The sequence below is a fragment of the Bos taurus genome, chromosome 14 (assembly GCF_002263795.3).
Source record: "Bos taurus isolate L1 Dominette 01449 registration number 42190680 breed Hereford chromosome 14, ARS-UCD2.0, whole genome shotgun sequence".
Taxonomy (NCBI): domain Eukaryota; kingdom Metazoa; phylum Chordata; class Mammalia; order Artiodactyla; family Bovidae; genus Bos; species Bos taurus.
Genome location: NC_037341.1, coordinates 30,346,774 through 30,468,351, shown reverse-complemented (window position 1 = coordinate 30,468,351; position 121,578 = coordinate 30,346,774). Strand labels below are relative to the sequence as shown.

At 41.2% G+C, this 121,578-nt stretch overlaps 1 protein-coding gene, 1 long non-coding RNA gene and 3 other non-coding genes across 9 annotated transcripts; 1 reads left to right on the top strand and 4 right to left on the bottom strand.

The window, feature by feature from the left end:
- Positions 1-9,285: 9,285 nt before the first annotated feature.
- Positions 9,286-9,358, bottom strand: TRNAA-AGC (transfer RNA alanine (anticodon AGC)). The gene has a single exon. It is a non-coding gene; the product is annotated as a tRNA-Ala (tRNA).
- A 133-nt stretch (positions 9,359-9,491) lies between these two features.
- On the bottom strand, positions 9,492-9,580 carry TRNAY-GUA (transfer RNA tyrosine (anticodon GUA)). The gene is given in 2 exon segments: positions 9,492-9,527; positions 9,544-9,580. It is a non-coding gene; the product is annotated as a tRNA-Tyr (tRNA).
- A 490-nt stretch (positions 9,581-10,070) lies between these two features.
- TRNAY-GUA (transfer RNA tyrosine (anticodon GUA)) lies at positions 10,071-10,164 on the bottom strand. Its single transcript has 2 exons — positions 10,128-10,164; positions 10,071-10,106 (listed from the first exon to the last, which is right to left on the bottom strand). It is a non-coding gene; the product is annotated as a tRNA-Tyr (tRNA).
- A 10,005-nt stretch (positions 10,165-20,169) lies between these two features.
- On the bottom strand, positions 20,170-113,241 carry DNAJC5B (DnaJ heat shock protein family (Hsp40) member C5 beta). Of its 5 annotated transcripts, none has more exons than XM_025001594.2 (8): positions 113,128-113,241; positions 112,710-112,801; positions 94,094-94,244; positions 80,153-80,272; positions 74,955-75,082; positions 38,548-38,761; positions 33,969-34,140; positions 20,170-20,500 (listed from the first exon to the last, which is right to left on the bottom strand). In XM_025001594.2, the coding sequence occupies exons 5-8, from the start codon at positions 75,071-75,073 to the stop codon at positions 20,406-20,408; spliced, it is 600 nt and encodes a 199-aa protein (XP_024857362.1). In that variant the 5' UTR covers positions 75,074-75,082; positions 80,153-80,272; positions 94,094-94,244; positions 112,710-112,801; positions 113,128-113,241; the 3' UTR covers positions 20,170-20,405. The 5 variants fall into 5 exon arrangements, with proteins under 5 accessions (XP_024857362.1, XP_059749256.1, NP_001069334.1 ...); XM_059893273.1 differs by lacking the exon at positions 112,710-112,801 and adding an exon at positions 109,646-109,713 and having other exon boundaries at positions 113,128-113,239; NM_001075866.2 differs by lacking the exon at positions 112,710-112,801 and having other exon boundaries at positions 113,128-113,181.
- Positions 113,242-113,252: 11 nt separating this feature from the next.
- LOC132342201 (uncharacterized) lies at positions 113,253-114,972 on the top strand. The gene is made up of 2 exons (XR_009490496.1): positions 113,253-113,326; positions 114,709-114,972. It is a non-coding gene; the product is annotated as an uncharacterized lncRNA (long non-coding RNA).
- Positions 114,973-121,578: the final 6,606 nt, after the last annotated feature.

Here is a 121,578-nt window from a genome sequence, read left to right as displayed (position 1 = left end):
AAGCAATATAGTAAAAAATTCAGTAAAGACTAAAAATGGTCCCCATCCAAAAAAAAAATCTTTAGAGAAACCCAAAAAACAAAAACACCTAGTATGCTCCTTTCTCTCCCCTTTTCCTATTCCTCTTTAATCACATACCCATCACCCATACACATGCCCCAAAACACAAAGAAACTGACAGTCTTTAAAAATGTAAATTTAGTTTGCTCCCAGAACCAGTAACGAGGTAGTAAGTGGCACATGGGGTAGCAGACTCATTATTTTATTTTATTTTCCATATAATGGGGGATAGATACCAGCACCATTTTCAATGGAAGTGAAGATAGAGTCCTGCTTCCATACCTGGGTTTTGTCTGGTCTGAAGTACCTACACCCTTTTGCACTGGTCTTATTTGCCAAGTTGATTTTTTTTTTAATGATAGTTTCCCTGGTCATTTCTGATCATTCTTGGTTTGCTCTTAACTCATCAATATCAGTTCTGATATTTGCCAGGATTTTGTTAAACAACAGTTTCTCCTATGTGGTTTATTTGAATATTTAAAATCAGATCAAAAATGAAATAAGAAATACATGTCTATTTTTTTATGTAATGAATTTGCTGCTTTATTTCTGTTTGATTTTAAAAATCACATACAATGAATACATTTGTTAACACAGCCCCAGTGTGCACTTAATTACCAGTAAGGAGTAGGTTGTTGTGACTGGTTCTGTGTGCCCTTAGTGCTGTGTGCACCAAAAGCTTATTGAGAATCTAATAAGCTCTATTAGCTAGTAATAAGTTATATGGATTCACAAATGCTTCAGGGATCTTTGGAGAATTTTGTTACTCCTTTTAATTTCTATTCAGCAACTATAGTGAAGAAGGAGATTGGTGACATATTTTTAACTGAGCTAATTCAGTTCACCTAGCCTAGGCAGTTAACTGCGTTTATTATTACATGGGCTGTGGTGTTCTGAGCATAACATAAGAGCTGTTTTCTAAGAAAGATGAAGTTTATACTGTAAAAGTCCTTGCAACTCTAGGAAAAGCACTTTAACAATATACACTCTAGCCAAGCCTATCTCTTTAAGAGGAATTCATTCTTTTGAAAAATATTCGTTGAGTGTTTATCATGTGTCTTGAAAGACAAACAAGATACCAGTCATTGTCTTCAAGGAGCTCAGTTTAACAACTAATAGAGATAAGATGAATATATACAGAACCACAGTACAAAACAAAATGTGACAAAGAAGTACAGAATTTCAGGGGAGTCAGGAGGGTTTCATGGGTGGGGTGGATCCACTGAGGCACCGGGACACCAGTGGGTGTGTCACTCTCCATGGGGCGTAGGTGGGGCTTCCAAGCAAAGGCACAGCCAGGGGAGCCGGGACTGTTCAGAGCCTGCGATGCTTTGGGCTGGAGTGCAAACATGCTGCCAGCGCACTGGCAGCTCATGAATAGTGAGCTGGAGAGTTTTTAACACGTAATAAATTAGGCACCAGGAAGTCGTTGAGAGTGCCTCACAGGGACGGTTCCCCAAGAGAGCTATGCTTTGGTTAGGTTCATCTCACAGTAGTAGCTGGAGTATCTCATGCAGCCAGGTCAGCATGAAGGTAACCCTGCTAAAGACCAGACAGAACATTGTTGCCAGTAGCCTAGGTGAGAGGTCACGACACCGGCACCAGGCGACGGACTGCAGTGGGGAAGAAAGAGGAAATGGACTTTGGTGGCTGCAAGAGTAGAATCCATGGGGGTGACTCAGACGCCGGAGCCAGAGCCACCATGAGGATTCGGAAAGAGGCTGCACAGTGAGTCAGGAGGGCCAGCGCCCACGTCCACCTGGCCTGGTGATCCTAGAAAAGTGATCTCACCCTGGCTGGATTTCAGTTGTTTTATCTTTTTCATAACCCAACTTAGCATCGTGTGTAGGAAAAAACACTCTGAAACTGCATGGACTTTGAGAATCCCCAGTTGCATTCTCTGATGGAGAGTTGAGCTCCATTCCCTGCTTTCACTCTCCACCTTCTTGCTCTCTGCCTTTCGTCCTAGAACGGCCCCTGAAAGCTACAGAGGAAAACTAGCAAGAGGCCTGCAGGAATAGGAGCTAAGTTGATGGATAAGAACTGCCTTCCCCTCCTCATCGTCTTTTCTCCACGCCTGGTCCTCCCCACTTAGAGACCAGCCATGCATGGTGTAGGCATGTAAGCAGCGCATGGGACACTCTGCTCCAGGGAGGAGCCAGAAAGTTTCAGTGTCCTCCCATATCATTCAGAGTCTGACAGATGGGGAAAATTCTGGAACTGAATCAGAATTGAAGTCAGCTTCAGGACTCTGGGACTTAGAGTGGGCCCGGGCCTCCACAGAGAGGTGAGAACCAGCTTAATCTCCTGATGGTATCCTGGGCTGTAGAGAGATGGTGCATGGCTTCACCCCTCTCCTACCCCTACCCCATTCCACCACCCACCTACACACACTAGCATAGGGGGTTCAAACCAGTCAGGGGTAATGACACAGGAAGTTGCCATAGTTTGAAGCGCCAATGACCCCCATTCTTAAGTCCTGCCACATTGCAGCAAGGGTTAGACACATTGAGAAGCTGAAGCAGAACCACTATGGGCTCTCAACTCCTCCAGAAGTTTCCCAAATCCCCCAAATAAATCAAAGGAAGTAAGATGAGTCCCTAAAAACCTGAGTTTACACCCAGCAGTGCACTTGGCACTGAGGGGTGATGACTGAAAGGGAAGACTCTTGACTGCTAGCTACCAGGCCAGATGAACTCAGACTTCAGAATCCAGTCAAATGCAGATCTCAGTGTGTTCTTCATCTTAGGAAGGGAGAAAATAAGATTAAAAAATCTCTTAGTGCTACACCATCCCAACAAATAAAGTATTTGCAGGATACCAATTGCTCCAAAACTTTGGCCACCTGATGCAAAGAGCTGACTCATTGGAAAAGACTCTGACGCTGGGAAAGACTGAGGGCAGGAGGAAAAGGGGACGATGGAGGATGAGATGGTTGGATGGCATCACTGACTCAATGGACATGAGTTTGAGCAAAACTCATGACTCAGCAAAGTGAGTCAACTCTGGGAAATGGTGAAAGACAGGGAAACCTGCACCCTGCAGTCCATGGGGTCGCAGAGAATTTTTAATCTTTTTTTTTTTTTTAATGTATTTTTGACTGCAGTGGGTCTTTGTGGTGCACAGGCTCTTCATTGCTGCATGTGGGCTTTCTCTAGTGGCAGAGGCTACCCTCTAGTTGAGTGCATGGGCTTCTCTTGTTGTGGCTCATGGGCTTCATGGCCCCAGGGCATGTGGGATCTTAGTTCCCAAACCAGGGATCAAACCCATGTCCATGTTAGTTTAAACTTATGTTCAAATAACCACATGGGGCTGGAGGTTGTCATACTGGACACCAGCCCTAGAACATGGGATACTAAAATCTCTGGGGAAAATTGAAACGTATATGAAGACTTCTCTGGCAGGAACCGAGTCTCCCTTTTTTGGTGGATTTTGTACTTTCTGGTTAGGGTGATATGAAATTCCTCTAACTAGAATAGTTAGAAAAACAACATCAACTCTTTTTGTTTTTGCATTTTTTTTATTGGGATATAATAGTTTTACAATGTTGTATTACTTTCTGCTATACAAGGAAGTGAGTCAGCTCTGTGTATACATATGTCCCCTCCCTCTTGGGACTCCTTCCCGATGCCTACCTCTGTAGGTCATCACAGAGCACTGAGCTGAGCTCCCTGTGCTCTGTAACAGGTTCTCTCTAGCTATCTGTTTTACACATGGTAGTGTATATATGTCAATCTTAATCTCCCAATTTGTCCCACCCTCCCCTTCTGTGTCAGTGGAATGTTAGTTAATACAACCTCTATGAAAAACAGTATGGAGGTTTCTTAAAAAAACTAAAATAGAACTACCATATGACCCAGCAATCCCACTACTGGGCATATACCCTGAGGAAATCATAATGCAAAAAGACACATGTACCCCACTGTTCATTGCAACATCAACTCTTGATTCCAACTTGCAAAATAAGACAGAGCACTCTGGTGTTCTGTGTTAGGTGTTAGTTACCAGAGATTCAGTATCAGGAATGCTACCCTTCCCGAGGATTCCAGAATGCCTTCAGCATTTTATTTACCCTTTCAACTCTTCTTTCATTTCATTCATTCATGAAATGAATTCAGTTCATTCATGTGTTCTTTTTGTCTCTTTAACATAGATGATTGAAAGTACTTGAAAATGATCTAGGCTTAGCTCAAGGAACTTATTCATCAAACAAAACAGATGGAAGGTGGAGCTACAGGGAAGTAAAAAACAGATGTAGTTTGAAGCAAAGCAGTGAGGTGGGGTGCAGCCCCAGTGGAAAAGAAAACAAGAGCAACTAGATGGCTGATCTTGCTTCCAGCTCCTCCTCTAAGGTAAAGGAAGAAGAATTTTTCCTTCTTTTACCCACTGGAAATAAGAAAGTTGGTGGCTGACTAAATCATTAAAACGGGGAGAGAAACACCAGACAGGGTAGATATGGAGGCAGAGAGTAGGGGATTGCTAAAGAAAAGTTTCATTAAATTGGAACACTAGGTCATAAGTGGACTGAGACTTTCAGGTCCAAGTACAGCACCAGGTAAGTCTCCTGAAAATCACTTTAATCCCATGCCAGAACACAGGCCAATGCTTAATATTTTGCAAACCAAAAAACTAAGATTGTTAACTCTTCCCTGCAGTATTGAGCTATCCATTCATCCATCTATCTATCCATCCATCCATTCCTCTCTCTCTCTTCTTACACTAAGGACTCAACTCATTACATCTAAAAAATAGTTAACATTTTCTTTCTGTCTATATTGTCAACCTTTTCAATTTAGCTGTTTTTCTGGCAATAGGCAGCTTGGATATGTCATTTAAAATTTTTTAATGAAAAGAAATATTTTATAAAATCTAAAATGAAAAAAAATTAACTCACTTGAAAAGTACTTAACAGAAGTTAACACTATGGCATTTCTTTCATTGATAGTTTGCAAACTTTTGGCTGAAAGTGTTTTTTTCTTCTTGATAATTACTCCTTTTCCAAATCTGTTGTTTATGATTTTACTTCATCATAAATATCTCTGAGGAGATGTTAGAAAACTAACATATTGTACTTTCCTCTGAACATTTCTTGGCATACTTCACCTCCCAGAAATAAACAGTAACAGTCCCAACAAGTAACAAATACTTTAGCCTGAGGCCTTCCCAGTGGCCACATCTGAAAACCTCACCTTGGCTCCAAGATCACGGACAGTTGGCTCCGCTCTCAGTGCACACAGTCTCGTCTTACCTCCCCTGTACCCTAGCCTGCCAGTTGGTTTCTCTGAATTCACTCTTGCCTTCTGCAGTTTGTTTCTCATGTGTCATTCTCTATTTAAATCCCATTAATGATCATATTCTTGCCTGGAGAATCCCAGGGACGGGGGAGCCTGGTGGGCTGCTGTCTATGGGGTCGCACAGAGTCGGACACGACTGAAGCGACTTAGCAGCAATGATCATATTACCTCTAGGATAAAGACATTAATCCTCACTGTGATCCCTAAGGCCTGATATGATTTGGCCCCTACCTACATTTCTGACCTAACTGTCAGTAGAAATAAGATTCAAGTGGCACTTCACTGGTGGTCCAGTGGTTAAGACTTCAAGACTTTCATAGTGGGTGTGGGTTCAATCCCTGATTGGGTAACCAAGATTCTACATGCCGTGTGGCCGAAAAAGAAAAAAAGAAAGATTTGAGTGATAAATATGAACCATTTATATGATTTTAAATTTTAGTAGCCACATTAAAAAACACAAACCAATGAAATTAATTTTATTAATATATTTTATTTAAACCCAAACCATATAAACTATTATCATTTTTACTTATAATCAGTATTTTAAATAATTAATTACCTGTGAATAGAGATAGTTTTACTTCTTCCCTTCCAATCTGGAGGATTTTGTTTCATTTTTCTTGCTATATTGCACTGGCTAGAGACCTCAGAATAGACTTCCTTGTTTTTTTCCTGATCTTAAGAGGAAAGCATTCATATTACTGTTATTTTTAATGTGTTTTTTACTGATGCCCTTTACCAGGTTAGAGAAGTTCTCTTCTCCCTCCCTTCCAAGTTTGCTGACAGTTTGAAAAATCAGGACTGGATGTTGAATTTTGTCAAATGCTTTTTCTACATCTACTGAAATGACCATGTAGTTTTTCTTCTTTAGTATTATGATGAGTTACATTGAATTTTGAATGTTGAACTAGTTTTGTATTCTTGGAAAAAACCCACTTGGTTATGATGTATCTTCCCTTTTATATATTGTTGGATTTAATTGGCTAAAATGTTGAAAAAATTTGCATCTATATTCATGTAGGATATTGGTCTGTAGTTTTCTTGTAATATCTTTGCCTGGTTTGGGGATAGATAATGCTGGCTTCATGGAATAAGTTAGACAAACACCCCCTCTTCTTCAGTTTTCTGGAAGTCTGTGTATCATTAGTATTTCTTCCTTAAATGCCTGATAGAATCACTGCTAAAGGCATCTGGGCCTGGTGTTTTCTTTATGAGAGAAGTAAATGAGTTAACACATGTGAAGTAATTAGAACTGTGCTTGGCTTGTAGGAGGTGCTCAATAAATGCTAGCTGTTATTTTTGTTTAATTCATCATATTTTCAATTAAAATAATAAATGTTTAGTATAGAACTTAGAAAATATTTTTAAATTTTAAGGAAGAAAAAGTCATAGTAATCCTACTAGTCAAAGATCTCTAGTGTTAACATTTTAGTGCATTCTTTAGTGCTTTCTGCAGATAATTTATGCTTGTTTATATTGCTCTGTACATTCTTTATTCACTTAACATTCGATTATTAACATTTCCTAAGTCAATTCCTAAGCCATAAAATTAAAAGACGCTTACTCCTTGGAAGAAAAGCTATGACCAACCTAGACAGCATATTAAAAAGCAGAGACTTTACTTTGCCAATAAAGGTCCATCTAGTCAAGGCTATGGTTTTTCCAGTAGTCATGTATGGATGTAAGAGTTGGACTAGAAAGAAAGCTGAGCACCAAAGAATTGATGCTTTTGAACTGTGGTGTTGGAGAAGACTCTTGAGAGCCCCTTGGACTACAAGGAGATCAATCCGTCGGTCCTAAGGGAGATCAGTCCTGGGTGTTCATTGGAAGAACTGATGCTGGAGCTGAAGCTCCAATACTTTGGTCACCTGATGTGCAGATCTGACTCACTGGAAAAGATCCTGATGCTGGGAAAGATTGAAGGCAGGAGGAGAAGGGGATGACAGAGAATGAGATGGTTGGATGGCATCGCCGACTCAATGGACATGAGTTTGAGTAAGCTCCAGGAGTTGGTGATGGACAGGGAAACCTAGCGTGCTGCAGTCCACGGGGTCACAAAGAGTCAGACATGACTGAGCAACTGAAGTGAAAGTCAATAGACATTCTTAATAAATATAATTTCAAAGGCTGTACTATTACATGGTCATAACTCATTTAACCATAATTAACCATAATTTTGTATTTTTAGAATTGTTTACTTTTCCTGCACCAGAGGTCAAGCATTTCTTTACTTCACTTCCATATATATTTAGATAAACACACATAGAAACCTTCAGAATATCCCCTCCAGTCCTTCCGTCTATGGTGTGCAGATAACATACACTGATAACAGTTCATGTTCATTGTGTGATTACTACGTGCCAGGCACTGCAGTAAGGACTTTATAAGTTATATCTTAATTAAGAGTAGTTCCATTATTATTATCCCTGTTTTACCAATGAGGAAACTCAAGCACCAGGATGTCAAGCAACTTGCCCAAGGTCACCCAGCGAGGGATTGACAAAGACAAGAAAGTCTGTCCTGTTTCACAGCCCATGTGATTAACCACTCAGCAGTAGTGCCTCTCAGCTTATACTTTCAGACTTTTTATATGACTTCCATCCTACACCTGATTTGCTGATCCTAAGACTTTGAGTTCTCACCCCGCTCACTTGCCCCAAATGTGTGTTCTCCACCTGGCTTTGCGGTGCATTCCTTCCTATTCCTTATTACCCATTTCTTGCTCTTGTAGTTATTTACAGTTTCACTGCCAGCTCCTCTAGTCAGCCAGCTAAAACCCCTATCATCCCAACCAGAAATTGGGACATATATCTGATAAAAGGATTCTTTTTCCTACTTTGTAAATTTGTTTTCACAAAAATAATGATAGAGTTTAAGTCAATCATTATACATCCAACGAAGAGACTTTATTGAAAACAATTTAAAATGGAGGCTGCCCTAGAAAATGAAAGATATGCCAATAAAAAATGGCAGGTTGTACCCACTGATAACAAAAATATACAGGTTGTCTAGAATCCTAAAATGGACATAAATAAAAGTATTTTCATTTCTTAATTGTTAACCCTCACAAAAGGTATTATTTCTGCCTTTGTCTAGAAGGTTTATATTTTGTGTTGACAACCGGCAGTATGGTTTGCGCAGCTTTTTCATGGCTATCGTATGGGAAATTATGATGAAAAGACTTTATTACCAGGAAAGGCTTTGTGTGTGTTCTGCTAAATTTCTGAATCTTTCAGTGACTGTGTGTATCTGTGTTTGTTTTTGTCACATCTTTGTTTAACCAAACAGGCTACACTCTAGGGCAGCCCAGTTGAGTCCTTCCTGGTGGTGGTCTCTAGTTAATTCTCCAAAGTTACTTCCCAGGTGGGAAATGACGTTAGAATCCTCAAACAAGAAGCCTCTGGGTCCAGGGATTTTCCCACTTCCTTATCTGTCCTCAGGTACCCCTTCCTTTATTGTATCTGTCTTGGATCTGCCAAGAGCCAGGCATCCCACTATATGCAGTTGAGATGGACAAGAACAGTCCTCTCCTCCCAGGCTCAACATTAAGTTTAAAGTAGCCAGCGTCCTTTTCCAAGTTCTGGGTTTTGTTTTGTTTTGTTTTTCTGTTTGTTTCTCTGTCGGTTCCCCCTAACGATGGGCAGTTTAGGCTCATATGGGTCCCTTTAAGTGCAGCCATCGATCCGGCAGACGTGACTGCAGTCTGTCGACAATTTTGGAAAGAAAAAGAACCAATTTCGTGGGTCTAAAACTTTTAAAATTTTAAATATACCCCTGCAAGCACCCGTTAGCCCTTGCCTGGGAAGTTTTAGTAGCGGTAACCTCAAGAGCTCGCCTAGCTTCTCACTTGCCCTACGGCTAACTTTCAGCTCTACTTAGATTCGAATGAGAATCTAAAGAAAAACTACCACCCGGAGACCAAGAGAAAAACTGGAGGATGCGGGCATCGATCCCGCTACCTCTCGCATGCTAAGCGAGCGCTCTACCATTTGAGCTAATCCCCCACCGCTGGCCACGGCTGGTTATCTCTTCCTCTAGAGAGAGATCAGAGCTTTTACAAGAGAAGATAAATATTCGTGACCACATTTTTGACCTTTCTTCATAGTTTAAGGCCAAAGCAACAAAATTAAGACCCTCTCCTTCGAGCCGGAATCGAACCAGCGACCTAAGGATGGCCGGCGACATACGTCTACAGTCCTCCGCTCTACCAGCTGAGCTATCGAAGGGAGCGGAAGAACGCTCTCTCAACTTATCCTGGTAACTTTGACTCGGGTTTCTACGCTTCGTGTACTTTCGTTTCCTGGGCACAGGATCCCCCTTGCTGATCTCCCACCTCCTCACGGCCGCCGCCACGAGCACTCGCATCGCCGACCTCGCCTGTGCTCTGAAGCCAAGGTTGGGGGGCTGGCCCCGGGGACGCGGCGTGGCTGTTTTGTGACTCAGGGGTTCGGAAACGCCACAGACGCTTTAGAAACGAGCAGAAAACCTTGACCCGGCAGCCGCCCCGCGAAGAGTTGACTCTGCTCCTCTGGGAACTTGGACTTCATGTCCCTGATTCTGGGATTCGCAAAAGATTTCACACCCAGGAGGCTGCCATAGACCAAAGCTGCCGCGAAAGAGCTCTCACCTGTTTTCTGGGACGTAATGGATTATCAGGGAAACCCCTGCGTGGAAAGGATGATAAATCAGAGGAGGCTCGACAAAAGTACATTTGTCTCCTTCGAGCCGGAGTCGAACCAGCGACCTAAGGATGTCTCTCGGCTAGAGTATCAACTACAGTCCTCCGCTCTACCAACTGAGCTATCGAAGGGACAGCCGAGACGTGGACCCCGCCCGTTGAGATTCAATACAGAAAAACCGGAGCGCGTTTGCCTAAGAGATCACACTGAGCATGCGCAATGGAGAGAGCCAGACAAGAAGGCGGTCGTTGGCGGAGCTTTGTTTTACGCATGCGCACAAAGACCGGCCGGCTATGGCTCTCTGGACGCTGTCTGACTCCTAACTTGGGGAAAAACTCCCAACTCGTGTGTTAAAACTGAGACACCCCCCTTCCTCTTCATCCCCTGCGTGCCTGCTGCCCTTTTTCTTTACTCCCTTTTCTTAGGGTAGTTACTGTCGGGTGTGGCTTCACTATTATGTAACGTTCATGTCCCCTGAGCCCCTCCCCAAGTGAGGGGCAGTGGTGCAGGGTGGCCCCAGATTCCTATGTTGAAAACCTTATGCCCAGTTGATGGTATTAGGAGGTGGAGCTTATGGGAGGTGATTAAGTCGTGAGGGCTGAGCCTTTATGAATAGAATTAGTGTCCTTATAAAAGAGGCCACAGAGACATGCCTCTCTTCCAGTCATGAGAGGATACAATGAGAAAGGTTGGCTACATACGATTACGTCCTTCCTTCGTAGGGTCCCAGTGAAAGATAATAAAGATATGCAAGAAGAAGAACTCACACATGGAAAACAAAGCAGGTGCAATGAGCAAACTTCAGGTTTTAAATAATTTCTGGGATTGTGGAAAGCAAATGAGTCTGAAAGGATGCATGTCCCAAGATGGAGAAAAATCACAGTTCAGAATATACACAATCTAGAAGCTTGCAGAAACAGAACCATTCTCCCCACGGGTCTCCCCAAGAGGTTTCAGGCACAGAGGCAGGTGCTCAAAGTTCAGAGGCCCACAAATCCCAGGTTGACAGTGATGCAGCAAGTCAATAAAGCAATCAGACAACTTAGGAAAAACGAAAGAGGTCAGGGGGGTTCTAGGAAGATGATCTTTGATGAAGGAATGGATTATTTCACAGTAAGAACTTGCAGATACGATAAAGGCATGTCACTTTTCTCAAAAAGAAAACCAAAACTAATTAGAAATTTCTAAAAAAACAAAGCAAGTACATAGAGCTTTATAAAGAACTCACCATCTAAATATATGGGAAACTGAAATCTGGGATGATTTTGAGAAACTAATGACCTGTGTTGTGGGCTAACTTGTGTCTCCCCTTCTTATATTGAACCTCTGGCTTTCAAAATGTGGCTTTATTTGAAGATAGGCCCTTTAAAGAGATAATTAAAATGATGTTGTTAGGGTGGGCCCTCATCGAATATGACTAATGTCCTTATAAGGATTTAGGAAGAGAGAGAAACACCAGACATAGACAATCGTGTGAACACATGACAAGAAGCAAGCATCTGCAAGCCCAGGAGAGAGGCCTCTGAAGAAATCAAACCTGCTGACTTCTTGATCTTGATCTTCTAGCCACCACAACTGAGAAAATAAACTATTGTTCAAGCCAGCCAGCCTGTGATATTTTGTTATGGGAGCCCTAGCAAACCGATACAGAGATAGTGAGGAAAGAGTAACATGCTTTCTTTCCTGTACTGTTTGGTATTGTTTTGTTTGACCACATCCAAATACGTGTGGGGCAGTCAGTCCCATGAGCTCAGTTCAGTCCCTAAGTCATGTCTGACTCTGCATCCCCCAGGGACTGCAGCACCCCAGGCTTCCCTGTCCTTCAGCATTTCCCGGAGTTTGCTCAAACTCATGTCCATTGAGTCGATGATGCCATTCAACCATCTCATCCTCTATCAGCCCCTTCCCATAGTTGTCATCTAGGACAGCATTTAATGAAAATTACTTTTAAATGAAGGAACTGGTGCCCAAAGCTGTGAAATAACTTACCTTCAGTAACAAAGTTGAACAATGGCAGATAAGATCTCAGCTTTCCAGAGTCACCAGCCAGGACTCCTTCCTTGGCACTACTTGTCACCAGATGGGCACTTGAGTTAGAGTGACTGGATGCTGGACTGCTCCCTGGGAGGAAGGAGGTTGAAAGGCAGTTTCTGACGTCAGGCAAGAACAAATGACGACCAGGACGTTCTGGGAGTAACAAAGTGTTCCATTTACTAAAGGGAGCGCTCTTCTTATCTCTCAAACACAATGATCAAGTTTCTAAAATTTGTTAACAGTGATGCTCCATGAAAATCATGCCAAGGTATCCTGAGATCTGAAAAGCCCTTGTTCAACTTGGAAAAATACCTTACACATATCCGCTTGAAAGTACTTTCACATTCTTCCTTTTTAATTAAGGAAACCGTTCTACAGATCACAAGGCCCTACAAAGAAAGGTTAAATAATTTCCTCAGGATGACCCTCCAGACTCGGGAAGCAGAGTTGAATTCGGGTTTACTGAGTCCTCATCCATGGCTTCCTGTAAATATTTACTGTCTCCAAGAAGGTTGTTTGTGAGAAACCACAGAGGTGCTATTTCCAAGGTCAGAAAGGGAACTGTTCCAGGGGAGCTACAGTTGATTCTTGTTTTTCATGGTAGTTAGGGTCTATGAAGACACCACAAACACTGATTTAGTAAATACTGAACCATTGCTCCTGGGGAAATATAGGGCTAAGTTCCTGTGAGCCTCTGTTCACAACATTTTCATCATTAAGTGATCGATACACAACCTTGTTTTATTCATGCTTCTGTTAAGACACCTTATTTAATACGCAACCTTGTTTTATTTATGCTTCTGTTAAGATACCTGCATATTTTTGATGCAGTAACATTGAACTCATGCCCAATAGCACTATTACTCATACCTGGAAGAAGCTTATCTAACATACATATTTTCTCTATAAGGCACAATATAACCTCTTGTGCTTAGAAACAGGAGACAGCTCTGTGCTTTTAAGAATTTTAAACAATGAGATTCAAATAGAAAGCACACACCAAAAAAAGTGATACTTGTTTACAGTAAGAGGGCTGAAACAAAAAGAATGTTATCTTGTTATTCTCTGCTGGGAGCATGTACCCTGGGCAGCTGGGATCTTTTGCTGTTCTGTGTGTCTCTGCAAGTGACCACGAAAGCACTGTGAGTACTGATATGGGGGGTTATAAATGAATAATAGGGAAAGGAATACATCAAGGCTGTATATTGTCACACTGCTTATGTAACTTATATGCAGAGTACATCATGAGAAACACTGGGCTGGATGAAGCACAAGCTGGAATCAAGATTGCCGGGAGAAACATCAGTAACCTCAGATACGCAGATGACACCACCCTTATGGCAGAAAGCGAAGAAGAACTAAAGAGCCTCTTGATGAAAGTGAGAGAGGAGAGTGAAAAAGTTGGCTTAAAGTTCAACATTCAGAAAACTAAGATCATGGCATCTGGTCCCATCACTTCATGGCAAATAGATGGGTAAACAGTGGAAACAGTGTCAGACTTTATTTTTTTGTGCTCCAAAATTACTGCAGATGGTGATGACTGCAGCCGTGAAATTAAAAGACGCTTGCTCCTTGAAAGAAAAGTTATGACCAACCTAGACAGCATATTAAAAAACAGAGACATTACTTTGCCAACAAAGGTCTGTATAGTCAAAGCTATGGTTTATCCAGTAGTCATGTATGGATGTGAGAGTTGGACTATAAAGAAAGCTGATAACTGAAGAATTGATGCTTTTGAACTGTGATGTTGGAGAAGACTCTTGAGAGTCCCTTGGACTGCAAGGAGATCCAACCAGTCCATCCTAAAGGAAATCAGTCCTGAATATTCATTGGAAGGACTGATGCTGAAACTCAAATACATTGGCCACCTGATGGGAAGTACTGACTCATTGGAAAAGATCCTGATGCTGAAAAAGATTGAAGGCAGGAGGAGAAGGGGACGACAGAGGATGAGATGGTTGGATGGCATCACTAACTTGATGGACATGAGTTTGAATAAACTCTGGGAGTTGGCAATGGACAGGGAGGCCTGGTGTGCTGCAGTCCATGGGGTCGAAAAGAGTCAGACATGACTGAGCGGCTGAACTGAACTGAATGAATAATAACAAGTAGGCAAATTCGCAAACCTGGAATCTGTGATAATGAGAATTGATTGTTTTATTAAGCCACACTAAACCCTGAATTATATGCCAGATCACTACATCTGAAGATCTTAATGAGACTAGCCCACAGCTCCCCACCTCCATTAAGGTGGTTAACAGGAGCCACTTGTACTACAGGGAGATGGCAAGACCAACCCAGCCACATCCCAAGGCTCCACAAGCCTCTGCAAACTCGTTTAGTCTTTCACGCTCAGGGAGAGGAGGGCTCTCATCTTGTTCACACAGTGTCTTTCCCAAAGGCATGATTTGAAGGGTGGGAGTCTGGGAGGATGTTGCAGGGAGATTTCCTTTAGAGATTCATATTCCTTTAACAAACATTTATTTAATCTCTACTGCTGCTGCTGCTAAGCCACTTCAGTCATGTCCGACTCTGTGCAACCCCAGAGACGGCAGCCCACCAGGCTCCCCCGTCCCTGGGATTCTCCAGGCAAGAACACTGGAGTGGGTTGCCATTTCCTTCTCCAATGCATGAAAGTGAAAAGTGAAAGAGAAGTCGCTCAGTCGTGTCCGACTCTTAGCGACCCCATAGACTGCAGCCCACCAGGCTCTTCCATCTATGGGATTTTCCAGGCAAGAGTACTGGAGTGGGGTGCCATTGCCTTCTCCGTTAGTCTCTACTATGTGTTAGGTATTGTATTGCTCTAGTGCTGGAGATGCAGCAGTAAACAAAACAGGCACAAATCCCTGCTCTGATGGAGCACACATTCTGAAGGCAGACAGACAGTATATTGATTATATATAACATGTAGAGTAGGTTCAGCAGTTGTGAGTACCAGAGGGAAAAAACAAAGCACAGGTTGATCCAGTGTGTGGAGCATAAAATGGAAAATTGGCATAGGGCAAAAAGTAAAACAAATTATTACAGAATATATATACTCACACAAGACACACACATATTTATTTTAAATGGTTGCAGGTAAAGTTCCTTTAGAAAAAGTCAGTTTGCTACGTTGTATGTCCTTTGTACTACGGAGAAATAATAAAGGATTGCTAATTCTTAGGAATTTGAGGATTTTGAGGCTTTGAGGATTTACTTGAGGAAGTCACTGGAGTTTCAGTAAGGCTATTCACTAGTCCAGTGGTCCCCACCCTTTTTAGCACCAGGGACTGGTTTCATGGAAGACGATTTTTCCGTGGTCTGGGGCGGGAGGTGGGTGTTTCAGGATGATTCAAGTGCATTTCATTTATTGTGTACATTATTTCTATTATAGTTGCATCAGCTTTACCTCAGATCATCAGGCATTAGATCCCAGAGGTTGGGGACCCCTGTTCTGTAGGAATCTTCTTGAACAGCAAAGGGCAGTTGAAGAGAAAGGTAGATAATAAAAGAAGTGACAGGAGAGAATGTTCTTTTGAAAACAAAAGGACTCTGGGAAGGAGGTGGATAGGGAGGTATAGAGGGTTTGTTTTGAAGGACAAATGTAGTAGTAAATAATGTAGTGTGGCATTAAGATCATGGACTCAATGACCAGCCTGCTGTACCCCTCACTAACTGGGTGATCTTGGCCAAGGTACTTAACCTGTTTTAGTTTCTTTGTCTGAAAAATGGGGAGTGATAATGCTGATTGTACTTGTCCCATAGGTTGTTGAGAGCATTAAGTTACTATATAATATAAAATATATAAAGCTAATATAGGACAGTGTCAGGTACTGAGGACAATGTTGTTGTTGTTCAGTTGCTAAGTCATATCTGCCTCTTGAGACTCCATGAACTGTAGCCCATGAGGCTCCTCTGCCCATGGGATTTCCCAGGCAAGAACACTGGAGGGATTTGCCATTTCCTTCTCTACAGGATCTTCCCAGCCCAGGGACTGAAGCCACGTCTCCTGCATCAGCAGGCAGGTTCTTTACCACTGAGCCACCAGGGAGCACAATGACTACTGGTTATTATTGTTAATTTATAATTTTAATTTATGAAAGAATGAACCATCTTTCTTCAAACACACCTGTGATCCTAAAAGCCAACACAGTCCACCTCCTTTCAAATCCGTTAGTTTGGGGGATGGGATGGGTTAAGAAGAAGTAAGCAATGAAACTAAGAAAAGCAGGAGATAAGCAGGGAAGTGAATCATTTTTATTTTCTATTAAGACTTTATCCTCTTATTCAGAATAACATGTACCTTTCAGATTTTGGTATCTAAAAATTAAATTTCCTAGTTTGCTGTGTATCGAGTTAGAAAATAAATTCCTTGCTAAATACATTAAAGAAATTTTGAAGGCACTTTACAGAAAATTATTAGCCATTAATAATAAGTTAATCAATATATGGGCTTCCCTGATGGCTCAGATGGTAAAGAATCTTCCTGCAGTGCAGGAGACCCAGGTTTGATCCCTGGGTTGGGAAGATCCCGTGGAGAAGGAAATGGCAACCCACTTCAGTATTCTTGCCTGGAGATCTCCGAGGACAGAGGAGCCTGGTGGGCCACAATCCATGAGGTCACAAAGAGTTGGAAAGGACTGAGTAACTAGCACTTAATACACAGGCAGTAATTTTCATTGCTTAACGGCTTTCATTTGTTGCTTTTATAAAGCTTCCTAGGTTAGCTTTAAAATATTGTTTTTTTGTGATTATAATTCTGAAAATATCAGTTTAGTAAATGGTTAATGTATATACATGCCCAAATAGATCATTCTAAAGATAATTAAGAAAATGTTGAAATCTCGTTCCCAGAGTGAATATTTGTACTAAAAATTTCCCCCAACAATTCTTCACCAGAAAAGAAAGTATATTATAGATGAAACCTTGAGATTCATCAATCTGGACAGCGTCTCAGGAATGGAGAAATTTGGGTACCAGAGCAGATTACTCAGAAGTAAAAAGAAAAAACCCTCATAGGTAAGATCCATCTTCCTGGACCTGGGAACAAGGATGTGCCTGGGGGCTTTCAGGCATGGGAAAAATTGATAGGTTTTTCAGCGATTAGAAAGCTCAGTTGGCAGCCTAGAAATGAGCAGAATGTGTTAACAACTGTCCGGTAACTGCTTATTTGATTCTAGGAATTCAGTTTTGCTTGAGGACAGCCCTGGAATAGCATCAAAATTCCAGAAAGTTGTACCACACTTACCCCTTCATCTGGCACTGAGCATGTTTAGGTCTCCTTTTGGAGAAAGGCTTTTCTCAGAAATGGTCTATGTTATGAGAATTGATCAGTTAGTCAACAAGTATTTAGTAGCCTCTTCATATTTTAGTGCGGTGCAGAATACAGATGTAAAGGCTCACTCTAAGATGTAGTTCTGAAATCACTGCTAATGTGAACCACCTACAATGTGGAAATAACTTTATTTTACAGAAGCTGGTTTTTCATGACTTAATCTAAATTTCTGGCCCTTTGTGGTCTAGAACTGCTCAGGAATAATATGAAGATGACTATTACTTAGGTTCTCAGGAGGGCTTCAGGGCAGAAGAAGAGGAATTTTGGAGAGGAGGACCTGTGATTGTCAAATAAAGGTCTTTCTTTGCTTTGAGGACTGTTGCCCTGGAAGCGGACATTTGCCTTCTCACCCATGAGAAGGGGTGGCAGGCTGCTGAAATTTAAAAAAATAAATAAATTCTAAAATTGGGTCAGAGGTTTGAGTGCCAAACAGAGAAATCCCATGGACAGAAGGGCTTCCTTTGTGGTTCATCTGGTAAAGAATCTGCCTGCAATGCAATCCCTGGGTTGGGAAGATCCCCTGGAGAAGGGAAAGGCTACCTCCTCCAGTATTCTGACCTGGAGAATTCCATGGACTGTATGACATCCATGGGGGTCACAAAGAGTCGAACATGACTGAGCGACTTTCACTTCACTTCACTTCGCTTCATGGACAGAGACGCCTGGCGGGCTACAGTCCATGGGGGTCACAAGAGTCGGACACGACTCTGCCACTGAACAACAACAAATTCAAGACAGCAAAAAAGTAAATAGTTGATTCATGAAACCCTCTACTCTTATAGCCTGGAGGCCAGGATTAGGTAGTGAGCCACTGAAGTGGGCAGTTCATTCAACCCTTCATGAACTGGGATCGTTGTTGAGCATCACAGTCAGCAAGTCCCTTCTTTCCTTGATGCTTGTCTGCTAAGATGTTTGTGGATTCATAATAATAGTAGGCAATTCCAGATGGCAACTGCACAAGATGCTTATGTGGCCCCTCCTCAGATGGAGAGTTGGTCCTTGTTCCTGTGTAGCTAAGGGGCATTCTGTAGAACTCATTCCCTCACTCACAGACATCCATGTGCTTACACTTGCCATGCAGCACTGTAACTAAAACTAGCCCTATGTAGGAAACCTTGGCCGGAACACCTCCAGGAATTTAATTCCACATCTGATTGGGATTCTAATTCATGACCTATTTTCATCAAAACCACTCTTGTACTGGCTCTGTGGGAAAGCTGGGGGTGGAAGTAGAAAGTTTTCTGTGAGAAAGAAAAGTGAGGTTGAGGGGAGAAAGAGAAGATGAGTTTTGTGACTTGTAGGTTACTATTCAACAGCAGGACTGCTGTTCTGCTTAGAGACCTCAGGAAGGAAAAGTAGTGGCTCCAAGTACTCAGAGGTGGGGCTGTTCATCTCATTGTTCCCTTCAAATGGAAAGTTACTCATGTGTTGAGTACAGTTCTGAGCACCTGCTGGTCACTGGGCTATTAGTATTGGGTATTTTCATGGGTCTTGTTGGGAGAGAGTTTATATACAGAAGTCTCATCACATTTGTCTCTGTGTATCAACATATACAAACTCATATAAAACCATCTTAAACTTGTTAAGTACTTAACTTTTTGGAGTTCTTTCAGCTATTTTACTTGGTCCTGCAACAGTTTGGAAGGTAAACAGAGAAGATATGAAAACAGAGTCATAGAGAGATTAGCCATATCATTCTTATCTCACTTGGTCACAGGGCTAGTTTGTGAGTGCTTAGTTAGAACCAGGTTCTTAAATTTCAAACCGGGGCCCTTTGTACTTAATTATGCTGATTAAAAAAAAATTCCAGTAACACACGAGTTAGATTTTTAATTATGTCAGAACTGTCAGAGCTATAACACCAATTCTCACTTACAATGTATATTTAACTTTAATTAACTGTAATGGGGGGGGGTAGAATAAGAAACAAAGAAAAAAGGAAATGGCATTTCATGCAATATTATGTAAAAACATAAGATCTTGAAAAATCTAACCTTACATTAAGAACTAGGGAAGACCTGGAAAAAATAAATACTTGCTGCTTACTGTTTTAGAAATAGCATATGGCTTCTACCACCTTATGAATGTAAGAATCAAGTAAATGCAGAGATGACCTGTGAGCATAGATGTTCAACACGGGCAGTATTTCTGATCACTGTCATGGCTGAAAATGGGATAAGTGATATGCCTTTAAATTTAAATTATAGAATTTAGAATTCTGTCCTTTACCTCATGTGTTTCTTTGTCTTAGTGTGGCTAATCTAAGCCTGTTGGACAAAAAATAGTTTAACTTACAATTGTCAGACACATTGTTGGGGGCTGTTTTGTGCCCAGAATGATTTTTTTGGGATCATTTATAACATTTCACAGGGCTAAAGTTCTGTTTTTATTTTTATGCCCATCTAAAAGTACACAGAAAACTTCTTTCTTCCTGGTTTGTTAGTTTTCAGTAAGTGATAATTTGTAATCTTTCAAAACTATACTTTAATATGATTTGTCTTTACCTAATAATTTCTTCCTGCCTCTTGAAATATTTCTGTGGCCATATTGTATATGACAGGAAAAAAATCTCTACACACACAAGAAATTCCTCCTAAATTCTCATGTATGTTTTGCTGATGATATTTAAAGGCAGATGTTAATACTGCATTTAGTTAAATAGATGAAAAGTGGCTTTGGTTTCAGAATACAACTGTAGTCTTGAGGACTGAGGTCTGGCTCACATAAAGGGAAGGCTCAAAAAGCCTGTCCAATGCCACTGTCTTACCTCAGGCAAGGAGCATAAAACAACTCTTCAGGCCTTTATTCATCAAAATGGAATGTGTTTCCATTAGGAATTCTACTCAAAGAGTGACTCTGCATACTGAGAAAATTATGTAGCAGTCATCTTTCCTTAACCTAAAGATAAAATACAAATGTGGAAAAGTTCACAGCATTTCATGTCCCCTCCCCTCCCCCAGCAAGACCACCTGGAGACATGGCTGAACCAAGAGGAGGTACTGTGGACCCCCAGTGGGCTCAATATTAAGAGTCTGTACAATAACTTCGAGGTTCTTCTCTGATTAGCTGTGTTTTCTCATTTGCATTTGTGGGCTGGAGAACAACTGGAAAGTCCATATCTAAAAATAAACAAAGAAAACCAATAAGCACCCTCGTAGCATGTTATGTTTCCTTTAACAGGGGCAAGTGGTAGATATTTTTGTTGAAGTGATGATTGGCAAGCCAATTCAATTCCTAAAATATTGAGGATCCTACCTTTTAAAGGCCTTCAAAAGGGAGGATTTATAGTCTTTATTCTTCACTTAAGTTCTTTCAGTTATAAAATTTTAAAACCAAAGCATTAAAGGCAACTTTCACCCCAAGGCAGTTTTCTAAAACCAATAAACTTAAGCTTTAGTTACCATTTTGTGGGTATGAGGACAGGGCTACCACCCGTGTCATATAGACTACCTGTTAAGTCTGCATGAAAAGTACCTCCTAGAGTTGTGCAGTGGACAATTGCAAATATGGCCCTGGTTGGGAGAGAGGTCAAAACCCAGAGCTTGCTTAGGTGAGGAGTCTAATAGAAGTTGTCCACAAAAGTAAAAGTGAAGTGTTACTTGCTCAGTTGTGTCTGACTCTGCGACCTCATGGACTGTAGCTCACCAGGCTTCTCTGTCCATGGGAATTTCCAGGCAAGAATACAGGAGTGGGTTGCCATTTCCTACTCCAGGGGATCTTTCCAACCCAGGGATAAAATCTAGGTCTCTTGCATTGGCAAGTGGATTCTTTACATTCTGGGCCAACAGAGAAGCCACAAGTCCACAAAAAGCTAGTACCCTGGATGATTATGTGGTGTCTAAAGCACCATACTCCTAAATCTACAAGGAAATGTGCTGGTCTTGAGTTTTTGTGAAGCAGGGAAGAGCCTTTTTAAAAATGTTTCTTGGCAAGTCAATGAGCAGACAATTTGGCAGGCCAAATTTATAATACCTATGTGTTCCAAGAAACTTCAGGCTGAAAATTTAGTTTAAAATGGTCCAGTGCAAAAGCACTGAGCAGAAGTGGATGACCCCAACCTTCAACCCAAGCCTTAAAGAATACCCCACAAATTGCAAGAAATAAACTCATAGTTAAAACAGGTAGGAGAGATAAGGAGAAAGAGAAGGAGAGAGACTGAGAGAAGGGGGTGAGAGTGAGTGGAAGTTAGAAACAGTGAAGACTGGGTAAGAGCCAGTAGAAACAACAAAAGGCTTAATCAGACCCCGAAAGGCTTCAAATCCTGCACTGACACTTCAAACTCATACAGTGTTATATATCAAGTAAACATCTCAATAAGATTGAGATTTAAAAAGGAAAATGATCAAACACGATTTAAGATAAGAGTTACCTCTGAAGAGGGAACAGCAAGCAAAGAACTTAAAGGTAATGGCAATAATCAGGTCGTAATATTTGCTTGTATATGCTGGATAAGTAGAAACAATAACAGATAAAATAAGTGAATTACCCCCCAAATCTCTACCAGTAACTAACAGAGTTGGGGCTTGAAATGGAACTGTGTAATTCAAAGCCCTTTCCTGTCTTAGCCACTAACAGTGTACTGTTCTTGAGGTAGCTGGCATAAAGGCTGATGATCAACTTTCCTGTTTCCCCACACTTGTGAATACTGATGCTTTGTGGTATCCTCTGCTCCTTGCCTCATGAGTGAATTTGCAGGAAACAAAGAACCTTCTCCTTTTCTGAAGAAAGGGTGTTTAGCTTCTTTCTGTAGTCAACTCTTGGTATACCCCTCTCCTCTACTACAGATATTTTTTAATTGAAGTGAGATTCACATAACATAAAACTAACCATTTTAATGTGAACAAGTTAGTACATTCATAATATACTAAATATATAATTCACTGCTTCTATCTAGTTGCAAAACAGCTCCCCAAAGGAAACCCAGTACATATTAGGCAGTTGTTACCTGTTCCTCCTCCCCTCCTCTCCCCCACCCCCCAACCCAGGCCCTGGCAACCACCAATATGCTTTCTGCCTCCATGAATTTACCAGTCTGGATATTTCATGTAGATGGGGTTATACTGTATTTGTCCTTTTGCGTCTAGCTTCTTTCACTTAGCATAATGTTTCCAGGTTCTTTCATCCTATAGTATTTTTCAGTACTTCATTCCTTTTTAAGGTTGAATAATATTTCACCTCCAGATTCGATCCCTGGTTTGGGATGATACCCTGGAAAAGGGAATGACTACCCACTCCAGTATTCTTGCCTGGAGAATTCCATGGACAAAGGAGCCTGGTGGGGTTCAAAGAGTACAGTTCATGGGGTCATAAAGAGTCAGACATGACTGAGCGACTGATACCACCTTTTTGCTTTTCTTCCCCAGAACCTTCTGGGTTTTCTCTCAACTCCCTCTCCCCTCTTCCTAGTTAAATCCTACGGCTCTTGCTCTTGTCTAGCAAACTTTCCAGGATTCCAGCTGTTTTCTGCTTTTCACATTTTGCTTTGATGGTATGAGCCCTTGTCTGGATGTAGCCCAGTTTGGGGTTATTTGCAAATATGATCTCTGCATAACTTCTACTTCATTCTATTTCTTGATAAAAACTATGCAATAGAACAGCCTAATAAGACTATCTCCGCCTTGCCCAGCATCTAGAGCTCCATTTTGTCCACAGGATAAAGAGAGATTGTGCTGTGCAAGTTATCAAGATTCCTCCCTTCTGGGACTTCCCTGGTGGTCCAGTAGCTAAGAATCCACCTTCCATTGCAGGGGATGCGGGAAACTAAGATCCCACATGCCTGGTGGCAACTAAGCCTGTGTGCTGCAACTAGAAGACCCACAGCCAAATAAATAAATTTTTTAAATAAAATACTTAAAAAAAAAAAAAAAAGGATTCCTCTCTTCTAGGATTCTCCATCCCCATAATCTCCTACCCCTTAACTTCTCCTCCTTAAAGTTTTCAGCTTTAAGTGTCACTCACTCTGGGAAGCGGTCCTTACCTGCATCCGGGTCAGGCCCCCTAGTGTTCACTGTCACAGCCCCCGTGCTTCTCCTCTGGCACACTTACTGTACCTCTAAGTTAACTAGCTTGTTGTGTGATTATTTCTTTACTATTTGTCTTCCCATCTCCTCTGCTAGACTGTCAGGTCTAAGACCACAGGGACGGCATCTTTGCTCTAGCCCCTAGCAAAAAGTGCTCAATAATTGTTTGTGGTTGAAAGACTATCTTGATAAACCTGTCGAGTAAATTTGTTCACTGAACCTTAGTAGGCAAACTTTGAAGAAGCCTTGGGTCCACTTTGAACTGCTTCTAGGGCAGTATTCTGAGCTGACTCACTCATCCTGCTCCCCAGGCCTGGGCCTCGGTGATGCTTACTTGATATTTTCATATAGAAAGTGGGGGGGGTTCAGGATGGGGAACACACGTACACCCATGTCAGATTCATGTTGATGTGTGGCAGAACCAATACAATATTGTAAAATAAAAAAAAAAAAATTAAAAATTTAAAAAAAAATGGCATAGTGTCAAAAATGACAACATAAAAAAAAAAAAAAGGAAAGTGGAACTGTCAGCTATTCAGTTGTATCCTACTCTTTGCAACCCTGTGGACAATAGTCAGCCAGGCTCCTCTGTTCATGGGATTCTCCAGGCAAGAACTGGAGTGGGTAGCTATTCCCTCTCCAGGGGATCTTCCTGACCCAGAGATGGAACCTGGGTCTTCCTCATTGCAGGCGCAGTCTTTATCAGCAAAGGGCTTTGGACTAGTTACCACAGTTATTTTCCATAAATTATTTTTAGAAATCAGACCCTTTGGATTGGGGGATGGTTAGGAAGGGGATTGAGTGGGATTGGTGAAAAGAGGAAGGATGAATTTAAGCTCTTCCTTGGTGCCCTTTCACTGGCCAGTAAAGTGCGATGAATGCTGAATAGTAATAAATGTCTCAATATCTTGGCTGAGGGTGAGTCTAATTACAAGCCATATGGCCTCTTCAGCTCAGTGACTGTGAATTTATTTGGGCTTCATCCAGGTGACTGGCAGGAGCAGCTAAGCAGTCAACAGATTTTTCTCTGCACTGACTCTCACGTTTTTAGATCCAAGGTCAGCACACTGTAACATCTTCTCCCTTAAATACTGTATTCCCTTGCCTTCAAAGAAAAATAGGGAAATTATGACTCCACAAGGAAATTTTAGGGTTTTAATTGGTCGTTTGAGGACCAGTGCTTGGAAAAAAAAAAACAACGGAATTTATCTTTTGTATTTTTGGTTCTCTTTGCCAGGGTGTTCAGTGAAGCTAGGTTTCCATTTATGCTCTTGTTTCTATACCTCCTTCCTCTTTTCTTTCCTTCCTTCCTTCCTTCCTATCTCTGTCTGTCTGTCTGTCTCTCTCTCTCTCTCACACACACACACATACACACAGGCCTAGGGAAAGGTGTTCTGTGTCAGGTGGTAGAATTTTGACTTCATTGTATCCTTCATCTAACAGAAGAGTATAGGGTCTAGATGAGCTTGTTTTACATATAGTGCTCGAGATTTCACAAAGTAGAACTTCTGATTTGTGATATCCATTACCTTTATCTTTCAAGCTTTAAATTTTCCAAGACAAAAGGGAGGGATGGCCAACCTGCCAAGATACTGTCTTCTCTTTGCTCCTAGTTGATTAATAATAGAATTCCCCTGTGTTCCTAGAAACCCACTGGGATTTTATTTTTATTTTGAGAAAGAGATGAGCATAAGTCTACAAGTTCTAAAGTTTGCAGAGACTATTGAAGATGCCACTGTTTTGAACTTCCTTCCTTTATTTCTTAAGGGTAGAAGTTGGGTTACACCTTTTTGCATGGATGAAACAGACCCAATAACCCAAGTAAATCTGCAAATGCCACCCTGTACCACGACTCTTGACCAGAAACTGTGGGGTATGTTTTTGTGGTTTGTAGCAATTCTGTGTATAATTACTGCTAGCCATACTCGTGTAGAAGTGGCCTTAGAGATAACTTCTGTAACTCAACATCCCAATTTAATTGCTTAAGAGACTTGAAGATCCACACCAGACATGGTGTCACACTCTATGAATGTGTCCAGTGTGCTCTGATCCTGGAAGCACCGGGTGATGGAGGGGCAACAGGGTTTCAAATGTGTATTCAAACTTGGTCTGTAGAAAAATTCTTCCAAATTTTACATCTTATATATGAAATAAGTTGGATAGGAGTTTTCTTAAATTTGATAACATCCCTAAAAAGTTAGACAACTTTATCAATAATGAGATGTAAAATTGAAATTTTTCTAATCTACCAATAATAAAAAACAAATTTTGAACAGATATGCTAGAGGAAAGACAATTATTTTTCTATTGCCCCTACAGTAAATGATGTTAATGAAATTGCTATTAAAGAAAGAGGCAATGAAAGAAGATGTACCCAGAAAGTATGGCAGGGAGTACTATAAAGATGTGCCAGGCAGTTAATTAAACTATTGCTATTTTTCAAAATTTGTGGCATTTAAGATGTTTATGAGTTTTTAAGCCTTGCAATTTTTTGTAATTTCTTTTTTTCATGATAGATATTCGCTTTCAGATATAATTTTGTATTTGTAATTTTATGTTTGTTTTTTTTTTCTCCAAAAGGACTGTACAGATTGTGTTATGTTTCTGGCCCTCGAAAACCTAGAATAATTGTGCATTAAAATACTTCAGGATAGGATAGAGCTTTTCCTTTTGGTTAAGGCTTATAGTAACACAGTCAAATGGGTTCCTGATTTACTTAGTCTGTAATCTGACCTCTGCAATGGAACTGGTAGCTCTGGAGTGTCCGAACTGAGGACACGGAGTGGCACATGAGTTCATCACCAACAACTCTGTAGGAAGGAAACCTGGGTGGCATTTGGCACTGAGTATGTGTTTCTGTTCCAGAAAGGAAATCTTCTACAGAGAAGGTCTGCTGAAATGACTGGGTGGAGCTTTTGTCTAATTTAAAAAGGAAAGACTCTGCGGCTCTTCAGAGAAGAGTGAAACACTGGATTTGTGACATCTAGATTTAATTCACCCAGTTTTGGTTTCCACGCTGTAAGGAAAGGTAAGGACGGCACACGGGCTGACAGTGACGGTGCTCTCCTGTGTCACTGCTCTTTCTGTTCACTGCCTGTGATGGACTGGGTTGATGGATATTATAGGAGATCCCAGTGACCCCTGACATGACCTAATGTCAGTTTTCAGAACTTTTCAGTCACTCAGCTGTGTCCGAATCTTTGCAACCCCATGGACTGTAGCACGCCAGGCCTCCCTGACCATCACCAGCTCCCAGAGCTTACTCAAACTCATGTCCACTGAGTCGGTGATGCCATCCAACCATCTCATCCTCTGTCGTCCCCTTCTGTCTTCAGTTTTTTGCAGCATCAGGGTCTTTTCCAATGAGTCAGTTATTCACATCGGGTGGCCAAAGTATTGGAGTTTCAGCTTCAACATCAGTCCTTCCAATGAATATTCAGGACTAATTTCCTTTAGGATGGACTGGTTGGATCTCCTTGCAGTCCAAGGGACTCTCAAGAGTCTTTTCCATCACCACAGTTCAGAAGCATCAATTCTTCAGTGCTCAGCTTTCTTTATGGTCCAACTCTCACATCCACACACGACTATTGGAAAAACCATAGCTTTGACTATATGGACATTTGTTGGCAAAGTAATGTCTCTGCTTTTTAATATGCTGTCTAGATTGGTCATAGCTTTTCTTCCAAGGAGCAAGCATCTTTTAATTTCATGGCTGCAGTCACCATCTGCAGTGATTTTGGAGCCCAAAAAATGAAGTCTCTCACTGTTTCCATTGTTTCCCCACCTATTTGCCATAAAGTGATGGGACCAGATGCCATGATCTTAGTTTTCTGAATGTTGAGTTTTAAGTCAACTTTGTCACTCTGGTCTTTCACTTTCATCAAGAGGCTATTTAGTTCCTCTTTGCTTGCCATTAGGGTGGTGTCATCTGCATATCTGAGGTTATTGATATTTCTCCTGGCTTTCTTGATTCTAGCTTGTGCTTCATCCAACCCAGCATTTCACATGATCTACCCTGAATATAAGTTAAATAAGCAGCATGACAATATACAGCCTTGATGTACTCCTTTCCTGATTTGGAACCAGTCTGTTGTTCGGTGTCCAGTTCTAACTGTTGCTTCTAGACCTGTATACAGGTTTCTCAGGAGGCAGGTCAGGTGGTCTGGTATTCCCATCTCTTTCAGAATTTTCCACAGTTTGTTGTGATTCACACAGTCAAAGGCTTTGGCATAGTCAATAAAACAGAAGTAGATGTTTTTCTGGAATTCTCTTGCTTTTTCAATGATCTAACACATATTGGCAATTTGATCTCTGGTTCCTCTGCCTTTTCTAAATCCAGCTTGAACATCTGGAAGTTCACGGTTCACGTATTGCTGAAACCTGGCTTGGAGAATTTTGAGCATTACTTTACTAGCATGTGAGATGAGTACAATTGTGTGGTAGTTTGAGCATTCTTTGGCAGTGCCTTTCTTTGGGATTGGAATGAAAACTGACCTTTTCCAGTCCTGTGGCCACTGCTGAGTTTTCCAAATTTGCTGGCATATTGAGTGCAACACTTTCACAGCATCATCTTTCAGGATTTGCAATAGCTCAACTGGAATTCCATTACCTCTACTAGCTTTGTTCGTAGTGATACTTCCTAAGACCCACTTGACTTCACACTCAAGGATGTCTGACTCTAGAAGAGTGATCACACCATTGTAGTTATCTGGGTCATGAAGATCTTTTTTGTACAGTTCTTCTGTGTATTCTTGCCACCTCTTCTTAATATCTTCTGCTTCTGTTAGGTCCATACCATTTCTGTCCTTTATTGTGCCAATCTTTGCCTGAAACGTTCCTTTGGTATCTCTAATTTTCTTGAAGAAGACTCTAGTCCTTCTCATTCTATTGTTTTCCCCTATTTCTTTGTACTGATCACTGAAGAAGGCTTTCTTATCTCTCCTTGCTATTTTTTGGAACTCTGTGTTCAGATAGATATATCTTTCCTTTTCTCCTTTGCCTTTAGCTTCTCTTCTTTTCTCAGCTATTTGTAAGGCCTCCTCAGACAACCATTTTGACTTTTTGCATTTCTTTTTCTTGGGGCTGGTCTTGACCACTGCCTCCAGTACAATGTCATGAACCTCTGTCCACAGTTCTTCAGGCATTCTGTCTGTCAGATCTAATCCCTTGAATCTATTTCTTACATCCACATTATAATCGTAAGGGATTTGATTTAGGTCATACCTGAATGGTCCAGTGGTTTTCCCTACTTTCTTCAATTTAAGTCTGAATTTTGCAATAAGGAGTTCATGATCTGAGCCACAGTCAGCTCCCAGTCTTATTTTTGCTGGCTGTATAGAACTTCTCGATCTTTGGCTACAAAGAATATAATCAATCTGATTTCAGTATTGACCATATGGTAATGTCCATGTGTAGAGTCTTCTCTTGTTCTTGTTGTAAGAGGGTGTTTGCTATGCCCAAAGTATTCTCTTGACAAAACTCTGTTAGCCTTTGCCCCAATTCGTTTTGTACTCCAAGGCCAAATTTGTCTGTTACTCCAGGTATCTCTTGACTTCCTACTTTTGCATTCCAGTCCCCTATGATGAAAAGGACATCTCTTTTGGGTATTAGTTCTAGAAGGTCTTGTAGACCTTCTAGAACCGTTCAACTTCAGCTTCTTCAGCATTAGTATATGGGGCATAGACTTGCATTACTCTGATAGTGAATGGTTTGCCTTGGAAATGAACAGAGATCATTCTGTCATTTTTGATACTGCATCCAAGTACTGCATTTCAGACTCTTTTGTTGACTATGATGGCTACTCCATTTCTTCTAAGGGATTCTTTCCCACAGTAGTAGATATAATGGTCATCTGAGTTAAATTCACCCATTCCAGTCCATTTTAGTTCCCTGATTCCTAGAATGTTGATGTTCACTCTTGCCATCTCCTGTTTGACCACTTCCAATTTGCCTTGATTCATGGACCTGACATTCCAGGTTCCTATGCAACATTGTTCTTTACAGCATCAAAATTTACTTCCATCACTGGTCACACACACAACTGGGTGTTTTTGCTTTGGCCCCGTCTCTTCTTTCTTTCCGGAGTTATTTCTCCACTGTTCTCCAGTAGCATATTGGGCACCTACTGACCTGGGGGCTTCATCATTCAGTGTCCTATCTTTTTGCCTTTTCATACTGTTCATGGGGTTCTCAAGGCAAGGATATGGAAGTGGTTTGCCATTCCCTTCTCCAGTGGACCACATTTTGTCAGAACTCTCCACCATGACCCATCCATCTTGGGTGGCCCTACATGGCATGGCTTATAGTTTCTTTGAGTTAGGCAAGGCTGTGGTCCATTTGATCAGTTTGGTTAGTTTTCTATGATTATGGTTTTCATTCTGTTGGCCCTCTGATGGATAAGAAGCTTATGGAAACTCCCTCATGGGAGAGACTGACTGTGGGATAAACTGGGTCTTGTTCTGATGGGTGGGGTCATGCTCAGTAATTCTTTAATCCAATTTTCTGTTGATGGGCAGGGCTGAATGTCAATTTGAAAGTGGAAGTGAAGTCACTCAGTCGTGTCCGACTCTTTGGGACCCTGTGGACTGTAGCCCACCAGGCTCCTCTGTCCATGGGATTCTCCAGGCAAGGATACTGGAGTGGGTTGCCATCTCCCTCCAAAGAGAAGATGCGAAAAATGCATTGGTCTCATCATCTTTACCCATGGAGGATCTTAGTTCCCTAACCAGGGATCAAACCTGTGTCCCATGGACTGGGGGCATGGAGTCTTAACCACTGGACCAGCAAGGAAGTGCACTGGGCCCATCATTCTTAAGCAAGTTATGCCAAAGTCCATGGCTCTTTCCTGAAGAAGAGTTTACACATATATTTTTCTGTTTCACCTACTCACAAGTAATATAGTTTGCTTGCTCTTTTTTGGTATGTATGCCCCATTAAATATGTGTCCTTTGTATCCCAAATTAAGCAAAAGAAAGTTGTAATTGTATTTGACCATGGGCCTACAATTTGGCCACAGGGGCAGTAATAAAAAATGGTAGGAGCAAACCCCATCTGCCACACTGGCCACCTGCTGGTCCCCATAGGAAGGAGTCACAGCTGGCATAGACATCCCTTCTGATATCCCAACCCTGAAATGGTCTGAGACCAAGCCAGGTTCACATGACTCCTTTAAGCTGGAGTCATTGCTCTGTCGCTCAATCGCTCAGTCATGTCCGACTCTTTGCAACTCCATGGACTGTAGCCTCCCACGCTCCTCCGTCCTTGGGATTTTCCAGGGAAGAGTACTGGAGTGGGTTGCCATTTCAGGGTGGGTAATAATTGGATATTACTTAGCATCATATTTGATAGGGAATTAAAAGTACCTCGAAACCTTTAAACAGTCTCTGCTCTGTCTCATGTCATGGAATTTATGCTTCATTGTCATCAAAAGAATCAGTCCACAGAAGTGCATCCTGCATCACTGTCTGAGTACTTGCTCAGTTGCTTCAGTCATGTTCGATTCTTTGCAACCCCATGGACCGTAGCCCACCAGGCTCTTCTGTCCATGGAATTCTCCAGGCAAGAATACTGGAGTGGGTTGCCATGCCCTTATCCAGGGATCACTGCCTGAATTATCAAGTAATTCTTTTATTTCCAGGCTTCTCTGTGACTTAGTGATAAAGCCTATTATCTAGAATAATGATCCATTCTGCAGGGGAAAATGACAGTGGCATTATGGCTGCAAGACAGAGAGGACAATGGCAGGTTTGCCTCCAGTTTGTTTAAACAAAGGCATTTCCCAGGGAGTATGGAGTATTCCTGATGTTGTGAATTCTATGAGATTTTACCTTTCTTTACATTTTTTTGTTCAGTGAGTGAACAAGGAATATACCATGGCCATGCGTACACACTGATAAACACATGGAGGTAGTTTAGCAAACAGTCCCATTTGTAGGATGACATTCTTTATGCTGGCATGGTTCGAAGCTAGCTCTGAATGTGTGGCTATGAAGGAAGCCGAATTTCCAGGGAAGGCTACCACCCACCAGTTTTACCCAAATGCATTTTCAAAGTAATCAAAAAGAAGAAAAGTCAAGGGTTGCTGACTTCTCTTGATGTTCGTTCCCTTCTATTTGAATAGAGATCCTAACATAAGAGAAGCGAAAAGCAAAGGAGAAAAGGAAAGATATAAACATCTGAATACAGAGTTCCAAAGAATAGCAAGAAGAGATAAGAAAGCCTTCATCAGCGATCAATGCAAAGAAATAGAGGAAAACAACAGAATGGGAAAGACTAGAGATCTCTTCAAGAAAATCAGAGATACCAAAGGAACATTTCATGCAAAGATGGGCTCAATAAAGGACAAAAATGGTATGGACCTAACAGAAGCAGAAGATATTAAGAAGAGGTGGCAAGAATACACAGAAGAACTGTACAAAAAAGATCTTCACAACCCAGATAATCACGATGGTGTGGTCACTGACCTAGAGCCAGACATCCTGGAATGTGAAGTCAAGTGGGCCTTAGAAAGCATCACTACGAACAAAGCTAGTGGAGGTGATGGAATTCCAGCTGAGCTATTCCAAATCTTGAAAGATGATGCTGTGAAAGTGCTGCACTCAATATGCCAGCAAATTTGGAAAACTCAGCAGTGGCCACAGGACTGGAAAAGGTCAGTTTTCATTCCAATCCCAAAGAAAGGCACTGCCAAATAATGTTCAAACTACTGCACAATTGCACTCATCTCACACGCTAGTAAAGTAATGCTCAAGATTCTCCAAGCCAGGCTTCAGCAATATGTGAACCATGAACTTCCAGATGTTCAAGCTGGTTTTAGAAAAGGCAGAGGAACCAGAGATCAAATTGCCAACATCCACTGGATCATCGAAAAAGCAAGAGAGTTCCAGAAAAGCATCAATTTCTGCTTTATTGACTATGCCAAAGCCTTTGACTGTGTGGATCATAATAAACTGTGGAAGATTCTGAAAGAGATGGGAATACCAGACCACATGATCTGCTTCTTGAGAAATTTGTATGCAGGTCAGGAAGCAACAGTTAGAACTGGACATGGAACAACAGACTGGTTCCAAATAGGAAAAGGAGTTCGTCAAGGGTGTATATTGTCACCCTGTTTATTTAACTTATATGCAGAGTACATCATGAGAAACGCTGGACTGGAAGAAACACAAGCTGGAATCAAGATTGCCGGGAGAAATATCAATAACCTCAGATATGCAGATGACACCACCCTTATGGCAGAAAGTGAAGAGGAACTCAAAAGCCTCTTGATGAAAGTGAAAGTGGAGAGTGAAAAAGGTGACTTAAAGCTCAATATTCAGAAAATGAAGATCATGGCATCTGGTCCCATCACTTCATGGGAAATAGATGGGGAAACAGTGGAAACAGTGTCAGACTTTATTTTTGGGGGCTCCAAAATCACTACAGATGCTGACTGCAGCCATGAAATTAAAAGACGCTTACTCCTTGGAAGGAAAGTTACAACCAACCTAGATAGCATATTCAAAAGCAGAGACATTACTTTGCCAACTAAGGTTCATCTAGTCAAGGCTATGGTTTTTCCTGTGGTCATGTATGGATGTGAGAGTTGGACTGTGAAGAAGGCTAAGCACCGAAGAATTGACACTTTTGAACTGTGGTTTTGGAGAAGGCTCTTGAGAGTCCCTTGGACTGCAAGGAGATCCAACCAGTCCATTCTGAAGGAGATCAGCCCTGGGATTTCTTTGGAAGGAATGATGCTAAAGCTGAAACTCCAGTCCTTTGGCCACCTCATGCGAAGAGTTGACTCATTGGAAAAGACTCTGATGCTGGGAGGGATTGGGGGCAGGAGGAGAAGGGGACGACAGAGGATGAGATGGCTGGATGGCATCACTGACTCGATGGATGTGAGTCTGAGTGAACTCGGGGAGTTGATGATGGACAGGGAGGCCTGGCGTGCTGCGATTCATGGGGTCACAAAGAGTCGGACACGACTGAGTCACTGATCTGATCTGATCTGAACATAATAGGGCTTCCCTGATGGCTCAGCAGTAAAGAATCTGCCTGTGACACAGGAGATATGGGTTTGACCCCTGGGTCAGGAAGATACCTTGGAGGAGGGCATGGCAACCTGCTCCAGTGTTCCTGCTTGGAGAATCCCATGGACAGAGGAGCCTGGTGGCCTATAGTCCAAGCCAGACACAACTGAGCATAGCATGAACCTAAACTAACAGACTGAAGTGCTTTTCCTGGGATAAATATCTACTTTGGCTGTCCTACCCCTGGGATTCCCACCCAACCTCCCTGGATCCATGGTTCACTCTCTCATAATGTGACTATGAACCTTTGCTCTGTGATCAGCATATCTCATGGCTTCTTTCAGTGTCAGTTTGTGCTTTTTTTTCTGTGACTGGTAAAGATAAATTCTTCTTATCTTCCTCAAAACAAGTACCAAAGGAAAAAGTCTGTGGGATTCTTCCCCCGGTTTGGTTGTTGCATCTCTCTCACTTTGGCAATGACCATCACCATGGGACTTGGTGCTTGGCCAGGCACGTGAAGGGACACCCACTACTCTATTCTCATCTCACTCCACCTTTTGCTATGTCTGTCTTGATCTGCTCCTCAAGATCCTCTGGAGACACGTAGAAGTCCTCTTCTGGCATCGATGACTTAGTCCAGCAGCGTCCACAGCAGCAGTTGCAACAACAGCACAGACAGCAGCAAAAATAGCAGCCGGTCAAGAGGCCAATGATGACAAACAGAGTCTAGAGGAAAGAGAGGCAAAGCAAAACAGGGGTGAGGGGTACAGGGGTGTAGGAGCTCCCAGAAATCAAGTGTTTTGCCCATGTATCTCCAAAGACCTGGAGGCATCACAGTTTTCATCCCACAAACTACATAGTCACCCTCATTCCTTATTCCATGGAGGACTATCTTTTCTGTTTCCTTGGAAACAAATTTCTCATAAAGTTTTGCCTAATGAGCCAGGAACAAGTGACTTGCAGTCAAAGTCATGAGGTATGACATTTTCTTCTTTATTCTTAAGTCACGGTGATCATTATTAAGAGCAGAGCAAACAAAACAAACCGGAAAACATACCCTCTACAGGTCAGACAAGCTGACCACGGGCACTGAACCACTCTCACCAAAGAAGAGCCACGGATAGCCAGCCCTGCCGCCACCTTATTCTCTCGGTCACCCAGTCCTGCAGTCTCTCTCTTCGGGACCTTTGTCTTGTGCCACCCCACCCTCCCCTACCCCCATCATCTGTATCCTGAGTGGTTGGGCTTTAGAACGGAGCCCCTTATCCTGAAAGGCTACCCACTCCAGTATTCTGGCCTGGAGGATTCCATGGGGTTGCAAAAAGTCGGAAACAACTGAGCGACTTTCTCTTTCCCTTTCCCTTATCTGCTCTGGACACTTCAGTAGCCTCAAAACTGACCTACCTGTGGCCACTCTTGCCTCTAACCCAGCCTACACATCACTGCTGGAGTTTTCTGATGTGCGTGTTCCTCATGAACCCATGCAGCAACTCTTCTTGCCTTTTAGAAGAAGCTGGAGCTCCTTATTAGTGGTCGTCTGGCCTCTCCCAATGCCTCCCCTGCACCAGCATGGCTCCCCTCCTGCCGTATTTGCCATAGCTCTGCTCTCCCTGTGGACTCATCTGCCTGGACGTCCCCTGCCCCACTCCCTAGTCATCTTAACAGATACCCACTCCGTGTGTAAGTTTATCTCAGCGATCCTCTCTGTCATCTTTCCGGAAAGCCCACCTCCCCCAGAACAGTTCCCCCTGGAGAAGGGCATGGCAAACCAGTCCAGAATTCTTGCCTGGAGAATCCCATGGACAGAGGAGCCTGGTGGGCTACATCCATGGGGTCTCAAAGAGTCAGACATGACCAAAGTGACTTAGCACTCATGCACCAGAACAATTACTCCCTCCTTTGTGCCCCAACCATACTCCATACAAATGTCCACCGTAGTCTTGTTTTGTTGACAAGACAAAACTTTTCAATTATTCTGAAAAGTTTAAGACAGTGATCAGTTTATAATTCTGTCTCAGACCATGAGCCTCTTGAAGGCTAGAACTATATATTAGTCATCTTTCAATCCCTCCTCTACTTCAGGGTTTAGTATTTGGCGTGTGGTAGACAAGAAATACCTACTGAATGAATGAATGTATTGATTGATTAGTAGATAAACAAATGATTTTTTTCCTCCTAGTGCACAACACCAGGATTTCCCCATGAGCATATAAAAAGTTTCCTCACTAAATTCACCATAGTTAAAGATTAAAAGATTATACTCTCCTAATCTAATCTGCAGTGAAAACAAGGCAATGTTTGTTAACTGAGCAAAATAAGTTTATGATTTTATTAAAAATATGTTATTTGAAAGTGGAAGTGATTTTATACACCCTCACACCTACAGTTTTTTTGCTGTGGATTCTCTGCATTTTCATAGAGTTGTAAATTTCTTAAATTAGTCTGAAAAGTACAAAAAAGCTTCCTCCTCACCAACAGCCTCTAAGACCCTCCTGTGCAGTGTTCTGGATCTGTTTCTCCAACATGCTACTCCTTTCTTTACCTACTGTTGTCCTTTTTGCTTTTCCTATTCCATTCCCAAATTTTTTCTCCTCTCTGAAAATTTCCTTTAATACATGTTTTGTTCTTTAGTTATTCCAGCTGGATTGCTTGCCTATTTCAGAAATAACCTTGCCTTATCCTCACAGAGCTTAGTGTAGTATAAGATACAAGTAGGTGTTCATTGTTTTTAAAATACACATTTTCAAATTGGTACACTAATTCATACATGTAGTGCATACTTAAAACATGATCATCATGTGCTGGGGCACTCTGATTGATACTGTGCAATGAGGCTTTGGCACAAGCAGAAGGGAAGGTAGATTTTTTTTGTAGCCTTATTTTTAAAGAACCACATCAGGAATTATTTTATGTATATCTCTTACACTGTTCTTCCCAAGTGGTGCTAGTAGTAAAGAACCTGCCTGCCAAGGCAGGAGACATAAATGATAGGGGTTCAGTCCCTGGGTTGGGGAGATACCCTGAAGGAGGAAATGGTAACCCATTCTAGTATTCTTGCCTGGAGAATCCCATGGACAGAGGGGCCTGGTGGGCTTCAGTCTATGAGGTTGCAAAGGGTTGGACAAGACTGAAGCAACTTAGCACACATATCTCTTATACTACTTACAGCTTCTGCTTAACTCTATGAATTTTGATCAATTTTGTCAACTTCCTGGACAAGGGAATTGATTCTACTTTTTATCCATGTAGGCTCCAATATGCAATCAGGTACTAGTGTGTAATTACATAGAACTCTGGACATACCTTCCCATGGACATTATGTCATATCTGAAGGTTAGGTTCCCAGGTAAGCCCACAAAAACCTGTATTTTACATAAATGTTCAATCTATCATCATAAGTGACATTGACAATATTTACATTCTCATTCCAAGTCCCACATCCTCTGGGCAGAAATTTGTCTCCCTCCCAAGTCCTCAACAGTAAAGAAAGGGGGTTTCAGTGGGAACCCCACTTATCCACAAGAAAAGGAATTCTGAGGACTGTAGAAGGCGAAGGAGGCTTTAGTCTGCAGACTTGCTCTCCCCATGAAAGTGAAAATGTTAGTCATTCAGTCATGTCTGACTCTTTGCGATCCCATGGACTGTAGCCTGTCAGGCCCCTCTGTCCATGGGATTCTCCAGCCAAGGACACTGGAGTGGGTTGCTATGCCCTTCTCCAGTGGATCTTCCTGACCCAGAGATCAAACCCAGGTATCTTGCATTGCAGGCAGATTCTTTACTGTCTGAACCACCAGGGATATCCTCTCTCATCCTGCATATGTACAACCACTCAATTTAGCAAGATTTATTTTTGTGGAAGAAGGTGGCAATCAGAATACTACTGAACATGACTCCTGACTCTGGAGATCTGCAGTTTCTTAAATTATTTGTTACAATGCATGTGAATTGAGTTGTAACGTGTCATGTTACATGGGAGTTCATGTGATTTCATAAGATGTATGAACCGTAAACTTACTACATGCACATGAAGTGTCCAAAAAGAGATGCCAATGGACTATATGTATGATTCAAATGTAAATATACTGTAATCAGAAGGTAAGGATATGAATAGTCGTGTGTGTGTGTGCTCAGTTGTGTCTGACTCTTTATGGCCCCATGGACTGTAGCCCACAAGGCTCCTCTGTCCATGGGATTCTCCAGGCAAGAATACTGGGGTAGCGGGTTGCCACTTCCTACTCCAGAGGATCTTCCTGACCCAGGGATCAAACCCAGGTCTCCCTGGCTCCTGCACTGGCAGGCAGATTCTTTACCACTAGCGCCACTTGGGAAGCCTGAATACTAGTAAACAAATACGAAATTATCATCAAACATGCCTATATGAGGAATTCCTAGGAAATCACACTACTGTCAAAAGTCAATTCTGATTGCACTAAGTCCTAGCAATGCTGCCTTTCTCTTGACTAGCTATCATTTTTCTCCCTCTCTCTCCCTCTCTGTCTCTCTAACTCAGTGTCCTCCACCACTTAATTCTCACCTTTCCCCTTCATTTCCTTCTCCGGTACCTCACATCAGGCTTCACATGAACCTATGACATAATTTCCATGCATTCTCCCTAGCATTGTGTTCACTGATGTAGCCTGTGCTATAGATAGGAAAGTACATAGCTAAATTTGTCCCATAATAATTTTTAAACAGTTGTCACACTAATTAATTATTTTTGGTTTTCAGCAATGAGTCAGTTTAATTAGTCATTATGGGAGTAGGGAGGGCAGTCAGAATTAACCTGAAGCTTCAAATTCAAACATAATTAATGTCTAGAAGTATTTTAAGTCATGCTGTATTTTATAATCATTTGGTAAGCTAAAGCAAAAATGATCCTTAAATATCATAACAGCTTTCAGTCCAAGTGATAGCTCTTTTATTAATAAGAGTTTAGTAATAGGAGTTGGTGATGGACAGGGAGGCCTGGCGTGCTGCGATTCATGGGGTCACAAAGAGTCGGACACGACTGAGCGACTGAACTGAAAACTGAACTGACCTGAAGGTTAGGCTTTCTTTAAGATGGAGTCAGAGTGAATAATATCATGACCTTTCAGGAAATTTTTTTCAAGGGAAACAAAAAATCCGATTCACCTTTGCCCACCAACTTGACAGCATGAAGTAGGTATTAACGTTTTCATCTCCAAATTGCTCGGCCACATAGAGTCCCAGTGATCCGTATTTGTCATAAATGTTTCTTTTTGACATGTCAGTAAGAATTGTGTGGGCATTGTTGATTTCCTTAAACTTTTCAGCAGCCCCTGGATCATCTGGATTCTTGTCTGGATGGTGTTTTAAGGCCAATTTTCTTTTAAAATTAAAAAGAAGTGAGGAAAAGTGTTATTCAACAGGAATTACAATGACATTCTAGAAGGGCATTATTCATTTGTTCATCTTTTATATATGTAAATACCCGACATGATAAGTTTCACAATAATATTGATTTAACTAAGCAAGGTTTCTTTTAAAATTAAAAAGAAGTGAGGAAAAGTGTTAATTCAACAGGAATTACAATGACGGTCTAGAAAGGCATTATTCATTTGTCCATCTTTTACACATGTAAATACGACATGATAAATTTCACAATAATATTGATTTAAGCAACGTTTTGTTGTCAACTCGTGTTTCTAACGTATAGGCTCAGTAGTACTGTTTTCCCCCTCACATCCTCAAAGGAATTCTCCATAGCTGCACAGTTGTTGAGTCGGAGAGATTTTGCTGTTGGTAAATATGTGACGTTTATTTTTGCCCAGAAGCTCACGTGTAGTCCACCTCAATGTGCAGAGGCCTTTAAGAGTTCCAGCAATAGGACCCGTTTACACCACAATTTCGTTTAGAACCGCAAGACTTTTCCAGAATTAACAAAACGTCACACCACATATTCTAAAAGTTAAACTCAGCTGTCAAAAAAAGAGATCTTACTCTGCTCATGTCATGTGGCAGGCTCCACAGGAGGGGAGTTTGGGGGAAGATGGATACATGAAGGGCTGATTCCCTTCACTGTTCACCTGAAACTATCCACAGCATTGTTAATCGGCTATATATACCTCAATACAAAATAAAAAGTTTTTTTAAAAAAAGGTCTCTCATTTATACACCCTTGAATAAATTTCATGACCTATTCACAATTTTTTCACAAATCCTAACTCCCTTTTGTTTTTATGGGCAAACACTGTGACTTACCTTGTATTCAAATGTGTATTTGACCTCTTTTCAAAGAGGTCTTCCCACTTGAAATAATCTGTAGACGTTTTCTTGTGAGTCCAAGGCCTTCTCTCCTCTGTGGATCACAAGGCAGTTCCAGAAGGGTATGAATATATGTTGTGTTGCTGTGTGTGTGTGTTGTGCAGAGGGGGGTGGTTTGTGAGTATTCTTTATTCTTCAGTTATAATGAAGTATTAAAAGTGTAAAATGGATGTAAGAACTGAGCTATGATGATCAGGCTCTGGCTAGGGACTCTTTCCCCCCTCCCTCCACAGACAGATTTAAATTGATAAAACCTTGTTCAATATTGAGTCTGTAGTGTTTTTTCCTCTACAAAATCAATTAATTGTATGACTCTCTATGGAAATTCCATGTGACTTACTCTGCCTATTGTACCCATGATATTTAATAGGTATATGTAGGAATGCACTTTAAGCTTTTGTTTATTTTATCAGTGTAGATTGAATTGTTTCACTTCAATGCATTAATAAAAGGCATAAGTAGAGCAAAAAAAAAAAATAAAGTGTATCTTAGAAACCAATCTATACAATAAACTAAAAAAAAAAAAAAAAACACCTATTTTAGGAATTAAAGCATTGCTGGTTAGGAAGTAGGTGAATGAATAAGCAATTTAGCATCAGGATGCTTAAAAAGCACCAAAATGTTTAAAAACATAAATCATGGTGTATAATAAATTCTAACTCTGAACTCAGAATAAACAAGAAGAATAAAACAATGATGTGTGCATTCGTGCTAAGTCACTTCAGTCATGTTTGACTCTTTGTGACCCTATAGTTCATTTTAAATTTGTTTAACCAAACACATTTCATCCTTATTTTTTGAGAGATGTTTGGGGTATCTGTAAATGCTTACTGGAGACATTTTTTTATGTGCAGAATTTATGATAAAATCTTCTGCTAATAGCACAAAAATGCCAATTTTGTCATTTAAAAAAATGTATAATGTTTGCTACATGCCAGCATTATTGTAAGCATGTTATAAATATTAATTCATTAATCTTCACCACCACCAATTATAGTAATCCCATTTTATAGTGAGGAAATTTAGCCACTGAGGTGAGAGGCTAAGTAACTTGCCCAACATCATGTTTTTGTTGTTTAGTCCCTAAGTCCTGTCCAACTATTTTGCATCCTCATGAGCTGTGCACGGGACTTCTCAGGCAAGAACACTGGAGTAGGTTGCCATTTCCTTCAGCAGGCGATCTTCCTGACCCAGGGATTGAACCTGCAGCTCCTGCATTGCAGGCAGGTTCTTTACTCCTGAGCCACCAGGGAAGCCCAGCATCATACAGCTAATAATTAGAGCCAGGCTTTGAACACAGGCACTCTAACCCCGAGCACTGTGCTGCCTCCCACATATTCTTAAATTTAAAAAGTAAGACACAGAAAATGTTAATAAGACATTGCAAGGACTTTGGCATTTGGTCTGGGTGATATGGGAAGCCCCAGAGTGTTTTGAGAAGAAAAGTGGTTACGATCCGAATTTAAGTTTAGAAGAACCACTCAAGTCTTGGAGAGGACAAGTGCAAAAGCAGGAGACTCTTTCAGGGGAAGTTCATGGTGGTTTGGACCAGTCTGGTAGTGGATTAGTCAGAAGTGGTCAGACCCTGGATACCCCTTGGGGGCTAGCTGATGGATTGGGTGTGGGATGTGAAGAAAAGAACAATCAAGGATAGCATCGAAGTTTCAGCTCAGGTAACTGGCAGTTTGGAGTTACTATTTAAAAAGTTGGCAAGAGATTTTTTTTCAGTAGTAGGAAATGGTTTGCTAGGATTTAGAGTTCTATTTGAACACCTTTGAGATGCCTGTTAGACTTCCAAGTGTAATGGAGTAGAGATATATGAGCCTGAAGTTCAAATGAGAATTACTCTGGGGGATGTACATTTGGGAGTTCTCAGCAAGTAGATGGTATTTAGAGCCATGAAACTGGAAAAGATTCCCAAGAGAGTTGGATCCAAGATAAGTCCAAGGACTGAGTTTTGGGAAGGAAGAAACACAAAAGAGAAGAGGAAAGAAAGACCAATGATACAGAAGGGAAAATTTGGAGAATATGGGATCTTGGGATCCAAGGGAACAAAGTATTTCAAGGAAGAGAGTGGTCACTTGTGTCAAGTACCATTGACAGGTCATGTGCAATGACGACTGTGATTGCTGGATTTAGTGATATAGAGATCTTTGGTGACCTTGACATGTGCACACACATATACGCATTATACATGTACACATGCACATATGTGCATATGTACACAGACTGTTGTAAATATGCCTTTTATAGGGAAAATATAGCAGAAAAATAAGTAAAGAGAATAATGGAAGGTTATAACCACACTTAACTGGGATTATAGGTAATTTTTTTGTTATTAAAAAATTATACATACTACTCATGTAGTTTCTTTCCCTAAGCATTTTTAAGCTCCAGCTAAAAAATTTTATGCTCTTTTAATAGTTAAGAGTTTAGAGTTTGCTCTCTTAATTAAATGACCCACTGCCAAATTAGAACAGGAGGAAGGAAGAAAGAAGTCCTCAAACTTCAATAATACAACAATCATTATCAAAAAGCCTCAAGTGGATTCTTGAAGCACATTCATTTTAATGGCTCAGTATTCCTGGAATTCTCACTCCGTGCCCTGGAACACAATTACAGCATTTCCCCCTACCAGTTCCAGAGATCATGTTCAGGACAACCAAATGCAAAGGGCTAAAAGAAAAAAGAAAAAAACCTGGAAAATGTCTCTTTATATACACTTCTTATTTCTAGGGTTTAGTTGTAGATGGATGGCCCACTGCCCAAGACTTAGCCAGTGGAGCCTATCATTTTAAGCTGCTTGGATCTTTGTCAGCTTACAAGGGCAGAAGCACACAACCATTTATCACATTCTTCTAACAATGAAGTTGGCAAATTCAGAGGCTGGAGCACTTCCATCTGTAACAAATCCAGTTCCTTGTCATCAGCAGCATTTTGACTCCTCTTGGCAGATGCTCTTGGCTCCGAGGAATCCTCAGAAAGCATGGCTAACAGAGGCAGCTACCAAAGTCACACAACTGCTCACACAATTGCCAAAGTCACACAGTCAAGTTAATCGATCAATGACTCACCTCCTTGTCCATACATCAGGAAAACACATATGGAATTTAGGGTAAAAAGAGGGATGCTTGAAGTACATTTAAATATGAAGTGAAGTGATGTAAAAGTCACTCAGTCGTGTGGACTCTTTGCTACCCCATGAACTATACAGTCCACGGAATTCTCCAGGCCAGAATACTGGAGTGGGTAGGCATTCCCTTCTCCAGGGGATCTTCCCAACCCAGATATCAAACCCAGGTCTTCCGCATTTTAGGCAGATTCTTTACCAGTTGAGTCACCAGGGAAGCCAACATTGCCTATTCATCTTAAAGATCTTTCTTGTAATTTCTCATTTTATACTTAAAGCCGATAATAATGTTCAATCAGAATGTGTACCTTTAATTCCAAATCTTTCTATACTCTTATCACTGTTAATCTGAGATGGCTATAACTAATATTACTGATTACTGATATATATATAACTAATACTGATATATATATGTGTGTGTGTGTATATATACACATACATATATAACTGTGGTGTTGGAGAAAACTGATGAGACACCCTTGAACTGCAAGGGTATCAAACCAGTCAATCCTAAAGGAAATCAACCCTGAATATTCATTGGAAGGACTGATGCTGAAGCTGACACTCCAATACTTTGGCCACCTGATGTGAAGAGCTGACTCACTGGAAAAGACCGTGATGCTGGGAAAGATTGAAGGGCAGGAGGAGAAGGGACAACAGAGGATGAGATGGTTGGATGACATCACAGACTCAATGGACATGAGTTTGAGCAAACTCTGGGAGGTAAAGGACAGGGAAGCCTGGTGTGCTGCAGTCCATGTGGTCACAAAGAACTGGACATGACTTAGCGACTGAGTAATAACTAATATTAGAAATAGCATCAATACCTGTACTTTCCACTTCAAAATCCAATAACAGCTTTCAACTGAAAAGCATAATGAATTCAGTGAGTGGCAGATAAGATCAATATTGATTTATAGTTTTACTTACCAAAGGCTCCTAAGATCTACCTATTTTGAGGCAGTGGAATAATTCCAAGAATTGTAGTGCCCAATTCTCTCCCTTATACCATATACTACTCTGGTGAGATCTACTTACTACTCTCTACCAGTCTGGTTTTTTTTTAATTTATTGGCATGTAGGTGATTTACAAAGTTGTATTAGTTTCAGATGTACAGCAAAGTGATTCAGTTATATCTAAACATATATTCATTATTTTTTAGATTCTTTTCTCATATAGGTTATCACAGAATACTGAGTAGAGTTCTCTGTACTATAAAGTAGGTCCTTCCTGGTTATCTGTCTTATACATAGTAGTGAAGTGAAGTGAAGTGAAATTGCTCAGTCATGTCCAACTCTTTGTGACCCCATGGACTGTAGCCTACCACGCTCCTCCGTCCATGGGATTTTCCAGGCAAGAGTACTGGAATGGGTTGCCATTTCCTTCCCCAGGGGATCGTCCCGACCCAGGGATCGAACCCAGGTCTCCCACATTGTAGGCAGATGCTTTACCATCTGAGCCACCAGGGAAGTCAGTACTATATATAGGAATATGTATATGTTAATACCAAACTCCTGACTTATGCTTCTCCACTCTGTTTCCCCTTTGGTAACCATAAGTTTGTTTTCAAACAAAGTCAGTCAGTCAGTAAATCTGTTTCTATTTTGTAAATAAGTTCATTTGTATCATTTTAAAATTAGATTCCACATATCAGATCAGATCACATCAGTTGCTCAGTCATGTCCGACTCTTTACGACCCCATGAATCGCAGCACGCCAGGCCTCCCTGTCCATCACCAACTCCCGGAGTTCACTCAGACTCACGTCCATCGAGTCAGTGATGCCATCCAGCCATCTCATCCTCTGTCGTCCCCTTCTCCTCCTGCCCCCAATCCCTCCCAGCATCAGAGTCTTTTCCAATGAGTCAACTCTTTGCATGAGGTGGCCAAAGTACTGGAGTTTCAGCTTTAGCATCATTCCTTCCAAAGAAATCCCAGGGCTGATCTCCTTCAGAATGGACTGGTTGGATCTCCTTGCAGTCCAAGGGACTCTCAAGAGTCTTCTCTAACACCACAGTTCAAAAGCGTCAATTCTTCGGCGCTCAGCCTTCTTCACAGTCCGACTCTCACATCCATACATGACCACTGGAAAAACCATAGCCTTGACTAGACGGACCTTTGTTGGCAAAGTAATGTCTCTGCTTTTGAATATGCTGTCTAGGTTGGTCATAACTTTCCTTCCAAGGAGTAAGTGTCTTTTAATTTCATGGCTGCAGTCACCATCTGCAGTGATTTTGGAGCCCACATATAAGTGATATCAAATATTTGTCTGTCTGACTTCACTTAGTATGGTTTCAACTGAAGATGATGTAGCACCAGCTACAAATGACATCATTTCATTTTTTATGGCTGAATAGTATTTCATTTTATATATGCACCACATCTTCATTACCCACTTGTCTGTTGTTGGACACTGAGGTTGCTTCCATGCCTTGGTTATTGTAAATAGTGCTGTGGTGAGCGTTGGAGTGCATGTATCTTCTCAAATGACCATTTTCTCTGGATATATGCCCAGGAGTGGGATTGCAGGATCATATGGTGACTAGTTTTAGTTTTTTAATGAACCTTCATACTGTTCTCTGTAGTGGCTGAACCAATTTACCTTCCCACCAACAGAGTAGAAGGCTTCCCTTTTCTCCACAGCCTCTAAAGCATTTATTATTTATAGACTTTTTGATGATGGCCTTTCTGACCTATGTGAGGGGATACCTGATTGTAGTTTTGATTTACATTTTTCTGATAATTAGTAATGTTCAGCATCTTTTCATGTGCGTTTTGGCCACCTGTATGTCCAGAAATTCTTAACTTTAATTAGTTGAATTAATCAGTCTTTTCCTGAATTAGGGAATATATTGTCCTATAAACTCTTCAACTCTAGACTTTTTATAGATTGGACTTACACATAGAATTCATTGATGCATTTATAGTTGATTTTTAAATAGTAGAAAGTAAGCATACAATTTCATTTTAAAAATCTAGATATGCAATTTCCCTAGCATCATTTATTAAAAAATATAAATTCCTTTTCCTATATTTTAGGATCTCTATTCTGCTACATTAGTATGTTTGGCTATTTCTGAGCTAACAACAGTCTTAGGTATGGTGTTTTTAAAATATGTCTTGATATATTTAAGAACAAATTCTTCCATATTGCTGTTTTTCAAGAGTTCTGTGGCTATGCTGGTCCTTCTATATTTCCACAAAAATTTTAGAATTGGCTTGTCAGTTTACACACACACACACACACACACACACACACTTACTCTGTTGGGATTTTTATTACAATTACGTTTGACTCTGCAGATCAATTTAGGAGTTGATATTTATATGGTATGTCTACTTATTTGGAACTTAAACTTTATCATTTTACCATTTAAGCTCTGCATATATTTTATTAGCTTTATTTCTAGGAACTTAATTTTTTGTGTATTTTTTTTTGGTTGTTTTTTTGTTGGAAGTTTTACTTTCATTTTTGGTTTGAAGAGTTTGTTAACAAAAGAAACCACTCTTTACACACACATAAACAATTTCAATTTTTTATAGAAGATTAGTTGACAATTTCAATACACAGTCTATTCTATTAAAAGAAATAGAAAAAAAAAAAAAAAAAAGTAGCAGTGTTTATGGTCTTCCCTGGTGGCTTAGTGGCAAAAAATCTGCCGGCCAATCATGAGATGTGGCTTCAGTCCCTAGCTTGAGAAGATCCCCTGGAGGAAGAAATAGCAACCCACTCCAGTATTCTTGCTCGGGAAATTCCTTGAACGGAGGGGCCTGGTGGGCCATACTCCATGAGGTCATGAAAGAGTAGGACACAACTTAGCAACTCAACAACAACAGAGTATACTTTACCAAATTAGACTGACCTCCACCCAGACTTCCATCATTGACAGCAATCTGGAATCCCACCTGGGAAGTGGTCCTGAGCAGTACATCCCCTCACAGGTAAGACTTCAAATTGCAGTTTTGTGGGGTCCTGCTTATAATCCCAGGCCACAAACTGATATCATTGTCAGTTTGCATACAAAAATGCAGCTCTGGTTTTTATGACTTTTACAATGCTGTTTGTTTCACACTGTGAGTCACAGGATTTCGTTAGACCCTGAGGGAGGGTAGGGGGTGGTGTGGAGGGGTGACCAGACCCTCAGGAGCTCAGGAATTCCAAGAATTCCTTTCTTATCTAAAGTGCCACCAGACTTGCTGTGCTTGCAGACAAGGAATCTGAGCTGTGTCCAGGCAGGTCAGAAGCAGGTCAAAACCCTCTTCTGCTTCTGAAGCCCTAACAAGACTTCCTCCATTTTAATTTCCCTAACAGTGGGCCTCAGGATTGTTTAGTTTGAACAGCATAGGAATAAGGCAAAATCACACGAGTGGTTTTCTTAACCCTACAAGTCAGACCACAAATCCAAATAGTCAAACAAAAATAATCAAAGAAACAAGGGATTAAACAAGTAGGCAATAATTTTTTGAGCATAGGGGATTTAGTAAAGAAAAAGTCCCACCATGAATGATTAGTATGTTTTTGTACATCAATTCCTATATCTATTAACTTTTTGGCAGCAATAGTAATAACAGCAGAATGTTCTATCAAGGTATGATTACATTTATCTATGAAATTTTGTAACACTTTGGTTCCTTGCAAAATCTTACATAAAGGTTTTCAGGGGAAGCTAATATTAGGAACAGACAAAGTAGGAAATAACATTTGGGTCCATAATACCTGAGTTCTCATGAGGGGATAGTAATAGGTGGTCCCCTTCCAATATAAATGATCAACATGTACCAGGCATCCAGAAAAAAGGGGTTCCTAACTGATATGTAGAAACAGTTTCTACACCATTGGTTACAATACAGAAAATTGAGCATCCATTTAAAAAAAAAAAAAAAAAACATAGGATTTAGGGAAGACAGTCCTTTCATAATAGTTAATGGAGGTCCCCAATAAGCAGGATTCCCAAATGAGAAGTTGGTCCACAGAGCAGGACCTCAGTAGCCTCATCACAATCCGTCAGTCACTGGGTATGGTTATCAAAGTCCAAATATTTCCCAGTGAAACGAGGCAACCAATATTCTTCTCCAAATACAATAGGTAACGCATGAAACCGGCCCTTGACACTTGTGTTCACTACACTATAAGGTGAGCTTTCCTTGGTGCCTGGTGTCACTGCACTTTGTAATGCCATTGGGAATAAGAGCCCAGTGGTTGTTAAGAATCCATGCTGTAAATAATGTTTTCCATTATGCATTAATAGACATTAAAATTCCTTGGGCCTTATCCTTTTTAGCCAGGTACTATAATAACTGGATACAACAAGCTGTCTAATCAAATATGTCAGTTAAGGATTAAGTTCGGTGTAGTTGAAATATCACTGAGCCTTTAAACAACTGTAAAATGTCTGTCATGTATTGAGCTAAGTTCCTGTCCTGTGAAAGTCACTCAGTCATGTCTTACTCTTTGCAACCCCATGGACTGTAGCCTGCCAGGCTCCCCTGTCCATGGAATTCTCCAGGCAAGAATACTGGATTGGGTTGCCATTCCCTTCTCCAGGGGATCTTCCTGACCCAGGGATCAAATCCAGGTCTCCCCCATTCTTTACCATCTGAGCCACTGAAATACTGCCAAGCCTTTAAACAACGGCAAAAAAAGCAAAATGGCTGTCTGAGGAGGGCTTACAAACAGCTGTGAAAAGAAGAGAAGCCAAAAGCAAAGGAGAAAACGAAAGATATACCCATCTGAATGCAGAGTTCCAAAGAATAGCAAGGAGAGATAAGAAAGCTTTCCTCAGTGATCAGTGCAAAGAAATAGAGGAAAACAATAGAATGGGAAAGACTAGAGATCTCTTCAAGAAAATTAGAGATACCAGAAGAACATTTCAAGCAAAAATGGGCTCAATAAAGGACAGAAATGGTATGGACCTAACAGAAGCAGAAGATATTAAGAAGAGGTGGCAAGAATACACAGAAGAACTGTACAGAAAAGATCTTCATGACCCAGATAATCACGATGGTGTGGTCACTCACCTAGAGCCAGACATCCTGGAATGCAAAGTCAAGTGGGCCTTAGGAAGCATCACTATGAACAAAACTAGCAGAGGTGATGGAATTCCAGTTGAGCTATTTCAAATCCTAAAAGATGATGCTGTGAAAGTGCTGCACTCAATATGCCAGCAAATTTGGAAAATTCAGCAGTGGACACAGGACTGGAAAAGGTCAGTTTTCATTCCAATCCCTAAGAAAGACAACACCAAAGAATGTTCAAACTACTGCACAATTGCACTCATCTCACACACTAGCAAAGTAATGCTCAAAATTCTCCAAGCCAGGCTTCAATAATATGTGAACCGTGAACTTCCAGATGTTGCAGCTGGATTTAGAAAAGGCAGAGGAACCAGAGGTCAAATTGCCAGCATCCACTGGATTATCGAAAAAGCAAGAGAGTTCCAGAAAAACATCTATTTCTGCTTTATTGACTATGCCAAAGCCTTTGACTGTGTGGGTCACGATAAACTGTGGAAAATTCTGAAAGAGATGGGAGTACCAGACCACCTGACCTGCCTCTTGAGAAACCTGTATACAGGTCAGGAAGCAACAGTTAGAACTGGACATGGAACAACAAACTGGTTCCAAATAGGAAAAGGAGTACGTCAAGGGTGTATATTGTCACCCTGCTGATTTAACTTATATGCAGAGTACATCATGAGAAACGCTGGGCTGGAAGAAGCACAAGCTGGAATCAAGATTGCTGGGAGAAAGATCAATAACCTCAGATATGCAGATGACACCACCCTGATGGCAGAAAGTGAAGAAGAGCTAAAGAGCCTCTTGATGAAAGTGAAAGAGGAGAGTGAAAAAGTTGGCTTAAAGTTCAACATTCAGAAAAAAAGATCATGGCATCCGGTCCCATTACTTCATAGCAAATAGATGGACAAACAGTGGAAACAGTGTCAGACTTTATTATTTTGGGCTCCAAAATCACTGCAGATGGTGACTGCAGCCATGAAATTAAAAGACGCTTACTTCGTGGAAGGGAAGTTATGACCAACCTAGACAGCATATTAAAAAGCAGAGACATTACTTTGCCAGCAAATGTCCATCTAGTCAAGGCTATGGTTTTTCCAGTAGTCATGTATGGATGTGAGAGTTGGACTATAAAGAAAGCTGAGTGCCCAAGAATTGATGCTTTTGAACTGTGGTGTTGGAGAAGACTCTTGAGAGTCCCTTGGACTGCAAGGAGATCCAACCAGTCCATTTTAAGGGAAATCAGTCCTGAATATTCATTGGAAGGACTGATGTTGAAGCTGAAACTCCAGTACTTTTGCCACCTGATGTGAAGAACTGACTTATTTGAAAAGATGGGAAAGATTGAAGACAGGAGAAGGGGATAACAGAGGATGAGATGGTTGGATAACTCAATGGACATGAGTCTGAGTGAACTCCGGGAGTTGGTGATGGACAGGGAGGCCTGACGTGCTGCAGTCCATGGGGTTGCAAAGAGTCGGACATGACTAAGTGACTGAACTGAACTAAACAACTGTAAAAGGTCCTTGTTGTGTGTTAAGCTAAGTTCATAAAGTTTTAATGTTGTAGGGATTCACTTAGCGTTAGTGGTCAAGGCTTGAACTATATCTTTACTAGTGCTATGTAATCTAGCAGACAGATAAATTTTGTCCATAAAAAGTCAAAGTTAAGAGAGGACAGGACTTGTTTGTTGGGCAGATGATATTATCCTGAATTTGGTCACGTTTCTCCAGCTGAAGATTCTTCAGTAGATTTCTTCATATTTCTCTTTTAACTGTAGCATATCCTTGAATGTTGAGGCTTGAATGACAATCCACACTACAGTCAGGCTTCCAAGAAGAGTCTGTATGTTGCTTTTTCTCCCAAATGGCCACATTTTTGGTGTGCCCACAAAGTCAAACCCTGTAAATTGCTTGAGTTCAGATCAATGTCCACTGCTTGGATTTCCGTTTACTCATTTGTAATAGTTACAGCATTGTTTCATAGAATCTGGGACACTGTGAGAATCTCCATGAAAGACTGAAACATCAGTAGTGTGAACAGTTTCTGAAATGTTCTTTGGCATGAACTTGTCAGTTATGCTTCCCTGGTGGCTCAGACAGTAAAGAATCTGCCTGCAATGCAGGAGACCTGGGTTCGGTCCCTGGATCAGGAAGATCCCTTGGAGAAAGGAATGGCAGTCCTCTCCAGTGTTCTTGTCTGGAGAATTCCATGGACAGAGGAGCCTGGAGGGCTATAGTCCATAGGGTCACAAAGAATCGGACAGGACTGAGTGACTTTCACTTTCTTTACCCATAGGGGAAGTCAAGTGGTCAATCCATTGGCTACCAACCAAGAATCTGTATTAATATGGCATGCTGTTAAATGTTCTTATTTTAGAGCCTGATATACTGTGTGTAAATCAGCGAATTGACTTGTTCAGTTGCTGAATCCTTTCTGACTCTTTGTGACCCAGGGACTGCAGCATGCCAGGCTTCCCTGTCCTTCACTATCTCCCGGAGTTTGCTCAAACTCCTGTCCATTGAGTTGATGATGCAAATTGACTGTTCTTGGTATAATTCTTTTCTGCCTCTGGAAATTTCCTATTCCAGAAACTAAGGTCACTTTTTTGTAGTTTTCACCATAAGCTCCAATTAGCATACAGTTCAGTGATATATACATGTAATTTTGTTTCTCCTACTTGTAGCTTATAGGGTGTTTAATCTCTATCCTAAAATAGATTACTGAGATAAGCTTTAGAATAATTCACTTCAACTTTTCAGCAATAAAACATAATAGCAAGAAACTATCACTATCTGGGAAATGGGTCTTGGTCAATATGGATTTCAATTAACAAAACTAGAATTTAATACTCATCAACACATAAAAGTTTTTTTTGTGAGGGCATTAACCTTGCAGCCAGAGAAGGCTTTATTCCTTCAAATAAGAAATGAGGTTTGTCAGGGAGCCTAGAAAAGCCAACTGGCTACCTCAGATTTACCATTGCCCTGAGTTTTTTATTTACATCTATTGTTTGTGTGGGTATTGCTCAGTCATTCACTTGTGTCAGACTCTTTACAAACCCATGGACTGTAGCCTGCCAGGCTTCTCTGTCCTTGGAATTTCCCAGGCAAGTATAGTGGAGTGGGCTGCCATTTCCTTCTCTAGGGCATCTTCCTGACCCAGAGATCAAACCCGTTTCTCTTGTTTCTCCTGCACTGGCAGGCGGGTTCTTTATCACTGCACCACTCCAGTGCTCTTGCCTGGAGAATCCCAGGGACAGGGGAGCTCGGTGGGCTGCCGTCTATGGGGTCGCACAGAGTCGGACACGACTGAGGTGACTTACCTTACCTTACCTATTGTTTACCCATTTTAAATTCCTTGACTTTCGGGTTGACTGTTTGGGGGTTGATTACTACCTTGTCCTAAGTGATCTCTGGTGGCCTTGACTTGCAGTGGCTGGAAGCAGGGCTTTGGTCCAGGCCAGAGATTGAGGTCAGGTCATGGTGGTGAGAGCACCGAATCCTAACTACTAGTCCAGTGGTCAGTGACAAGGCCCTGGCTTCTTGGCTTTGCAGAAAAGAATTTCCATAAAGAAGGGAAAGTAGTGAAACAAGCAAAGTGTTAGGAGAAAAAGAGTAACGTACATGTGAATAGGCACATGGGCAGGCTCAGAGAGAAAGTTGCTGAGTCGCTTGTATGGTTTTGATAATAAAATATTTTTCTTAATTTATTGCAGATGTAAAAGATTTTTATATACTGATTTTTTCCTACAAACTTTTTAAGCTCATTTATTAATTTTAAGAAATAATAGGGGTTTTTGTATTTTCTACATATACAATCATATAATTAGAAAATAATGATTTTTTTCACTTCAATTCTTATATCATTTACATTTTTCCTTATCTTATTTTCCTGTATAATTCAGTATAAATTCCAGTATAATATCAAGTAAGAGTGACTAAAGCAGGGGTTCTTTCCTTCTTTAACTAATTCACTAAGAATGAATGAATATTGAATTTTAATCAAATCTTTCTTCTGCATCTGTTGAGAAGATACGTGTTTTCTTTTTCAATCTATTAATATAACTGATTTCTTAGTGTTAAATGAAACTGATGTTCCTGGGATAAACTCAATCATGTGTTATTTTATTTATTGCTGAACTCAGTTTTCTAATATGTGCATTTAATTCTGTCACTTTCCCTCTACTGTTTTAACTACATTCCACAAGTTTTAATATGAAGTATTAACTTCTGTATCTTTTCTACTTTCAATTGTCATATAATTTTACCCATGAATTATTTTAAATTATGCCTCCAAATTTTCAAACATAGGGGAATTTTCCAGCTATCTTTTTATTTTTGCTTTCCAACTTGATTTCCCTGCAGTGGGAGAACATATTCTATATGATTTAAATCCTTCAAAATTTGAGATTTGCTTTATGTCTCATTACATGTTCAATTTTTATGTGTTTCATGTGTACTTTAAAGAATATGTATTCTGTACTTGTTCAGTGCTTTTTTCATATAAAGACAATACATTTTCTTTCTAATTCTTTTTGTTCTAATCTTCTGTATTCTTTGCCATTTTATTCTACAAGCAAGGTATAGTGAAATCTCCCACTATTTCTGGAGGTTTGCAAATTTTTCCTTATAGTTCACTTTTTGCTTTATATAGTCTAGGCCATGTTCTTTAGAAGCATACAGATTCACAACTGTTATATATTCCTGGTGAACTGAACTTTTATCATTATGAAATATACATCTTTTCTCCCTAGTAATACTTTTTGTCTTTGATATTATTAAGCTATACCAGCTTTCTTTGGGTATGTTTATACGTGGAATATACTTCTCTTTTATTTTCAGGTTTCAAATTGGAATACTAATAAGATGTTGTTTTTTAGGTTCTACTTTCAGATGTCTGGAGGATCTTACAAAACTGGGATCATCTTGATCCAACATTAGGACTTGAGGCTTTCTCAGTCACCCCGATGGCTCAAAGTGCAGTTACAGTCCATATAAGGGTGGTGTTGCCATTGTCTGTTTCTGTGTCATAAGCTACAGTAAAATTTAGTAGCTTAAACCAGTATTTTATTTTTCTGCCTATAATGTTGTCAATTGGGTTGGACTGTGTGAGAACAGTTTTTTCTTTGCTCTTTTTGGCTTTGACTGGAACTGAAGGATCTGCTTCCAGGATGGCTTCCCTGACCTGCTGATAAGTTGGTGCTTCCGTGGTGGAAGCTCAGTGAGGGCTGTTGGCTGGGAACTCTGCTCCCCTCCATGTGGCTTCTCCACATGGCTGGGTAAGATGCCTCACAGCAAGATAATGTCATGGTAGTAGTCATACTTCTCAAATGTTGTCAAAAGTAGAAGTTGCTAGGCCTTGTTGTGATTTAGGTAATCCTCACTTCCATTACTTTCTATTAGTTAAATCAGGTCAGAAAGCCAGCCCAAATTCAAGAACACTACTCAAGGATAGAATGCCAAGGGGATATGGTTTACGGAGGACTACCAGAGTAATTGTCAACCACAGATGGTTTCCTTCCATTTTGCCGTTTCCCCTGGGCTGCAGCACTTTGGCATCTAAATAGAACTGCAGGATTTCCATTCATGTAGGGCCAGTGTCCAGGTTTGTTCTCCCTTCTCTGAAGATTAAGTCCCGCTCAGCCTCTCAGCTTCTCTTCTCCTATATTGTGACCTAGTCAGCAGCAATATTCCCTTCTTTCAACTGTATGTTAGCTCCACAAAGAGCTTTTGACCACTGTTATATGAATGAGTCTCTGTGTAATAATTTATTGTTTATTTCTTTGCTGTAGACTGACACCCATTAGCTCAAAAGCCTGTCAGTGCCATACTCAAATTTCTACACAATCAGTTATTTTTTTATTAACTTTTTTGGCCATACTGCGAGACTTGTGGGATCTTAGTTGCCTGACCAGGGATTGAAGCCAGGGCTTCGGTGGTGAGAGCACAGAGTCCTAATCACTGTACCACCAAGGAATTCCCTCAGTTAATTTTAAAATAACCCCAACAAGTAGATTGTTAGCCATTTAGAGCCTATATGCTTTACATATCTGTAAGACTCACCCCACGTCTGCCAGTCATTGGTAAGAGAGTCTTGTGGTTGTGAGACTTCAAACTGGTGTGGCCCTTGGAACTCTCTGACTCAGAAACTCCCCACTCTGGTCCTGAGTGACATCACTTAGACACGTAACCCCCTTTCCAACCTTCTCGCCTGGGTGTTCCCTTGGCCTCCTGCCTTTCGGCGGTAACCTCCATGCCATACACCTCTGGATGGTCTCATGCTGTCAGAAACTTCCCCTCTCGTGCAGCCCTGCTCAGGCACCACCCAGTGAAACCTGTTGTGTTACTAGCTCTCATGATTGTATTTTTCCCCTTGATCAGCCCCCGAGTCTCTCAAACCGCCAGTTTTCCTCCTCACAAGGCACTTTAGTATAATAAGCTGCTGAGAGAAAGCTGAAACAAGAGTGTAAGTGGGACTCAAGGAAGCTGGAGCCACTGGGCCAGGATTGGTATGTAGAGTCAAGGAAGTGAAATGAAGTGAAAGCCGCTCAGTCATGTCTGACTCTTTGCGACCCCATGGACTATACAGGCCATGGAATTCTCCAGGCCGGAATACTGGAGTGGGTAGCCTTGCCCTTCTCCAGGGGATCTTCCCAGCCCAGGAATCGAACCCAGGTCTCCCGCATTGCAGACGGATTGTTTACCAGCTGAGCCTCAAGAGTCAAGGAACAGAATAGCAAAGAATGATGCCAGTACCACCCCTACTGTGTAATTGTTTCCGAAACACCGGCTGCCATATGATTTAAGTGTATGATTCTAGTACTTTGACTACCCAGGCAGGCTTCACCCAGGGCCCTCTGAAGGCCACATTACACAGTGCTACGATTTCCTCACATTTACAGACGGAATATCTGAGCAGCTCACCCCAGCAATGGTTCATGTTTTCTCCAGTTTTCTGGGATCTACAGTCACATTCACGATTCAAGACAAGTTGCATGAGATAAGAATGGTTATCTCATTGTGATGATCTATTTTCTCATTGTGATTATCTGCTAGTGATAATCTGAGAATGTCTCTCATAACAGAATCACATTGAGAGTCCAGTGCTGACCCCTAGTGGCGGTTGAGACAGCGATCCCATATTTGCAGGATTTTTACTTGACTCCGTGAGGCATTATGCTTGTCATTTCTCATTGTGAGACTTAAAAGTTTTTAAAGTTCAAATGCCAATTGATAGAGTCTTGTTTTAGATAGTTTTCTGATCATTACAATTCTTTTCTATGACTAATTTTAAGAGCAGCTCTTTATCCTCCTTAATAAAATAGAATAGACCATAATATTTGTGCAGACACAGTAGATAAAATGTGGCCAATATTAGAAGTATTTATCTATACCAATCATAAAAATACTACTTTAGGGACCTGAAGTTCAGACACCAGTGGGCCTCTGACAGCCTTCAGTGGGCCACTAAGATTGTGTGCTATATTTAATCCTTTTCCTCCATAGCCCACCATCTCACCTAGGACTTGAGAGCTGCATATAATACAGGATGTATCTGTATCTGGCTCAGATACAGAAGATTTCAGGGCCTTGGGCTGCCATCTATGGGGTCGCACAGAGTTGGCCACGACTTAGTGGAAGTGACTTAGCAGCAGCAGCAAGAGGCTTTCCGGGTGCTCAGTGGTAAAGAATCTGCTTGCCAGTGTGGACACAGAAGACGCGGGTTTGATCCCTGGGTCAGGAAGATCCCCTTGAGAAGGAAATGGCAACCCACTCCAGTATTCTTGCCTGGAGAATTCCATGGACAGAGGAGCCTGGCAGGCTACAGTCCACGGGGTCACAAAGAGTCAGACTCAACTAAGCGATTAACACTTATTCTTTTAGACTGTCCATTTCACTGAGTCAGTTTCCTTGACTAGACAAACTCAACCTCATGCATGGTCATACTCTTGTAGTGCTACTCAATCATTTACATACAATTTCTTAAAAGCTCTGATTTCCTGACATACCTCCAGGAAGATATGACACTCTAGCCATCCACTGCTTCCATTCCTATTTCTGGGAGACCAGTATTGCTGGAGAGGATTGCAAAAACATGCAAACCAGGGACAGTAAAGGTACAGGGCTTCCCACCTCACTAGCCTTTCATGCTGCTTGCCAGTCCTGTTGCTTGACCTCAGTAAGTTCCCTTTCAAGTCTCCCATGGCAGGTGTTCAAGTTTTGCCACTTCTTGATTCCTCTTCCTCATTCCCACACCCCTCTCCACAAGAAACCTCATTTCCTACTTCAAAGGGATTAAGAGGTCATTAGAAAGAAACTCCTTCACACACTTTTATTTCTATACTTATGCATAATTGCACTTATCTTTCCCTCCTCCTTTTATTTAGAGAAAAGAAGACCCTCTCCTTTTTAAAATTAAAATTTCCAGTGTATTCTAGAATCTGTTTAACTGTGCACCTTCCTAAATCCTGGTCCATCAGTAATCAATCCCTACCCCCAACTCCAGTATCTTCAATAATGTCTCCATTAGCTCCTGCTCAGCAAGCAAACACACTCATCATTTTTTATAAAAGGAAACTATTTTTTTTTTTGTCCTCACCTCCCCTTCAAACTATTGGACTGTTAATTATCTCCTCTTTCTCTTCCCCATGTGTATACATGCTAAGTTGTTGCAGTCGTATCCGACTCTTTGCAACTCTATGGACTGTAGCCTGCCAGGCTCCTCTGTCCATGGAATTTTCCAAGCAAGAATACTGGAATGGATTGCCATTTCCTTCTCCAGGGGATCTTCCTGACCCAGAGATCTAACCCAGGTTTCCTGCATTACAAGTGGATTCTTTACCACTGAGCCACTAAGCCACTGGGGAAGCCCCTTTTCTCCTCTGCCCACCCGTTAAATCAGTGGTTTTCAACATCTGGTATTAACAGTCATCTGTGAAGGGGTTTTCTTTTTAAAAACTCACATGTCATGTCATAGATCTTTCTTTCTTTTTCTTTGTCTAGAGGTTTTTTTTTTTTTAACCTTGCAAAACTGAAATTCTGTATGTATTAAACAACTTCCCAATACCTCCTCCCTGGAAACCACAATTCTGTGTTGTTTCTGTGAGCTTGACTGCTTTAGACAGAAATGTGTTTTTGTTTTGTTTAACATATAGATGAATTACTAGCTTCAAAGCTATCTAACACTTTCTCAACAGCTTTGTTGGAATGTTATCATGCTACTAATTATTTGATGCTTTTTCCCCCTATGGTAAATAGTTAAGCGCATCGTACAACATTAATGGCAAAGCATTATACACATACAACATAAAGTTATGGCAATTTGATCTCTATTAAAACATTTAAGCCTGTTCTTTTCGTTTTTTTATTTTGTATTTTTCTTCAGGACTTATTTCATTTTATAACTGGAAGTTTGTAACTTTGGACCATCTCAACCCACTTCACCCAGCCCCAGCGTCCACTCTTACAACCACCAGTCTGCTGTCTGTATCTATGAGTTTGGGGGGTTTTTTAGATTCTACGTTTAAGTGAGATCACACATTTTTTTGTCTTTGAGTTTTTCACTTAGCATAATGCCCTCGAGGTCTATTCATGTTGTCAGAAACGGCAAGCTTTCTCTCTTTTTCATGCCTGAATAATATTCTCTTGAATATATACCACATTTTCTTTATCCATTTATCCATTGAAGGACACTTGGGTTGTTTCCATGTCTTGACTACTATAAATAGTGCTGCAGTTAACATGGGTACAGATATCCTTTCAAGTTAGAGTTTTTGCTTTCTTTAGATAAATATTGAGAAGTAGAATTGCTGGATCAGATGGTAGTTCTATTTTTAATTTTTTTAAGAACCACTATACTGTTTTCCCTAGTGGCTACACCAAATTTTATTCCCACTGCATAAGAATTCCCTTTTCTCCACGTCCTCGCCAACAGTTGTTATTTCTTATCTTTTTGAAAACAGTCCTCCTAACAGGTGTGAGGTGGTATGTCCTTATGGTTTTGATTTGCATTTCCGTGATGACCGGTGATGCTGAGCACCCTTTCATGTGCCTGTTGGCCATCTGCACTTCCTCCTTGCAACAAAGTCTATTCAGTTCTTCTGCCCACTTTTCAATCAGGTTGTTTATTTCTTTGATGTTGAGTTGTATGATATATGCAGTTGTTTTTTAAATCAGGTGGGAAAAAATAGGAATTGCAAACAGATTAATTTGTTTTCTATATTTACCTATGAAGTTACTTTTACTGGTGTCCACTAAGTCTTCATGTGGATTCAAGTTACTGACTAGTGTATTTGCATTTCAGCCTGAAGGACTCCTTTTAGGATTTCTTATAGGCGAAGTCTACTAATGACACAGTTATTTATTTATCTAGAAACATCTTGATTTCTCTTTCATTTTTGAGGGATTATTTTGGTAAATATAGAATTATTGGTTGACATATATATTTTTTCAGCCTTTGAATATATTGGTCTACTGCCTTCTGGCCTCATAGTTTATAGTGAGAAATCAGTTGTTGATCTCATTGAGGACTGTTTATAAATGATTCATTTTTCTCTCATTGCTTTCAACATACTATTTGGCTTTGAATAGTGGTTTATGAGGTATCTCAGTGAGGATTTTCTTGAGTTTATCTAATTAGAAATTATGGAATTTCTTGGATATGTAGATTAATTTTTTTTTAATTTGGAAATTTTTAGCCATTATTTCTTCAAATATTCTTCTTTCCCCTTTCTCTTTCTTCTCTTCTCTGGGACTCATGTGTATATGTTGGTGTGCATGATGGTATATGTGGAGAAATTGATCTATCTTCAACTTCATTGGTTCTTTCTTCTGCCTGCTCATATCTACTATTAAATTCTCTAGTGAATTTTTCATTTTAGTTATTGTAATTTTCAGCTAACTCTGGAATTTCTATTTTTGTTCATTTATATAATTTTTGTTATTAATATTCAGTATGTGATGAGATACCATTTTCATCTTTCCTTTAGTTCTTCAGATAAGATTTTCTTTATCCTTTGACATATTAGCTTATTTAAAGTCTTTGTCTAACATGTCCAAATTTGGAGCTTTCTCGGGGACAGTTGCTATTGATTATTTTTCACCCTGCATATGGGCCTTATTATCTTGCTTTTTGTTTTTGCATGGCTCATAATATTTTGTTTTGAAAACTGGACATTTTGAATAGTATAATCTGGCAACTGTACATATCAGATTCTGTTCTTTCTCTATGGTTTTCAGTTGTTAACTTGTGGTAGTTATTGTTTAGTAACATTTCCGACCTAGTTTTATCAAGTCTGTATTCTTAGTCATGTATGGCCACTGAAGTCTCTATTCCATTAGCTTGATGGTCAGATAAGGATTAAACCAATTTTCTTACACATTTGGAACCAAAGATCACTCAGTCTTTGCAGATGGGCTCTGTGTGTGTCTCTTAGGACACACCTTAAGCACTCAGCTAGGCAGTTTACAACTGTGCCTTATAACAGCCTTCACTTCCTGCTTGCACATCTCTTCAAGGTCAGCCAGAAGTGGGACCCTAGGGCTTTCTTGGGTCTTTTCTGAACATATGCAGAGCCCTGAGCATGAGAGTAGCTTATAGATTCCCAGAAATATGTCAAAGCTTTCCAAAGCCCTTTTTCCCCAAAGCATCTCATTCCCCAGCCTTTCCTCCCAAGTTTCTTTAGTGAGTCTACTGTTACCCCAACTGTTAGCCTTACTTCAGGCAGCAATGACTACAAATTTGCCCATAAATGTTTTCAACAAATCCCCCCCCTCCCACTCCTTTTCATGGCAACTTTAGCACTGGATGAGTTTTGATTTAGGTGAGATGAAACAAACCTCTTAAATAGGTCTTCCTGAAAGCCACCAGACAGATCATCCACTGACAGTTATTTGCAAATGAAGTCCTTCCTGCTTCTTGTAGTACCAGGACTACCATGAATGCAGGCAGTTTATTTTCAAGGTTACAACTGAGCATAGGAGCAAGTTGTGGGACTAGGATAATTTAAAATGCCATGAAATTCACTGTTCTTCCCATGATTCAACTTAGTTAAAAATAAGTACACCCCAGTTGCCACAAGCTTTTGTACACTTTCCAGATTCTGAAAAGGTTGATTCTAATAGTTTTGATAGTTGAAAAATCTTTCAGATTTTTAGTTGTTTTTATGGTGAAGCAGACTTTAGGAGTCCCTTATTCAACTATTTCCAGTGATATCATCACTTATCAATAGTTTTAATACATATACGAATTTCAGTAAAATGTATTTTTAAAGTTTATAGAAAACATTTCTTTGAAAGTATACTTTTATACTTTACGCTTCTGTTTCAAGAATACTGATAGACATAAAGCAGATTTAAGGAACATTTTGGTACCTAAAAGATGTAGCAACGTCCAATGAGGAAAACAATGTTAGTTTTGTACCATCATACTCTTGCTTTTGTAGCTCAGTCGGTAAAAGAATCTGCCTGCAATGCAGGAGACCTGGGTTCAATTCCTGGGTCAGGAAGATCCCCTGGAGAAGGAAATGGCAATCCACTCCAGTATCCTTGCCTGGAAAATCCCATAGACAGAGGAGCCTGGCAGGCTACAGTCCACGGGGTTGCAAGAGTCGGACATGACTTAGCGACTAAACCACCAAACCACCACTCTTGCTTTCACATTTACATCTACATAATTTCTTTCACGGAGAAGGCAATGGCACCTCACTCCAGTACTCTTGCCTGGAAAATCCCATGGACGGAGGAGCCTGGTGGGCTGCAGTCCATGGGGTCGCTGAGTTGGACATGACTGAGCGACTTCACTTTCACTTTTCACTTTCATGCATTGGAGAAGGAAATGGCAACCCACTCCAGTGTTCTTGCCTGGAGAATCCCAGGGACGGGGGAGCCTGGTGGGCTGCCGTCTATGGGATCACACAGAGTCGGACACGACTGAAGTTACTTAGCAGTAATTTCTTTCAATTGCTATATTGTGTTTTTTGGCTTGAGGGCCATTGCTCAAGCCGCCAGGAAAACAAGCATTGCTTTGTCATACTGATTTACTCATTTATACTTTTCATGCATGTATTTATTTGTATTTAGTCACTCAATCGTGTCGTACTCTTTATGGCCCCATGGACCATAGCCTGCCACGCTCCTCTGTCCATGGAATTTTCCAGAAGAATACTGACGTGGATTACCACTTCCTATTCCAGGGCATCTTCCCCACCTGGAGATAGAACCAGCATCTCCTGCATTGCAGGCGGCTTCTTTTACTGCTGACCAACAGGGAAGCCAGTGTAAATTGTTCTAAAATTGGTGTAATTTGTCCTAAAATTAAGTCTGCATTAAGTTTCTTGTGGAAGACTTCTCTAATCCTTGGTCCACATCAGCCTTGTTATATACTCTCATGGAACTATCCTTTTTTCCTTTAGATCTCCTTATCTTATCAGTAATTACACACTCATTTTTGTCACCATTTGATTAATTCTTGTCTCCTCCATTAGGTTACATGAGATCAGTGACTATGGTTTGCTTAGAATTGTACCCCCAGAACCTACCATAATGCCTGGAACAGAAATGAATAATGGCATGAAGCATTCACTTTCATTAAATGATTGATATGAATTCTATGCTCAAATTAATCTATTCCCCTGCACCACAATTTCCCTTGTTTTGCTGTTGTTTAATATGTATCTTTTAAACCTTACTAAATCTAACTCTTTATAAGTTAACCTCTTTAAATGGCACAAAATTTGTATTTATAGATATGTATCAATTAGAGAAAGCAATGGCATTAGAGAAAAAGACATTAGAGAAAGAAATGGCAACCCACCCCAGTATTCTTGCCTGGAAATCCCATGGACACAAGAGTCAGACACAACTTAGTGACTAAACCACTACCACCATCAGTAGACATAGATACAGAAATCAGTTCAGTTCAGTCACTCAGTCATGTCCAACTCTTTGAGACCCCATGGACTGCAGCATGACAGGCTTCCCTGTCCATCACCAACTCCCGGAGTTCATTTCCATTGAGTTGGTGATGCCATCCAACCATCTCATCCTCTATTGTGCCCTTCTCCTCCCACCTTCATCTTTCCCAGCATCAGGGTCTTTTCCAATGAGTCAGTTCTTCACAGCAGGTGGTCAAAGTATTAAAGCTTCAGCATCAGTCCTTCCAATGAATATACAGGACTGATTTCCTTTAGGGCTAGCTGGTTTGATCTCCTTGCTGTCCAAGGGACTCTCAAGAGTCTTCTCCAACACTACAGTTCAAAAGCATCAGTTCTTTGGTGCTCAGCTTTCTTTATGGTCCAACTCTCACATCCATACTTGACTACTGGATTACTACCATATGGACTACTACTATAGCTTTGATTATACAGACCTTTGTCAGTGAAGTAATGTCTCTGCTTTTTAATATGCTATAGGTTGATCATAGCTTTTCTTCCAGGGAGCAAGCGTCTTTTAATTTCATGGCTGCGGTCATCATCTGCAGTGATTTTGGAGACCAAGAAAATAAAGTCTCTCACTGTTTCCATTGTTTCCCCATCTATTTGCCATGAAGTGATGGGACCAGATACCATGATCTTAGTTTTTTTTTGTTTGTTTGTTTTTTGTTTTTTTACTTTGATTTTATTTTATTTTTAAACTTTACATAATTGTATTAGTTTTGCCAAATATCAAAATGAATCCGCCACAGGTATACATGTGTTCCCCATCCTGAACCCTCCTCCCTCCTCCCTCCCCATACCATCCCTCTGGGTCATCCTAGTGCACTAGCCCCAAGCATCCAGTATCATGATCTTAGTTTTTTGAATGTTGAATTTTAAGCCAACTTTTTCACTCTCCTCTTTCACTTTCATCAGGAGGTTCTTTAGTTCCTCTTTGCTTTCTACCATAAGGGTGGTGTCATCTGCATATCTGCGGTTATTGATATTTCTCCCTGCAATCTTGATTCTAGCTTGTACTTCATCCAACCCAGCATTTCACATGGTGTACTCTGCATACAAGTGAAATAAGCAAGGTGACAATATACAGCCTTAACATATTCCTTTCCCTATTTGGAACCAGTCTGTTGTTCCATATTCAGTTCTAACTGTTGCTTCTTGACCTGCATACAGATTTCTCAGGAGGCAGGTCAGGTGGTCTGGTATTCCCATCTCTTTCAGAATTTTCCACAGTTTGTTTGGATCCATACAATCAAAGGTGTTAGTGTAGTCAATGAAGCAGAAATAGGTGTTTCTCTGGAACTCTTTTGCTTTTTCTATGATCCAATAGATGATGGAAATTTGATCTCTGGTTCCTCTGCCTTTTCTAAATCCAGTTTAAACACTTGGAAGTTCTCATTTCCAGTACTTTTGAAGGCTGGCGTGGAGAATTTTGAGCATTACTTTACTAGCATGTGAGATGAGTACAATTGTGCAGTAGTTTGAGCATTCTTTGGCATTGCCTTTCTTTGGGATTGGAATGAAAACTGACCTTTTCCAGTCCTGAGGCCACTGCTGAGTTTTCCAAATTTGCTGGCATATTGAGTGCAACACTTTCACAGCATCATCTTTTAGGATCTGAAATAGCTCAGCTGGTATTCCATCATGGGGAGAGATGAATATACATACCTAGATATAGAAATAGATATGTACATTCATCTCTCACAGTGTAATATAATAAGTATTCAAAAGTAAACAGGTATTGAGTGAATGAGTGAGTGGGGAAAAAAATCATTGATCATAATGATTCTAGAGCCCAAGAATAATCAAAATAGATGCTGCAGGAAGAATGAAGAGAATCAAGTTAGTTCAACTTGATCAAGTTATATCAAGTTCAACTAAGAGGAAGAACCAAGAGGATCTGCTACAGGAGAAGGGAAGTTCTTACTGACCTGGAGGATCACTCTGGCATAGCCTCATCTACTCTTCTTTTCAGTGGAAGGTTTTAGAATTCAGGAAGCAAATTAGTGCTTGATAGAGATTAATTTCAATTTATTTTGTGAGCTTGAATCATCACTTTGCCTTGTAAATATTTACAATTCTTCTATTAGCTATGCACTCCCCTGACATTTAAACTTTATTCATAAGCACCTCTATTATGACCTGTAATTGCTGATAAAGATGGGTAAAAGCACCACATATTGGGGTTACCACAGATCTCTATGGAAATGACAATCTTTCCTGCCTCTTGTGAAAACACCATTTGCCTCACTTCGGTCTTGGCTGAGGCAACTCACCTCTTCAGAGGTGGAAGACAATTTCCAGAAAGTTCCAGGTGAAGTTGAATGAAACAGAAGAATCAACTGAGTCCCTGCTACCTTGGGAACCAAGATTTTGGTACCTTGTCTACAAGGAGAAATTAAGCTCATCCATGGACAAAGAGACCCAGGTGCTAACGTACAAATGATTCATTCTGATTCTGTGGTTCTCTGAGGACTTAAGAAAGAGCTCAGTCTTTGATTTCTCCTCTAGTTGGCCAACCATGTGTTAGGCTCTTGTGCCATAAACACCATGGAGACCAAGCAGCCTTCTTTTCGACCATCTTAAGTTTGTTTTTATCTAACTTCACATGAGTGAAGTTAGTACACATGTAGTAACTTCACATCAGTGTACGCATCAGTGTAAATAAAAACTACCATGTAAGTTACAGATGAGACTGTGACTACTCAAGACTTAGATTCTCTAAATTGCACAGCTGGCTCTATTTTCTAGTTTTCCATTCACTATTGTCTGTCTCCTCCTTCACCAGCTTCCTAACTCAAAAATGTTGTTGGTTCAGAAGTGCTGCTTAAATTAGGCAAGAGGGAAAAGCATGTCTGTTTAAAGCTGCAGCAAATATGAGAAAGATGGGTAAATACTTAACCATTCCGGGTGTATCCGAACTTTAAAAGATTAACTCAAGTAAGTCTTCTTCAGACAGCTTGAAAAAGAGGGAGTAAAGACTTTTAGGCAGTGGGAGAATGGGGGGAAATCTTCCTTCATCTTATGAAACCCTGTTGGGATCAAGTGACATGACCCAGTTATGGGAAAATTGGATTAAATAAGGCTTAGACTTCAAACTCCCAGGAATTATGGTGGCTGAGATGGTAAAGAATCTACCTGCAATGATCTGAGTTTTATCCCTGGGTTGGGAAGATCCCCTGGAGAAGGAAATGGCAACCCACTCCAGTATTCTTGCCTGGAGAATCCGATGGACAGAGGAGCTATAGTCCATAGGGTCACAAAGAGTCAGACACGACTGAGTGACTAACACTTTTTTTCACTTTTTCAGACTTCAGACTCTTAAGAGTTATTACACTCCATGATACCAAAAGCAGATTTATTTCATAAGGAAGGCCCTGGATAAGACTCATGGCACAAACCTGAAACTACCACAACGTTGTTAATTGGCTATACCCCCAATATAAAATAAAAAGTTCAACGTTTGAAAAAAAAAAAAAGACTCATAGCATAATCTCATTCCATGATGTGGCACTTTTTACATGGTACAGAAACTCACCTTATGCTAGATAAATGGTTTTTGAACAGTAGCACCAAATAGCAGGATAATTTCAGACTTTTAAGGATAATGAGAGTATCTGTCCATTCATAATAGTACCTGGTACATTAATTGTGCTTTTCCACAAAGGGCTCCATGCACTCTGAAAAAAATGATCTCTTCACAAAATCTCAGTGAGGCAAGAGCTTTTGGTACATTGTGGATTGATGCAGTAGAAACCTTCCTCTTGTCATACTCCTTGATGTCCTTTGAGAAAGCTGGGGGCTCCAATTTATCAGGTGACTAATGAACCATGATTGTACTCATAATGCAGGAAAAACAATGATATGGGGGAAAGAGATGGTTTATTCACAGAAAAGTTCTAGGACAAAGATTTCTAAATAGACCCAGAAAGGGACTGAGAGAGATCTGTGAGGCTTCTGTCTATGATACTCTCTTAAAAATAAAGAGCTAAAGATATTGATAATTTCCCATCCAACTCTGTACCCCCTCTCTTTGAGAACATTACCACTTCTCCTTCCCATAGAGTTGGATCCCACAGTCCTTGCTAAGTGGTAGTGGGGATTTGTGATTCCAGATCTCTAGTCTGAGCCAGGCATACGTGGGTGAGCATCTGATCTAGCTGAGTCCATTAGCTACTTGCTCAGGAATTGAGAATTGGGACCTAGCAAAGCTGAAAAGTGGATAAGAACCAAAATAGTTCTCCTCTTCCCACCTCTGTCTACCTTTATGGGACTATGGAAAACATTCTGTTTCCTTCTCTGAGAAGCTCTAAGTTGGTTTAAAAAGGAAGCCTTGATGGAAAACAACCTAAATATCCATTGACAGAGAAAGGATTCATTCACCGTTTGGCTATACAGCACTGTGAAAACAATGAAACTGCCTTATGAACTGATCATTTCTTAGAATGATCTCCAAGATATATTAGAAAAGAATGCAACACACAAGATAGGAATGATAGTACATCACCATTTGTATAACAAGAAAGGGAAAATTTAACATACTTAGACTATTTACATTTAATTACTAATACGTAAGTCTGTCATTTTACTAGTTGATTTCTGCTTGTTTCCTCTATTTCTCATTTCCCCATTTCCCTTTTCTTGTCTTCCTGGGCGTTATTTGAACATTTTTAAGGATTCCATCTTGATTTACTTGTAGTACTTTTTGGAGTCTATTAATTTGTCCACTCTTTTTAGTGATTGGGTATATATTTATCACAGTCTACTGATAGCAGTGTTTTACCAATTTGAGTGATGTGCAGAAGCTTTACTCCCATTTAGATCCCATTATCCTCTCCACTGTAAATGTCATTGTCTTGAATATCAAATGGTGCTAAAAGATTTTTATGGGTTTTTCAGGTAGCTCAGATGGTAAAGAATCTGGCTGCAATTCAGGAGACCTGGGTTTGATCCCTGGGTTGGGAAGATCTCCTGTAGGAGGGCATGGCAACCCACTCCAGTATTCTTGCCTGGAGAATCACATGTAGAGAGGAGCCCGACAAACTATAGTCCATGGGGTCGCAAAGAGTTGGACACAACTGAATGACTAAGCACACATAATTTTTATACCAATCATAATACATAATTTTAAAAACTTATGAGAAGGTAGTCAATTGTATTTACCCATATTTCTGTAGTCCCTGGGGTTGCAAACAGTCGGACTGAGCAACTGAACAACAACAGTATTTCCGTGTCCTTCATGTTCTTTCTTCCTTTCAGATCCAAGATTCCTTCTTTTATCATTTTTTTTCTTTTGAAGAACACCCTTTAGCCATTCTTTGAGTAGATCTGCTAGTGATTAATTGTTTTAGTTTTCCTTAATCTGAGAATGTCTTCAATTCCTGAAGTATATAATGGGAAAGACTAGAGATCTCTTCAAGAAAATTAGAGATACCAAGGGAACATTTCATGCAAAAATGGGCACAATAAAGGACAGAAATGATATGGACCTAACAGAAGCAGAAGATCTCAAAGGAGGTGGCAAGAATATACAGAAATAGCCAAAAAATATTTTCATAACCCAGATAATCACAATGGTATGATCACTCACCTAGAGCCAGACATATTGGAATGTAAAGTCAAGTGGGCCTTAGGAAGCATCACCACAAACAAAGCCAGTGGAGGTGATGGAATTCCATTTGAGCTATTTCAAATAAAAGATGATGCTGTGAAAGTGCTGCACTCAATATGCCAGCAAATTTGGAAAACTCAGCAGTGGCCACAGGACTGGAAAAGGTCAATTTTCATTCCAATCCCAAAGAAAGGCAATGCCAAAGAATACTCAAACTACCACACAGTTGCATTCATCTCATACACTAGTAAAATAATGTCAAAATTCTCCAAGCCAGTCTTTAACAGCACATGAACCATGAACTTCCAGATGTTCAAGCTGGATTTAGAAAAGGCAGAGGAACCAGAAATCAAATTGCCAACATCCATTGGATCATAGAAAAAGCAAGAGAGTTCCAGAAAAACATCTATTTCTGCTTTACTGATTATGCCAAACAAACTGTGGAAAATTCTTCAAGAGATGGGATAGCCAGACCACCTGACCTGCCTCTTGAGAAATCTGTATGCAGGTCAGGAAGCAATAGTTAGATCTGAACATGGAACAACAGACTGGTTCCAAATAGGGAAAGGAGTACGTCAAGGCGGTATATTGCCACCCTGCTTATTTAACTTATATGCAGAGTACATCATGAGAAACGCTGGGCTGGATGAAGCACAAGCTGGAATCAAGATTCCCAGGAGAAATATCAATAATCTCAGATGTGCAGATGACACTACCCTTATGGCAGAAAGTGAAGAAGAACTAAAGACCCTCTTGATGAAAGTGAAAGAGGAGAGTGAAAAGGTTGGCTTAAAAGTCAACATTCAGAAAACTAAGATCATGGCATCTGGTCCCATCACTTCATGGCAAATCAATGGGAAAACAGTGGAAACAGTGTCAGACTTTATTTTCTTGGGCTCCAAAATCACTGCAGATGGTGATGACTGCAGCCATGAAATTAAAAGACACTTACTCCCTGGAAGAAAATCTATGATCAACCTAGACAGCATATTAAAAAGCAGAGACATTACTTTGCCAACAAAGGTCCGTCTAGTCAAGGCTATGGTTTTTCCTGTGGTCATGTATGGATGTGAGAGTTGGACTGTAAAGAATGCTGAGCACTGAAGAATTGATGCTTTTGAACTGTGGTGTTGGAGAAGACTCTTGAGAGTCCCTTGGACTCAAGGAGATCCAACCAGCCCATCCTAAAGGAAATCAGTCCTGAATATTCATTGGAAGGATTGATGCTGAAGCTGAGACTCCAGTGCTTTGGCCACCTGATTCAAAGATCTGATTCACCAAAAACAAACAAACAAACAAACAAAGATCTGATTCATTTGAAAAGACCCTGATGCTAGGAAAGATTGAAGGAGGGAGAAGGGGACGACAGAGGATGAGATGGCTGGATGGCATCACTGACTCGATGGACATGAGTTTGAGTAAACTCTGGGAGTTGTTGATGGACAGGGAAGCCTTGAGAACTGCAGTCCATGGGGTCGCAAAGAGTTGGACACGACTGAGCGACTGAACTGACTGACTGACTGATAGTTTCACCAGACATAGAATTCACAGTTCTTTAAGCATTTGAAAACTATCGTATCACTTCTTTCTGGTCATTATTATTTCAGATGAGAAATCTGCTGTCATTTGAATTACTGTTCCCATACAGGTATTATGTCATTTCTCTGTCTGCTTTTAAGATAGTTTCTTTGTCTTTAGTTTTCAAAGGTTTAATTATGATGTATCTTGGCATGAATTTGTTTAGATTTATTCTACTTGAGATGCACTTAACCTCTTGAATTATAGGTTTGTATATTTTGTCAAATTTGGGGAATTTTCAGTCATTATTTCTTTGAATACTCATTCCGTGCCACTCTTTCTCCTCCCCTTCTAGGACACCAGTGCTGTAAAAGTTGGGTCTTTTGTTAATGGCCTCACAGTTTCCTGTGACTGTCTGTTTTCAGTTTATTTTCTTTCTGCTGTTCAGATTGCATATATTCCGTTGATCCGTCCTCCATTGATTCTGTTCTCTGTTATCCCACTCTACTACTAAGCTCATCCAGTTAGTTGTATTATTTCTATGGTTTTTCAGTTCTTTAATTTCCATTTGGTTCTTTTTTATTACTTCTATTTCTTTGCTGAAATTTCCTTTTTTTTTTTTTTTCACTTGGTTCAAGAGATTTGCAATTGCTTATTGAATCTTTTTTGATGGTTACTCTAGGATGCCTAGATAATTCCAATAACTGGTTCATCTCTGTGTGGGAGTAAGGTGGTTATCTTTTCTCATGCAAGTTGGGATTTCCTTCTTTCCTTGTGTACAATGAGTGATTTTAATCTAGACACTTTGGCTATTATGTTATGAGACTCTGGTTTCTATTTTTTTTTTAAATAAAATACTATAGTTTAAAAACATTTATTTATTTATTATTTTTGCCTATGCTGGGTCTTTGTTGCTGTCCGGGCTTTTTTTCTAGTTGCCGTGTGCGGGCTTCTCAGTGCTGTGGTTTCTCTTGTGGAGCACCAGCTCTGTCGTAGTTGCCATGCACTGACTCAGCAGCTGTGGCTCATGGTCGTGCCCTGTGGCATGTGGGATCTTCCCACCCCAGGGATCAAACCAGAGTCCCCTGCACTGCAAGGCAGATTCTTAACCACGGGACCACCAGGGAAGCCCCTCTGGGTCCTATTTAAATGTTTTACTTGAACAGTCAGTCACTTTGTTAGAGTTTAGCTTGCAGGTCCTAGCCTACTTTTGTGGTTAGTGGTTCCAATGACAGTCTAATTTTCAGACCCTAATGGTGTTGTTTTGGTCAGCTTGGTCTGTCTCCTGCCTCTGGGGACCCTACTGGTGCTCGTTGGTTCTAGATGAAGAAGTGAAAGGAGCCTCCCCAGTCTGGGTGCCTTGGTGCCTCTAGGTGGGGAAAGAGAATCTCCAGGGGCAGGGACAAAAACACTTCCTGGGCTGGGTGTTTGTTGTGGCAGAATCCCTCGGTGTTAATTTCCCCTGTAAAGTGGGGTCTCTGGTGAGAGAGGGGAGTCTCAGGCTGGGGAAAGCCCTCTGTCTGGCTGTTGTTAGGGAGACATTCACTGGGTCCCCTGGCCGTTTCTGTGGGGATTGCCTCGAGCTGCTGGCAGGGCTCCCGTTCAGTCTGGAGGATGTGTAGGACCACCTGGCTGCCTTGCATTGCTACGGCGGGTGTCGGGAAAGGCCAGGCCTGGCTTACCTTCCCTTAGATGTGGAGTCGTCAGAGGCCTTGTCACAGTGTTGTTCCTTTGCTCCTGTGGTCCCTAACTAATTTGCCTTTTCTTCTTCCTTCTACCTTTCGAAGGTTCTCTTTTTTTGTCTGAGTTATTTCCAAAGCTTTTTGTCATGTTTCACGTGAGGAACTGGGAGAGACAGGCCTATAACCATCTTGCCTAGACCAGAAGGTCTCTATATATGCTTATATAGGCATAAGATCTCTCTGTAGAAGGGTACACAAGGAATTGTTTTCCTGGGGAGGGAACCTGGGGACTATGAGGTAGGAAGGAGACTTTTCTTGCATACCTGTTTATGTGTTCTTCCCTGATGGCTCAGACAGTAAAGCATCTGCCTGCAATGTAGGGGACCTAGGTTTGATCCCTGGGTCAGGGAGATCCTCTGGAGAAGGGCATGGAAACCCACTCCTGTATTCTTGCCTAGAGAATTCTACGGACAGAGGAGCCTGATGGGCTACAGTTCATGGAGTCACAAAGAGTCTGACACGACTGAGCAACTAACACTTTCATTTTATGTGATCTCATGTTAATCAGGTGAATATATTATGTATTCAAAAACAAAATAAAATTTCTAGCTCAACCTTATTCAAGAGCACAACCAAGGATTACAACAGCGGTCAAGCGGCGTATAGATTCAACAGTTGGTAATTTTATTAAACTTCAGTGACTTTTAATTTCACTGTATTGTCACTGCTTTGATCCAGATCCCTGAATATAAGAATAATATTCTCAGTGGATTTTTCAGCCTGATCATACATTTTGAATAACTGGCAGAATACAAATGTGTAATTTAGTTAGAAGGAGAGACTTTTGGCAGCATACTAGTATCCTAATCAGCTGAAAAAATAATATTTGTATGACATTAAAACAAAATTAATAGGAAGACACTGATTACATGAAGAGACTTTAGGTTGTAATGATTAAACTTGCAAACTACTCAGCATAATTAGTGCCTTAATTAGGATATGACCTGAAATTTCAGTTTACAAAATAAAGGCAATTAAAAGTCACATTTGTAAAGTGGGCTCTAGAACTTACAGTTAGACATCACTTTTTTTCTCATTTTGGGAAGCATCTTTGTAGGTATTATGCTTATTGTGCATTTGCTTTGATTCCTAGTCTCACCCCCAGCACAATGTCTCAGCCCAGAGCCTTAAAAGTCAAGTTTAATGACCTTTCACCAAGGACATCTACGCACAGGAAGCCGAACAGCTTCTAGCCACACTCCAGGGTAACTCTAGGGTGCAATGAAACAGCAAAGACTTTTCTAGCACATTAAGTTAAGTAAACTAGAAGTTTGATATTGACTTTGATCGAAATATACCATTTCACAGAACTATTTGGGTCCAAATGGCAGTTTTCACAGCTGTCATTTATTTTTCAACATGTGCTTCTTGAAGGCATTTCAGGGCCCAGAGCTTACCACATGGTGAAGGTTCTAATCCAAAGTCAAAGAATTTTCCATCAGTAGATAAAAATGGAGAAGTCAATAAATTTTGGTGGGCTAGTGATTTAGGAAAAAAATAATTTGGAATCCTACCTTCATTTCTCATGTCAAAATAAACTCCAAATGGATCAAAGATTGAATATAAAAGCAAAATTATAAATGTACTATAAGAAGATAATGGTTAAATATTTTTATAATATTATAATCAAGAGAGGCTTTTTAATCACAACAGATTAAGCAAAAGCCATAAAGGAAATGACTAACAAATTTGCCTACTTAAAGATTTTAAACTTCCATACAGCAAAAAAAAAAAAAAAGTTTTCCTAATTCAAGACCAAATCAAGAAGTAACTGATTAAAATCTGAAACTTTCATTTGTCTTTTGATTCATTTTTCTTCTAAAGGCACAGTTTTATTTTTCAGTAAGTTAGGAAATAATTGGAAATATGCATTACCATTTATGTACAAGGATATTAACTATAGGGTAAAGTAAAAGAATTTACATGTTGAAAAATAGCTCGTGGGACTTCTCCAGTGGTCCAGTGGCTGTCTGCACTCCCAGTGCAGGGAGCCCAGGTTCGATCCCTGGTCAGGGAACTAGATCCCACATGCCACAACTAAGACCCATTGCAGCCAAATAAGTAAGTTAAAATGTTTTTTTAATGGCTTACCTTAAATTAATTAAGTTACAGAATAGCCTAGGTTACAGGCATTAAAAATCATAATATTAAATGGCACCTGTATTCACGATAGATCCTCTTTAAAAAGAAAGCTAATTAGTTGGTGGGAATATCAATTGGTATAGCCACTGTGAAAAACAGTATGGAGATTTCTTAGAAAACTAAAAATAGAAACACCATATGACCCTGTAATTTCACTCCTAGGTATATATCCGAAAAAAAGCAATATTTCTGATTCAAAAAGATACTTGCGCCCAGTATAGGGGTGGGAGAGTGGGAGGTGTAAACCACTGAATGTAAGTTAGGCTCAAGGATGTGTTGTACAACACAGGGAATAGCACCAATATTAGTAAGTGTAAATGGAAAGTAACCTTTAAAAACTGTATAAAAATAAAAAATTAAATAAAACAGAGAAAAAAATTATGTTTTCCTAAAATATAAAAGGCATGGATCTGGAAAAAAATTGAAGAATGAAAAAATACAATAAACTAGTGACTATAACACAAAAGAAGCAGACTCACAGATATAGAGAACAAACTGGTGGTTATCAGAGGCTGAGATGGGGACAATGTAGGGGTTGTATTATCTAGATATTTTTTTAAAGACTGGAAGAAAAATTTCAGTGATTGTCAGTAGAGGTAAAATTATGGATAAATGTTATTATCTTCATTTTTAGTAATTTCCAAATTTTGCAAAATAATTATACTTAATCCTTTTTTAAATTCCTTGATGCTTTTAAGAAAAAGTTATTTCAGTTTTTCCCAAAAAGAGCTAAGTTGGAACTAGATCAGATATGAAAGATCAAAATGGAAGACTTGAAAAGCATAGCACAATACAGCAATTGCAAGAAACCCCCCTTTATTTTTTAAAACCCTCTGCCATATTTGGTGGTGCTATCATGTCAGTTAACCACAATTCCTGGTCATTTGCAGTGTCTGTCTGTCTGCCTGTCTCTCTAACAACATAGGCCTAGAACCCAAGACTACCTTTCCAGCATAAAAGGTATGCTGGAAAGGTATTCTTTCATAAAACCAGCGTCATGCTTTCTGTTCCCAGCTGCTCAGCTGTAGAAGAGGGAATGCAACGAGAGTTCCAAAGCTCTGATTAGCAGGCCTCAGCAGGAAGCTTATGTCTCTGAGCCTCGCCAATTACAACATAGCTATCACTAGTAGTACAAGGAACGCCATCATTGAACTTCCTCTGTACCTGTAGGTCTTCTTAATTTCCTCATTTGATGCTCCCTTATGCAGACCAAGAATTTCATACAGAGCTTTTCCAGAGGTTGACATTGTCCGCTGTCGTTGGTTAGGTATGTTACATGCCATTTTCTCAAACTGCAAAACCAAAGAGGGAGATGGCTGTGAAGGTTATGCATGCCAGATCTCTGAAGGGAAGATAGTTTGTTTCTGAGTGTTTGTAAAATGTTGACCTGAAGTACATCTTTGTGTCAGCTGCAAAAGGAGGGGAGAAAAGGATTAGGAAAGCCAACACTAGAGCTCCAGGTCAGGGTCCTAAGAGCTACACGCAGTCATGCAAATGGAATATGGCTTTGTCCACATGGCTAAATAGAAGCAAGATGTTATCTAAATAGCCAGCTAACTTACAGTTGTTAAAAACTGATCCTCTCAGGTCAGGCATATGTAGATTTTTTTCTGTCAGGATTTTTTTGGTTAGAATTTGTCCTTTTTGAAATATCTTTTCCAAATGTAGCCAACAACGGAAATAATCATCTATTTTACTTTGACTCTATTGGCATAGCCATTGTTAAAGTATGAGTTCTTATAGACAAACAAAAAACTAAAACCCAACATTTTGTAAGTATCAAAAACAAAACAGAACACAACGTTCCTAGTCTCATCTGAGAGCCTGGTTAGACCATCTCTGCAGCTATGGGGTACCGACTCCCCCCACAGTGCTCATGAGCTCTATATCCAAGATAGCTCCTCTCGCTGTGGTCTATACCGAAGGGGTTGTGCTGCCCCATGTCCCATGGAGCTGCCTTTTGCTGTTTTCTGGCTGTGGGGGGAAGCACGGAGAAGCAAACACACTGGGGCATTCCTGCATCCATCATGTAGTCTTGCCAAGCCTAATGTCTTCACTCGGAATACAAGGATAATAAAGCCCACATCATAAGGGTATCTTAAGGATTTAGAAATAATGCAGATAATGTACCAAGGACATATTGACTTTAAAGAACTATTTCTATTAGCGGAGGCACAGTGTACAATTCAGAGTGTGCACGGCATTCTGCCTATAGGTCTGAATATAGGCCTTGCCATGACCAGCTACATGACTATCCCTATCTATAAATTGGAGACCAAAAAAGTACTTAAATTTATAGAGCTGTCATAAGAATTAAATGAGTTAATATATTTAAAAGATACCAATGTTCATAGCAACATTATTCATAAAAGTCAGATAAATGAAAATGTGATATATATATACAATGCAATATTATTCGGTTATAAAAAGAAATAAAATTCTGACATATGCTATAATAAAATGAACCTTGAAAACATTAAGTGAAATAAGCCAGTCACAAAAGGACAAACATTGTATATGATTCCTCTTATATGAGTACCTAGAACAGGCGATGGTGATGGTTAAATATCACAGAGATTTTACTTCGTGTCATTGAATTGTGCACTTTAAAACAAAATAGTAAACTTTGTTATATTTCATCACAAAAACAAAACAAGATAAAAAACAAAACTACTTAGATTGCAAGCTCCTCTGACCAGAAGTTCCTTGAAAATTATCATCTGTCTTCCAGCTTTGGGCTTTGCGCATCAGGTGCTGTAAGAGTGAATAAATGTGGATGAACGAACGTGCCAGGGCTCAGGAGATGGTGTCAGGGCTGGGGAGACTCTCATGTTCCACACAAGGAGCCCCTGGTGACAAGAGTGAAGCTGCAGACCCAAACGGCATATCCCAGGGACGGGTGGGCTTGGTTGAAGCCAACCTTCAAGCTCTGCTCCCACCAGACTAGACTGAACCAACACAGATAAGAACAGAGCCTTCTGGATGTGCCTGGTGGGTTCCAGTGGTCTTAGAGGCCCTTGAGATTCCAGCATGGCACAGCGAGCACTTGTGGTCCTAAGTAATTCAATTAAGAACAGAGTGAAGAACTTCGAAATGTTTTTGTGAGCATCTAGCTCCTTGAGAGGAGAAAAGGAAGCTGGTGCTGAAGAAAGTCAGACCTCAGTCAAAAATCCTGTAGACCCCAAGGCACTGCGGCACGAACTGACTTAACAAGGACAGCACCCCGAGGACAAAGCCTCGTCTGGCGGCATGACTATGTTGTCTCCTTTCGGTTAGCTGGCCATGCAAGTCGCGCTTCCAGAGGCCAGAGAGGCCCTAGTCCCTAGTGTCTGGTACACACCAGGACAAGAGGAGGAATTCTCATTCTGCCTGCCACTAAACAAAATCTGGTCTTCCCAGGTGGCACGGGTGGTAAAGAATCCACCCACCACTGCAGGAGAGGCAGGTTTGATCCCCGGATCAGGAAGATTCCCTGGAGGAGGAAATGGCAACCCACTCCAGTATTCTTGTCTAGAGAATTCTGTGGACAGAGGAGCCTGGCAGGCTACAGTCCAAGGGTTCTCAAAGAATCAGACATGACTGAGCACACCCACACAAACAAAATCTAGCAGATATTCAAACTGACTGGCAGCCACGCAGTAAATCATAGCACATATTCTAGTTACTGCTCCACCTTACCTTTCTCACCTTCCATCACAATTTCCCTAGCAGATAAATAATTCAGGACTGGGGGCTGGGTCATTCACCCCTGTGTTCCAGGTCTGCAGCTCAGCCCTCTCTTGGAACCACAGCCCAGCTGAGTATTCACAATTGAAGGAAAAATTGCCTGACACCTTCCCTACTTCCTTTCCTGTCCCCTCTTTCCTGCTGCCACCTCACATATAAACTCAGAACACTGAAACTCTGCCCTACACTTCACCTAAGGGCTCCCAGAAATGAAGACAACTGGCAGACTACTTGCCATGAATGAATGGGATTTGGAAAGTAGAGATTTCTGTGTGACTTGGTGGGCAAGGAATAAACCACAGTAATTATACTTGTCTCTGAGATTGTAAGGTCTCAGTGGGTAGCAAGATTCCTAAGTCACTAAGACTATGATTCAAATCCTAAGACCATAGAGTATGGAGTTATAGGTGATCTAAGCCAACTTGGATGATCTTAGATGGTCATCTAATGCAAGAGATGCAAGTTTGATCTCTGTGTCAGGAAGATCCCCTGGGAGGAGGAAACAGCAACCACTCCAGTATTCTTGCCTGGAGAATCCCCATGGACAGAGCAGCCTGGTGGGCTACAGTCCATGGGGTCACAGAGTCGGACATGACTGAGCGACTGAGCACAACACAGGACAGGCCAACTTAACAAAGGCCTGCTGGGGCCTTCTGACCAGAGATTATTGTAGTCGACTAGACCAGGAGTAGGTACCTTACCCAAACCAAGTCAGAGTCCTTCCCTAAGTTTCTTTATTTTTTTGGATGTAGAACAATCTCTCATGGTAAAAACCTGTCAAATGTAAATTTTTGGTATTGTTGGCTGGCCTGAAAGGAGAGAGATTGAAACAGACCTGCAGAGGACGAGCAGTGGCAAGAGACGGAGACAGAACCTAGATGGGGTTCGGGTACACTTGCAAGTCCTTGTCTCCCACAGTTTGTCAATTAATTCTTCCCTGGATTGAGCCAGCGAAATTCCTCCCTATACACAAATTTATATACATTGTTTTCTTTTGAGTATATTTTCACTAGATTACTGGTCAACCAACATTGCTTAGTGTCATGTACCTCAATTAAAAGATCAAGCTATTTCCTTTTAGACAACATCTAAGAAAAGATAGTTGGTCAATAGTTGGTCAGAGTTGTTAGTAGTTGGCTTATTCTACAAACGGAAACATAAAGGAACACAAAGACCGCAAGTTTGCTTTTTTGTGTGTCAAGCAACAACCTGTTATTTTTCTGTGCCTTCGGTGAGCTAGAAACCAGACTCTTCATATATTATTAATGTAGATAACATTTAGTGTCAAATTCAATAGAGCCATACATTGAAACCCTCACTTGTTTCAATTTGTGGAAATAAAGACATTATGCTAAGAACCTACTAACTATAGGGCAATAGTCCAAATATCTGCTAAAAACTCTCCTTAAACTTAAATAATGGAGCTATACCCTTGTTTAATGCCTTATATAAAATATAATTTTTATGAGTTCTTTCTCATAGCCTTTTGAATGCTCATATTCCTATGCAAAATTCAAGTCTTTATTCATAGTTTCTCATCTATACCACCCAATGAAGAAAAAATTGTTATGCAAAGTTATTAAGTAATTTAATTTTGATCGTGATAGGTACATGATGCTTAGTCTTCTGAACTTAAATTACTTTCTAGCTGCATTTGTGTTAGTCGCTCAGTCGTGTCTGACTCTTCCAAGGACTGTAGTCCGCCAGGCTCTTCTGTCCATGGAATTCTCCAGGCAAGAATACTGGAGTGGGTTGCCATTCCCTTCTCCAGGGGATCTTCCCACCCAGGGGGTTGAACCTGGGTCTCCTGCATTGCAGCCAGATTCTTTACCATCTGAGTCACCTAGCTGCATTACAATCCATGAATATCATAATTTCTTAAAGCACTGACCACTGAACAGTCACTACCAAACCACATTCACCTGTCTCTTGATAAACATACAATTGAAAGAAGGCTCAGTGCTCCAGTGGTGACAAGCATCCAATTCAAAATAAGCACATATTTTAAAGGTACTAACTCGAGGAGTCCTACAAATGCTGTGCTAAAATTTTCATGTTGACATGAAATGTTTCCTTCAGAATAAAAGAAGTTTTACCTCTATCTACTATGTGAATTCTGAAAATGGAAAAAAAAGAAATCAGAGTCTTCCTTTCTTGGCAGGGTCCCTTCACTGCTGAGAAAGTAAAATATGAGCAGAGGAGATTAGATCATTAAACAGTAAAAACACTTTTGATGGCTGTGATTGGAGAAATCAACACGTTTTACCATTTTTTATTACATCTGTAAACTCTCTATAGAAATCTATTTACTGGAGCAAGATCTTATTCAGAGAGCATTGTATCTTAAAGCTAAACACACATCCAAAATGCTAAGCCTATATTTTAAAGTATTAAGTCTCCCTAGAGTGATTACAATTTGTTATTGAAAAATAATTACCTCTTGACTGTACTGGTACTTATATAAACAGCATCCTGAAGACAAGACAACTTGGAATGTCACAAATAATCCCCAGTACCTGTTCGTATAACTCCGATCCTGTGTTTTCAAACAGGAACCACTTGCTGTTTTCAACTGGTCTGGAAATAGGTGTGCAAAGAGATAAAGCAAGGCAGCAACAAAAGGAACTATTTCATACCTGTTCCACTCTTTCAGAGTAAATGGCTGCCTCTTTCCATTGTTTCCACACGAGCTTAAGCGAATCAATGGCGTCGAGTTACTTTTGATTTGCTACTCTATTAGCCAATAGATTATCCCTCTGGAAAACACAACAAAGAGAAAATAAAATATGCATGAACTTGAAGGTTGCCATTACAAGGCATATCCAGTGATACCAAAATACATGCTATATCTGTGTATCTAATCGGATCATTGGTCAGCTGGTGCTGGGCTCAACCAAATGCTGGTATGAAACTTCCTCCAGGTTTCCACCAGAACTTTCAATCAAGAAAATGGGCTATCCCCTGACATGCAAACTGGGTTCTTTTAATTTTTTTTATTGAGATATAGTCGACATATTTAATTCATTTTGGGTGTACAATGTAATGAATCAATATTTGTATATATTGCTAAGAGATCACCAAGTCTAATTAACATCCATCACCATACATAGTTACAAATTTTTTTTCTTGTGATGAAAACTTTTAAAATCTTCTCTCTCAGCAACTTTCAATAGGCAATACAGTATTATTAACTATAATCACCATGCTGTACATCTTTATCACTCATGTTTATTTTGTAGCTAGAATTTTGTACCTTTTGACCACCTTCAACTGTCGCCACCGCTACATTACCCATCCCCCCACCGCCCCCACTTTGCTTAAGGCAGCCACTAACCTGATCTCTATATCTGTGAGCTCAGGTTATTTTCAAGTTCCACATGTAAGTGAGATTACATGGTATTTGTCTCAATTATTTCACATAGCATGATACCCTCAAGATCCATCCATTGTCACAAATGGCAGGATTTCCTTTTTTTATGATTAAGTGCTATCTACCATATTTTCTTTATCCACTGATACACACTTAGGTTGTCTGCATATCTTGGCTATTGTAAATAATGTCGCTATGAACATGGAGGTACAGGTGTCTTTTTGAGTTAATGCTTTTATTTTCTTCAGATAAATACCCAGAAGTGAAACTGCTGAATCACGTGGTAGTTTTTTAAATTTTCTGAGGTACTGTTTCCCATAGGCGCTGCACCAGTTTGCATTCTTATCAACAGTGCACCAAGGGCTCCCTTTTCTCCACATTTTCATCAACATTCGTTACAGACATTTTGATGATAGCCAGTTTGACAGGGGTGAGGTGACAGCTTACCGTGGTTGTGACTCGCATTTCCCTGATGATTAGTTATGTTGCACACCTTTTCGTGTACCACCTGTGTGCCTTCTTTGAAAAAATACCTGTTCAGATCTTCTACCCACTTTTAATTGGATTGCTTGCTTGCTGTTTTGCTGTTGATTTGTATGAATTCTTTATATATTCTAGATATTAACCCATTGTCAACTATATGATTTGCAAATACTTTCTCCCATTTGGTAGGTTGCTTTTTCATTTTGTTGATGGTGTCCTTTGCTGCGTAGAACATTTTTAGCTTGATGTGTTCTCACTTGCTTGTTTTTGTTTTAGTCTTTGCTTTTGATATCAAATCCAAAATATTGTCACCCACACCAATGTCAAAAGGTACTTCCAAACCTACATTTTCTTCTAAGAGTTTGGTTGTTTCAGGTCTTACATTCAGCTTTTTAATCCATTTTGAGTTGATTTTTTGCATATGGTGTAATATAGTGATCCAGTTTCATTCTTTTGCATGTGGCTGTCCGGTTTTCCCAACACCATTTATTGAAGAAACTGTCCTTTCCCCAGTGTATATTCTTAGCTCCTTTGTCATAGATTAATTGACCATATGAGCCTGGCTTTATTTCTGGGCTCTGTATTCTATCCCACTTATCTGTATGTCTGTTTTTATGCCAGTACCATACTATTTTGATTACTATAGCATTATAATATAGTTTGAAATCAGGGAGTGTGATACCTGCAGCTTGGTGGTTCTTTCTGAAGGTTGCTTTGGATATTCAGGGTCAAGTTGAGTTCTTTTAAATTTTACTTTCCTTTGGTCTAAGGCTAATACTAATCAATTGCTTTAAAATTACTGGAAGGACCATATAACATTAGTAAGGGGAAAACTACAATTTTTCACTACATTAATTCAACAATTTTCATATCTGAACATTTTGCTCTAATCTTAGTTAATAGGCATTGAGGTGACTGAAGTGGTTTTAAGAATTAGAGACTTCTTGTTAAAACTCTTATGTAACATAAAAAGATCCCATGAGAGAATAGTTCCCTGTGATTTTGAGTAAGGTCATAAAGATTGAAAAAGGGTTAAATGAGACAGGTGTTACTCTTAAATTTTGCAAAATGGGATCTTGCTCCTGAAGTTGACAGTAGAGTTTAAGTTTGCTTCTTAGCATGACACACAACAAATTCTAGTGCTATTTTGTGCAAATAGTTCAGAGCGCTCTCGCTTCTAGATAGCATTGTTTATTTTTTTTTTTCAGATACAATGGTTATTTCTCATAGATCCTGATTTCCAGCCAGAGTTTAGGAAGCAGCCCATCATCATGCAAAGAAATGGGGTAAGGATGTGGGGGAGGGGCGGTGTGGAACTAAAGACATTTAGAAATAAATACCGAAGTTCCAGCATCACTTCAGCTTAAGAACAATGTCCTTAAAAAAAAAAATGAAGTGTAGTTAATTTACAGTATTGCATTAGTTTCAAGTGTATAGCATAGTGATTCTACTATATATGTGTGTGTGGATATTGAGATATATATGTATATATATGTGGGAAGCCCATATAGATATACATATGTACATATGTATCCTTCTTCAGATTCTTTTCCATTATAGGTTATTAGAAGATACTGAGTATAATTCCCTGTGTTATAATGTAGGTTTTTGTTGTCTATTTTTTATATATTAGTGTATACACATTAATCCCAAACTCCTAATTTATCTCTCTCTCACACACCCCACTATTCCCTGTGGGTAATTATACATTTGTTTTCTATGGGAGTCTATTTCTGTTTCATAAGTGAGTTTGTATCACTTTTTTAGATTACACATTTAAATGATGTCATATGATATTTGTCTTTTGCTGTCTGACTTACTTCACTTAATATGATAATCTCTAAATCCATCTATGTTGCTGCAAATGATATTACTTCATTCCTTTTTTATGGCTGAGATATTCATATGTATATATATGATATGTCACGTCTTTATCTATTCATCTGTCAGTGGACATTTAGGTTGCTTCCATGTCTTGGCTGTTGTAAATAGTGCTGCTATGAACTTTGGGGTGCTTTTATCTTTTTCAGTTAGAATTTTCTCTGGATATATGCCCAGGAGTGGGATTACAGGATCATATGGTAACTCTATTTTTATTTTTTTAAGGAACCTCCTTACTGTTCTCCATACTGGCTGTACCAATTTACATTCCCACCAACATTGTAGAAAGGTTCCCTTTTCTCCACACCCTCTCCAGCATTTATTATTTGGAGACTTTTTAATGATGGCCATTCTGACTGCTTTGAGGTGATACTTCATTGTAGCTTTAATTTGGATTTCTCTAGTAATTAGCAATACTGAACATCTTTTCAGACTCCTGTTATCATCTGAATGTCTTCTTTGGAGAAATGTCTATTTACGTCTTCTGCCCATTTTTTGATTGGGTTGTTTGTTTTTTGACATTAAGCTGTATGAGCTTTTTGTATATTTTGGAAATTAAGCCCTTGTCAGTAGCATTGTTTGTAAATATTTTCTCCCAGTCTATGGATTGCCTTTTTTCTTTTGCTTATGGTTTCCTTTGCTGTCCAGAAACTTTTAAGTTTAATTACAAGGACAAAAGCTCTAAGTTTATCATTTTTTAAGTGTTGCAAAACTCTTAGGTGAAGTAGAACTGTACTGTTTTTCAGAGAGAAAACATAGTTTCTTATTCATCTAGTCATTCACCATTTGGTTACCTACTAGATCCCATCATTGCTTAAATGCTAGAAATACCCTGGTAAACAAAAATACAGACTCTGGGTTTGTGGTTTACAGAGTTGCAACCTACTAACAGAGATAGATATTATTCAAATGATTGCTCAAATAAATACAAGAATTTGGAGAGGTGTTACAAGACCATGTAAATGTTAAGACCATACAAAGGAAGATCAGGAAAAGCTTCCCTGAACTAAAATAGCCAAGCAGATATCTGAAAAGAACCAAATGACTGGGTTTGTGTACTTCTCAAGTATACTTGAGAAGCAAGTATACTCTAGGCAGGAGGAAGAGCATATTCAATGGGCCTAGGCACGTAAATTGAAGAAGTAAAACATTCATCCTGAGGTGCGCTCTAACACATAGAACGTCCGCACATGCCTATATATGTATGGCTTCTGATATATAATCTGAAGATATAGCAGGAAATTCTGCTTAAACAAGTGAGGCTTTCTAGAAATGGTGACGTTTAAATGATGTTTGTTAAAGGACATAACTCATGGGAAGAACATCAATAACTCCTTGATGCAAAATGCACTAAATGTACTGTAAAAGCAGTATAATCATTGAAGTTTGAAGAGGAGAATTTAGAAAATATTCCAAGATGAAGCAATGTGGCCTTTCTGTAAGTTAAAAAATTGGAGAGAGAAGTCTATGTGTGTGTGTTTGTATTGGGGGATGGGACACTACATACTAATTTTCCCTGTGTATTCTATTTATGGGCTTCCGAGGAGGCACTAGTGCAGGAGACGAAAGAGATGTGGGTTCAATCCCTGGGTGGGGAAGATCCCCTGGAGGAGGGCATGGCAACCCACTCCAGAATTCTTGCCTGGAGAATCCCATGGACAGAGGAGCCTGGCAGTATACAGTCCATGGGGTCACAAAGAGTGGGCCACAACTGAAGCAACTTAGCCCTCGTAGATGCGCATTCTGTTTATGGGGTCTTCACTATTCCCTTAGGAGCTCCTGGAGGCCTTTTATATACCTCTCTCAATTGCCACATAGGGTTAGGGCTATTATAATAAATGGCTAGTATCAATACATCAGCACAGAATCTGCAACAGGTACTAGATGAATTTTAATATTCAAACAAAACAACCTAAGAATCATAAATATTAGGGTACATAGTGTTTAATGTAAGCTACGTACATCAGCAGATGCAAACATGACTCTTTTTGAACATGTGATGTACAAGGGCACGTAGTTCCAACAAATAGTGTTAGTTGCTCAGTCATGTCTGACTCTTTGTGACTCCATAGACTGTAGCCCGCCAGCTCCTCTGTCCATGGAATTCTCCAGGCAAGAATACTGGAGTGGGTTGCCATTTCCTTCTCCAGGAGATCTTCCCTACCCAGGGATCAAACCCAGGTCTCCTGCATTGCAGGTGGATTCTTTACCATCTGAGCCACCAGGGAAGGCCTATTCTAAAATAAATCTGAAGAACCCAATGCAATGAACAAAGGCATTATATTATTGCTATCTCTGTTACTATTATTACCCCACTACATTGTTGTTGTTATTATTGCTATTATATGGAATTCAGGTCACTTTTCAAAGGGACGAGTTATCTGGGTAAAATTCATTCTGTTAAGTGAATTTAGAAAGGGAAAAGATACAATATTCCTTTGACTGTGTAAAATTAAGAGGTTATTGGCTACCAGTCCAGCAGCGCCTCAAACAAAATTACAGAACAATTCTGGCATTTCGGTAAAACCAAATGTTCATGTTTCAGAATGCAAATTGGTTAATTCCTATTACATTTCATAATTTTTCAAAGTTAAAAAATGTCCCTTTTAAAAAGAGGTTACAAAGAGGGTGGAAATTTTAAAGTGCCTAAATCTATAAATATGAAGAAAGCATAGAATCATAGAAGGCTAAGGGGGATGGTAACCACAAATCAAAAACCTACAACAGATATACAATTAAAGAGAAAGGAAAACAAGCACATCACCAAAAAAAAAATTATTAAACCACAAGGAAAGAAACTAAATGAAAAAAATAACAGAGAACTACAAAAACAACCAGAAAGAAATATCAAAATGGCAATAAGTACACACCTAGCTATAACAATTCTGAATGTCAATGGACTAGATGTTTTAATAAGATAATACAGGGTGGCTGTTTAGAAAAAAAGAAAAAGCCAGGATCTGTCTTATCAGAGACTCACTTCAGAAATAAAAACACACAGAGATTGAAAATGAGAGGATGGGAAAAGATATTTCAATATTTAATAAATGGATATTTAAACAATGGAAATGGCAAGAAACTGGGGATAGCAATACTCATAGCATAAAAAAACAGACTTTAAAACAAAGTCTAACAAAAGATAAAGAAGAGCATTATATAATGATAAAGGGATCAATATAAGAAAAGAATATAGCACTTATCAATACATATGTACCTAATATAGAAACACCTTAATGTATAAAGCAAATATTAATAGACATAAAGGGAGAAACTAACAAAACCACAATAGTAATAGAGGACTTTAACACCCCATTTGCATCAATGGACAGATTATCCAGACAGAAAATCAATAAGGAAATGGTGGTCTTAAATGATATTAGACTAACTAGATTTAATAGATATCTACAAGGCATTCCATCTAAAAACAGAATATACATTTTTTTCAAGTACATGTGGAACATTCTCTATGATTGGTCACATACTAGGCCACCAAATAAGTCTCAACAAATATTAAAGGATAGAAATTATAAGAAGCATTTTTTCTGATAACAGTAGTATGAAACTTGAAATCAATTGCAGAAAGAAAACCAGGGTGAAAATGGAGACTAAACAACATGCTACCATAAAAACAATGAGTCAATGAAGAAATTACAGAGGAAATAAATCAGAAAATACCTCCAGACAAATGAAAATGGAAGCACAACTTCCCAAACCTATGGAATGCAGCAAAATGCAGTTCTAAGAAGGAAGTTTATAGTGATAGTCCTTGCCTATCTCAAGGACAAGAAACATTTCAAATAAACAACCTAACTTAATATCTAAAGGAATTAGAAAAAGAAAAACAAAGTCAGCAGAAGGAAGGAAATAATAAAGATCAGAGAGAAAATAAAGTAGATACCAAAATAAAAGAAAGTATCTGTGAAACCAACAGTAGTCTTTTTTAAAAGACAAATAAAATTGATAAACTTTTAGCCAGGCTTATAAAAAAGAAACAGGACCCGAATAAACAAAATAAGAAATGATAGAGGAAAACATAACAACCAATAATATAACAAGGATACAAAATATCATAGAACACTATGAACAGTGAGTCCAATACATTGGATAACCTAGAAGAAATGGGCAAATTTCTAGAAACATACAACTCTCTAAGACTGAATCAGAAAGAAATAGACAATCTGAACAGACTGATCACTGGTAGTGAAATTGAATTTATAATTTAAAAACTCCCAGGAAACAAAAGTCCAGGACCAGACAGCTTCACGGGGGAATTTTACAAAACATATAAAGAAGAGCTAATACCTGTCCTGCTCAAATTATTCTAAAGAAATAAAAAAGAAGAGAAGAAAGCACTCCCAAATTCATTCTACTATTACCCTGATCCCAAAACCAGACAAAGACACTACAAAAAAGGAAATTAAAGCCAGTATCTCTGATGAATATAGATGCAAAAATCCTCAACAAAATATTAATAAGTTGAATTCAACAGTATGTTAAAAGAATCATACTTATACACCATGATCAAGTGGGATTTATTCCAGGGATACAAGGATGGTCCAGTATTTGCAGATCAAACAGTGTGATACACCACATTAAGACCTGGCTAATAGAAATTACATAATCATCTCAATAGATGCAGAAAAAGCATTTGACAAAATTCAACATCCATTCATGATAAAAATTCTCATCAAAGTTGTGGGTATAGACGAAGATATCCAGTTCCATCACTTTATGGCAAATAGATGAGGAAACAATGGAAACAGACACAGATTTTATTTTCTTGGCTCCAAAATCACTGCAGATGGTGACTGCAGCCATGAAATTAAAAGACATTTGCTCCTTGGAAGAAAGGCTATGACCAACCTAGACAGCATATTAAAAAGCAGAGGCATCACTTTGCCAGCAAAAGTCCGTATAGTCAAAGCTATGGTTTTTCCTGTAGTCAGGTAAGGATGTGAGCGTTGGACTATAAAGAAGGCTGAGCACCAAAGAATTGATGCTTTCAAATTGTAGTGCTGGATAAGACTCTTGAGAGTCCCTTGGAAAGCATGGAGATTAAACCAGTCAATCCTAAAGTAAATCAACCCTGAATACTCATTGGAAGGACTGATGCTGAAGCTGAAGCTCCAATACTTTGGCCACCTGATGGAAAGAGCTGATTCACTGGAAAAGACTCTGATGCCAGGAAAGATTGAGGACAAGAGGAGAAGGGGGTGGCAGAGGATGAGATAGTTAGATAGCATCACTGACTCAATGACTTTGAGCAAACTCCAGGAGATAATGAAGGACAGCAAAGCCTGGCATGCTGCAGTTCATGGGGTCCAAAGAGTTGGACGTGACTTAGTGACTGAACAACAAAACTTCAAACAGAATAAAGAGCATTTACATAAAAAAGACCAATAACGCAATTAGCATCATACTCACTGTGAACATTTGACAGCCTTTCCTCTAGAGTCAGGAACAAGACAAGGATGCCTACTATCACCATTTCTATTTAACATAGTATTGGAAATGCTAGCCACAGCAATCAGACAAGGAAAAGAAATTAAAGGCATCCAGATTGGAAGAGGACTAAATCTGTGACTATTTGCAGATTCTATGGTACTATTTCTAGAAAACCCTAAAGTCTCCAACAACAACAACAAAAAAACTGTTGAAACTAAATAACTTTGTAAATTTACAGGATACAAGATTGATATATAGAAATCTATTCCTTTTTGAAATAGTAATAATGAACTATCAGAAAGACAAATTAAAAAAAAATCCGTTTTAAAATCACATCATAAAGACTAAAATATGTACGAATAAACTTAACCAAGGAGATGAAAGATCTATATTCTGAAAACTGTAAAATATTAATAAAGGAAATTGAAGATTATACAAAGAAAATGGAAAGATATTCCATGTTCTTGGATTGGAAGAATTAATATTGTTAAAATGGGCATACCACCTAAAGCAATCTACAGATGAAATGTACTCTCTATCAAAATACCCATGACATTTTTCACAGAAGTTGAACAAGTAATTCTAAGATTTACATGAAACTACAAATGACACTGAATTGCCAAAGCAATCTTTAGAAAAAAGGGCACAGCTGGAGGTATCAAGCTCCCTTTCTTCAGGCTATACTCTGAAACTACAGTAAGCAAAACAGCATGGTACTGGCACAAAAACAGATATATTGATCAATGGGACAGAATAGAGAGCCCAGAAATAAACCCACAAGCTTATGGCCATTTAATCTACAACAAAGGAGGCAAGAATATACAATGGAGAAAAGACAGTCTCTTCAGTAAGTGGTGCTGGAAAAACTGGACAACTACATGTAAAAGAATGAAATTAGAACATTCTCTAACACCGTACACAAAAATAAACTCAAAATGGACTAAAGACCTAAATGTAAGACCAAATACTAGATAACTCCTAAAAGAAAACATAGGCAGAACATTTTTTGACATAAATAGCAGCAATATCTTTTTGGATCTGCCTCTTAAGGCAAAAGAAACAGAAGCAAAAATAAACAAATGGAACATAATTAAATTTAAAAAAGTTTGCACAGCAAAGGAAACCATTGACAAATGAAAAGACCACCTATGGGATGGGAGAAAATATTTCTAAATGGTGTGACTGACAAGAGGTTAATATCCAAAATATATAAATATATTCAGTTTATACAACTGAACATCAAAAGACAAACACTTGATGAAAACTATGGGCAGAGGAACTGAATAGATGTTTTTCCAAAGAAGATATACAGATGACCTACAGACTCTGGAAAAAATACTCAATATCCCTAATCATCAGAGAAATGAAAATTGAAACCACGATGAGATGTCACCTCACACATGTCTAAATGGCTGTCGACAAATAACATTTTGTCAAGGATGTGGAGAAAAGGGAACTCTCCTGCATGGTTGGTGAGAATGAAAATTGGTGCAGTCCCTATGAAAAATAGTACAGAGTTTGCTAAAAAAAAAATAATAAAAAAAATAGAACTACCATCACTTTAGCTGAGTTCAGTTCAGTCACTCAGTAGTGTCTGACTCTTTGCAACCCCATAAACTGCAGCATGCCATGCTTCCCTGTCCATCAAAAACTCTGGGAACTTACTCAAACTCATGTCCATTGAATTAGTGATGTTATCCAACCATCTCAATCTCTGTTGTCCCCTTCTCCTCCTGCTCTCAATCTTTCCCAGCATCAGGGTCTTTTCAAATGAGTCAGTTCTTTGCATCAGGTGGCCAAAATATTGGAGTTTCAGCTTCAGCATCAGTCTTTCCAATGAATATTCAAGACTGATTTCCTTTAGAATGGACTGGATGGATCTCCTTGCAGTCCAAGGGACTCTCAAGAATCTTCTCCAACACCACAGTTCAAAAGCATCAATTCTTGGGCACTCAGCTTTCTTTATAGTCCAACTCTCATGTCCATACATGACTACTGGAAAAACCAAAGCTTTGACTAGATGGACCTTTGCTGGCAAAGTAATGTCTGTTTTTTAATATGCTGTTTAGGTTGGTCATAAATTTTCTTCCAAGGAGCAAGCGTCTTTTAATTTCATTGCTTCAGTCACCATCTGCAGTGATTTTGGACCCCAAGAAAATAGAGTCTCCAACTGTTTCCATTGTTTCTCCATCTACTTGCCATGAAGTGATGGGACCAGATACCATGATATTAGTTTTTTGAATGTTGAGTTTTAAGCCAACTTTTTCACTCTCCTCTTTCATTTTCATCAAGAGGTTCTTTAGTTCCTCTTCACTTTCTGCCATAAGGGTGGTGTCATCTGCATATCTGAGGTTATTGATCTTTCTCCCAGCAATCTTGATTCCAGCTTGTGCTTCTTCCAGCTCAGCGTTTCTCACGATGTACTCTGTATATAAGTTAAATAAGCAGGGTGACAATATACAGCCTTGACAGACTCCTTTTCCTATTTGGAACCAGTTTGTTGTTCCATGTTCAGTTCTAACTGTTGCTTCTTGACCTGCATACAGATTTCTCAGGAGGCAGGTCAGGTGGTCTGGTATTCCCATCTCTTTAAGAATTTTTCACAGTTTGTTGTGATCCACATGGTCAAAGGCTTTGGCATAGTCAATAAAGCAGAAGTAGATGTTTTTTCTGGAACTTTCTTGCTTTTTTCCGATGATCCAGTGGATGTTGGCAATTTGACCTCTGGTTCCTCTGCCTTTTCTAAATCCAGTTTGAATATCTGGAAGTTTACAGTTCACGTACTGTTGAAGCCTGGCTTGGAGAATTTTGAGCATCACTTTGCTAGCATGTGAGATGAGTGCAATTGTGCAGTAGTTTGAACATTCTTTGGCATTGCCTTTCTTTGGGATTGGAATGAAAGCTGACCTTTTCCAGTCCTGTGGCCACTGCTGAGTTTTCCAAATTTGCTGGCATATTGCGTGCAGCACTTTCACAGCATCATCTTTTAGGATTTGGAATAGCTCAACTGAAATTCCATCACCTCCACTAGCTTTGTTCATAGTGATGCTTCCTAAGGCCCACTTGACTTCACAGTCCAGGATGTCTGGCTCTAGGTGAGTGATCACATCATCATGGTTATCTGGGTCATGAAGGTCTTTTTTGTATAGTTCTTCTGTGTATTCTTGCCATCTCTTCTTAATATTTAAGAAGAGCCACAGCCTTGGCTCTTCTAAGGCTTAATATCTAAGAGTATAGATATTTAAGAAGGTATCTTAATATCTTAAGGCTTCTTAATATCTAAGAAGGACCACAGCCTTGTCTAACAATGAAACTATGAGCCATGCCAGATAGAGCCACCAAAGATGGACCATGGTGTAGAGTTCTGATGAAACATGGTCCACCGAAGAAGGGAATGACACACCACTTCAGTATTCTTGCTTTGAGAACCCCATGAACAGTATGAGAAGAACTACCATATGACCTAGCAATTCCACTGCTAGGCAAAGAAAACAAGAACACTAATTCCAAGAAATACGTTCTCCCCAGTGTTCATAGTAGCATTATTTATAATAGCCAAGATATGGAAGCAATCTATGTGGCCATAAACAGATAAATGGATAAAGATGTAGTGTGTGTACACACACACACACACACACACACACACACAATGGAATATTACTCAGCTGTAAAAAGAATAAAATTCTGCCATTTGCAACAACGTGGATGAACCTAGAGAGTGTTATGCTTAGTGAAATAAGCCAGATAAAGACAATTACTCTGTGTGATCATTTGTATGTGGAATCTAAAAAATGAAACAAACAAATGAATATAACAATAGAGGGATAGACTCACAGATAGAGAGGACAAACTAGTGGTTACCAGGTAGGGGGGAGAAGGGGAGGGGCAAGATGGGATATGGGATTCAGACATGCATACTACTATGTAGAAAATAAATAAGCAACAAGGATATATTGTACAGTACAGGGAAATATATATGTTATTTGTAATAACGTTTAAATGGAATACAGTCTATAAAAATACTTAATCATCTAAATTAATATAACGTTGTAAATCAACTGTACTTCAGTTTTAAAAAGAACCATAGAAGACCCAAAGAGGGAAGAACTAGAGAGGAACTCTTTCTAGAATCATTGGTAAAGGTTTTAAGAATTCTGATGTCTAGGTGCCACCCATGGTGTCCCAAAGCAAAAATCTCTTGGATTTAACCCAACACAAAATCGTGCACAGTGGACCCAGCTCAGGCACTTTTAAGGGCTCCAGATGGTTCTGTAGAGCTGCCTGCCTTAAGAGCCAGTGCTGACTGGTCCCCAGATTCACTGGCCTGACAACTTTAGTGAAGTAACATGAGAGGCACTTGTTGACCAAGCAGCTGTCTGGAGGAATTTTCCTTGGCCTGGGTTTCCTAAGAAAACACTTAGGTGAAATAATGGCATCTGTGTGATTCAACAGGAAATAAAATTTGGCTTCTCATAGTTTAAATCAAGAAAAAGTATCCAAAAACATTCCTGTAGACTCTGGGCAAGTCACTTTAAGCCACTTTTCTTCTCTGCAAACAGTCATAAAATATGAACTTTTTATCTCTTAGACCTTTTATCAAATGTCTAGTATAGATGTGCCAAGAATGACAGTAGGGACTTTCATAAACACAAATCTAATGATTATTTTCTAGGATTGGGGTTTGAGCAATTGTTAAGACAATCACTGCTCTCTCTCTGCCCCCTAAAATTGAAACGGAGTATGCTGAAAGTGCTTTATTAATTTGAATGTGTAATCCTGGTAGATTTCACCCCAAATCTCTAATTCATCAGTAAGCAGAATGAGCTATGCGATGCATATAGTGCAAGACATTGTTCTGGGGGTTGTGGTAATGATGGTCCTGGTGATGATGGTAACTTACATATTAATTAGATTTTTTACTGGAACCCTACAAAAGTATGAGGAGGGTATACTCCTATCCTTATTTTACAGAGGAGCAATATAAGATTGGAGAGGCTGATGAACTGCCCAAATTCACTAGCTAGTAAGCTGTGGACCCGGGCTTTGATGTCACACCCCAGGCTCTAACTCACCAGAGAGCTTTGCTTCAGGAGTTCATGGCCTATTAATATATTCCCTTGCTTATCAATCTGTGAATGAGCCAGATGGTGTTTGTTTTAAAGTCTATGAAAAAAAAAAATTGGAGTAATGGCTTTAAACAAGGAAGTATCAATAAGCCCGTTCCTTAGTGAGGTTCAATATGTAGTTCAATGTCAAGGACAGTATCTGTTTGGTTAAATAAAGCTCTGAATCTGAGACCTGTATTACTGAAAAAATATTGATCGTGTCTTGTCCCCTGCTAGGAAACATAACATGGACTTCACAGATGTGAAATTTAAGCACCTTGTCGCTTACTTACAGTAAGCACTTGCTGTGATAAACCAAGGAGACGTCAAGTCCAACAGAAGTGTTTATTTGACAGAATGTCTCTAAGCAGAACGTTGATCCTTGATGTTGCCTGTAGTTGTTCCCCATTCACATTAGCTCAAGATGTCTCTTTTGTTAATTAGCTAAAAGAGATAGAGGACAAAAACAAAGATAAAAACCTTTACTCAAGGCAAAATTTCCTTCAGTATGGTTTCCAGTATAGTGATTATTCTGCACATTGTCATATAAATGTGGCCAAACAGACTACAAAACCAACAGAGTACACAGCTACCAGAATAGGAGTCATTTCTTTCTTTTTTTTTTTGCATTTAAGTAGTAGTTTAATAGCACTGGCCTATAGATATGTATCTTTAACTCTAATAAACCCACTAATTGCTCAGTCGTGTCCAACCCTTTGCAGCCCCATGGACTGTAGCCCGCCAGGCTTCTCTGTCCATGGGCTTCTCCAGGTAAGAATACTGGAGTGAATTGCCATTTCCTCCTCCAGGGATCATTCCATCTCAGGGATCCACTCCTCGTCTCTTGCATCTCCTGCATTGGCTGGTGGATTCCTTACCACTAGTGCCATAAGGTCCACTTTCAAATGAAGCCTCACCCAGAATGGGTAACAGACATGTATTTGAAAGACAAAGAAATACTAAAGCATTCCTTCTAGAGATTAATAACTGCCTTATATCATACTTGGTAATTTCCTAAGGTTTTTCACATGTCAGATACATTATCTGACACTCAGTGTCTGTTTTAAGGAAGAGCTGACTGACTACTTGTGGTCATGTCACTTTCCCCAGGGATGAACATCAATCCTGAGGGGCAGGAAGCTGGAACTAGGGCCCCACCTAAGTACTCTACTTCCAAATCTGTCCTTATATATCCTTGTTAATTTAAAAGGCTCAATTGAAAAACAGAATCATAAATAGCCGAGAATCCTCTCTAATTAGTGCACGTGGTCAAGCAGCTCCTGCGAAAACCCCAGGCCTGGCAGCAGGGCAGTCCTCTGAACTTGCACCAGTTTCTAGTGTCCACAGCAGATTTTCCAGGGGAACATTTCAACTTACTCATCGTTGGGATAATGGCAATGACTTTGTGCCCTCTGTTGTAGGTACAGGGCTTCCCAGGTGGCACCAATGGTAAAGAATGCCAATGCAGGAGACATAAGAGACACAGGTTCAATCCCTGGGTCAGGAAGATCCCCTGGAGGAGGGCATGGCAACCTACTCCAGTATTCTTGCCTGGAGAATCCCATGGACAGAGAAGCCTGGCGGGCCACGGTCCATGGGGTCACACAGAGTCCGACACGACTGAAATGACTTTGGAGCAGCAGCAGCATTGTAAATACACATTTCCCCCTCAGTTTTCTAAAGGTTTGTCTTTCAGATGAACAGCTAGGGCCCACTAACTTGTAATCAATTCATTGGCACAGCTTTTTGGTCTGCACGACCTTCTTCTGTCTTATGGAGTAAGTGGTACTTTACAACTGACAACATGTCATTACTAAGCACAGTTTTGCTGTCTGCTGAATGCCTTTGGAAGGTGCACAGACTGAATAGCTAGAGCTGAGATGCCTCTCCCAGTAGGTGCAAGTAGACAGGTCCCTTTCTTTTTCTTCTTTTTATATTTATTTGACTTCAATGGGTCTTAGTTGCGGCACACAAACTCGTAGTTGAGGCATGTGGGATCTAGTTCCCTAACCAGGGATCAAACCCCGATCCCCTGCATTGCACCAGTAGACAGTCTCCTTTCTGAGTGAGTTATGTAGTCAGGGGCACACACACACACATCTATGACTTCTAAGCCTGCAGGATTAGATAGGCTCTGATGCTGTCTCCCTCCTGTCTACCTAGGTGGGCACTTGTGCAGCTTGGGCTCTCCTCAAAGGCTCAAAGATCCAAAGCTGAGCCCTGTCACCCCTTCCAGGGCCCTCACCACCCCTGTCAAGCCTCCCCTGGGCATTCCCAACTGCTCTACTCCTGCTTCTCCCAGACTCTTCCATGAGTCCTGCACCACTGTCCAGAGTGCTCCAGAAGCCATGAACATTCTGTCAGAATGTCCTCGCAGCCAGAGACCATTGGTGAGAGCTGATCCAGAGCCACACACACAGAGACTGATCAGCTGGCCACCACCAAAGCCCCACCAGCTGTCAGGGCAACAACCAATAAAGTGAAACTAGTGAGGGCGTTAGTCACTCAGTCATGTCCAACTCTGTGTGACCCTGTGGACTGTGTAGACTGCCAGGCTGCTCTGTCCATGGGATTTCCCAGGCAAGAATACTGGGATGGGTAGCCATTCCCTTTCTCCAAGGGATCTTCCCAACCCAGGGATCGAACCTGGGTCTCCCACGTTTCAGGCAGATTCTTTACTGTCTGAGCCTCCAGGGGAGCCAGAGGACCCCTGCAGTCCTTCAGCTCTCCTTGCGGGGTCTTCTCTCTCGGGCTTCTCCATTCTGTCAGGGCCAGACACTAAGTATAGAACTCAGGAAACCAGTTAAATGACTAGCCCTGGAAGTAACAAGCTGGGTCCCCACTCGAAGTAGCTCTTACCTGGGACACAATCCACACCCTCCCAAAGAGCTGAGCACGGATAATCTCAGCATGGGGTGGGAGGGTCAGTGACAAGGGCTTCCCCACAAAGGAAGCTGTGACCCTGCCCAGCACCCTCTGGTGGGTGTCCCAGGGCCAGGTGTCAGGACTTGGACATCCAGAAAGTGGTCTCAAAAGCCTTTGCCGTATCTTTCTTAGAGACAGAGCGAAACAGTCAAAAGAACAATTTTCAACATTTGATCTCACGTTAGGAAAATGAAGCCGAGCAGCTCTTCCCTGTGACTGTATCGCCCTCTGGTGTTCAAAATGTAATGAACTGTAAACAGGAATTGCAGCTGCTAAGCAGTCCTCACCCCAAATCACCCATTCTGTTTAATATCCCTGGACTTCTCAGGTAGCACACTGGTAAAGAATCTGCTTGCCAATGCAGGAGATTCAGGAGACCGGGGTTCAATCCTTGGATGGGCGAGATCCCTGGAGTTGGGAATGACAATTCACTCCAGAATTCTTGCCTGGAAAATTCTATGGACAGAGGAGTCTGGCATGCTACAGTGGGGTCACAAAGAGTTGGACATGACTGAACACACGCACAGACAGATAACTCATCGCTGACGCAGCTCCCTCAGCCACCTGAGATTCTGAGAATCACCAAGAAAAACACTCATGGAAATATCAGGGTGGGGCAAGACATGGCTAGAGGGGACACCGCCCTTTTGCTGCATTCTTCTGAAGCTGAAGTTTTGCAATAGTGTCAAGTAGCTAGGCAGTTGGGGGGTTTAAAACATAACCTTATAAAAATCTGTTCTGGAATTTGTCTGAAGGGGGAAACTTAGGGGCAGTTGCTGCAATTCAGAGGTCTCACACCCATTGACTGGGCCAGAGCAGAAGACCCAAGAGCTCCAGGCAGCAAATCTATAACCAGCACATCAGTGCCTGCTGGCTGCTGCTGGGGGAGGCCGAGGCCAGGAGCCGTTCCTGCTCTCGCTCGCTCGCTCGCTCACTCTCTCTTTCTCTGGCACATTACAGAGGTCCCGAAACACCAGATCTTAGGTGTTCCTCAACCAGCAAGGTGGGGTAAGTTTTTTAAAGGCAGGAGTATACTGCAGTCTGAAATGGCTGCACTGGCCTCACCCTCAGCTACCTTGAATTTACAGCTTCAAGTTACCAGTTAGAAGAGGAGACAACTCATCTACACTTAAAAGCACACTCCAGGGTATATGCCCCGTAGTGGGATTGCTGGGTCATATGCTAGTTTTATTCCTAGTTTTTTAAGGACTCTCCATACTCTTCTCCATAGTGGGTGTATCCATTTGCACTCGCACCAATAGTGTAAGAAGGTTCCCTTTTCTGCACACCCTCTCCAGCATTTATTGTCTGTAGACTTTTTGATAGTGGCCATTCTGACTAGTGTGAGGTGATACTTCACTGTGGTTTTGATTTGCATTTCTCTAATAATAAGTGGTGTTGAGCAGTATGTGTTTATTATGCACCTGTATGTTTTCTTTGGAGAAATATCTGTTTAGATCTTCTGCCCACTTTTTGATTGGGTTGTTAATTTTTCTGGTATTGAGCTGCATGAGCTGCTTGTGTTTTGGAAACTAATTATTTGTCAGTTGTTTTTGTTTGCTATTATTTTCTCCCATTCTGAGGGCTGTCTTTTCATCTTGCTTGAAAAAGACACCTGTACCCCATTGTTCACTGCAGCACTATTTACAATAATAGCTAGGACATGGAAGCAACCTAGATGTCCATCGGCAGATGAATGGATAAGGAAGTTGTACATGTACACAATGGAATGTTACTCAGCCATAGAAAGGAATGCATTTGAGTCAGTTCTAATGAGGTGGATGAACCTAGAGCCTATTATACAGAGTGAAGTAAGTCAGAAAGAGAAAGACAAATGTCATATATTAACATGTATATATGGAATCTGGAAAGATGATACTGATGATCCTACATACAGGGCAGCAAAGAAGCCACAGACATAAAGAACAGACTTTTGGATTCAGTGGAAGGAGGAGAGGGTGAGATGGTTTGCAAGAATAGTATTGAAACATATACATTACCATATGTAAAATAGATGACCAGTGTGAGTTTGATGTATAAAGCAGGGCACCCAAAGCAGGTGCTGTGTGACAATCTGGAGGGATAGGATATGGAGGGAGGTGGGAGGGGGGTTCAGGATGAGGGGGACACGTGTACTTATGGCCAATTCATACTGACGTACGGCAAAAAACCATCATGATAATGTAAAGCAATTATCCTCCAGTTAAAATAAATAATTTTTTTAAAAAGCACACTCCACAATCCGAGGCAGCTGACAAGGAGGAGCAGATGACAGTGCAGGACAGGCAGGCTGGGGAGGGGAGAGGAGGGGTTCCCTGGGAGCCAGAGCACAGGAACAAGGACCTTCCCTCCGCAGTTCTCACTGGGGAACTCCCACCAGTCTGGTGCCCAGACGGGATGGCATGGCAGGTGTGTCAGTTTCTGGCCACGCTGAACAAGCTAGTACAAAGTGGATGCCTTAGAACAATGGAAGCGTATCATCTCACAGTCCTGGGAGGCTGAAGTCTGCAATCGAGGTGTTGTGGACCAGGTTGGCTCGTTCTGGCGGCTCTGAGGGAACAAAGCTCGCGGCACTCTCCTGGCTTCTGGCGCTGGGCCATCCTTGGCGTGCCTCAGTCTCTGCCTCCCTAGCCACAGTGTCCTTCCCGCTCCGTCTTCACATGGTGCTCCTCTCTGTGTGTGTCTGTCTCTGCGGCTCCTCTTACAGACTACAGTCATGTGGGATTAAGGACCTACCCTGCCCATTCCAATATCCTTGCCTGGGAAGTCCATGGACAGAGGAGCCTGAGGGGGCTACGGTCCATGGGGTCACCAAAGAGTCATATGACTGAGCGACTAAACAAAGCTCCTACTCCAGGGTGTCCTCATCGTAACTGACATCTTAATTCCATGGGCAGAACCGTACTTTCAGGAAGGTCACATCCATACACACTGGGATTACGACGTTTCTCCTTTAGTAACACAGTTAAACCCACAACAGGACTGTAAGGCTGGGCAGGCTGGAGGTTCTCATTAGGCCTCTTCAGTGGTGTGCTAGAAAATATTCAACAACCAGATTTCCAGGGGAGAAAAAGCTCTAGTGGTCAAGTGTTTGCAAATTTTCTTGGCATAACTATTCCCTCACAGGCCTGCTTCAAGCTACCAACATAACACCAAGCTTGCCAAAATTCCAGAAAATTTAACAATGTGCATCCCTCATCCACTGGTGCAAACCAACTCCCACGTGCTGTTGAGCCTACAATATTTTAAAATGTCAATGGCTAAAAGGAGTTGTCCAAAACAGTTTGTTCTATATGTTTACATGGGCTTCTCTTGTGGTACAGTGGTGAAGTGTCTTCCTGCCAGTACAGGAAATGCAGGTTTGATCTCTGGAGGAGGGCATGGCAACCCACTCCAGTATTCTTGCCTGGAAAATTCCATGGGCAGAGGAGCCTGGAGGGCTACAGTCCAAAGGGTTGCAAAGAGTTTGACATGACTGACCACACACACGTATAGGTTTACCTGTTGAGGCCAGGGTGCCCCTACAACTTTTGATTATCTGTACATAAAGTGACCAGTTCTGTATACTGCATATTAACTTTTAAATCTGAGCACGCCTTGGGGCCATTCTATTTTCTGGGCCTCCCTAACCCTGAAGCAGCAGCAGCAGCATTCTCCTTCCAACCTCCCAGACACTCTGCCCACCACCTCTGATGTCCTTACCATCCACTGGTCCCGTTTGCCCCATGGCCGTCCCCAGGCCTATCAACTCACCCACGCTCCTCGGGATCTTGGCACTCAGCTCTCACTCTCTCCACCCCAAGTCCTGTCACTGACCTTTGACCTCGGGGCCTTCAGCTCCCATGTAGGCCTCCCAGCCAGCACACCCTCCCTTGTGACTCCTTGTTCAGATACCTGGATGTTCTCCAGGTCACAAACCTTGAACTCCAGCCTCACCCACTACTGCCTACCTCACCAGCTAACCTCCCTGTGCTCTTGGTACTACCATCTCACTAGTACCCCCCTAGCTCCCCAAATCTGTCAGTTGTTCCTTTCTTCCGCCCTCTCCCTGTTCAGCCTAGATACTGTAACTATAATATTCCCTTGTCCATGCTCCCAATTCCTTTCACCACCCCAGCCAACATCCAGTTGTGGATCCATGGCTGAGGCAGATACCAGAACCACAGACCCATGGTCTCTGTTAGCAGCTGCAACCCTGCCTCATACCCTCTGTGTGTCTTGTGGCCGAGTCCTGGCCGACTCTTTGAGACCCCATGGAAGGCAGCACGCCAGGCCTCCCTCTCCCTCACTATCTCCCAGAGTTTGCCTTTGTGTCCTAGGGGAACCCTAATCCTTTCACCATCCTCCATCACTCTCATCCCAAACTCTTTCTTCACTTCCGTCAAAAGACATTATGTGCCACTCGGGAAAAAAACATAGAGTACTCGATGGTTAAATGTATTTTCACATATGTTCATTTGACCTCCACAGAAGCTGGGTCAGGCAGGCAGGGAAAGGGTTCTTATTCCCATTTCATAAGCCAAGAGACTCCTCTGAGGCTCAGAGGAGTTTCATGTTAACACCGGACAAAGTACTAGCAAAGCCTCGGTTGGTGCACAGGTCTCCCAGGTCCAAGAACCCCGAGTCAGGCAGTGAAGTGGATATTTGTCCAAGCGCATGAGTGAGTCCTTAGCAGCCAGGACGAGCAACCATGTCTCTGCATACCTTCCAGATTCTTTATCCACCTCTAGGGTGTGCTGCCTTCACAACAATGGCTCTATTGCTCTCAAAGCGCCTGAAGTCCGTTTATCCTTATGTTTGTGTATGTGTGTTAGTTGCTCGTGCATGCGAGAGTGTGTGCTAAGTCATTTCAGTCATATCCGACTCTTTGTGACCCCATGGACTGTAGCCCATCAGGCTTCTCTGTCCGTGGGATTCTCCAGGCAAGAAAACTGGAGTGGTAGCCATTCCCTTCTCCAGGAGATCTTCCCCACCCAGGGATCAAACCTGCACCTCCTGCATTTCAGGCAGATTCTTTACTGTCTGCGTCACCAGGGCAGCCCCCCTTTTAGGTTTAAAAAATTTTAAAGTAGAATGATCTTGAAAACAATAAGCGATGTTATTTTACTTTTTTTTCTGTGTTGTTCCCACCAAGGACTGTTTCTCTGTGTAAATATCTGACAATGTCCTCAGAGCCTTGCCTGACACAAGCACAGCTGCCCTCGGCTCTTGTCATCAGGTTTGCAGGCTCTGGAAACAAGACCAACAACAAAACAAAGGGAGCCAGACCAGGGATCTAATCTAGAAATGTCGTCCCATGCAGCCCAGATGCATGCCTGTTTGGCCTGCCATGGAGAATCCTCTGGGTGGATCCCTGCAAACTAACAGTCAAGCTGAGTTTCTGTGAATACATGATATAAGCCAAAGCCACTTCCGTTGGGAATGGGGTCCATAGTGAGTCATTCACTTCAATTCCAGACAGATGGGAATCTTAGCCCTTTCCAGGCCCTTCCAGCAAAACATGAAGACTAAAGGGAATCGGCTTCTGTTCATAAGGTCCATCCCATCCCAGCATCTCTAGCGATACTTGCTTTGTTTGTGCTGTTGTTGTCGTTCAGTCACTCAGTCATGTCCAGTTCTTTGCGATCCCACGAACTGCAGCACACCAGGCTTCCCTGTCCATCACAAAAATCCCAGAGCTTGCTCAAACTCATGTCCATTCAGTCGAAGGTGCCATCCAATCATCTCATCCTCTGTCTCCCGCTTCTCCTCCTGCCTTCAATCCTTCCCAGCATCAGAGTCTTTTCCAGTGGGTCTGCTCTTCGAATCAGGTGGCCAAAGTTTTGGAGCTTCAGCATCAGTCCTTCCAATGAATATTCAGGGTTGATTTCCTTTAGGACTGACTGGTTTGATCTCCTTGCCGTCCAAGGGACTCTCAGGAGTCCTCTCCAACACCACAGTTTGAAAGCATCAATTCTTTGGCACTCAGCCTTCTTTATGGTCCAGTTATCATACATCAGTGTACATGCAGGCAGACACGCAAGAGGGGTGCTGACGTCCCTTGTTGTCTGTCGGAGCCTGCATGTCTTTCTGCCCCTCAGCTGCTGCCTTGGAGATAAACTGTTCTTCACTTGCCCCGCAGCCCTGCCCCCACACCCTCAGAACTGATATCTCTGGGGAACACTGGCCTGGGGGACAGATGACTCAGCCCGTGACTGTAAACTTGGGTAAGACATAAGAGGAACCTCTGATTCCTCCTCTCTAGGAACCGAGGTTTGCTGTGACCTACCCAACTCAGCTGCACTGTTAGGACTGCCTATGTTGTCCCAATGAAGGGGACTCGCAGGAAGCAGCCCTGAGAGGGGACAGAGGAGTCCCCTTTATATAAGGTTGGTTTAGGGGCTCCCAGTACAGTGTTTCCTGACAGTGCTGGTGGAGGTAGAAAGTAAGGAGCAGCAACTTGTAAGCTGAGGAGCAGACCCAACAAAGGGAAAGCCCAGGCCTGTCCCATGGGTGAATCAGCAGGTGGCACCCCTGTAGAATTTTTGATTCATGTGCATTTTATCCTGGCTTTATGGGCAGATTTTGGGGATGGGTAGAACAGGATGAAGGGCTTCTCATATGGCGCTAGTGGTAAAGAATCCGCCTGCCAATGAAGGAGATATGGGTTCAATCCCTGGGTTGAGAAGATCCCTTGGAGGAGGGCATAGCAACGCACTCCAGCATTCTTGCCTGGAGATCCCATGGACAGAGGAACCTGGTGGGCTACAGTCCATGGGGTCGCAAAGAATTGAACATAACTGAAGCAACTTAGCACACACACCCTGAAATCCAAGTTGGGGAGGAAAAAGGGTCTGGTTACTGTTTACACTATGAAGGGCAATAGAGGATAAAATGCCCACCAAGTCTTTGAAAAGCAAAATAACAGGAAGACCATCAGGAATAATACTTATAGGCATAGATGTCTATTCACCAAGATTCACTGAATACCTATGAGCCCTGGGGACTCTAGCAAACAAATGAAAGAGATCCAGAGCCTGTATCAACTACAGTGTCCTCTAAAAGCTAAGTGCCTGGAGAGTCCTTGGCCAGCCTTATTGAAAGCATCATCTCTGAGAAGAAAAATATCTGCTACTCTGAGCTTAACTTTGATTGGCAGTGGGGCTCTGACATTTTAGAGTTTAGAGATAACCCGCCTTGTGGCACCTGTATAAGTACAGTTCGAAGCACATTTCATAGATTTAGAGAAAAGACTAATCTTTTTGCCCAAGAAATATGATCTGATAAGTCAGGTTGGCCAGTTGACTCCATGATGGAAGAAAATTTAGCTTGTGCTAAATTTGTGTGGCTGCAGAGGGAGTTCTCTTACTTTAGATTTGAAAAGAGGTACATGGAAGGAGAGAGTGCCCCCAGAGTGGAGCCAGGAAGAGTTTAAAGCATCCACCGCGTGAGGAGCTGAGGATGGGGTACAAGGAAAAGGACACTTCAAAACCAAGTTTGACTTCGATGTTAATCAACAGGGGGTTTGTGAGATCACCATAGGAGCATAGCCATAGTAGACATTGAAGAGAATGAAGCTGACATAAAAATGGTATAACAAAACACAGTTTCCCGTTTTTTTAAAAAAAGGAAGGCCTATGTTTGGGCTTCTCTGGTGGCTCAGATGCTAAAGAATCTGTCTGCAGTACAGGAGACCTGCAGTACAGAGTTCAATCCCTGGGTCAGAAAGATCCCCTGGAGAAGAGAATGGCAACCCACTCCAATAATCTTGCCTGGAGAATTCCATGGACAGGGAAGCCTGGAGGGCTACAGTCCATGGGTCTCAAAGAGCAATTAACACACACAAGGCTTCTGTATAGTAATCTCATTTTTAAAAGTAGATCTATGCATCTGTGTATAGACATACGTACACAGAGATGCAGCATGCACATAATACATACTCAGACACATTTGTATATGCACAAAACCTTTCTGGAGAGTATGTAAAACTTGCAAAATCTCCATGGAGGAAAAGGACTGGGGCCTGGGCGGGGGCAGGGAGAATTGTTTTTCATTGCGTAGCCACTGTTTAATTTTTTTTTTTTTTTACAACATGCACATATAACTTTTCAATTAAAACACTATTTTTTTTTTTTCATTAAACTATGTTTGAGGAAGAATTACCAGCACCAAGAAGGGCCCCCTGCTTTGAGCAGCTGTGCACTGTCAGCATTTAACACCCCACCTCAATAGCTCTGCCGTCTAGTCTCGTCTGTGGCCAGTCTTCTCCTTTCTGGCCATGCTCCACGCCACTTCCAGTTTTCTCTTTCAGAAACGTAGGTGGGATGGGGTGGGAGGTGGGAGGGAGGTTCTAGAGGGAGGGGGCATATGTATACCTAGAGCTGATTCATATTGATGTATGTCAGAGTCCACCACCATATTGTAAACAAATTATCCTCCAATTAAAAATAAGTTTAAATTAAAAAAAAAAAAAGTAGGGTTACCTAAGCCAAGAAATCCTCTTTGCCTCCTGTTTCTTTTGGGATAATATGAAGTCTCCCTGGTGTGAGGCATTATCAGGAAGTGATACCGCAGCTAGGACAGTGTCTGCTGGGCCTTTTCTGGCTGTCTCCCTTCACTTCTCCTCCAAGTAATCCAGGCGTGGTCGATCAACAAGGCCTCATTAGTCCTCCTTTCTAAAGCTCCTGGAAGCCCACTGTCTTCCTCTCTTGCCACTCTCACTAATCTAGACCCAGTTCATCACCTCCTTGGTTTATCCTGCCAGCATCCTAATTGAGACGCCTTTCTCCAGTCTCTCTTCGTTCCCATCTTTTCTCTGAACACTACATTCTTTTAGAATGCTAGTAGTATCCTGTCCCTCCCCTGCTTATAACCCTTTAGAGTGGCCCACTGATGTCAAGCTAAAGTCCCAGCTCCTTAGCAAGGCTAGCCTCTGCATATTTATCCAGAGCCATCTCCTCCCAGCTCCTTCCCCTCGACTCAGACTTGACTTCCACCAACTCCTGTGAACTGGTCAGAAGAGACAGAATGTCTCCTCTGAGTCTTTGACGTGCTGTGTGCTCAGTTGCTCAGTCATGTCCAACTCTGTGACCTCATGGACTGTAGCCCTCCAGGCTCCTCTGTCCATGGGATTCTCCAGGCAAGAATGCTGGAGTGGGTTGCTATGAGAACCCATATGAGATCCTCCAAGGGATCTTCTCAACCCAGGATTGAACCCATATCTCCTTCATTGGCAGACAAGATTCTTTACCACTAGCGCCACCTGGGAATCATCACTGACATGTTAATCCCTGTCTTAAAACATTCTTCTCCCTTCTCCCTGGTGTTCCAACCACACCCAGGTTAATCCTTCAGCATAAAGGGTCATACGTAATAAGAATGTCATGAGAAGATCATAAATAATGGGGGAAGAAAGTGGTCACCCCTTTGAGGAGGACTCATGCAGGAGTTTAGCTGTCAGAAGAGACCTGCATAAGAAAGAACACAGTGGCAGGAAAGTTCTGGGCAAGCTGGAGAAAGGGAAGCAAAGGGATCCATCCAGTGCACGGTGGGGGGAGGACCAGGTGAACAGGTGGCCGAGGAGAGGTGCGGCCCAGGGAGGCTACAGAAAGTGAAGGACCTCTTGAAAGCCAAGATGAGTTTATATATGCATGCTAAGTCACTTTAGCCATGTCCAACTCTGTGTGACCCCATGTACTGTAGCCCGCCAGGCGCCTCTGTCCATGGGATTCTCCAGGCAAGAACACTGGAGTGGGTTGCCGTGCCCTCCTCTAGGGGATCTTCCCAAACCAGAGATTGGACATGCCTCCTTTACGTCTCTTGCATTGGTCAGTGGGTTCTTTACCACTTGGCCACTTGGGAACCTCAAGATGAGTTCAGTCCTCATTTTTTTAAACAGTGGGAAACCTGAACTGTTTTAAAACTGGCAAGTGACAAACTCTAGTGTTTGTTTTAGAAAGATGTGACTGGCAGAGTGCAGAGGAATGAAGCTGGGGAGATGACTTACCCTGGGAAACACGATGGGAAACAGCCTGGTCCAAGGCAGCAGCCAGCAGAACCAGCAGGAAGTGATGGATTCCAGAGAGATGTGGAGCCATAACCTCCTGGGCCTGGTGGCCAAGTGCCAGGGAGGACTCACGGTTCTAGCTAGAATAGCTGGGAATGTGCTGAGGTCATGGGCCGAGATGGGAGTCACAAAAGGAGATCAGATTTGGAGGAAGATAATGAATCAGATTTAGAGCATGTTGACTTGGAGTGTAAAGTCAGGAAGCCCAGGTCCATAATTAAAGTCCAACACAACTCTGGTTACGGCAGGTAGGCCCTTTCACAGAGAGCACCTGTCAGGGTGGGTTTCATCCTTCCTGGAGTGTCATGTTTCCATGACTCCAGTTTCCTTGTCCCAAAGCAACCTTGTGAACTGTTTGTATCACATGCAAAGAAGGAGTTGTGAAAGCACAGGGAGAGGGTGGAGATGAGGGCTGAGCGGGACAAGACCCACTGTGCTGGGGCCAAAATTCGTGCCAGAAAATTGTCTTCCTCCCCAAGCTTGCATCAGTCACTGTTCTGTTTCTCTTCAAAGTTCTCTCAAGTCCTAACTGTGCTGTAATGAGCAACCTGAACACTGGAGACAACTTTGCGTCTGCCCTGGGCACTCTGAAGTCCTGGGCACTCTGAAGTCCTGGGCACACTGAAGTCCTGGGCACTCTGAAGTCCTGGGCACACTGAAGTCCGTAAAATCACTTCTCATGTGGTTATGCAGTTCTTTCTTTGCTTTTGAACTCTTCACAGGTGTATATCTCATCTCCTCACCTAAATCCTTCATTGTTAAAAGAACCCAATTTATGGCAAACATTGCATTTTGTTATTGCCACTGTGCCTGGTATACTGATACATCGTCCCTTGTCAAAAACTACAGATTTGATTGACACTGAATTCATTTGGGGTAGAAAGAAGAAAGGATAATAACCACCTTGGAAGGACAGGATACAAGAAATTATATGCTGGTAAGAGGAGTAAGATAGTGTCAGTTCCTAGCATACAAAGAACTGATTCTAACATGAAAGGAAAGCTTTCACCTCTGCTGATAGAAATGGCTTTGCATTCTAAACATGCTTGAAAGGAGCAGAAGAATACTGACATTCTAGTTGTCAAGTGAGTGGTCTTCTCAACTGGCTAACAAGTCTGTTTTTCTTGGACCACCTTTTGTTTATAAGCAGTATTGGTAAAATAATAAAATAGTTAACTATACTACATGGTGTGGCTTTCCTGATGGCTCAGTGGATAAAGAATCCTCCTGCAGTGCAGGAGACATAGGAGATGTGGGTTTGATCCCTGCACTAGGAAGATCCCCTGGAGGAGGAAATGGCTATACACTCCAGTATTCTTGCCTGGGAAATCCCATGGCAGGAGCCTGGTGGGTTACAGTCCATGGGTTTGCAAAGAGCTGGACACAATTGAGTGACTCACACACACACACACACACACACACAAGCATTACAATCACCCTTCATCCTACACTGGGGAACTGGAGGAATGGGCCCTACCACTCACAACGTTCAGCAGAGGCACAACCGGATGAAGTGGAATGACTCAAAACTGATTCAGAGTCTTCTCCTGAGAGCAGCCCAAAGCTCGCCTCTGGAGGTTGGCAGAGAAGAGGGCAGAAGGCCCTAGGGTGTCTGCTTCTCACTCCTGCCAAGGGCTCCATTCCCCTTCCTTTTAGAGCACATCTTGCACTTTCTGTGATTCCCCCAAGGGCAAGGTAAACAGCAGGAGAGTTCCTTCTTGGCCCTGGTGGCAGCAGCGCCTGTTGGCTCCGGGTCACATTCCTTTCCAGACTTCACAAACCTTGGGTTACAAAGGGCTTGTTGCACAATTCTTGGGAGAGTGGGTATGGGGGCTGGGCTAAGTTGAAGGGGGGTGTCTGGTATGTGTCAACCATCCAGGTGTGGCTGTTTGCCAAGGCTCCCCAGGTGGCGGCATTGAGACAGGGAGGAGAGGAGCGGGGTACAGAGAGAGGGAGAGAGTCAAATGTCTCAGGATCTCTGGTGAGGCAGATTTCCTTTCTCTTTTTTCTCTCCCACAGCTGTTAATAACACTTGTCAGGATGCATTTCTCAGGTGGAAAGCTTTTCAAAAGTACAGTTGGCATACCTGTGTTTCAGCTTACTGGAGGCATTTGAAAGTTCAGAACCCACAATGGAGAATCTGAAACGAAAGCTCCTCTTATCTCTCCATTTTTCATAGTCAAGCTTTCTCCTGCCATTTTATGCGATAAGATGTATAAAATTACTCAATCTATTACACAACTTTTGAAATGAATATGGAAGCTGAAAGATATTGCCACAGCTTTGTTTCAACCCCATACCATGATGGAATCTTCTTTCCTGTTGGTAATCATTTCATAATTCTCCTTTATTAAAGACAATCTGTCTGAAAAACCAGAAAACTATGGAAGATCCTTATAGGATAAATGCATTTCAGTGAGTTAAAAAACAAGCTAGTGACCTAGAAAATATTAATCAGATCTTTGGAGCTGCTGGCTATACAAATGAGGTCTGTGCTTATATTGAACAATTCTTCATTTCATTTTCGTTCAGATTTGGGGACTTTAGGCTGATGTTAATATACTTGCAATGAATTCCGTTGGAGAAAACTCTGAGTATCTGTATTGGGGTGTGCCTGGACTCCAACTTACAGATTAATTAGCGCTGCAAGACATAGACAACTGTACATAAAATGGACTCTGGACATGCTAAGATTGCTCCTGAATTATCAGTAACTCTAAACAAGATGTTAATTCATGGTTTAAGTCAGGAAAGGCTCATTTAGGAGACAAACTAGGTAATAAAGATAGGTCAGTTACCATGGATGGTGTAAAGCTCCATGCCTGCCAGATTAAGTTTACTCACATTTGCATTTCCAGAGTACACACATACATACCACAGAGTATACACATGCACACACATAAGCCAAGTCTTCCCTGGTGGCTCAGACAGTGAAGAATCTGCCTGCAACACAGGAGACACAGGTTCAATCCCTGGGTCAGGAAGATCCCCTAGAGAAGGGAATAGTAAATAGCAACCAATTCTGGTATTCTTGCCAGGAGGATTCCAGTAACAGAGGAGCCTGGCAGACATGACTGAACAACTATTACTACTACACATAAGAAAAGTGATCTACCTAAACTGGAAAAGGCCACAGAAAGTTTGTATATTTATTATAAAGCAAAATGCTCATTAACTGTATAAATTCCTTTTTTTTTTTTTTAATAGACTACTTCTAATCAGGCCTGATGCTGGGAAAGATTGAAGACAGGAGGAGAAGGGGAAAACAGAGGATGAGATGGCTAGGTGGCATCACCGTCTTGATGGACATGTGTTTGAGCAGGCTCCAGGAGTTGGTGATGGACTGGGAAGCCTGGTGTGCTGCGGTGCATGGGGTCACAGTGTTGGACATGACTGAGCAACTGAAATGAACTAAGATGAACTGAATCAGGTCAGAAGGCAGAGTAGGCAATCTGTTTCCCTGGATTCATTTTCATTGTATTCTCAGCCTTTTGAATGAGGTCTCAGGTGCTTTCTGTTGACCTTGGTCAAAGCTTGTTTTGTTTGGAGCTGAAGGCTGGGAGAACTCTGGTGAAGAGTGTCACCTACCTAGAGTACCAGAGTTTACCAATAACTACACTAAGGAAATAAAAGGAGATTTCCTTATCTTAGAATATTCTGACTTAGAAATTAAAATAGTCCAAGTATGAACCAGTAAATTCCTTCAGGATGAATTGGGGCAGGGAGTACTGAAGAGGCCACCAGGCTGAGAGTGAGAAGATTTAAGCCTTAGTCTCAAGATAGCACTAACAAGCTCAATGGCCTAAGTCAAGATATTTAACCTCTCTCTGCTGGTTTCCTTTTCTGGAAATTAGGACGTTGGAATGGATGATCTTTTAGTTACCCCCACCCCCCGCTGCCCCCCACAACTCTAAAAGTCTGTGGTGTGTGACTAACACAAGGGTCAGAGAACATTACAGTCAATAAATGTAAATGTAGACAAGTTAGAATATTCTGTGTTTTGTGGATGTTATTTTAGGTTAAACTTAAACATAGTTTTCAGGGCTTCCCAGATGGCACCAGTGGTAAAGAACTGCCAATTCAAGAGACGTAAGACTTGCAGGTTCGAAACCTGCATTGGGAAGATACCCTGAAGGAGGGCATGGAAACCCAGTCTAGTATTCTCGCCTGGAGAATCCCAAGAACAGAAGCCTGGTGGGCTATGGTCCATAGGGTCACAAAGAGTGGGACATGACTGAAGCAACTTAGCACAGCACAAATGTAGTTTTCAATGACTATAAAATGAATAAAGTCTAAACACTGGACCAATGAGCTTTTACTTTCCAAGGACTTGAGGTGGGGTCATAATCTAATTGTGAAAATCATAGCGGCTTCTCTAGATGGAAGTTGAATATGTGCTAGAGTCAATGTGCAAACACATTTTGTTTTTGACTGAGCCTCTGGATTTATTTACATGCTTTGTATTATTACTACTTTTATAGAGCAAGTGAATATTAGCTTTGCAGCTGAGATATATTTATTCCCAGGGTGTTGGAGGTCAGAGTGTTAAAATTGTGTGCTGTGGGTAGAGACTGGGTCTCCCCGCCTTGTCTGTTCCTCTTGGGGTCCCTGGCAGGCAACTAATCTACCTGTCAGAACACTGGACTGCTGCTTCCACTTGGGAAAGGAACATGGCAATAAACCTGGATCTCACAGGCGAATCTCAGTGTGCCTGCCCGAGCAGTCCTGCACTTGGCTCTGGGGTCGTGGTGTGCCGAGGGCAGCCAGTGTGGATGAGTCAGAGACTGGCACCCACCCCACCCTCCGCCCTCCTGGTAAACAGAGCAGCTATTTGCCGTCACTCAGAGCCTCCCAGGGCCTCGAGACTCCAGGAAGAAACAAATAAGTTAGAAGCCAAAACCCCAAGGCAAGGTAAAGAAAACAGAACTGTCTGCCTCCCCAGCGATGATTTCACTAGTGGGAGTTCTTTAGGAGGAGGAGTGGTAGACAGTCTCAACTGAACTGTTTTACTTTCTTCTCAACCAGAAGGCCCTTCTCTTTCACTGTTTCTAGGGGTGACCTTCTGCCTTTTAAGCCTTGAAACTTCAAAAGCAGACCTGAGAATCAATATTGGTTGCTAATCCATAATATTTTTTCCCTCCCTTTTATTTTGTTTGCATCTTTTTTATACAACCTTCTATTAAAATACTTCTTTCAGTTAACTTGGTTTTCATTTAGTTTATTCTTCCCCATAGAATTCCATGGACAGAGGAGCCTGGTGGGCTATAGTCCATGGGGTCACAAAGAGTAGCTTACTCATTTGAGGCTTCCCAGGTGGCACTAACGGAGGAGGCAATGGCACCCCACTCCAGTACTCTTGCTTGGAAAATCCCATGGACGGAGGAGCCTGGTGGGCTGCAGTCCATGGGGTCACTAAGAGTCGGACACGACTGAGCGACTTCACTTTCACCTTTCTCTTTCGTGCATTGGAGAAGGAAATGGCAACCCACTCCGGTGTTCTTGCCTGGAGAATCCCAGGGATAGTGGAGCCTGGCGGGCTGCCTTCTATGGGGTCGCACAGAGTCGGACACGACTGAAGCGACTTAGCAGCAGCAGCAGCAGCAGGTGGCACTAATGGTAAAGAACCTGCCTGACAATGCAGGAGAAATAAGAGACTCAGGTTCGATCCCTGGATTGGGAAAATCCCCTGGAGGAGGGCACGGTAACCCACTTCAGTATTCTTTCCTGGAGAATCCCAAGGACAGAGGAACCTGGAAGGCTACAGTCCATAGGGTCACACAGAGTCGGGCATAACTGAAGCAACTTAGCACTCACTCACATCATTCTGGTAAGAAGCTATTAAAAGAAGTATACCTGGATAAAAGAATAGACATCACCAGGCACTAATTGAAGACTGTTTTAGAAAGTAATTTTACACTGACCTGTTGAGGTTCCCTTACCTCTTTTGCACCCTTCAGTGGATGGGGAGAGGACTAGGCACCAACTGTCTTGGAAATGTTCTTGTGGTCTGTCTTCACAGTAGGAAGTCTGGCTGTTTGGAGAAGATGCCACAGCTGTGTTTCTGCTGGGAGCTCCTTTGTCATTTGGTCTGCTCATTTGGATCCTTTACATTGCCCGAAAGCAACTGGTGCATCATCTCTGTGCTTACACTGTTACTCCTAAGCCTGGAGACACACCTATCTTGTAGTCCTGTCCTCTGGATAGCCATTCCCTTCTCCAGGGGATCTTCCTAACCCAGAGGTTGAATCCAGGCCTACTACATTGCAGGCTGATTCTTTACTGTCTGAGCCATCAGGGAAGCCCCTTGTTCCTTTAGACACAGTAAATTTGTTCTGAGTTTAGCAAATGTCAACGTACCTGAACCGGAGTCATGGCTGGCTGATTCCTTCTAGCTCCATCAGGTAGCGTCTCACCTTTAATATATCAGATAACTTCTCCTTCTCAGTAGCCAGGGTTGAGCCTGGGCTGGACATTGTGATGTCACAGAGTGGAATCCTTACTCCTCCCAAAGGCCCATCTGGGACCCTCCAGTGGAGCACTTCCTCTCCTGTCCATGGTAGGAGGTTGGGAAGGTACACCCCCTAGTCTCTAAACTGACCCACGGAATGATAGAATCTTAAATGTGGGCAGAGATGTAGGAGACCTCATGACTCAGTTTTGGTCTAACTGCCTGACTTTGAAGCTGGGAAATCAAGGCCCAGGGTGGTTAAGTGTCAGAGATACATCTCAAAGCTGGGTGCTTTCAGGGTTGTCCCCTACCCTTCTGGACATGCCATTTTCACTCTAGGCTGTACTCTCTGGATCTTGTCAGCATCGCCATTTTCTGATAAGCACCTAATGGGGCTAATTCTTACCCGAATCCACTCACAGAAAGAGACCATTCGAACAATTTGAAATATAGAAAGAGAACAGAGTCTCAGTGAAAATCATTCGTTTTTCCAACAATGTATAGGCTGCCAGAAATAACAAATTCTCATCCTAGCCTGAACTCAGAAATCCTGAGCTAGCAGACCAATCCTAGATTAACCAGTAATGTGACTTCTGGGTGACCCGACGTTGCCCATGAGATCTGATGATAAGGAGAAAAGCTCAAAAGCCCGGGATTAGTGTTGCTGCAGTGCCAAATCAGGCCCCAGTGTTTGCTGAGGCGGGCACAGGAAGGAATGAGCTATAAAGAGGGAGGCTCTCACTGGAATTCTTTCCTTTCATACTCTTCACTTTCTCTAGATACTGTCCCCATATGGTATTCAAAAATTACCTGCATTCATTGCACGAAACGACTTGTATCTGTGAAGCTAGAGAATTGTGCTTTCGAAATCTCTCAAGGTGGGACGAGATATTGCACTCTTCTAATACCAACGACTAACGTTTTATATCATGCTTTAGCATTTACAAGCCACCTTCACATACATCATTTCATTTCATCTTCACAGCTCGGTGAGGCAGTGTATTTTTAGTACATTTTTATGGGTGAGAAAATTATAGCTTACAGAGGTTGTGACTTGCACAACATCACAAAGCTAATTACGTGAAAAGGGTAACATTAACTACAAACCAGATCTTCCAACCAAACTTTTCCCCAATATAGGGCTTCCGTGGGGATGGGAGGAATTGTCCTTTGGTCCATGAACACACTTGAGGGCAATTCCATTAAGCAGTCCTTTGAGAAATTAAGAAGAAATTATTCCCATGGATCATAAATACTTCTTTGCTAACCTCCTAAATGTCTTCATAAAAACTTAGAGAAATGATTGAAAAAGAAAGTGAAAGTGTTAGTCACTCAGTTGTATCTGACTCTTGGTGACCCCGTGGACTGTAGCCCACCAGGCTTCTCTGTCCATGGGATTCTCCAGGCAAGAATACTGGAGTGGGTTGCCATCTCCTCCTCTAGAGGATCTTCCTAAACCAGAGATCAAACCTGGGTCTCCCGCATTACAGGCAGATTCTTTACCAGCTAAGCCACCAGGGAAGCCCAAGAGAGTCTGGAGGGCTTGTGAAAACACAGATCACCAGCCCTGCCCTCAAGAACCCCAGTTCTGAGGCCTCAGGACATCGCTTTGAGAATCCTGCCCAGAAACTGGAAGTTCTACAGGAACAGGAAGTTCTACAGTTCTACAGTAGAACAGGAAGTTCTACTATCACAGAACCAGGAAACACAGTTTGGGACCCTGACTCTTTACCTATTAAAGACTCAGCAAAGCATTTGTACATTAAGGAATTTTGTTCTTTCTTTGCCTTTCCATTTTCTTTAATTAGGATTTCTTCCCACAGATAATGTTTATTTTTCCACGAAAATGCTTGTTTTTGTCCACCCCTTCACAGTTCTCCAAGGTTAAAAAATATCCCTTTTCCTTTATTTTGTACTTTTTAAACATGAAAATGTTGTAGATGAACATAATATCTGACTTTAAAGATGCCTGCATTAATTTGATTTCGATGACCTATTGAATACCAGTGTTAGCATATAATTACCAGGAGGTAAAACTCCAACATAGGTAAGGGATATTAACACACTGTGTGCTAGAGATTTTAATTAAGCCTTAGTGACCCTGAAGCCGGACTTTTCTTTAAGGGATGTTATGAGAATCAACATGATCTTGAAAAAAATAAATCTAACTCCAGGCCTTTTTCCAAGCCAAACTACTTGTGCTTCTTAGAAATGTAAGCATGCCTGAAGAATCAGAAAGATATATGTTGCTAATGTTTACTCCCACGAGACCCACCTCATGTGCTCATAAAAATTGTAAGATTTTCTCAAAACAAAGGTAGTACTGTACACCCCTACATAATTCATTTTTAAGTAGTGCTAATGACATTAGTAAGGGAAAATGTCAGCCAAGCTGCAATAAAACATTTCCAGGCCAATAAAAGTACTGTAGCTGAGTCGAATGCTTTAAAAATTACTGGGTTTGAAAGGTTAAAATAATAAATGATCACAGATCCAAGAAATAAAACGCTCAAGTCATTAGCAGAGACATTTTCTACTGTGTCATAACTCAAGTTGTAGGGACTCCTCAGTGTAGATCCTGTAAGGTGATCCTTTGAGGATCCCCTTTGCTATATGACTCCTCTCTTTTTGAAGAACAGAAAGTTATATACAGGACCAATAACACAGACATCTTAGGAAATTTCTAAAAACTATATTTTGTTTTGTAATGTATTTGTGTAATCCCATTTTGGCATAACAACCTGTTCTTTCAGAAATGCTTTAAGCCAAATATAAAGGCACACTGTGAAGATCTACATCTCCAAAAACTAAGGCTGATATTGATCTAATTTTCTCACCAAGGCACCTTTTCCGAAAATTTTTCCAATTTTTTTTTCAGTTCTACCTGTATACTGCCAGCGCATTATTTCCAACACATCTTCCTCCACCCTCCTCACGCGTGTGTGCTCAGTCATGTGACCCCATGAACTGCAGCCCTACCAGGCTCCTCTGTTCATGGGATTTCCCAGGCAAGAATACTGAAGTGGGTTGCCATTTCCTTCTTCACTACTGCTTACACCCGTGGAAGAAGCAGACACAATCATGGCTCAGGAGTTAAGGAATATATCATTTATTGAGCTTTGTGATTAGGTACTTAACATATACTTTCTTCTCACCACTCACTTGTGAGCTGCTGCTGCCAGGCAAGAACACTGGAGCAGGTTGCCATTTCCTTCTCCACACTTGTGAGCTAGATGTGTTGTTATTGCCATTAATTTGTAAGGACATAGTTCAGAGAAGTAAAATTTTCCTTGAACTCCGTGGTAGTGAGTGAAGACGAGACAACCTGAGGAATACCTGACTCCAGAGGTTGTGCTCTCTCGCCCAGACTGAATCATCCTAAAATGAGGTCTATTGCTTACACCTTCTCCTACTTTGGAGAATTATGCTTGGCCTTAAAAGCTGAGCTAGAGTTTCCAAGAGAAGCACAAATAACCAAGAGAAAGTGAAAAGTCTGAACAAAGACCTTTAGTTTCAACAATTTCTGTTAACGAAAACATGAGACCTAGCAAATAATCCTGGAGAAGGCAATGGCACCCCACTCCAGTACCCTTGCCTGGAAAATCCCATGGACGGAGGAGCCTGGTAGGCGGCAGTCCATGGGGTCGCACGGAGTCGGACACGACTGAGCAATTTCACTTTCACTTTTCACTTTCATGCATTGGAGAAGGAAATGGCAACCCACTCCAGTATTCTTGCCTGGAGAATCCCAGGGGTCGGGGAGCCTGGTGGGCTGCCGTCTATGGGGTCGCACGGAGTCAGACATGACTGAAGTGACTTAGCAGCAGCAGCAGCAAATAATCCAAAGTTAGTGGTTTCCTACATGTACTTTGTACAAAGAAATTGTTTCTAGGTCAGTTAAAATTTTGAAACTGAAGTGTTTCTAGTGCAATTGAAATTTTGTAAATTATATATTAAATGCATTGTATGTGCATGCGTCCTAAGTCGCATCCGTCATATCTGGCTCTTTTGCAACGCTATGGGACTGTAGCCCACCAGGCTCCTCTGTCCATGGGATTCTCCAGGCAACAATGGTGGGTTGGGTTGCCATGCCCTCCTCCAGGGGATCTTCCCAACCCAGGGATTGAACCCGAATCTTTTATGTCCCCTTCATTGGCAAGGGAGTTCTTTACCACTAGTGCCACTAGGGAAGCCCATTAAATGCTTTACAAGAACTAATTATTTAGCAAAAACATGAAGCTTTGTTGAAAAAAAGAATATTCACATCCTAGCTTAGTTCCTTTGTAAAGTTGGGATCTCCTCTTCATAATCCATCCACTTCCTCAAGTGTTAATGTCAAACCTATGGTGCATGAGGCACCATGCCAGATGCTACAGGGATGCATTGAATACAGTGTCCTCAGAGAGCTTAGAGCCTAATGGTGCAGGAGTTAAATAGCAAAAACAAAAACAAAAACTCTACTACAGAAAGCAGTGTATAAGTATGGTGAGAGAATTATCATCAAAGTGCCATGACATGTTAAAGCAGAGAGAACTGACATCTAGGTCTGGCAGTCAAGGAAAGCTTCATGAAGTGGAAGACATGAAATGAGTGAAAGGATGGGTACTTTATTCATTCGTTTATTTTATTCCTTTGTTTATTCGTCATTTATTTTTTATTGCTCTGGGTCTTTGTTGCTGCTCGAGGGCTTTCTCTAGCTGCGGTGAGCAGGAGCTACTCTCTATTGCGGTGTTCAGGCTTCTCATGGCAGTGTCTTCTCGTGTTGCAGAGCACAGGCGCTCGGTCATGCAGGTTTTGGTAGTTATGGCATGTGGGCTCAGTAGTTGCGGCACACAGGCTTAGTTGCCCTGTGGCATGTGGGATCTTTTTGGACCAGGGATCAGATCTGTGTCCCCTGCATTGGCAGGTGGATTCTTAACCATTGGACCACCAGGATGAGTAAGATGAGAGTGACGGGTGAGAAGGAATTTCTGGGCACAGCTGAGTTAGAGCTTGTCTTATCAATAATTAATCAAGTGAAAGTCTTAGTGCTACAAAATGCAATTCAGGATATTCATTTATTTGTATCCACCCAAAGTCTTTGAGAGAAAATATGATTAACCCACACATATAACGGGATTGTTAAAAATAAAAATTATGTAGGAATGCCTATGCGTGCATGTGTGCTGAGTCACTTCAGTCATGTCCAGTTCTGTGTGACACTATGGACTGTAGCCTGCCAGGCTCCTCTGTCCATGGGATTCTCCAGGCAAGAATACTGGAGTGGATTGCCATGCCCTTCTCCAGAGGATCTTCCCGACCCAGGGATTGAACCCACATCACTTACATCTCCTGCACTGGCAAGCAGGATCTTTACCACTAGCTCCACCTGGGAAGCCAGCAATGGCTCAGGTCTTGGTAAATCTGCCTCTTCTCCCCTTTCTTTACCACAAATAGTTACCCCAGGTAAAGAAAATCCTAACACCATACAGACTGCTCACACTACAAGTGGTCTGCAACCTCAGTCATGCCCTCAACACAAGGCAGCTCTTCTGTTGTCCATTTCACAGTTATTGTTAACCTTCCCCAATCTCCAGAAGCCCTCTGCCTTACCTATTTCCCTCTCACTCTAGGCAATGAACCTTATCTCCTTTGTAAAGAACTCAGATGTCATTGTGTTATCTCTCCCAACTCAAACCCCACACCTCTCTGAACACACCCATATCTGCACCCTCTCTTCAGTCATTCCTTCAGCTCAGTTGTAAACCCATCCCTCCTCCAGATCAATGCTGATACCTCTGTGCCCTGACCATTCAGGCTAAAATGATTATTTAGCAAAAACTTGATTATATTCTTTGCAGCCAAAGATGGAGAAGCTCTCTACAGTCAGCAAAAACAAGACCGGGAGCTGACTGTGGCTCAGATCATGAACTCCTTATTGCCAAATTCAGACTTAAATTGAAGAAAGTAGGGAAAACCACTAGACCATTCAGGTATGACCTAAATCAAATTCCTTATGATTATACAGTGGAAATGAGAAATAGATTTAAGGGACTAGAACTGATAAACAGAGTGCCTGATGAACTATGGACTGAGGTTCCTGACACTGTACAGGAGACAGGGATCAAGACCATCCCCATGGAAAAGAAATGCAAAAAAGTAAAATGGCTGTCTGGGGAGGCCTTACAAATAGCTGTGAAAAAAGAGAAGTGAAAAGCAAAGGAGAAAAGGAAAGATATAAGCATCTGAATGCAGAGTTCCAAAGAACAGCAAGGAGAGATAAGAAAGCCTTCCTCAGCGATCAATGCAAAGAAGTAGAGGAAAACAACAGAATGGGAAAGACTAGAGATCTCTTCAAGAAAATCAGAGATACCAAGGGAAGAGTTCATGCAAAGATGGGCTTGATAAAGGACAGAAATGGTATGGACCTAACAGAAGCAGAAGATATTAGGATGAGGTGGCAAGAATACACAGAAGCACTGTACAAAAAAGATCTTCACGACCCAGATAATCACCATGCTGTGATCACTGACCTAGAGCCAGTCATCCTGGAATGTGAAGTCAAGTGGGCCTTAGAAAGCATCACTACAAAAAAAGCTAGTGGAAGTGATGGAATTCCAGTTGAGATATTTCAAATCCTGGAAGATGATGCTGTAAAAGTGCTGCACTCAATATGCCAGCAATTTTGGGAAACTCAGCAGTGGCCACAGGACTGGAAAAGGTCAGTTTTCATTCCGATCCCAAAGAAAGGCAATGCCAAAGAATGCATTGCACTCATCTCATACACTAGTAAAGTAATGCTCAAAATTCTCCAACCCAGGCTTCAGCAATACGTGAACCGTGAACTTCCAGATGTTCAAGCTGGTTTTAGAAAAGGCAGAGGAATCAGAGATCAAATTGCCAACATCCACTGGATCATGGGAAAAGGAAGAGAGTCCAGAAGAATATCTATTTCTGCTTTATTGACTATGCCAAAGCCTTTGACTGTGTGGATCACAATAAAGTGTGGAAAATTCTGAAGAGATGGGAATACCAGACCACCTGACCTGCCTCTTGAGAAACCTGTATGCAGGTCAGGAAGCAACAGTTAAAACTGGACATGGAACAACAGACTGGTTCCAAATAGGAAAAGGAGTCTGTCAAGGCTGTATATTGTCACCCTGCTTATTTAACTTCTATGCAGAGTACATCATGAGAAACGCTGGGCTGGAAGAAGCACAAGCTGGGATCAAGATTGCCAGGAGAAAGATCAATAACCTCAGATATGCAGATGACACCACCGTTATGGCAGAAAGTGAAGAAGAACTAAAGAGCCTCTTGATGAAAGTGAAAGAGGAGAGTGAAAAAGTTGGCTTAAAGCTCAACATTCAGAAAACAAAGATCATGGCATCTGGTCCCATCACTTCATGGCAAATAGATGGGGAAACAATGGAAACAGTGTCAGACTTTATTTTGGGGGGCTCCAAAATCACTGCAGATGGTGATTGCAGCCACGAAATTAAAAGACACTTACTCCTTGGAAGGAAAGTTATGACCAACCTAGATAGCATATTGAAAAGCAGAGACATTACTTTGCCAACAAAGGTCCATCTAGTCAAGGCTATGGTTTTTCCTGTGGTCATGTATGGATGTGAGAGTTGGACTGTGAAGAAAGCTGAGCGCCAAAGAATTGATGCTTTTGAACTGTGGTGTTGGAGAAGACTCTTGGGAGTCCCTTGGACTGCAAGGAGATCCAACCAGTCCATCCTAAAGGAGATCAGTCGTGGGTGTTCACTGGAAGGACTGATGCTAAAGCTGAAACTCCGGTACTTTGGCCACCTCATGTGAAGAGTTGACTCATTGGAAAAGACTCTGATGCTGGGAGGGATTGGGGGCAGGAGGAGAAGGGGGCGTCAGAGGATGAGATGGCTGGATGGCATCACCGACTCGATGGACATGATTCTGAGTGAACTCCGGGAGTTGGTGATGGACAGGGAGACCTGGAGTGCTGCAATTCATGGGGTCACAAAGAGTTGGACTGAGTCGGACGACTGAGCAACTGAACTGAACTGAACTGGTATAGCACTCAGGGGCTACTTCAAGGAACTTACTCCTTAAATTACCCCTGTAGTTAATTTCTAACATTGTTATCTCTCTCTCTCTGCTGACTCCCCCTTATCAACATAAAAACATCCTCCTCTCTTCTCTCTCTCTATGCTGACTCTCTCTTCCCAGCATAAAAACATTCTTAAGTCTCTTCTATTTATAAAAATACAAACCCTCTCTTAAACTCAGACCCCTTTCCCCAACACAGCTACTTTCAGTTCTCTTTCCTCCTTTGCCAAGCCAAGCTAATGGAAAGAATAATCTGCAGAGTCACCTTTCAGGCCACCACTCCAATG

What these genes read in the sequence shown, in the direction of transcription:
- DNAJC5B (XM_025001594.2), bottom strand. Translation starts at nt 75,073, where the DNA reads ATGGCATGTAACATACCTAACCAACGACAGCGGACAATGTCAACCTCT. An exon ending in TGTCAAGTTGGTGGGCAAAG is followed by an intron (nt 34,141 to 38,547) that starts GTGAATCGGATT and finishes TCTTTCCTCTAG; the next exon opens with ACTCTGTTTGTCATCATTGG. An exon ending in CAAGACAGACATAGCAAAAG is followed by an intron (nt 20,501 to 33,968) that starts GTGGAGTGAGAT and finishes GTTTATTTTTAG; the next exon opens with ATATGGACTTTCCAGTTGTT.